We start from the raw sequence: 144,179 nt of genomic DNA, 5'->3' as shown, positions 1-144,179 counted from the left end.
TGTTTTATGTTTTGTTTAAAAATAAAAAAAAATAAAAAAAAAGAAGAATGTAGAAATTATTTCAAGACCTCATCATCCTCACATGCTCCAAGTTGTAAAACAGCCCCCAAATGTAGCATAGAGACCTCTACTCAGGAGGCAGAAAGAAAAAAGAAACGTTTCTCCAAAGGGGGGGGGAATCCACCCTTTGCCTTTCAAATTTTGCCACTTCCCTGCTTCTTGTTTGCCAGTATGTCTTCGGGTGATTTTTGTTCGGGTGATGAGTTAGCTCCATGTCCAGTTGCTCAGGGCAACTTGTTAACCTGGCCACACCCATCTGTCACCCCCCCACCCAGACATACCCACATGGTTGCATCCATCTGACCATGTCCAGCCGCCCCAAGTTATCTGCGTCGAGCTGGTGGCACCTAATCCTTCGCATCGACCTGGCCATGCCTACTCACCCACGTCAACCTAGCATCACTCAGATGACTATGCCCACTGAGTCACATCCACCTAGCTGCAGTGAGTTGTCCCATTCCCATGAGCATACCCTATTTAGCTATATTCCATCTGAAACCCCTTCGTTCTTCCATTCCAACAGGGATGGGCTGCTGTGGGTTTGCAGGGGTTTGGGAGAATCTGTGCAGTTAGGAGAACCCCCAAATCCCACTCCTGGCTAGCCCTGCCCACCCCGCTCCTCCTCTCCCAGGAGTCCCCACACAGCCAATTTTGGTGCAGGGCGCACATGGAGGCTCAGAGAGGGTGAAAAACAGGCCTATCTGAAGTTCAGGAGGCTGGAAACAGACCCGTTTCCAGCCTCCAGAGGGCCTCTGGAGCATGGGAAGGCCATTTTCACCCTCCTAGAGGCTCAAAGAAAGCCTCCGAAGTCTGGGGAAGGCAAAAACACCTCGTCCACTGTGGTACAGGAGACCAACTAGGCCATGCCCACCATGTCCACACCCACCCAGTAACTGGGCAGAGAACCCCTTGCTAAAATTTTTGAAGCTCACCCCTGCATTCCAATACCTGTTGACATTCTTGAAACAAAACACATTTTAAGCAGTTTTGTTTATTCAATGTACAGCAGGCATTTATCTGCAATATAAATCTTACATTAGCATTACAATCTTAATTTTCAACAATTTTTAAAAACATACAGAATCTCTTTACCCCCACACCCACCCACTCGGTGTCAGTGTCACCCGAAGGTCTAAAGAAAGAGTTCTCTAAAGCAGAAACAATGGGAAGGGAAGGCAACAGAACTTTGGATCATAAAGTCATTGCAAAAAATCATTTAGCTAAAAACTATGCAGCTGAACAAGGGAAGGGAAGGGAAGGGAAGGGAAGGAGACAACAATGCAAGTCTAGATACAATAAATACAAAGAGGATTATAACCAAAAAAAGATGTCCATGTTTTTATTTTTTTGTATCAATGCAGTTAAAATATTAATCAGTCTAGTCATCTTTGCAATTATGAATAAAACAACTGAAGGATTCCAATACACATATGTGTCAGATGCATTGTGAATAATAGACCTATAAACATTCTTTAAAGAATTTGCAATACAAAAAGATTTTTAGAATTTGGAACAAGCAAGCCTTCACAAATCTCCAAGCAGTTATTGAAGATGTTAATTACTAATATAATCAGCCCATTATTTAGAATGCAATGCAAAGAACCTTATTGTCTCTTTTCTTCTTTTACAAATTTGCACACATATACACACACTTCCAAGTAATATGATCTTCCAGTTCAGTAGAGACATGCACCTACAATTATTGGATATATGATGTAAAAAGCATGAACTCAAGATGACACTTGCAAATAAAAGATAAAAAGGAGATACCACATTAGTAGCACAGTCTTCCCAATGTGGAAATTTTGGTAGGAGCCTCATGTGGTCTTGAGCCATTCAAAGTCCAACTCTGCACTATGCCACTGCAAAAAAGATTGTATATCAGTAGGTGTTCCTTTTTCCTATAGTGCTGGAGAATTTAACTGAAATTACCTTGGACAGCAAGAAGAAAAAGAATTAAATATTCAATGAAATAAACCAGAATGTCCATTGGAAGCAATAATATTGAAGAATAATGAATAAAGCAAAGGTAGAAGTCAAAGGAAAAGGTTGCTGACACTTCAGAAAATCAAGGACAATTGAATTCAGAGGTTGCCAGGGTGGCTGATGCTGTCATTGATGACCAAGCATCATTTACAAGAACTCAAAGAAATACTTGCTGGCAAACAATCCTGGGAAATGATGTCACATGGGCCTTGCAGAACCAAGATTGAACAATAATGTCTTATATTCAGTTTTCTTAAAATATTCCTCACCCCTTCTCCTGGCTTTAAGAATGTCAGCTAACACAATTGTTGTAATTAACAAACAAGTTATTTTTTTCCCCAAGTAAAACCACTGCTGTATGATCAAATTGACAAATATGTAAAGCAGGGGTGTCAAACTTAAGGCCAAATCTGGCCCATGGGGTGTTTAGAGCTAGCCCATTGGGCCACCCTGGAAATAGCAAAGGACCGGCCCGTGGTTCCTCTGCCAGCGAAAATGGAGCTCTGTTTTTAGCCTTGATGGTCTCCTGTACCCCAGAGCTCCGTTTTTGCTGGCAAAGGGTTGCAGGAGGCCGTCGTGACTGAAAACAGGGCCCGGGGGGGCATGCACGACCCTCCTGGGCCCCATTTTTGCTGGCAAAGGGCTAGCAAAACAAACTAAAATATTTCCCCTTTTGCATTTGAGTATGCAAGAAGAGACAAGAAAGGAGAATGGGAAAGAGGAAAGACAAAGAAAAAGATGGGAAGATGGGAAGATGGGAAGAGAGCAAGGAAGGAAAAATAAGAAAAGAGGGGAAGGGAGAAGAAAGGAGAATGAAGAGGGAAGGAAAAAGAAAAGGAAGGAAGGAAGGAAGGAAGGAAGGAAGGAAGGAAGGAAGGAAGGAAGGAAGGAAGGAAGGAAGGAAGGAAGGAAGGAAGGAAGGAAGGTAGGTGGGTGTTGTGGCCTGCCAGTGAGGAGGTTGGGGAGGAACATAGGCCAGTCCTGGAGTCTGGGGAAGGCTCTGATGAGGGCTCTGTGTCGGAGGCAGAGAGGGGGCCAGGGCCAGAAGCCAGTTATCAGCTGCCTATAGAGTCAGACATCAGTGAGGCAGACGAACAGCTAGAGCCTGTTCCCAATGTACGCATGCACAGAATTGCCAGATGAAGGGAACAGCTAAAGAACAAGGGTCGACTTGGGAGTAAGACCACAGGTGGATGATGAACGGCCCCTCCCAGAAGGAATAAAAGAGGAGCGAAAGGTGAGTGGAGTTTGCAGGAGACAATTAGTTTGCCTAATTGGTTTGTGACTCTCCGACACTCTTTGCCAAGTTTTGAAGATATCGGCCTGGCAGCTCTGTAAACCACATAAGGTCTGTTGACTGTAAATTCTCCTTTGAAAGACTTTGCTGAAGGTGAATGGGAGGAATTCACTGTTTGTTTAATAAAAGGGGTTTTGTCGGGGCCAGGATTCTGCTTTGTTCTTTTTGGGGACGGAAGGAAGGAAGGAAGGAAGGAAGGAAGGAAGGAAGGAAGGAAGGAAGGAAGGAAGGAAGGAAGGAAGGAAGGAAGGAAGGAAGGAAGGAAGGAAGGAAGGAATATAGATTATAATGAGAGTGAGGGAAGTCTGAAGGAAGTCCTGCCTTAGCAATTGGCCACCACAGGTGCCCCCAATACAAGTGACATCAAGCTGGCCATGCCTACTATGGCCACACCCACCATGTCCACCCAGCCCCTAGAGGTCAATGTAGCCCTCAAAGTGATGTGGCCCTCAATGAAATCAAGTCTGACATCCCTGACATAAAGTGTTGCAGTTTATCAGAGTACAAATTTTTGTAATAGGGTTGTAGGCCTGTAGTATAGCACAAGGTGTGCATGGAGCTGGTCTCAGGTTTACTGCCTATCATTTCAGTTAAAAGGATCAGATAGCAGGTAAGGGGCAAGTTCTTTGCTTGTAATCCCATGTTCAGAGAGATTGATTGGAAAGAAAACAAAATACAATGCAGGGATATGTACAGAAATGTACAACAGTCCAATTAGAATAGATACGCAATGCAATTGAAGCAAGCCATCCAGTGGAAGCAAATGCAAGTACAGATAGCCCTCAACCTATAACCACAATTGAGACTAGAATTTTTGTCACTACGCAAGTTGGTTGTTACATTGCTAAGTGAGTCACATCTGATTTTACAACTTTTCTTGCTATGATTGCTAAGTGAACCACCACAGTTGTTAAATGAATCATGTGCTCCTTAAGTAAATCCAGCTTTCCCCATTGACTTTGCTTATTGAAAGCAGCTGGGAAGGTCATCAAAGGTGATCATATGACTCCGGGAAGCTCAAACTGTTGTAATACATGGCAGTTGTCAAGTCCCTGAATTTTGATTGCATGATCATGTAATGGTCGTAAGCGCAAGAACCAATTCTAAGTCACTTATTTCAGTAACACAAATACTAAATAAATCAAAGATTACCTCTAGTGAAAACAGAAAGCATACACTGCTAATTTATATATTCTATTGCCACTGGATGCTCTGATGGTCATGAATTAAAAAGGTTCTAAAGCGGAACTTGCCAAAGAACTGAATTCTCCAGGGTTTAGTAGCTGTGTTCTCAATTGTGAGCAAAATAATTTTTAAAGCTGGGTTGAATATCATTATCAATCCAGACTTGGGGCTTACTGGTATATCTAAATAATCACTACACAACATAGACTCCTGGATTAGATATGCCTTTGAACTGATCCAGCAGAATTCTTAAATCATATTCACTTTCAATCCTGGATGCACCATAGTCTAGTTTCCATCCTACCAAAAGGTATTATTCTTGATATAAGAAGTCACCTCCTGAGGTACATATAATTCTGTCTTTTAATAAGCGATTCCAAGAAATATTGGAATAGCATAAGGTTTAAATAGATGTATTCACTAAAAAATAGATGTATTCACTAAAAAAATAAGAAAACTTCAAATAATGACCTCTGCAGTATTGATTTCCTAATGAAATTAAAGTAAACTTTAGTTGATTGAACTTTGGAGGGAATAAAACTGCTATCTCCTGGCTCTCTGTGACAGCCTAACTCTAAAACTAGGCATGATATCAAACCAAATACTTTTTTTAAAAAAAATCCAGTTTTGTTTTAAAAGCATACAGTTAAAAGGAGTCCTGCAAAAATACTTTTTCTTTTAACAACCAACATTGGGATTTTTTTATCCTTTGTTTAGAACTGGGATTCAGATAATTCAGATAATAAATTCTGTGTATTTGCTACAGCATTCCTCCAGTTACCACACTGAATTTAGAAACCAATAATAAATAATCTAAAAATATAAATTATAAATTAATATCTATTATATTTAAAAAATGAAGATGAAACTGAAATACTTTGCCCACTTAGTGAGGACTCACTGGAGAAGAGCCTCATTCTGGGAACATTGAGGGCAAAAGAACAAGGGGGGGGCACAGAATGAGACGGCTGGATGGAGTCACTGAAGCAGTCGGAGTGAGTTTAAATGGTCTCCGGGGGATGGGAGAGGACAGGAAGGCCTGGAAGAAAGTTGTCCATGAGGTCACGATGGGTCGGACATGACTTCGCAACTAACAACAACAATATTTTTAAAAGATCCACAAAGGATTTGAAAAATTAATAATAGAAAAACAAAGTATTCAAGGGCATCTACAAAACCAGAAATCAAGGATACCATTAGATAACAAAGATTTGATTAAGTCACAAGAAATCTATTCCCTAGAACAAGCTTCATTGCAAATAATTTTGAAAGAGCCATACCAGTGGTTTCAGGGAAGGTGTCTGTAACAAGAAATGAAAAAGATGCAATGAACATTTTAGAGTCAATTGACAAATAATTCTACCAAGTCATCAGAGACTGATAACATTCTTCCAAAAGCTGTTAAGTATGTACCTTTTCTTTTGTCAAACCATACCAACCATACCAACAAAATTAATTTTCTTGCCACCAAATTAGGATATCTATAGGATATGGTCAAAAAAGCAGAGATGACTGATATGATAGTGTATCTATCCAATTCTTTTTCAAGTAGATTGCATGTGTACATGCCTAATTGCCTGTCTGTCTGTCTGTCTATTAAATTTATATGCCGCCCATCTGCCTGATAGGGCATATCTGGGTGGCTTATATAATATAAGAAGATAAATAGAAAAACATGCAGTTTTAAAGCTACATACATTAAAAATTTAAAACTATGCAAAAAAACAGAACAAAGGAGATGGATGGGACAGGAAGAAAATCTTTTTACCCTGTCAATCATATCCAGAGGTGAGCATCACCCTTGTGGCCCCAAGCCAAGCAATAAAACCAAATTTTCATATTTTAATTTAATAATGTTCCTCTGCTTTTTGCTCTTTCCATTCATGCTCACTGGCTGGGCTCATGCCTATATGAAGAGATCTTCTAGTACACTGTAACTCACAATAAATTTAACATTTCAGGACAGACCAGATATTCTGGCAGTGGTTCATATGTCTATCGAAAAGTCAGCAGTTCAGCGGTTCAAATCCTTAGTGCCATATAATGGGGTGAGCTCCCGTTACTTGTCCCAGCTTCTGCCATCCTAGCAGTTTGAAAGCACGTAAAAAAATGCAAGTAGAAAAATAGGGAGCACCTGGGGTGGAAAGGTAACAGCATTCCGTGTGCCTTTGGAGTTGAGTTATGCCAGCCACATTGTTGCTAGTTTGGTTATCCTGGTTAGGCCCATATATAAGAGACTGTAGGCTTTCTTGTAATAGTAATATTTATTTCTTTTCTTCCTCAGGAACACAATTAGACAGGCACTAATCTGGGAGGAGCAAGAATTTATATACAGAGAAGGCGGGGCTAATGGTAAGTACTAACCAATGGTAAGTGACACAATGACATCACACAATGACATATAAACAAGCACACATATTAACAGATATCAGGTTAGGTATTTTCATCTGTAACAAATCCCCCTCTAAAATACCTAACTAATGGTGGGTTATTAAGATTATATATGCACATCAAGTTTGGAAGTCAAATACATATGTTGTTTGGTTGGCAATGGCTTAGTGAGGATATCAGCAATTTGTTCACTAGTATTGCAATGGATAGCTTTAATAAATCCTATACTTGACAGTTGTCTTACATGTTTATATTTTATATCGATATGTCGAGATCGTTGACCTATTGCTTCGGAAGCTGATATATCAATTGCTGCCTTATTGTCCTCATTGATAATAATTGGATAAACAGGTTCATCCCACACATTGGTTAACAAGTCATCGAACCAAGTTAGATTGTTGACCGCTTTGGATAAACAAACATATTCGGCTTCCGCTGTGGAAGTGGCAATTAAATTCTGTTTGCCTGTGTACCAGTGCACCGCACAGCCATTTATAAGAAAAACATATCCAGAAGTACTTTTTCTGGTTTTTGAATCAGTAGCCCAATCAGCATCAGCGTAGCAGGTCAAAGTTGGTTTTTCAGAAATGAATGGTTCTAAGAATAAGCACATATCAATGCTAGACTTTAGATATTTTAGAATCCTCTTAATTCCTTCCCAGTGGTATGAGTTAGGATTGCTTACATGTCTTGACAACAAATTTACAGCAAGGGTGATATCAGGCCTGGTCCAATTAGATATGTATAATAAGGACCCAATAATTGATCGATATAACGTGTTATCCTTGAATGGTTCGTACTCATTATACACATTCCTATAAAAATCAGTTGACATAGGAGTATCACAAATTTTTGAATTAATTAAATTACATTTTTGTATGAGTTCCATAATCTTGTCTTTCTGAGATAATTTGAACCCCTTATCTGTTTTGTCAATTTGGACTCCTAGATACTTATTTACCTTTCCTAATATTTTTAAGTTGAAATTTTTGCCTAGTTGTTCAGCGAAATTATCACATTTAATTTTGTCGTGTCCAAAATACAATATATCATCAACATAAATCAAAACATATTCAATAGAATCATTATTTTTTTTTGTGAAAAAACAAAAATCAGATGAAGTAGCTACAAAACCCATATTTTTAAGTATCTTTGATAAGCACTCATACCACCGCTTACCGGACTGTTTTAGTCCATAAAGGCTCTTGTTTAATAGCCAAATTTCTCCCTTTTTTGTATCCTTTCCTGGGGGTGCTTTCACATAAATTTCTTTATCTAGATCAGCGTGCAGATAGGCTGTCTGCACGTCAAATTGATATACTTCCAGATTTAAGATAGAAGCTAACACTAGTGCTGTTTTCACGCTTTCTGATCTAACGGTTGGGGAATAAGTGTCTTCATAGTCATCCGGAAATCTTTGGGCAAAGCCTTGAGCCACCAACCTGGCTTTGTATAGGAATTTACCATCCTCTAGCTCCTTGATTTTATAGATCCACCTAGTGCCAATAGGGGATTTCTCAGTGGGCAGGTCTGTTGGTGTATATACATTTAGTTCTCTCAAACTGTCCATCTCTTTTTTCATTGCTTCCTCCCACTTACTTTTTTCTTCTAGGGGTAGCTTAAGTATGTCATCATATGTGTTAGGAGTCAGGTGTTTAGCTTGGATAGACAGTACGTAATCATCTAATCTTTTAGGAATTATGCCCCTATTGGATCTAATGGGCCTATTCTGGGGATGTTCATCGCTATGCATATACTTAGCTTCTTTTTCGGTTAATTGATCTACTTTCAAAGTGGGGTGTCCTTTTTTCCATTCATCATTAACTATTACTGGGCATTTGATTCTGTTAGTAGATGTGGATTTGGGGTTCGTATCTGATGTGTGATGTTTTGCGTGCGTGTGTGTAATATTTTTTGATTCTGGGTAAATTTCATTGAGATGTAATTTTGACCAGTTCATGTGTTCATGAAACACGGCAGATCTGGATACAATGAAGTGATTATTTTTATCAATGAAGCGATATCCCTTGGTTCCTGATTCGTACCCCATAAATATCAGTCTTTTGGATACTTTCTCTCCTTTGCGTCTTAACTGTGAGGGCACATATACATCAGCAGATACACCAAATACGTGTAAATGCCCAATTTTTGGTTTCCTTCCATACATGAGTTCGTATGGGGTCTTATTGATTGTACTGGACCATAAGCGATTTATAGTGTAATTGGAATAATTAAGGGCTTCAGCCCAGAATGACTGGTTTAAACCAGCATCATCTAACACACATTTAACCATGGTTTGTAGCAAACCATTCTTCCTTTCAGAGACTCCATTTTGGAATGGGGAAAATGGACAAGATTTAAAGTGCAATATTCCTTGTGATTTTAGCCAAATTGAAAATTCGTTGGATAGGAATTCCGACCCCCTGTCAGTCATTATTTGTTTGATTTTGGTATTGTATTGTGTTTCTACCATTTTAAAGAACTCCTTAAATTTTTTGAAAACCTCACTTTTGTGGTTAAGGGTGTATACAAAACCAAATCTACTATAGTCATCGACTATGGTCAGGAAGTATCTTTTTTTGTATTTAATTGAAGGTTTTAATGGGCCTACTACATCCATATGAATTAGTTGAAAGGTTGATTGTGTGGTGCGGGTGGCTTTTTTGGGTTTTGGCTTGTTTTTAATTTTGGAAGAATTGCATACAGAGCATTCTAAGTAATTTTTACAGTTCTTTATTTTTAAATCTTCGGAACACTCTAACATTTTTCGTATGACTGGAAAGCTCGCGTGTCCTAGCTTTCTGTGGAGTAAGTGACTACAATTATCGTGAATAGGTTTTCCATTGTTTAAATTTTCAGACATATTAGTATCAGTGTTTGATGCATTCTTATCATTATTTTCATCATGGCTATCTGAATTTGGTTTTTTGTTTCTTAATTGATAGTTTGCATAGACTAGTTCGTTATCTTGTGGCAGTAGGTATGTTAGTCCATCATTTGTAAATAGTTTACCTATGTTTCTGTTGTTCTTAGTCATGAATACCTTTCCACCTCTGAAAGTGGTTTCTATTGCATTGTCTAAGCTTAACTTTAGGGTTGCCAATATGTTATTTGGAATTTCGGGCACAAATAGTACCCCCTCTATTTTTCCTATACCTTTTATATGCGTGTCTCCTATTCCTCTCACTAGGACTCTATTTTGGTTTGCTACTTTAATATAATATTTCTTTTCAGTGAAGTTACTTAATATTTCTCTATTATGAGTTGTGTGGCATGTGGCTCCTGAATCTATGAGCCAGGTGTTGAGTGAATCAGATATCAAAGTGTTATTATTTCTTATTCCATATAGTGATCCTTTCTTATTTTCTCTAGGGTTATTTCTGTATGTTTGTCTTTCTCTAGAGTGTGGTGATTCTCTTCTCTTATACCTGTAATCTGGGGAGGTTCTGTCTAAAAAGTGTATTCTTCTATCCTTGTGTTTATATGAGTCACTGTATCCTATATTCTTGGGACAGTCTCTACTCTGATGTCTTTCAGATCCACATGTGAGACATTCATGTGGGTATCTGTCTCTGGCCCTGAAATCAGTCCTTCTTTGATTTCTACCTTCTCTTTGTTGTGTATATCGCTCTCTTCTAAGTCTATCTTCAGTAATAAGCTTATTGGTAAGGTTTTCTAAAGTAATTTGCTCTATACTTAGGTTATCTATTAGTGTAATGTAGTTATCCCAGCTGTGATCTAGTGAGTTAATTATAATGCTTTTCATGGTGTTGTCAGAAATGGTTTCTCCCCTTTGAATAAGGTCTGCTCTTACAGCGTTTAAATTCAAGATATGCTCACTCATGGATGTATCATGTTTTAGTTTGGCAGAATAGAATTCCCTAGAGATTTTTGTGGTAGTGGCTACATTTTTGCTATAGAACAGTCTGAATAATTTTTGATATACTTCAAATACAGTTAAATTATGCTCTATACTGGGGAGTATACTTGGGGAAATAGAAACAATTAACATATAGTATGCTTTGTGGTGGAGGCAGTCTATTTCATAGGTCCAAGGCTTATTTGGTGGGTTATCAATAAAAAATAAAACATTTTCTTTCATATATACAATCTGTAAACACTGATCCCATTCCATTAAGTTGCTTCCATCTAATTTCAATTTTATAAAGTCTGGAGGTATTGTCCCTGAGTGTAGTGAGGTGTTATTCATGTTTAGTAGCTGTCCATGATTTAAGACCTTAGCATACTCACAATAAGGCCTGGGTATGGTAGATGTATGTCTGTATTTACTTATCTCTATGTTGCGCTGACTTGTATTTATGTTTCCTTCTTTCTTTGCAGGCTCGTTCTGGGCATGCTCAGTCCTCATTTTTCTCCAGCAGTCGATGAGGGAGGTTCCTGTGTCTGCAGCTCCTGGGGTGAAGTCCCAGACGGCCTTCTGTTGCTCTGCTTTGTTTCCGGAGGGCCTCTGGTGACTGAAGAATGCCTGGGGTGCTGCTCTGCTCATCGGGGAGTCTTCTCTGAGGTCGTCAGTAAGTGGAGCTTGAGGCGGGCCGCCATTGCCAATGGAGCCGGGTTGTTCAGGGAGCTGCTCTTCAGTAGGTAAGTATGATTGCCAGCTTGTCTTTCTTCGGGTGGCTAGGCCTTTCTTTAGACAGTCTATTTCTTTTTGGCCTTTGGTAGATGGTAGTTTAGAATTTTCTATTTCATTTTCTGGTTGTTTGTTTGGTATTGTTAGTTTAGTCCCGAGTGCTGCAGTTAGCACCTGTATAGCATTGTCTATTTCTACTTCAGTAGGTTGAGCTTTGTTTTGTTTAAATAATTGTTTTTTATTTGTTTTTGGACTCGGGTAATCATCTTCTTGGTAGGTTTTGTTTTTTATTTCGTAGTTTGAGGTTTGGAATTCTTTTAGTAATTGGTCAGGCATTTTAGAGGTATTAGGTGGGTAAGATGGCTGCCATGAAAAAGGCGGGAAGCTGTCGCCATCTTTGGTGTCATTTTTGAAGTCAGGGGTTGAATTTCTTACCTTGCAGTTTTCTTGTTTGTTATTTTCGTTATCTGCTGCTGTTCCGTGGTCGTTTATTATGCTGCGGATTTTCACAAGCAGATTTGATTCAGCTGTAGTTGTTTCTATTAATTCTAGTATTTTTCTTTTTACCTCATCTTCTTTGTTTGGTGTTAGCAGTTCATTTTCTTGTAATTGCGTTTGTTTCTTAATATTTTCAAGTGGTGTATATTTGTCAGGAGTTAGTTGAGCTGCCATTCTTTTCGTTATGTATCTGGTGGCAGGTCTTCTTTTGTCGTTATGTGAGTCTTGCATCTTTATGTTCGGTTGGGCCTACCAAACCATCCTCTTGCTACCAATTTGTTGCTAGTTTGGTTATCCTGGTTAGGCCCATATATAAGAGACTGTAGGCTTTCTTGTAATAGTAATATTTATTTCTTTTCTTCCTCAGGAACACAATTAGACAGGCACTAATCTGGGAGGAGCAAGAACTTATATACAGAGAAGGCGGGGCTAATGGTAAGTACTAACCAATGGTAAGTGACACAATGACATCACACAATGACATATAAACAAGCACACATATTAACAGATATCAGGTTAGGTATTTTCATCTGTAACACACATGACCATGGAGATGTCTTCGGACAGTGCTGGCTCTTCATCTTTGAAATGGAGATGAGCACCTCCCCCTAGAGTCATGAACAACTAGCACATATGTGCGAGGGGAACCTTTAACTTTACTTACCAATGCTTGCTGTTAAAGTCCTTTATGTTCATTGAACCATCTCAGTTTTCACAATTTTGTGCCTACAATGCTGTAGTAGAAAAGTAATAATGTTCGGTTCTATTAGAAAAAGTATCTACAATATGATACTTTTGAATCTTATATTATAAATGCCATTGTGAAACTTTAGCAATTTAGAATAATTCCAGAGTGCACCATAGTGTGATATTTCCCCCTGAATTTAATTAACAAGTCTGCTGTTGCATTACAGCATAAAAGGTTGAGGGTCACCATGAACTATATTGATACAATAATCTTTGGAAAAGAGGCCTTTTCTTTTATTAAAATATGTATGCAGTGTTTTTTTTTAACTTTTGAAAGGAAGTATTATTTTGAAAGGAAAGAGTAAAGGGTTGTCATTTGGTCTAGGTTTTATCTGTTCATATAATAGCATGTCTTCAGAAGCACATCTGAAGGTTAACAACTAATTAGCAGTAATAAGTCCATAGTTACACATCTTGCAAGTACAGCAGAGGCTAAGTGTGGGCTAATTTGGTGGTTTGCAGAAAATTTTTCTGTTCCATTTAAATACACAAAGTTCCTGAATGAAACTCTAAAGATCTTTAGAATCTGTGATTGAACTGGGTTACAAATGTTTGCTGGATAATGAATGAGATTATACTGCTAATGTTACGGATATATTTATAATGATTTTGCCTTATAACCATAGCTATAGACATAATAATATATGGATACCAAAACACAATGGTTCACATTGTGTGTCAGTGCTATACCAGAAATTTCCCATAAAAACAAGTGATAGCTATACTATTGTATCTTCACAATCATCCCTTACTCCTCACCCCTGGTTCACAGCCCGGTATTGGGGGTGGCCCTTTGTGAATTGGGCAGCGCAAGCAGCAAGCGAGCAGACAAGTGTGCCAAGCTCCATTTGCACAACCAGCAAGTACACATGTGAAACCATCCCCTCTCCCCCCGTAGCACCGACATCACCAGTTCACAGAGCTGGAATGGTTGGACATCACTGCTTCAGTGGATAACCCATTTGTTGTGGTCCGTCAGCAGCCTGCAGAGCTGGCAGCAGAGTCGGACAGAGAGGAGGCTGGGGAGGAACATGGGCCAGTCCTGGAGTCTGGGGAAGGCCTCTGCGTGAGAGGCAGAGATGGGGGCAGGGCCATCTGGGAGTGATGCGCAGACTCCAGAGCCCCAGAGCAGAGACAGCAGAGAGGCAAAGGAACAGGAGGAGCCTGATCCTAGTGCATGCATGCGCAGAGCTACCAGAAGGCAAGAACAGCTAAAGCAAAAGGAACAACTCGGTAGTAAGGCCAGGAGATGATTGGCCCCTCCCATAAAGCTTAAAGAGAAACAAAGGCACTTGGGCCTTTTTGCAGGAAAGCAATGTTGCTAACTCTGTTTCCAGTCAGCATCTCTTGTTTATTTCTGAACTTTGTAGGGCTTTGCCAAGTAAGGCCTTTGGTAGGGTGTCAAAAAAAGATAAAGGTTGGTTATTATCCCGAAGGACTTTTTCCGAAGGACTTGTTTTGCAACTAATTGGGACTCATCTGGGAATGAATGTAATTCTCAGCTGTTACAATAAAATAGGTTTGTTTGGGACTAATTGTGTCTTGTAATGAGTCAGTAAGCCTAGATCACAACACCATTCAGGCATTTGTCCTAGCATTAAAATTCTTTTTTTTCCCTATTATTTTTTTCTGTATGAAAGCTTCCTTCTCTTAAATCAATGCACAAACTTCCTAGAATACAGTTCTATATAGATCCATAAAAGAAAAGGTTCTTTAGACTCTGTAATGCTTATACTCTAAATTCTCCTGCTTAGTGACATTGCTTTGGTATCAGATTATTAGTACTCCTCCTAGTTGTAATAGAAATATAGAAATTGAAAACATCTATAACTGACATGCCAACTAGAATCTTTCTTCTCCATAAACACATATCTAATTCATATCAGAATAACTGCTACGTTTATGGTGTAATTGCTGATGACTTGGGCTGAAGGAACTATATTTCCTACTGCTTGGAACACTTTGCCACTTGCTGTAACTATATGTGTGATTTGGATAGATCAGAGATGTCAAACTCAAGGCTCGCGGGGTGCTTAGAATTGGTTCCCAGGGCTGCCCTGGAAACATTGAATGACTGGCCCACCGTGCCTCTCCCGCACACGGCCCTCCCAAGTTCCATTTTCACTGGCAGAGGGTTGCAGGAGGCCGTTTTCACTGGCAGAGCACTTGGACCACCACATGTGCCCCCAACACGAGTGACATCGAGCTGTGGCCACACCCACCCTGGCCATGCCCACCCTGGTCCCCGACATCAAACACAACCCTGATGAGGTCCTCAAAGAAATAGAGTTTGACACCCCTGGGATTGATGGTGCACATTGTAGTAATCTTGTTGATTGTTTGTAGATGTAGGTATTACACTCACTTCAGAATATGTTGTTCTAATGATTCCTTCAGAGAGATGCTTGTTAGGATGGTTGCAGGTCTTTAGGGAAATGATTAGTTCTGAGTACAGCAGATGGGAATGTGAGAGAACTGTAGTCTCCCATGGTTGACTCATGCCACAGATACTCCCACGGTTGACTCGTGCCACAGGTACATCCTCCCAAAGTCAGGGTGTGAGATAGAGCCAATTGTTACAGTGCTCATTTTGTCATTTTAAATAAAATGTCCAAGTCTAGAGAGGAATGAGGGTGTTTCCAGAAAATATTCTTCAAATAGACTATTCGTCACCAATAATATTGCTACGAAGCTCATAGATTTTAGCCTGTAAAGCCTCCTCAGCCTGTAAAACCAAGAATGCCTAGAAAATTAAACAAAAACAGCTGTGTCTGTAAAATGCCTGGCAGGACTGAAAATGACTAATGCCTGGCCCTAGTCCAAAGCACACACATTGCTGCTATAGATGACACTGTGCTGCTGGCAATTATGCCATCGTAGTTGGAAACTCTATTGCCAGACCTGGAACAGCTTTGAAGAACTTTATTGGGTTTATTCTAAAACTCATTCACATTGTTTCACTTAAATGGTTGAAAAAAGAAATGTCCAGTTCTAAGCCTGCTTCTCACCAAGAGACAGGTGCTTTATTCAGTCTATTTTTGCACTAGAAATAGAAAATTGTGATAATAGACAGAGAAGCTCTGGGCAGTGTTTATATTCTACCTACATTTTCCTGAGCTTGCCAGAAATTCCACCACAAGACAGAGAACAAGATGAAGTGTGCTGAATCCTGAACTAGGATTTGTTTTTAAAAAGAAGGGTTCAGATAGAAGCTTTGTTAGCCTAGAAAACCTTTAATATTTTTAACCTCATACTGTCAGACCTGGAAACCATCTTTTGCATTGGGCCTTCAGGCCTGCCACATTTACAGCTGTGAGAAATTGGGAGGGGGGTTGTATGGAACATGGGTGGTATATAGTCATAATAACATTCTTTTCTCAGGTAGTCAAGGACATCTTGCCCTGCACCTAGGAGGCTGGGACAGTTGGGACAGTGCTTTGCTTTGCTTTGCTTTCATACATGTGATGGACTTGTGGGTGTTAGGCAGCGACTTGGACTTTCCTTTGGGTGGGGAAAACCTGGAAACTTTCAGATTCGAGTTTTCCCAGATGTGCCAATATGACATCTCTAATAAAATGAAACTTTGAAGAAATTCAAGCTTCGAGTTTTCTTGCGTTGGGGGTATTATTTGAAACTCTGACACATGCCCTACTTCCTGGAATTGCCTCTCTCCCATCTTGCCACAACATTTTCTTTCCAGCAGAGGGCAGAATTTCTGCAGTTCGCACAGGTCAAATCAAGCTATTTTAAGTTGTCAAAGAAAAAATATTCAATGCTGGGCTGGAAGAGATCTGAAACTGCCATGGTAACAGAGATGAAAGGAACTGCTTGGCTTGCCTTCCATCTAATGGGAAAAGACCCCTTCATTCTTTAATCAAGAAGGCTCTGCAGAGAAACAGCAGGAAATCTTAACTTACGATGCCTAACATGTACATTTTAATCGAAGTCACCCAGGGATCATTACCATGCAGAAGATGCCACGGTAAACAAATAATTAACATGTCGACTGCTATTTTTTTAAAAAAGTACATACCAGAACACACACCAGAGGCACATACAGTCTGGAACTAATTAACTGTCTGTATTATTTATCTGGTTGCTTGATATATCAGTATTTCAATTTTCAAAGGTATAGATTTGAATAGTATAGTATTCCTGGGTTTGGGCGGAAGTGCATAAAAATATACTAAAGGCTGTATCATATGAATGTGTACAAACACACACACACACACACACACACACACACACACACACAAACTGAAGTCAGCAACCAATATTCCATTAGATGGCAGCAAAGATATAGGGAAAACTTGTTTTCTCAGAAGTCAGCCAAAATCATGATTGTCTGCAGGTTACGGTCAAAAAAGTCAAGATTGGTGGCCATTATACTGCAATCAAAGCTCCATTCATAAAAAATGAATGATCACACCACAATGGTCTTCATCTTGATGATTTTTTATCATACCCTGCAGATACTCGGTGCATAAAGGCTGCCACATGGCACTACTATACTCATATCCACCCAAGGGCCTTGGGGAGCCTTCCTTATCTTGCCAACAAAATGTAACCTCTTTTTTTTTTTTAACTGCTTGTATACGTCCCTATAGTTTTCTTGGCAAGATTCTAGCAGTGATTTACCATTGTCTGCTTCCTAAGGCTGAGAAAGAATGACTGGACCAAGGCCACCAGGTTGGTTTAGTGCTTAAGGTAGAAATAGAACTCATACTTGCCCCATTTCTAGCCTAGTCACTTAACCACTACACTAAACTGGTTCTCATTAAAGAATCTTTGGATAGAGTTTAATTTTTGGTTAGGATTATATTTAGTAAATGGATTGCAGTTAATGAAATCTGAGAAAAAGACTAATTATAAAAGCCTAAGTATCCACAATACCAGTGCTATAAAACTCAATGGGCCTTACTTTTAAGTTGGCATGCACAGAGCTACAAGTTGAACTATTTAGCTCAAATTACAAATTTCAGTAATTACAAATATATAATTTTATAACTCTTGAAACCACATGCTTCTTTTCCGCTTTCTTTAGAAGAACCAGGGATGAAATCCAACAGGTTCTGACAGGTTCTGGAGAACCGGTAGTGGAAATTTTGAGCAGTTCGGAGAACTGGCGTGCATAAGTGCACCAGTGTGCCTACCGTCCCTGTCCTAATATTCCTTTTTACTTACTCTTTTCATGTATTCAAATTATGTTTATACTTTTACCTGTTATCTTACATATGCTTGACAAAATAAATAAATAAATAAATAAATAATAAAATAAATAAATAAATAAATAAATAATAAAATAAATTTTGAGTAGTTCAGAGAACCAGCAAATACCACCTCTGGCTGGCCCAAGAGTGGGGTGGGAATGGAGATTTTGCAATATCCTTCCTCCAGGAGTGGATTTTGCAGTATCCTTCCCCTGGAGTGGGGTGAGAATGGAGATTTTGCAGTATCCTTCCCCTGCCACGCCCACCAAGCCATGCCCACAGAACCGGCAGTAAAAAAATTTGGATTTCACCACTGACAAGGACTATTTCTATTTGTCACTTCTTGTATCTGACCAGGATTTATGTTATTATTCTGGGATCAAGATACTGTGAAATGCAAACGATAACACTGAATGCTAATACATATTATTTGAGCTCTGTTGGAGCTCAAATAATATGTAAGAGAAGAATGGAACAAACTTTGTACAGCAGTTGCCAATCGTATCTTTTTAACTCTGCAACGCATCAGACATTGAAAAGAAATCCAGAGTTCAAGCATAATGTCAGCTAGGCATTGCAGTTCAACCATTTCTTTCTGAGACCATCTTCTGAAGTCTTTTTATTGAACAATGATGACTTCTAGGTCTCCAGTAAACAGCCATGTGAGACTAAAATACTTTTGGGCTGTTTGCATGTTGCTAGTGCTGGGAACAAATCCATATCCATTCTCTGCTTCTCTGATACAAACAGGAGAAGGGGAAGGATACCTATATTGGAATACATCACATGAATTTTGCTGCTTCAGTCCATGCACCTGAAGGAGAAATTTGGGAGGTCAGCTATTTACAGAGGTTTTGTTTTTATTTTTAATGATTCCTTCTCAAAGCTTAAGAATACAGTTATCCTATCATTTGTTAATATTTTAAAATATGTTCTTCTCATATAAGTAGCAAGTTTCAATCTTGTTTCTTCTGTTTTAGGGAAATCTACAAAAGGTGAAGATTAGGGGAAGTTGACAAATGATATGTAGGAGATGACCAGGCTGAGCCCGAGGGAGGGCTTAAACACGTCATAAGTCATGACATTTAGGTCCAGTTCAATTTGAATTCCTTTCTTAACTCCCATGCATTCCCTTAACAGTCACTTGGCCAGATTCTTGTAGAAAGCTAAACTTGCAATAACTCTTTATACTCATTTGAACTGCCTGAATCTTCTGAATTCTTTGGCGCTTGACATGGTGTTACAGTGCAAGTAGTCCTCAATTTACAAGCTAATATTTCAAGTTTGACAGACTCCCTCCCCCAAAAGATATTTACAATACAGTTCTGAAATTCTAATCGTCAACCCCCTACCCCATTTCAGGTGGTCAGCAACTAGTTCACATTTGCAGTATCCCATGGGCATGTGATGGCAATTTACATTGATTTGCTGAAAACTCCGTTTTACTTCTGATTTTCAACAAAAATACCCCAAAGCAAAAATGGGTTTGCTTAATAAGCATGGAGTTACTTAAGGACCATAGTGGTTCACTTAAGGACCACCACAAAATAGATTGTACAATCTTGTCAGTCATGTGATGACCCACATTTAAACTGTTACAACTTACAACTGTAATGGGAAGGCTAAGACTACCTGTCATATGTCCAGATATAATCACACAAATGATATACTTCAAACAAGCTATATAATGATGTCTTGATACACATGCCATTATAGCTTCTACATTCATGCCCGATTGTGTGCAAAAACCAGTGTCCCCCATAATGCAACTCGTCTTCTGAACAAACCAATCAGCGCATTCCTGAAGTAATTAATAAGATTCCTGAACAGGAAATGTATAGTCATTCATACAGATACAGATTAACAGAGTTAGAAGGGACCTTGTAGGTCATCTTGTCCAACCCCACACCCAAGTAGGAAGCCCTACACCATTTCTGACAGGCGGCAGTCCAGTCTTTTCTTGGAAGCTTCCAGTAAGCTCCCACAACTTCTGAAGGCAAGCTGTTCCATTGGTTGATTAATGGGCAAAGATGGAAGTGTGAAACCTTCTCTCTTAAAAGATCTTCACAACCTGACCTCACTTTCTGCTTTGGGGAAACTCCTAGGTAATTCCTGCTACTGCTACATCTCTTCCACAAGTTACTTCATCTCCAAACCATACTGAAAGAGATTGGTACTTGCAAAACATTCAAAGGAAAATCAGAATCTGAAACCACCATATCACCATAGCTACATGTTGCCATAACAATGACCCACACATTGCCTATCTCAATATGTTTCTACTCACCATCAAGAGGCTGCTATTCAAATTATATTTCTCCATGAAAAATTACACTGACAACTTCCTTGCTGCTAACTACCAATTTCTTTTCTGGCAGGGCTCCTCCACATATTCTTAGCAGTCCTTTTAGATTGACACTGCTTTTTTTCTTTATAGACTAAATCAGCATTTCTCTGGCTCCATCCATAATCAATGTGAAGTTGGAGGTTGTGGGGGGCCCCAATATTTGAAATTGTGGAGATCTGCTTTCCTGCTTGCTCAGTTTTCCTAATTTGTGGTTGGAGCACAAGCCTTTGCTCAAAGGCTACAAGTAATCTTCAGTGCACAACCAAAATTGGAATTTGAATTTCCATTGTTCAGTAAGGTGGTTGTTAAATGAGTCACACTCAATTTTTGACTGTTTTTGCCCTGGTTGTTAAGCAAATCACTGCAATTGTTAAGTGAATCACACAATTGTTAAATGAAATCAACTTGTCTCCATTGAATTTGCTTGTCAAAAGTTAGCTGAGGTCACAAATGGCAATCCCACAACCCTGTGATGCTGTAATCATCGTATAAATATACAGTATACAGGTTGCCAAGGGCCAAAATTTTGGATCATGTGATTGTGAGGATGCTGCAACAATTGTAAGTGTGAGGGCTGGTCAAAAGTCACTTTTTTCAGTGTGGTTATAACGTAGAACAGTTGCTAAATAAGTGTTGTAACTGAAGGATTGCTTATATTGCAACCTACTTACGTTAGAGATGAGCTAACAATCTTAACAACAGACTCAATATGTCAGCTCACTATGTCATGGAAACCAATCCCATGAGGGTCAACACTGTCTTTTTTGTAAAGCTCCAGTAACAGAATTTTGCAAGCCTGAATGTGTTTCTTCCCGTCCCTCCCTTTTTCCTTGTGTGAAGGAGTGAAGGGCCAATTTGAGATGTTTACTCATATTCAAGCCTTGGCCTGGGTTCAGGCCACTTTTATCTGATCGCTATCTTGGTAACCACTCTTCCTCCTGCCATTCAAGGCCATTTCCTCTGCTCTCCTCACAAATCTTAGCACTTTTAGTGACTTTCTAGTTAGTTTCACAATCCCTGTAATAATTTATCCATCCTAATTTTCCCTGCTTATAGAAACAGTTTCTACTAAACTATTGTCTTCTCTTAGTTCTCAGCCTTTGGGCACAAGTATGCCATTACTTTCTTCTGCAATTGGTGGGAGCAATTTAAAGAATGCCTGTGTGCAAACTGTTAGCAATTAATAGCAGAGCACCAAAATTAGCAGAAGCTTTTTAATAGAATTAAAGAAATGGCACTCTCACAGCAGAATACTGTAGCTCCTCTTATAAAGGCCACTCTGGTTTTTTTTTTAGTATCCAAAATAACAAACCTCTCCTGAAACATGAAGAACAAGCATAATAGCATTTGTCTTTTATGTGACAGCAAGAATTTTTTGTTTGTTTGTTTCTTCAGAAGCTATGGAGGCTCATGGGTGCAAAACTGTTTTGAGTCCTGCTTCTTTGCCCTTTCCAATCCACAAGAAAGACTATGTGTGAAGGGGCTCATGACTGTCTGCTCTTCAGCAGAATAGCACTCCTAAAGCTAAGCAGAGTGGGACCAAATTTGGATGACCAAAGTTGCCAGCGAAATAAGATCAGGTTTGGAAATGGCCAGAAAATTCCTCCAACAATCCCTATTGGAGAGGCAGCTGGGCATATGTTTGGCATTTGCCTTCTCCCTTGTCTTGGTCATGTGATCCATAGTGTAATATATGCAGGCTGTCCTGCTCTTTCCAGTGCTCACATATATACAAACAGCCCAAAGAAAGACACACACACCATCTAACTTTATTACAGAAGAAAATAGAGGCACAGGCAACTGTTAGGCTTAGAGTCAGGCTTAGAATGCTTTGCCTGCATTTAGAATTGAATGTTGGAAAGGAATTGTATCATGAGGTTCAAGATTTTCTCCATCCATATGTCTGTCAGCAGGAGCCTCTATTTTTTTCAAAACTCAAGCAGATGTCAAGAGAAGATCTAGTTTGAAAATGGGTCAGATCAGTCCAGGGGCTGTGGAGAAAAATGCTTCTGGAAATCTTCCCCAAAGCACATCAGTGGCGGAAGGGGTTGGGCAGTAGCTCATAGAGTTGGCCTCTCCTTCATTCTAAGCACCCTCTTTTCCTCCTGTTCATGTGTCCCCAAAGTATGGCTATAATTAAAGGGATTGGAAAGTTTTCCAAAAACTATGCTCTGCCTACTTTCCCTAAAGTGTTTTGCTTTTCTGTCCGTCAGATTAAGGGAGAAGAGATTGGCTCTCTGTGAACTGAAGACAATGGACCTCTACAAGCTGGATTGATGAAGGGGATGAAGACAGAGCAAAAGAGTTATGTGGAAGTGCCTTTAAGATCTCTTTTTCTCCTCTTGCCAAGGGCAAGGAAATAAACTCTTTAAGGACTATTGTATCTGGATCACTACAATCTTTCTTTCATGTTGGGCTGGCTGCATGAACCACATTCATTAACCTTAACTACATTTCAAATTATCTTTTTTGAAAACATCTCTTTTAACATATAGCAATAAAATATCATTGTTGTCTTTATAAAAGTATCAGATGAAGATGATGACAACAATGATGATGACGATGATGACGATGATGATGATGACGATGATTTTAATTTTAAAGTCACCACTGGGGAAAATCCACCTGATATTCTTTTATAAAATTACCCTCAGTCATCTTCTATCTTGTTTGAGTTGTTTCTATCTTTGTTTCAGCACATCTGTATCTTTTTGTCTTTTTTCCCCTCTACTTAACAGTGTGCACATCTTGCATTAGTCAGTATTATTTCGAGTCAATAAACAAGGGCAAATAAGAAAATACTTTTTTTTTCTGCCTCCAGAATCCAATGGATATTCACTTCAATGCACCTGGCCTGGATAACTTAGCAATACATTAGTCTGAGGATTTAAAACACATCCTCCTCTATCCATCTCCACATACATTAACCCCCCACAGATTTAATCCTGCCTAGTGATTAGGGACAAGAACACACTGATTTCATTTTCTCCATTTCAAGATGAATTTATCAAGTTTGCAATTCCCAAATCAGCATTTACTTGTCAGGTCCTTGATTATAATAGTTGTTTATGTAGGTAAAAGAATTTTAAAAGAAAAATAGCTTTAAAAGTCTGTTATAACAGAAAGACTGTGAACATAGAGCCCATACTGGGACACCAAAAGCAGAAAAGTTTGACAAGAATCCTATAGCTCTGTGGGCAAGGTACTGTGGGCAAATGCACAAATCCTGCATTGCTCTGAAATGATGGACAGAACAATTTGAATTAGCTTAAGGAGATCCTGTTAAAAACAGATATATCTTTGTTGCAAATAATATGGCTCTAAAACAATTATGTTTATCCTGAAAAGCATTAGCACTATTGTAACAATGAAAGAAATAGAAGAGGAGGGGATGTATTTTTCTCTTGATAGAAAGTTTTCATCAAAAAATAATCACTTGTGCTATTGTCCAAAATCATAATAATTTGACTTTTCTGGCTCCTTTTCTATTGTTTTCAGATCTGCTGAAGGCAGATAAGGAAAAGGAGAATTAGAAGATTTTGTACTATGAACTCTGCTGCTTTTAAATGCAAAGAATGAGATGTCCATTAATTCTGAACTTTGGTTCACTTGAGACCTTTTAGAAAGTCCTGCTTCTTGTCACACAAAAGTTGTTATCACTTTAACCCTGCAAAAAAAAAGCATTTTCAAGTAAGAATCACTCCTCTGCCTGAATCAATGAGAAAGGACCAGAAGGCAAAAGTAAGCATAAAAGACACATGGCATGTTAATTCAAACCAGCAAGCCACAGGCTTCTATGACAGTCTTTTCAACCTGATGTCCTAGGGATACATTTTCCACTGTTCTCAAGCAGCATAACCTTTGATCCTGACAGCTATGAATTCTGAGAATTATATAGTCCCTATGCATCTGGAAGGTGCCACGTTGGGACAGGCTGTTATTGACAATAATCCTAGCTCAGAAGTTGCAACCACCACTTTCTGCAGCTGTCATGTTGCATTGAAGCCAGCTATTTCTCCAGATACATATTTATTTTCTGAGTTGATCTGGGAAACATCTTCCATATTAAATTTCCTACCATGCCTCAGATTGGCAGGAAGCTATGGGAATTTGACAGTGCAGCCAATTCCCAAAGCCAGCCAATGCTGGCAGGTATAGAGAATAATATTGGCACTGGACAAAATACATACTTTGTAACATATTTTAGGCAATGCATTGGATTTGCTTTGCCATTTCTCAATAGTTGTCTTCTCAAGTAAACAATTACTTCTGTATTTTTATCATATTCTCAGGCTGTTCAAAAAGTGACTCAGAAAGAAATTCTCTAAAGAATTTGAGCTTACTTTGTCACTGGTCATGATAGAGTCACTGCTGACATTTCTGTCTTTATTACAGCTATTTCCATTATTCTGAAATCTGCCTAGTTATCCATACTTCCCAATTTGGAGAGAAAAAAAACATTGAAAGAAGTATTTTAGGAACTTGTTCTTTTGGGTATTAATTGAACTAAAGATAGCATCATACTTTGCAGATCCCCAAAGTGATGATTATGCAATGAAGGACAGGACATTTGCATGCACACACATGGATGTATCTTGGCCTCATTATAATTAAATAATTGCAGGAATTCTACATTTTACACATGAAAAATGACCCAAAGGTCTTTTTTTAAGACAAATTTCAAAAGCAAATGTTCTTTCATTAAATTGATTGGGAATTGGTTAAAAAAAATTGGGAGACACTCAGAACTGGTTATAAGTTATACAAATGTTTTCAAAAAATAAATACATAAATAAAAATGCAGAATTTGGATGTCTCCATCTCATTCTTGAACATTTAATTCTTTGTGTTAGACAAATAGATGTTAGGTAACGGTTTACAGATTTAACAAAATGCCCCATCTCTAGTGGTAGATGTCCTAACAGATTTGGCCTTTAAATTCTAAATCATTTTAATTTTAGAAAATTCTCTACAATGATCAGAGGGTTTTTTTCCCTCTAGAAAATGAGTATTATTTCTTGAGACAAACCTAAAAGACCTTACTTCATATAATATCTAGATACTTTTTAAAATCCATGTGAAATTATTGGTCTCGAAATTAACAGACCAAATTCTGTAGCAAATGTCTTGATTATATTTGCTAGTTAACATTTGATTATTTACAGTGTCTAGATTTTCATTCTTCTCTGTGGGAAGTATCAAGTGTCTAATTTACAGATGGTTCTTACAATTACTTTTCTAGGACATTTCCCTTGCTATGAAGCATTATTGTCATATAAATAAAATGCCACACATTTTATTAAATGAAAGAAAAGAACAGAAAACTAAGAAAGCTTAGGGAGGGTGGAAGTACTTGAGACTTTATTTGCACACATTTGGACTGTAGTTTGATTATCTGTACCAAGGATTTTCTATGTCTATAACTATTTGATATTAAAAATGATACTCTAATAATTATAATTCTCAAAAGAATGGGAAAACTTATAAAATATTTTTAGACATGTACTTCAGATTACTGTTTATTTTAGAAATTGATCCCAAATCTTATAAAATTGTGCAACTGTTCCATTAAAGGAATTGGTTGAATACTGACTCATTAACTAAAAGAAAAATTATTGGCATCCTTTTTCTCTGGCTGTGACTTCAAGGCAGGGCAGACAGCAAAATCCATTTTTTATGTACATCTGGAGCCAACTGCTATTCAGAGAAGCTTTCTTCCAGAAGTTCAAGCTTAGTGGACATTCCAGATGGTCAGTATTACTCTTAAAACGTGCAAGTAATGATTAAATTATAGGCAAAATAAGACCACTAAAAAAGGAGGAAGAGCAATTTTTTGCCAAAGTACAAAAAAAAAACTTTTTTAAAAAGTTAAAATGTCAAAAAGGAGAACTTTTAAAACTTGTAGTCAAATGAAAAGACAGCATATGTTGTACTTGATAGTCATAGTATATAGTGATACTCATATATATGGTGTGATATATGACTTTAAGGATCCAGGCTGTCAGGATTGCATTGGGTGTCTACCATGTGTAGATTTCCATGACATTGTATGTTTAAAAATGTTAAAATATATATGTAAACTTTAACTTTAAAGGGTGCGGCCCCCAGGGGGAGAGCCTTCTCTGTGGGGGCACCTGCCATCTGGAACGAGCTCCCTCCGGAGATACGGAGGATCCAAGACTTACGCATCTTCCGCCGCGCCCTAAAAACGTTTTTATTCCAACAGGCTGGTCTGGCCTAACTCTCCCTTTTAAATTGGCTCTTAAATTGGCTTTTAAATTGGGTTTTAAATCTCTTTTAGATAAATTTGGATGTTTTAATCTTTGAGCCTAAATTATTTAATCTGTTTTTTAACAGTTTTTAACTTTTGTATATCTTTGTATTTTATTTATGACTGTTCACCACCCTGAGTCCTTCGGGAGTAGGGCGGTATACAAATATGAAAAATAAATAAATAAATAAATAAATAAATAAATAAATAAATAAATAAATGATATGAATTTATTTCTTTTCTTTTCCTTTTCTGTCTCTTTCCATCACTGTTTTCTTTTGTATTACACCAATTATTTAATAATAATTTAAAATAAGTATTTCTAAAAATCTATATATTAACAATTGGTGTGTGTGTGTGTGTGTGTGTGTGTGAGAGAGAGAGAGAGAGAGAGAGAGGGAGGGAGGGAGGGAGGGAGGGAGAGATGAGAGGTAATCTGTTCCCACAAAGGTGGTTATTAAGACCAGCTGCCTGCAATTACTGCAGGGTTCGAATCTCGCCAAGGCTCAAGGTTGACTCAGCCTTCCATCCTTTCTAAGGTAGGTAAATTGAGGACCCAGTTGTGGGGGCAATAAGCTGACTTTGTATAAATATACAAAAGGATGAAGGCTATTGCTGAGCACATTGTAAGCCGCCCTGAGTCTTCGGAGAAGGGCGGCATATAAATCAAATTAAAAAAAAATGAAGTTGGAACAAACTACTGTTTGCTGTTTTCTTCTGTTGAAACAGAAAGGATCATTATTTTTTGTATCTATACCTGATTTATGAAAACAGCCATACCTAGGAATAGCGTTATCTTCTGGTTCTGTAGGATCATAGAATCATATAACAATGTAAGGGGCCATTTAGGTCATTGCATCCATCTCCTTGCACAGCGTAACACTCTTATACCAAGATCTCTCTAAATGCCCATTTCAAGTCTACTTGTACTTCACTCTTACAACCTAAAAATTAGAAGAAGGAAAATTTACTTAGAAGGAGAATATTCTTTTGTATTTGGAAGCTCTTGCTCCTTCTTTATCTCTTCTTGTTCATCAATGGCATGAAATATGAAAAGAGTTACTTACATTTATTAATTAATTACTCTTAGTTACTCTTAATTTCTCCTTAAGGCTGATTTGACGTTGCCTGCAATGGCCCATAACCGTCACCACATACCCTAGATTGAAAAGGGGTTGATAAGTAAACCTAGATTGCAAATGGGGGGCAGAAGGAGAGACACAAACACCTCCCAAATCCCAATTGTGCATTGTACAAAGGTGAGTACCCTGCATGTTGATTGGTTGATCCAACTTTCTGTTCTGTGCTTTGCTGTTTGAACGCCCTTTAGCCAGAACATTAAATGGAACATCTATGCAACCATCCCAGAATGACAGGTGTATATATGTTCCCTTTCTTGCATTGCGGGAGAAATCTGTTCGATCCTTTTTTGTGTCATTGTTCCACAGGCAGGATATTTTTCCTCTCCTCCTCCTCTCATTGAGCCTCATTCTTTCAGAAAACATGTTCTGGGGCTCATTTAGCAGAGGTGCATAATAAATGATACCCAAAGCCCAGAGAGGTTGATCATCTATTCCTATATGAAACCTTTTTCGTTCTTTTATCCTTCTGTTTTTCCAAGTAGCAAGCTAAACAATCTTGAACTTACGTTTCACTACATGATGTTAGAATTAGATCTACAGTCAAAAGTTGTGCCTTCCTTGTTCCTCTTCAAAAATATGCAGAACAAAATTTGTAGATATTTGTTGAGTAGATGTGTCCACAGAGAGAAAAGTCAAGACTGCCTTAACTGTCACTTAGCTATTACTTGATTACACACACACACACACACACACACACACACACACACACATATACCCCCCTATGTATGTATATTGTATACACACACATATTTCTATACCTTGAATATGTGGAATCTATATCATATTTATCTATATCCCCTATATCAGGGGTCTGCAACGTTAAACACTCAAAGAGCCATTTGGACCCATTTCCCACAGAAAAGAAAACATCAGGAGCCACAAAACCCTTCCCGTGCCTGACGATTTCTTGAGTGGTCACAAAATTAGCATATGTAGTTGAATTAAATGTTCTGTTTTCTTCTGAAACTTTTATTTTCTTGGATTTATCTGTGGTTGACCTACCAGGGTTTGAAAAGCTCAATAAATTGCATGTTGGTGGGTGTTGCACATTGGCAGTTTTGACACGTATTGACGCAGTTTTGACAGGGAGCCACCGCAGAGGGTTGAAAGAGCCACATGTGGCTCCAGAGCCACAGGTTGTTGATCCCTGCCCTATACTTATATCATCTTTATCTATTATCTATATCTTTATCTACACCATCAGAATTGTGAGAATCTTGCCCGTTTCCACTTTGTATAAAATGATTTCTTGCTGCATTACATGCAAAAATAAAGGGCTCAATTGTCTGGTGCAATTAAAAGATACATTCTCAAAGTGCCTGTAATTGATAAATTAACTTAGTCTCATTAGTGGGAAAGTGGATATCCGCTACAGGCATTTTAGGGAAGGAAAGGTGGGTGGATTCAATGTTGTGCATAAGAACAATTTCAAAACAGGAAATTGTGTCTAGATTGGCGTCAGTTATGTGAAACTTGGGAGGTTACAATATCTTGTCATGTTCCCCTGCCCAGAATGGTTATTTATATGTCAAGGACTTAACAGAATTTTTTTTAAAAAAAGAAAGAAATCCTGTTCTATGAGAATTATATTCTCTCTCTTAACTGGCTATAGTGCATCCTAGAGAAGCTGGGATTCACATTTTGAAAATCTGTAGTTTCCACTACATAAAGGGTTCTGATGAGGATAGGCAGTCTCATCTTTTGATTCTCAGTAGGCAAAAATGTTGCTGGAGTATCATAACCCATGTTGAGTTTTGGAAGAATTAAGACAAATTTGAATTAAAGTAGGCAATATGTCCTTTCACAAATAGGCATGGCTCTGTGATCAAAGGTTAATCCCAAAGTGAGAATATTTTCATCAATCCCAAGAACTCCTGTTTAATGATTTTAATATAAAATGTAGCCATCTTAGCTACCTTTGTTTTTCCAGTTGTGTAAATGGGAAAGGCGTCTGGCAAGGCTATATACTGTCACCCTGCCTATTTAATTTATATGCAGACCACATCATGAGAAAGGCGGGGCTAGATGAATCAAAAGTTGGAGTTAAGATTGCAGGAGAAATATCGACAACCTCAGATATGCAGATGATACCACTTTAATGGCAGAAAGTGAAGAGGAACTAAAGAGCTTCTTGATGCAAGTGAAGAAGGAGAGTGCAAAAGTTGGCTTGAAACTCAACATTAAGAAAACTAAGATCATGACATCTGTCGCTCTCAATTCCTGGCAAATAGATGGGGAAGAAATGGAAGTAGTGACAGGTTTTATTTTCTTGGGCTCCAAGATCTCCGCAGATGGGGACTGCAGCCAAGAAATTAAAAGATGCTTACTCCTGGGGAAGAAAGCTATGGCAAATCTAGACAGCATACTAAAAAGCAGAATCATCACCCTGCCAACAAAAATGTGTATAGTCAAGGCTATGGTTTTCCCAGTTGCAATGAATGGCTGTGAAAGTTGGACCCTAAGAAAGGCTGAGTGTCAAAGAATTGAGGCCTTTGAACTATGGTGCTGGAGAAGACTCCTGTGAGTCCTTGGACTACAAGGTGATCAAGCTGGTCAGTCCTAGAGGAGATCAATCCTGACTGCTCTTTAGAAGGCCAGATCCTGAAGATGAAACTCAAATACTTTGGCCACCTAATGAGAAGGAAGAACTCACTGGAGAAGAGCCTAATGCCGGGAAAGATTGAGGGCAAAAGAAGAAAGGGACAACAGAGAATGAGGTGGCTGAATGGAGTCACTGAACCAGTAGGTGTGAACTTAAATGGACTCCAGAGGATGGTAGAGGAACATTGTCCATGGGGTTGCGATGGGTTAGACATGACTTCGCAACTAACAACAACAAAATGAGGAGGAAAATGTAGGAACATACAAAGAAAGTAAATGTTATTCAAAAGTGATGTTCACAGATTTAGGATATGTTGAATTAGCACTTGAATATCAGAAAAAGTGTTGTGAATTAGACCAAAGGCCCACTTAGTCCAGGATCTCATCTCAAACAAAGCTAACTAGATACAATATCTAAGTCCACATAATGGAAAAATGATAGCCTTCTATTGTTGTTGCCAATTAGCTGTTAGAGATAGTCCTTGAGTTACAATCATTCATTTAGTGACCATTCAAAGTTATAACAATACTGGAAAAAGTGACTTATGGCTGTTTCTCACAACCATTGCAGCATCCCATGGTCACACGATCAATGTGCTTGGCAACTGGCATGCATTTATGCCAGTTGCACTGTTATTTGCAACTGGTATCATGTGATCACTATTTGCAAACTCCCAACTAGCTTCTGAAAAGCAAAGTCAATGGGCGAAGCCAGATTCACTTAACAACTACATAATTTACTTAACTGCAATGTTTTGTTTAACAACCATTGCAAAAAAGTTCGTAAAATGGGGTGCCATTGATTCAGCAATTGCCTTACTTAACAATGGAAATTTTGAGCTCCATTTTGGGGGTAAGTTAAGACTGCCTATACATAAGATATTCTTCCTGTGATACAGAAAGCACTCTATATCCATCAAGAATGGTAACTATTGATAGTATGGCCAGATCCTTGCTGAATATGTCCAGTCCCCTTTTAAGATCATTTAAGTTGGTAGCCATCACCTGATGGCAGCAAATACACGTTGTTCTCACACACACACACATTCACATACATTATCTATAGCAAACCTGGGCATTTTACAGCCCCCGGGCCACATCCAGCCCTTTGGCTGTTCCTGTTCCTAATTTCCAGCCCACATGAAGTGAATTGGAAATTAGAAATATGGGCACCATTTACATTATTGGCATGAGAAGCCAAGTTATGTTTGGCTCTCCACAGTCACTATGTCCTCCTTCAATCAGCTGGTGGTTGTGGTAGGTTGTGGAGAAAAAGCACTTGTCTGCTCCTGTGCAGCTCTCGCCCTTCACGTGGAAGAGTTGAGGTGACCAAGTTTGAGGACATCAAATCAGATTACATTGGTTTGGCCCTCCACAACAGTCCAGTTTCTCATGTGGCCTCTTGGAAAAATTTATTGCCCACCCCTGGTCTATACTATACAATATTTTTATAGGTCTATTGCATTTTTTAAAAAACCATCTTCACTTCAAGCCGTCCTACAATATTTCAAATGTTGTCCTGCAACTGGCAAAGAATGCTGGGTAGATGTGGTTTATCACTCATTGAAATACGCATCTGACTATTATATATACACAGACCTGGAAGCACTGTATATTTGAGAATTCATACCATTGCAGCTGTTCTGATTAGAAATAGAGAAATCCATCTCTTTTTTTAAAAATAAATTTTATTTATTTAAAAATACAAACAAAACAGAACGAGTAACAACAATACGTACAAAACATGTAAACAAAAATTCAAATATACATCTTGTCAAAGTTATTGTAACTGTAGTGTATGTTTTTATTTGTGTTTTTGACTCCTCTTTGTTTGGTCTTTCTCTTATGTCTATCTTTATAATTCACTGTTAACCTGCGTTAGTGGTTTATGTTCCTATTTCTATATTGGGTCACTCCAATTACTTCCTAGTCTTTTTTCCCTTTTCTATCTTCCAACCAAGTGTGCCACTTTTCCCATACTAGATAGTAATCGTGTGGCTCTTTATTCTGTAGTTTCTTTGTGAGTCTATCCATTTCTGCACATTCCATGATTTTACTGATTACTCTATCTTCTGTTAGTATGTCACCGCTCTACCAATTTTGTGCAAAGATTATTCGTGCTGCTGTTGTTATATGAATGATTAAATATTTTATTTCCTTTTCGTATTGTCCATTTATTATGCATAATAGAAAGGTTTCTGGCCTCATTTCTATTCTTTGTTGTGTAATTTCTTTTATTTGTGTTCTGATAGTTCTTCTTGAAATCACCTTCGTCCACAACGGCTATAACACAATGTGGTTTTGAAACTAGACTAAATTGAAAATTTCTGATGTGAGCAAAGTTGTTACATTTTGTTGAAATGGACGATAAATGAAGAGCTGGATGCCCCCTGAGATTTCCACTGCTTAAAAGGTTGCTTTCTCAAAGTGCACAAAAAAAAACATTTTACAACAGATTCCAGCTGCAAAACTCTGTAATACCAAGAGGAAAATTGTTGATCTAGTTATAGATAGTTCTCCCTATAACCTCTGAAAGAAAAGGACAACTGGATTATCAGCACACCAAAATTGCACACATAATATGAGCATTGCACTTTCATTTTTCCAAGTCTTATCAGCTACAGAGAGAACATCTGGAAGCTAGTTGGTGCATAAGCTCTAGAAAAAAGATTTGGAACTGCCAAATTGAGCTTTAATTGCTCCTGGACATTACCCAAAAGAATATCTCTTCTTTACCAATGGGCCAGTTTCTTCATTCCAGTTCATTGTTAATACAGTATTAAGTAGGAACAGCATTAATCACACAAATATATTTAATAAATAAACGCATAAACAAGACACATACACAAACTGTGAAGAGTATGTTGCTATCCTTTAAACAGGCCACTTAATGGAAATTAGGTTGTTCATATCTCACTCCCTATGAAAAAAGAAAGTTCTCTGTCTAATGCTGGGGTTGGGTGGCATGAACGCCCCCCCCAAAAAAATTCCTCTCCTTCCCCTTTTTTGCAATCTCTAAAGATCTATGCCACTATGATGATGGCAATTGGTAGTGCAAAAAATGAAGTGTATAACTGAGCCTTTTTATATGTGCCTAGCCATCATCAGGTACTGAGGATGTCACTTACTCAGATAATGAAACATCTGCAAGTAAACAATTAAGCTCAGAGAGCACCAAGGACTCCAAAGTTCACCCCTGAGCTACAGATATTCTTTCTATTGAAATTGTGTTTTTATTATGTTATGTCCAAGCTATGAAAAGTCTTTCCTTTTTTTCTGCTGTCAGGAAAGGAGTCAAGGCATTCTTCAGCTAGGTCACTTAACTCCCCAGTGTTCTTCCTCCTGTTTATCTTAACAGCTTAAAATTGATTCTGAGAATGTTTATATCCTTAACAATAAGGAAGCAGGAAGAATGTCCACCAAAATTTGATTTGGATACAACATAAACTGGATTTCTGATTCTGATGCCAGACTTCAACTTTGGACACCACAGAACAAATTGTTACTTTAAAGTGTAACTTATTGTTCCTGACTACAGAGCAATTAATGAATGTGAATTCATGTTTTTAACTGCATTGCTTCTGGCCATGTGCAAAGTGCTTTATTGCAACCATAGTAATTGGTCCCTTAATGTTTGAGATTAAAGGGAAACAAAGAATTCTGCCTTGTACAATTTTCCAAGAAGACCTGAATTCAAAGATTACTAATTTTTACAAATTTGCCTGAGGACAATCTGTCCTTCTGAATTATGAAAAACTAGAGCAAAACATGGATTTTATTTCCTGCTTTTTTAGAAAAATTGCTACATTATTTTCTAACTTTGGAATTGTTAGCCATAACTTAATGGACAAAACACAAAAGACGTGATTGCATTATCAAAGGGTTTCAGTACAATTACACAGCATTCTAAATATCTGTTCTAATTATATTCCATTTGACAAAAGTAATAGCACTCCAAAAAAACGCAGTCAGAATAATTTTTCACTGCCAAATTTGAGAACAGAAGGTGAAAAGGTGCTTTTTAGATTATTTTGTAAAAGTCTGGCTGAACTTCCTATAATTAAAGTAACACACCACCTGAGAAATAAACTAGAAAAAGGCTTACAAGTAAATCTTATTTCAAGTAGTTGGCGTTAGCCCATCTCTTGCAAATCTATGCTTCACTTCTTTACTCATTATTTGGTTTCCTGGAATTTAGGATGAATGAATAGCAAGAATATTGTACTTGTTCCATATGGTTTGTGTGTATGTGAGAGGGGGGGGAGGGAAAGAGAGAGAATGAGAAAATTGGCAAAGATTTCTCTTCCTTTATACCTACTCATATATTATTCGCGTACACGTGCAAATAAACTAACATACATATGTGAGATTTGCATAACACAGCTTTACTAAATCGAGTATTTCCAAATTATCTGATTTTCTCTGTCATCAGTCAACTGATTTTCGAAATGTGAAAGAACTGAGCATAACTCAGCTCCGTTGCTCAGCCCTGAAAGAAAATGGCTAAGAGCTGCCATAATTGGGCACTTACCAATCTCCATAGGCAAAGATAAGCAATACCCAGTCTGGAACCACACCTGCTACCTAGCACGTTGTTGGATCTTCCACAGCATCTTCCAGAGTAACCTAGAATGGGAAGACTTAAAGAGCTAGGTCCATTTGAGCAAGAAAAAATAAATAATAAAGGATATGAATATAAAAATGAAAGAAAGTGGGGAAAAGGTATGTTGTTTGTATATAAAACTAAGAGAAAGTAAAAGGATATAACAGAACTGGAAAAAAAGGGATATACTTTTGTGGAATGGAGCTGGTGAATACAGTCACGGAAATGATAATGTAGGTACAATTTTGAATAAAATGTTAAGCTGTTCAGCATATTAAATAACTATGATTCTGGTCTATGTATATGTGTGTACATAGGTAATATGAATGAATGAAAGATGTGAGTGAGGTGAGAGAGTAAAGAAAACTGATTAAACCATTCAAAAATCCAAGAATGAATGAGAATAGTGAGTATCTTCATGAAAAGTTCTCTTTCTTTCAAATTTATTCATACATATACATGGCAAATGAATAAATATAAATCTATAAGCATGGTAGATTTGACTCATTATGATAAAAGATTGAGAACAGGGATGTCAACAGGAAGGAGTTTTTAAAAATACAAGATTATGGTTGGGACCATACAAGTTATTGTTGCCATCTTGACTTTGGGTCACTTACTATTAAAAGAAGAGGCTTGAAGGCCAGAGAAGTAAAGGATAATGATGTAGCAGATACTTTGTATTTGTCATTTTCTCCTAGGCCTCCACAATATGTGAAGTTGTGTCTTGCAATATCTTTTTCTGCCTGGGTTCATCAGAGCTGCCCCACAACTGTTATCAATACAACTGAAAAATTGCCTCTGACAGGTCTTTCTGGGAAAGATCCATCATAATGGGAACACTGCCATAAAAATACCCTTTCCCTAGTTGTCCTCTGTATTACCTCTCAAATTTGGAAGTGCTAGAGAAGCTGAGACAATGAGAAACCAGCTTTGTAAGGCTTTATTCCACTTCAGATGAGAACTATAACATTTTCCATGTTACTTCTCTGAATAGATTTATTCTCCGACTTGGAGCATCATGTGTCTTTCTCACAAGTCAGCTACTTTCCTGAGGTTCTATTGTCATTATTTCTCTGAGCTGTTGTTTATGGTCACAGTGAGATGAAAGCAGACCAAGGACCTTGATATGGATCTAGAAAGATTCCATCTGAGTTCTGGTAATTAAGAAAGACAAGTCAGATAAAATCTACCATTGCTTTGTTCAGAAACTGATCAAAATCCTATCAGAGGAATCATTCAAGTTATTGAATATGAGAAAGAAGTGAAAGGGTATTAACATGGCATAGTCCATCCTCAGTATGGCATGAATGATATACGTCCTTCTCTTAAGCACTTATACATATAGCACAAGCAATTAAATTAAATTTTTGAATATTTCTGTACAGATGTCATTCCTATAAGTAATATCTCTGGCCTGAAGGAACTCAACTGGTTAACAACCTGAACCAGATTGGTTTCAATTTATTCAATTGACTATATTTGTTTAATCGTTAACATGAATCCTTATATTTTGGGACTCCACTGGACCAATTTGGGATCCAGGGTTTTGCAGAAATTGGTTAGATCAGTGTTCAGGTTAATCAAATGAAATCAGCCACTGAGTAGTTGGATGCTTGGAGAATAGGCTAATTCAATTTGTGTTGTGTTTTAAAGTAATTACTTTAATAATACTGAGTCAGTAATTAGCAGCTTCCGGAGATATAGCTAGGCTACTAGCATAATTATTTTTCTCTAGGAATTCACATTGCATTCAAAAGAACATATTTGCTTACACTTCAAAGGCAAAGTAATGATATAGGTTGCCTTTTGCAAAGTCTAGGAATCTAGATTTCTTTGTACGTGTCTCCCAACATTTATATCCTGAATTTCTTTCTCTTGCTGTTTCATCCTAGCAGACTGCTAGCAACCAATTTCTCATCCTCGCCTCCTGATTATACCTGCACTGCATTTATATTAAGGTCTGGTTTCTTGTATTTTCCGTTTCAGCTCTCTTAGCATTAGAGACTACAGCCATTCATCCAGTGGTGAAATCCTCCAAGGTTTGCCACCAGTTTGCTGTGCATGCATGCACGGTGCGTGCCAAATACATGCTTCATGTGCATGTGCACTACAGGCGCTACCATGGAAAAAGGAGGTTTAAAAAGGTAAGTAGAACAGCGAGGGGGGAACAGCTGTGCCGCGTGATTTAGATTAGCTAGAAAGCAGGATTTCCTGCTTTATAGTGAATCTAAATCACGCGGCATAGCTGATCGTCGGAAATACCAGTTCGAACGGACCGGTAGCATTTTTTTACTACCGGTTCACCCGAACCAGTAGCTTTTATTACTACTGGTTCACTCGAACCGGTGTGAACCAGTAGCATTCATCTTTATACTATTATGAATGAGGGCTTTGGAGGAAGGGACCTACACAATTGGTTCATCCAGATTCAGCATTTGAAATTATCTGATGGACTGACACTTTTCATCCAAGGCATTCAAAACCAATCATTTAAAAAACAGCCCCCAAAATTATTTGCACCACTGATTTCAAGGAGAAAATACAATGGAGAGAACAATGACACACAGTAGGTATGTACCGTATTTTTCGGAGTATAAAACACACTGGAGTATAAGATGCACATTAGTTTTTGGGGAGGAAAATAAGAAAAAAGCTGATTGGTGGGTGGATCAGCCTCCCGGAATACCCCCAATCAGCTATTCCCAGAGTTGAATTTTAGCAACAGGTTCATTGGTTGTGAGCTCTGTGCCTTCCCTTTTTTTCTGCCTCTGAAACTTTGTTTCAGAAAAAACTTTTTTTTCTTCCTCTGAAACAGACCTTCAGAAAAAAAAGCCTCTGAAGCTCTGTTTGGAGGCTTTTTTTCTGAAGCTTTGTTTCTGATACTTTTTTCAGCCTCTGAAAAAAGCATCTCCGTTTGAGAAGCTGGGTGAGGCTACATTCGGATTTTAAGACGCACCAAGATTTTCACCCTCTTTTTTGGGGGGGAAAGGTGCATCTTATACTCCGAAAAATATGGTAATTATGTAATACTATGTATATATTGCATGTATGTACCAGGGCCTGAAGAAGGAACTGGAGAGGATCTGGAAAGTAAAAGCCAAAAAGGACCGAGGTGATAGAAGAACTCAGGGCTATGACTCCTAAACTGGGGAAATGGCCCCAACAGATCCCAAGAGCAACATCAGAGCTCTCTGTCTAGAAGAGTGCAGAGCTAGGAACAGCTAAGATCCCGCACAGAACTTACACAAACTAATAGAGGACCTGAGATTGAGGAAGACACAGAAGCATGGCGTGATTTCTGCATTCAACAGTAAATAGGCAACAAAAAACCTTCTATGTTGTCTACAATAAAATATACAGTATTGATCTATCTTTCTATCTATCTATCTATCTATCTATCTATCTATCTATCTATCTATCTATCTATCTATCTATTTACTGTATCTTTCAGGTTTATATAGCCACCCATCTCACGAAAATGACTCTGGGCAGTATACAATAAGCCCCTAATTAAAACAACAGTTAAAAATCATTAAATTCAAATATAAATTAAACCATGGGAGAACAGACAGGCATCCTATACACATTATAATCATAAAATAAATGGACCTAGCTGTGTTGTGCTTCTGAACTTGCGCTATAAGCAAATTGCTTAGTACTAGTGAAGTCTCTGGAGAGTCAAGGTTTATTGCCACGTTTGGTGTGCGTCTGACCCAGTGAGTGAGACAAAAGTTCAAGAAGATTAAATGAGTGCTCTGACTCCAGACCTTTTGGACTTTTAAGAATGCCTTGATTATGAAACATTGTCTTTATTAACTACAGGGAAAGGACTGATGTGAGCACTTGGCACTTTCTGGCAGCTGTTACAAGCCTGCTAACAGTAGCCCCAAAGGCAAGCTCAGAGAAATACTTAAGATCAATATCTTGTCAAATGGCAAGATGTGTGAAACACTTAAATTAGCTTAAAGCCTGCATTGGGAATTTCCGATCATTTTGAGAATTTTTTCTCCAGCTGCTATCTTCCAGTAATCGCATCTACAAGATGTTGGGAGCTCTAAATATAATTTGGAATATGAAGTGGAAACTCCTTCAACCTGAAACCACCTCTATATCATTAGGTTTTGTTACGTATGTCTATAAATTGGTGATCCATGGCTACAGCAAGTACAGTGGTTAAGGTGTTGGATTAGGAGCAGAGACACCCAGCTTCAAATCCTTATTCAGCCATGGATGCTCATAGATCTCTCTTGCTTTCTCTGTCCAACTTTCCCTGTAGGGTTATTGCAAAGATAAAAGGGGAAGGGATTGCATTGGGATATCCTGCCTTAAATTCCTGGGGAAAGGCTAGGATATAAATCTAATAAATTAATCAAGTTGATCAGCTGCTAAACAAGTACTAATCCATTCTTTGACACATGGAGAAAGGCTGAGAAATGGCATCTCTGCTCAGGTTTGTAGAAAGTTTGAATTATTCATATTTTGAATTATGGAAGAAAAATATTAGCACAGGACACACAGGTCATCATAAATTATATTCCCTGAAAGATTTGGGAGTAACACATTTCATGTGTTCCAGATTGCTATCCTGTTTTCCGGGCTCCAACAACAATCTAAATTAAACACAAAAGATGAAAATGCTTGTCAGGAAATCATCCCCCTTGGACCAGAAATGTTTCCTTTTGGTTTCTATGATTTCAACTGGCCCCATTTCTTTTCCTGGGATTGGATGTCTTGCTTAATTCAGTGTTGTTGTGCTTTGGCTTCTTGTGTTGCAAATTAAAATCAACAATGAATAATGATTTAATCAAACAGACTACAGGAGCAGAACAAAATGCATGCCTAAAATGACTCTGTTAATATAATTTGGGTTCCACTGGTTAGCCAGATTAAAAGGGGGGAAGTATCCTGGTTTGATTTGTATATTTCAATGTATAATGAGCGGTAAGAGATGTTGGACAACAAAATCCTAAAACGAATTTAGCCAAACAGAGCAAACAAAGGAACCGGAATTTCTTTAAATGAATTCTTACAAAGAATTCCTATTGCACGTATTAGAAAATCTAGCATAATCCCCTGCCGGGGGAGCAAGTAATGTCCCATGCATTATGACATTATCCAAATGATGCAACTTATGTTTTGCAGTTGTGCAAATTATACAATGTGAACGATACTGTTTACATGGCAATGTCATGATGAACATGATTACATGTATTAGGCAGCAAAGTGATGCTCCCTTCCAGGTAAAGCTGATAGTATGACATACAAAATGAAAAATGCCTTTACAAGGAGGTTCCATAGTTCAGGTAATATTCTCCTGAGACTTAAAATACAATAAAACACATTTATACCTTTGTGATAAAAGTTTTCAAAAGGGGACTGCCTTTTATTGTGGTGGGATGGAATGTGTTCTTGGTAATGTGTTACTTGTTTAAGAGTGTGCTTGAATCAAATACTGGCAGGATCTGAATACCACATGAGAAGAATTATATATTCTTTTTACCCCATCTTTTCTGTCTAAATCCCACACCCATATATTGCCTCTCCCCCCCTTCCCCCCCCAAAAAAAGTTACCAGACAAGATCTGTATTGGCTGCTTGTTCAGAGTTTTTGAAGTTAAGTAGACACAATTACACTATAGTGTACTGGGATTTTTTTATATTTTATTGACTGATTGATTTATATCCCACCTTCATTATTTTTAAGGCAATGAGCATATCAAACACACCTTGCTCCTCCTATTTTCCCCACAACAACAATCCTGTGAGGTAGGTTGGACTGAGAGAGAGTGATGGCCCAAAATCACCCACCTGGCTTTCATGGCATCAATCAAATAAATCCAAACATTGGCCACAAATGCTCGTTCTTAATCTATTTCAAGACGATCATTGATCTGGAGGTTAACTGAAATCAGTGGTGGGATTCAAATTTTTTTACTACTGGTTCTGTGGGCGTGGCTTGGTGGGTGTGGTATGGTTTGGTGGGTGTAGCTTGGTGGGCATGGCAGGGGAAGGATACTGATCGGATTCCTCCCGATCAGCTGGGACTCAGGAAGCAGAGAATAGATGGGGATGGGGCCAGTTAGAGGTGGTATTTACTGGTTCTCTGAACTACTCAAAATTTCCATTACTGGTTCTCCAGAACTCAAACGCCTGCCAGAATACATACAGTCACAGGATCTTCAAAATAATTAGTATCACACAACAATGTGCCCTTAATTCATCATTTAGACAGATACTAAATGCAAATGAACACTGAACAACAAATGAAAATAATGTGATATGATCCATCAATAAAATTTCTAATACAATATTTATTTTGGAAGCAGAAGTTAATTTCTGTTGATGATCACAACATTCACAACCATAACACCAAAAACAGTAGTGGCTGTACTTCAAATCAATAATTCAGTCTGCTTCCAAATTCTCCAGTGGCAAAGTTTACAAATATAAAGATCATAGGATATTGCTAACTATTTTTCTTTCTTATCGTCAGTGAGATGTTCCATGCTAGTTAGTTCCTTCAAAAGATATCACAAGAGTATGACTTCATTCAGCAAGATGAACCTAACAATATTATGTATCATATGCCATAGCATACTCTGTTTTGTTTGTTTGGATTTGTTAGTTTTGCAATATAACAGTAATTATATGTTGCCACAATAAGAAAAAATCTGAATTGGGAAGTCCCTATTTTAAAGGGTTATATTATTTTTACTTCCTATTCAGTGCTCCTAGCAAACAAGAATGTTTCATGCTGAAGTAGTTGGTACAGTAAAAGGTCTGGTGAAGTCAATGTATTTCTTACAGTAATTGCCAAAAGAATTAACTGGCTGTAGATCATCCACTGAAATACACACATTCTTTTTCTATTAGAGTAAATTTTTATTATAATTACATTGGTATCATCCAATTTTAAAAGTGTTGTACAACTCGGCATAATTGCTAGGTTTCTTAGTAGCCAATTAAGAATAAGCAGTACATTGGGTTGAAGGCCACTTAAGTTAAATTGCCTTTTTCTAACTGTATCAATCATTTCCTCCTTGAATCTGGTTGGTAGAATATTGCCTTTTTTTCTCCTTTACTTAGAAGAACATGGCTCCCACTCAGATATTACATCTATGTCATCAGAGCTTTAGCCATAATTTGGAATGGAATTGCTCTGGAATGTATTGCAGAATACATTTGTGCAAGAGGACATTCACTGAATTTGCACTTAGGTTTATCAAAGAAAACTTTATTTTTCTTAAGATGAAGCAACTTCTGTCAGTCTGTCTATTATGAAACAATTAGTGCTTTTTTAGAATCCTTGAAGTGATAAAATGGATGTTTTGTAAAAAGCAGCTCATTTTTTCCCTGGTCAGACAGTAAAGGAGAACTATTATATCTGGACTGCAAAGTTCCAGACAGCCTCTCTCTCTCTTACAAAAATTCATATCTTGTTGCTCCTTCTATTGGTTATCCAGTTTTGTTCAAGTCAGGTTTCATTCCCCAATTATTAATTATTCCTTGTGAAAATATGCCACAATGACAGGATTTTAACATCTTTCAAATGTTTGCAACTAGTTTTATTCTTTGTCACTAGTCAAAAGATGGACATGATGGATATTGAACTTCAAATTACTGTATATGAAAAGCAGATTGTTGTTCAGCTATGGAAGGGCTGCTCAATATATATAGAGGAAGAGTTGACACTCTTAATTAGCTCCAAGGTTATTACAGGGTTATTATTCTTCTTATGATGCATCGTGGCATCATACATAGATGTATGGTTTGTATGAATTATCTACCCTACAATATGAGTTAAAACACATGCGCAGTAGCTTACAAAAGTTCTATCGCTATTGGATATATTATGACTGGCATCAGTTCTGACTTCCTTTGAATGTCTTTGTTGTTTCTTTCAGCTGTAGGCCAGTTACTTTTCTGCATACATCTGAATTGTTTACATGATGCCCATAGGAGATTAAACCATGGAAGGTTATATAAATCATTTTAGTATATTCTTTAGGTGTATTGATACTACAGTTCCACAACTTCTGAGACATTGTGAACAAAGGCTGGAAATTGTGGGACCCAGAGTCATCCATGGAGGAAATTAAAAAAAGGTTGAAATCATGGCCATGACCACATGATCAAATCCCCAATATATGCACAATACATATAAAAGAGGGGTTGGTTTAAATATACAGTTGAGGTTATCATCCTCTCCCTATAGATGCCCCTGCCAGGACTTGCAATGTTGATGAAATCAGATGAAATAAATTTGTAGGACACTGTTATATAAGGATGTTTCACTTTATGCTACAGAGAAAGCAATCTCAGGGAATTTTTACTTTATCCTGCATCAGGAGAATATTTAAGAATCAGCCAAAATTTAGTAATTATTATTAGTAATTATATTTTTTTTTCACTAAAGCAGAATTTATTAACATGCTTTAAAACCCATTTAGGTATTACCAGACTGCTTAGAATATATTTGTATGCGCTACAACTCTTCCATTTTGTCCTTTTGAGAACCAAATCTAATTCCTGAATGTCATGTAATGAATTATGTTGAAAAAGTTACCTGCCTTCAAGCTGTTTTAGGTTTCCAAATTACTTTTTTAACTGTTTTTCTTGCTTTTCAAAAGGCAAGAAACATGCTACTTTTTTTTTAGTTTCAATAAATTGGAATACTTCAAAAATTATTAGATAAGCTTGTGTTATTATTGTACATTTCATAGAGGAAACAGAATAAAGAAACTGATTTATCTGTGCTTAGAGTATAATAAAATGCTTAATTCTATAGAATGTTTGAAATAACCAGATACACATTTGATACATTGCAAGGAAAAATATATGAAGAGATTTGAATTCTAACATCAAAAACACAATTTAGAAAAATTAAGCGAGATATTAAATATTTGCTTTCTTGCATTGTATTAATGCAAGCATCAAAATAAACATAAACATTATGTATTCAAGTATATCCAGCTGTAGATAATCATGGACATCTTTTGGGAAGTTGGAGTATGCTGATGTTTAAACCCTCTGATCATTCTATTATTCTATGCAATGTTTTATAATGATTCATTTTACATCTTTAATTATGTCCTCCTTTAAAACCTGTTTTTGATCACTTTTGTGTGTCTCACCATGCAAAGAACGATTACCTTTATAACTTTAAATCTCCAAAAATAGAGAGCGAATGCTTATTTGTTTCTTATTTCTAATATTCTTGGTGTAACATAAAACCACATCCAACGCAAATCTCATCTACAGAATATTCCATTATCCCATCTATGTTGTAACTTAGTTCAAATTCAGCTTAAATAATAGCCATTTTTATATCTTCAGTTGGATTACTAAAAGTATAGTCTTAATATGCATTTTTGGATTTTGTGTACCTGTCTCAGTAAATATGGTACTGCTTACTTATTATTATGTTAGACATTATGTTAGACATTAAATATGCTGTACAGCAGGGCTGTCAAACTCACAGCCTGCGGGTCAGATGTATTACGACTGGCCACACCCACACCCGGTTTAGCAAAGGGGGAGAAATCGTGATACGGCACGTGATGACGCCGTGATAATGCGAATTTGACACCCTTGCTGTATAGCAATGTGAATCTGCTTTACATTAACACAGACTATTTGCTTGGCTATCAGTAGCATTTAATCTGTCTGTTACTGCTCAGGATCATGGCACTGAGCCAACAGCTTTGGTATCCTAAGATGTTTCTCCATTCCTCTATGTACCTGGAAATAAGCACATAATAGTCTTCTAAACTGGTTATCTCTGGATGTAATGGATCCCAGTTCATATTCCTCACATATTTGTTTGTTTATTAAATTTATATATCACCCATCTAACTACTCTGGGAAGCTTATAATATAATCAAAGCACAAATATAAAAATATCTAAAAGGCCACTATAATTAACAAGAATTAAATAAAACAAGGAACCAAGTATATAAGCATTATAGAAGGGGGATCTTCTCCAGTGGTGGGTTGCTACCAGTTCGCCCCGGATTGGATGAACCGATAGTGGCGGTGGTGGGAGGCTCTGCCCACCCGCCTGGACGCTTCACGCACAAGCATGCACACACCCACAAGTGAACCGGTAGCGACGGGCTTTGAAACCTGCCTCTGATCTTCTCTCTTACCTATCAGCCACCTCCAGCATAAAATAAACCCATCTAGCCACAAGACAATTAGCAGCACCAGATTTTGAGGACCTTCTGGAAGGCCAAGAGGTTGAGGGTAGATATCACCTCTGGGGACAAGATGCTTTAAAGGCTAGGGGCCAACACAATAAAGCCCTGCTTTTAGATCCTACCAGCTAAAATTCTTTGACCTATGGCATGTCCCTTGTACTGACATAAATAGGGCAGGCCAAATCTCCTGGGGCAAGACAGTTCCTCAGGTAACTTAACCCCATGTCTGCTCTACACATATACCTAGAGAGATCAAATAGTATGATACTGCAGGATGATAATTGATGTACAGCTCAAAGGAATGTGCAAATTATTTGGAGTTATAATAGTTTCTTTTTGGATTGTTCCCCCTTTCTTTCTTTTTTACTTTAAATATGTCCAGACATAAAATGTTAAAATTGGAGATAAATAACCTGAAAAACCACCTGTGACCTAATTTTATGTAGTAGCTATATTGCAAATTGGTTGCAGGGTTTTTAACATTATTTATATAAAGTTTTTGTGACCAGATAAAATATTTAACAAGCTATTTCTACTAAAAATTCATCTTTCAACTACTTCTATTCCTGAGATTTTATTATAGGCTTGGTGGAATGTAAGTAGTTCCCATTTCTTCTCAACTTTTCTTTGATGATAGAAAAAGAGCATTTGAATTTGAAAGTAAAAGGCCCTAAAATGTTTGGCCTCAGCAGGAGATAACCATAATCAGTTTTTTCAGTCATTTCTGTCCAGGATATAGAATTATCCTACCTCCAACATTTTTTAGGCCTGCCTTTGTCAACAATCAAAGCCACAGGTAGAAAATGTGTACAATTTGATTGCCAGAAAAAAATATTAGAAAGTATATTCAAAACTATAAAGTTCTTCAAAATAGCTGACCAAAACTGGCTGGTTTACTCAAAATAATATCTTCACAGATTTTTCTTAATCATCTACAAGGAAAAAGATATATAAAGCCGTTTATGGCATGAGTCAAGCTATCTGAGGAACCACCTTATTCCATTGGGACCAGAGGTGGGTTTCAGCAGGTTTTGACCAGTTCTGGAGAACTGGTAGCAGAAATTTTGAGTAGTTCAGAGACCCAGTAGTAAAAATTCTGATTGGCCCCGCCCCCATCTATTCTCTGGCTCCCAAGTCCCAGCTGATCGGGAGGAAATGGGGATTTTGCAGCATCCTTCCCCTGGAGTGGGGTGGGAATGGAGATTTTACAGTATCCTTCCCCTGCCACAATCACCAAGCCATGCCACGCCCACCAAGCCACACCCACAGAACTGGTAATAAAAATTTTTGAAACCCACCACTAATTGGGACTAATTCTCCCTACTCATTCTAGAGAAAGGGGCCAACTTTGGATCCCACTGCTCAAAGAATTTTGGCTGGCAGGGTCCAAGAGAAGAGCCTTTTCTGCTGTGGCCCTGTGCAATGTTCTCCCATGTTCATCAGAGGTGAGAATTGCCCCTACTCCTGGCCTTCATGAAGAACCTAAAAAGCTGGTTCTGCTACTTGGCCTGTGGCCCCATTGACAGTCTGCTACATTGGGAGTGGCTGATGGGGTAGAGAAGATTCTGCCCATCATCTTGATTTTTAATTTAACTTTTTATTTATTCTAATTGTTTTAAGAACTTTTTAGCTTTTATTATATTGTAAGCCACCCAGAATTGCTGTATTAGTGATATGGGCAGCATACAAATTAAATAAATAAATATATAATAATTTAAACTTTCAAAATAATAAAGTAACATTTCTATTAAGAAAATTGATTATTATTTTATATAAAGACTGGTGATATAAAAACCATATTACTAATTTATAATATAAAACCATTATACCTATTTTTTCAATATATTCTAATAATAAAAATAAATAAATGTTATATTAAATTCCTCAGAAAGGAAAGTAAAAAGGCATATGCTTCCAAAAAGGAGGGGGGAAATCCTACATAAACAACAATAAAAAAAAACCCACCTACAAATAGCAACAGCAATGGCACTTAGATTTATATACTGCCCCATAATGCTTTGCAGCAGGATTAGGATTAGGGTTAGGGCAGCACGAGTGTGCAAAGCTCTTTTTGTGCAAACAGTGGGTGCACATGCTTAACCATGCCCTTTCTCCCGCTACTGACACCACTGCTGCTGGTCTATGGACCCAGAAAGGTTGGGAACTACTGCTTTACAACAGTTTCTGAGTGGTTTACAACATCAGCCTATTGCTCCCAACAATCTGAGTCCTCATTTTACTGACCTCAGAAGGATGGAAGGTTGAGTGGAACTTGAGCCGGTCAAGATCAAACTGGTGGCAGTGGGCAGAGTCAGCCTACAATACTGCATACTAATCACTGTGCCACCAGAGTTCCTACTTTATTTTTGTATATGTGTTTGCAAGTGAGTGTGCATGCTTGTGTCTGTATGTATGTGCTTGTATCTATTTATCTATGTTGTGTATACTCACACAAACACATACACTCACAAAACAAGATAGATTAGATTAGAAACAGAGAGAGAGAGAGAGAGAGATTTATTATTTATTTATTTATTTATTGGTTCAATTTATATGCCGCCCTATACGCGCAAAAATGGAAAAACGAATTAATACCCACAGAAAATAAATTGATTTGAAAAATTACAGAATGTGCAGAGGCAGACCGGTTAACAAAATTACTTAAGAACCAAAAAGATTCTGATTATTACAAATGTTGGAATGTATGGTAGAACTGGGTGAAAGAAAAAAGAGGGAAATGAAATGGATTGTATTAGTGGTATAGGCGCAGATCTGTGTATGTTAGTTGCCATAACCTTGTATGTATATATGTAAAATGCTGTATTTTTAAAAATGAAAATAAACTTTGTTTAAAAAAAAATTATATGCCCCCCTTCTCCAGAGACTCAGGGCGGCTTACAATGTGTTAAGCAATAGCCTTCATACTTTTGTATATACCTGTTTAGTAGGGCTTTCGCCGCCCCCCCAAGCGGTGTTCTTTTTTATACAAAGTCAGCTTATTGCCCCCACAATCCAGGTCCTCATTTTACCTACCTTGAAAGGATGGAAGGCTGAGTCAACCTTGATACTGTAAGTACATGATTTTTTTCATTTTTTTTAAAGTTGTGATTAAATTTTTAAATGATAACCTAAACCTAGACCAGGGGTCTGCAACCTTAAACACTCAAAGAGCCACTTGGGCCCGTTTCCCACAAAAAACAAAACACCGGGAGCCACAAAACCTGGGTAGATGTGGCTGCGGGGTGTCATGTGACTGGGTGGGAGTGAGGGATCTTGAGTTGGCCACGCCCACCAGATATTTTCTTTTAAACCGTTCTCTCTCTCTCTCCCTCTCATCTCTTTCTCCCTCTCTCTCTCCCTCTCCCTCCCTCTCATCTCTTTCTCCCTCTCTCTCTCCCTCTCCCTCCCTCTCATCTCTTTCTCCCTCTCTCTCTCCCTCTCCCTCCCTCTTATCTCTTTCTCCCTCTCTCTTTCTTTCTCCCTCTCTCTCATCTTTCTCCCTCTCTTTCTCCCTCTCATCTTTCCCCTCTCTCTCTCTTTCTCATCTTTCTCCCTCATCTCTCTCTCATCTTTCTTTCTCAATTCCCTCCCTCCCTTTCTCTCATCTCTCTTTTTCTTTTTCCCCTCTCTCTTTCTCATCTCTGTCTCTCATTTCCTCCATGACCCTCACCAACCAGAATACTCAGGCTGACAGGACTTGCAGCAGGCTGCATCTGCTGGCATGAGTGGTATGGGTCAATTCCAGTGGCATGAGACGGTCCCTAAAGTAACCTGGAACCATGCCATGAAGGGCTTTAAAGGTGATCACCAAAACCTTGAATTGCACCCACAACCAGACTGGTATCCAGTGCAACTCTGGAGCAGTGGTGTTATAGAGGCTGTTTTGGGACCTCAAACTACTCATGCCGCTGGTCTCTGAAGGAGCTATAGCTTCTGAATGGTCTTCAATGGTCTTCAAGCTTCATTCCTCATGCTTCCCACAGCAGAATTGACACTGTAAGTCCGGCATGGTCACTAGATGTTTTGCATAGTGACTACATTGTTTAGTGATGGAACTGTCAATCTCAATTGTGATTATTAAGTGAGGACTGCCTATACTTCCATTCAGCCTTTCTAGATAATGTCATTTATAGATTTTTCATTTGTAGATTTTTTAGGATTTTTTTACAATAATTATAGATTCATTATTCCCAACTAGCCATTATTTTTATGTATGTCACAGATTGTTACTCTAAGTTTTAAAAATCTCAGAACACCAACCTATGGCATATATAATAATAAATGCTGATTGAGATAATATCCATAATTAATCCATGTTTTCCAGAAAAATACATTTCTGTCTGTCTTCATATATAATAATTATTCAAAATATCATATGCTCATTTTAAAAAAATCAGATTTAAATTTTCTACTCAGACCCACATATGTCTAAATGCTTTCAGTGCAGGAAAAGTATACAAATACATACTATAATTAATGTCCAACATTTGCCAGAATTATATTAGTTAAAAGCTCTCAGGTTGAGCCCACAATGGTACATATTCAATATTAATTGTTTCAATACATGCATGAATTTAATAAATTAGCCCAAAAATATGATAGGAACCCAGGAAAATTAAAACCAACATCTTTGTATGAAAGACATAATTTTTGTAGCATTAATGCTTTGCCCATAGACTTCAAGGTTTCTCATTTTAGTATCCTCTTTCATCACTGTAATGGATTTTGAAACTTTCTTATAAATTAAATTAGATATTTTCCTGAAGGGAAAAGAAACTAAAAGAACAAACTCTAACTACCTGATTAAGGATAATCAGTGGCACAGAATCTTATTTCTGTCTCCAATCTGGGGAAGATTGGAATGGAATGTCATATAAAATAATACCAAGGACAGATGGATGGTATCTTCAGCAAAAGTGGTATCTTCAGAAAAATATTCTACAATATTTCATTGCATATTCCCAAAGATCAACATTTCTATTTATTACGAAATTTAAAACTATTACCTCACTACCTAAGTATTAAGGAGTTAAATTAAGTTGTCTCTTGGTTAGTTCATAATATTGTCCCAATACCTGGATGAAATCCATATATCCTTGCAAAGCTTCACACCAAATATTTGCACAATAGCTCAAATATCTGTGTGGCTGATGGTTAAATTCCGGAAGACACCATAAATGTGAAGTCTGAAAGGCAAATAAAGGAACATTTTCTTCAGATTTATAAATGCAAACTTTAATCACCTCAGCTTACATGGAAAATATACATTTTTGCTTTAGTAGTACCAACCTATGAGCTATCAGGATTAAGGATATCTTTAATCCTTATCTTTTCATCTCCAGTAGTTAAAGTCTTCTCTGTGATATTAGTACAATAAATATGACTTTGTATATATAATTATGCTGACAGTTATTTCATTGGACCTCAATAGATCCACATTCTTCACTTCCATGGTTGTACAAGTGTACTTTTTTTTTTTTTTAATTTGATTTATATGCCGTCCTTCTCCGGAGACTCAGGGCGGTTTACAATGCGTTAAGCAATAGCCTTCATACTTTTGTATATTTTATACAAAGTCAGCTTATTGCCCCCACAAACTGGTTCCTCAATTTACCTACCTTAGAAAGGATGGAAGGCTGAGTCAACCTTGTGCCTGGCAAGATTCGAACTTACTTTAATTGCAGACAGCTGGTGTTAAATTACAGGGCCTTGTCTACTTCTTGAGATACTCTGATAGGATATGTCATTTGGTCAAAATCTGACTACAATGACATCAGATACTTGAGAATACAGATAAATGATCAATACAAAACATCCTCAGCATATTAATTTGTCTTCCTCTGACCAGAGGTGGGTTTCAACAGGTTCTGACCAATTCTGGAGAACCGGTAGCAGAAATTTTGAGTAATTTGGAGAACCAGTAGTAAAAATTCTGACTGGCCCTGCCCCCATCTATTCTCTGCCTCCCAAATCCCAGTTGATCGGGAGGAAATAGGGATTTTGCAGTATCCTTCCACCAGAGTGGGGTGGGAATGGAGATTTTACAATATCGTTCCCCTGCCATGCCCACCAAGCCATGCCACGCCCACAGAACAGGTATTAAAAAAATTTGAAACCCACCACTGCCTTACATATCAGATCTGCCAATAAGACATACCAATTTGCCAATAAGAAGTTCTCATACTTTTCTACTTCTATTTACTTATGTATAAAAAAATGAATGAATAAGTTTATGCTTTTCTCTCAGAGGGTGCTGGACGAATTAATTAGCTAATAATGAAGATAAAAACCAGTGTATAACTAGCATAATCATCATAATTAAGATATCTCCTGAGGCTCCTTCAGTAAACTTCTGTTAACATATTTTAGTGAGTGAAAATGAAACAAAATGAAAAAAGATATATTAAATTGTTCAGACCCTGGTTTTACAGGTATTTGGAAGAAATACCAATTAAATCTCTATTTTTTGAAGACATACAGATACATGCACACATGTTTTGAGCTATAGTAGGTTTATAATTGGGGAGTTGAGGAGGGAGACAAGAATGAATTTTGCTTTGAAGAACCATCTGTCAAAACATTTGCAGAGAAAGAATATTATCAACTTCTAATTCGCTTATAATTAAAAGCATAATTTATATGCTTCTCTTGTACATGAACGCCCATAATGAATGAGTCCACATATTGAATCAAAGCAGGAAATTCTCTCTGGAATATATTTACATGTTTGACAAATAACTCAGCAGGGTATCCTTGATACAAAATGCTACCTTGTGATTAATCAAGTTGTACCCTTTGAAACAGTTTTGATTAGTCTTGCAAAGTTTCTTTTCTATGAACCATGAACAGAGAAATGAAATGTTCTTTTGATGAAAGCCTCAATATTTCACATGTCCTGTATCACACTAGTAAAGATGAGCTAGTACTAGTATTTAGCTTTTCAAAAGAGAGCCGTCATCACTTTAGTGATCCCATTATGATGAGACCTGAAAGCTTTCATATTTACTGAAAACTATTAATATGTAAAATTGGGTATGTTTATTCAGAGATTAAATTGCATTTAGCCTTGTCCTCCTTAGAAGGCTGCTAAGCCCCATTTGGATGAAGGCCCAGAAAAAAGACAGCTTTAAAAGCTGAAAGCCTTGTAAACAAAACTGAGATATTGGGGAACAAAGCCACCAATTTTATGATTGTCCACACCCTTCACAGCAGACACTTGGGAAAATATCATTAATTTAATTTAATTTAATTTAATTAATTCAATTTATATGCTGCCCCTCTCCGAAGACTCAGGGCGGCTCACAATACATTTTAAAAAATCATTATAAAAAACATTTAAAAATTAAAAACATTAAAAACATTAAAAATTCATTCACGCCATTCATGGCTGGATCTCACCAGATCACAAGAGGAAATATGTTAATACATCATTAACATATTTCCAAATTCCAATTGAAAGCACTAGCTCAAAAATATGGGATCCCTACCTTAAAATGACAGGCCTGTTCTAGCTAAATATTTCATTATGTGTGTGCAAATGCACACTTATAAATATAATTGTTTCATTGCATCTTGTGTCCTTGCCTAATTCCCCATTTAAAAGTGAATGCCTCTCCTTCCCATCTACCATTTCAGAGGGAGGGAAAACAAGTCTATACATCAAATTGGCAATCTCTCTTCCAAGTTTCAATTGCCACTGCCCTCTAAGCTAGAAAGCTTGGCTAGACTCCTTTTAATTCCAATTTAAAACCTTTCTTCTCTTAGAAAGCCCAGTCAATATCCCCCACTATCATCCAACATACCACCTGTGCATTAAGATCAGCTGGGAAGATCCTCCAGTGGGTCTGGCTCACAGCACAAGGCCTTTCTTGATGTTCTCTTTCACAGCATCGTAGGCTACCTTGGTGGGCTTTCCTTTGCAAAGGTGACAATAGACACAGAAAAATAAGACAATGGAGACTTTCAAGTTCTTTTGTTATTTACAGTGGGGCTATTGGCAACAAATATTTACAACACAGTCTGGGTGTTTACTTTACTTTACTTTACTTTTATTAGATTTCTATACCACCCTTCTCCAGGAGGACTCAGGGCGGTGTACAGCCATATTAAAACACACATAATTTACAAAATTTAAAAACCATTAAAATCAAAAATACAAAATTTAGCCCACAAATTAAAAGTTAACATACACCCATTTAAAATTCGTATTCATGTTAGGCCAGCCCGGCTTGTTGAAACAGGAGGGTCTTCAGGGCACGGTGAAAAGTGCGCAGGTCGGGGATCGTACACACATCTAGGGGCAGCTCATTCCAGAGGGCTGATGCCCCCAGAGAGAATGCTCTCTCCCTGGGTGTCGCCAGTCAACATTGTTTGGCCTGAGAGGAGGCCCTCTCTCTAGGAGCGAATTGGCCGATGGGAAGCTGTGAATGGCAGAAGGCAGTCTCGTATATACCCTGGTCCTGAGCCATGGAGCGCTTTAAAGGTGGTAACCAACACCTTGAATCATACCCGGAAGATCACTGGGAGCTAGTGCAGCTCGCGCAGGAGAGGTGTCACGTGGGTGCGACGAGTCGCCCTTATAATCACCCATGCAGCCGCATTCTGGACCAGTTGGAGCCTCCGAGTGCTCTTCAAGGGGAGCCCCATGTAGAGAGTGTTGCAGTAGTCCAGACGGGATGTGACGAGGGCATGAGTGACCGTGCGCAGGGCATCCCGGTCCAGAAAGGGATGCAACTGGCGTATCAGGCGAACCTGAAAGAAAGCTCCCCTGGCCACGGCCGTCATATGCTCTTTCATATCAGTGTTTATCAGTGTTAGGTTTTCTCCTAAATTCTCCTTATCTCTTCTGCTAGCTGCCTTCGTTTTTTCCACCTTTCCCTCCAATTGCTTTCCACCCAATTCTGGACAGAACAAGCACAGAGGCTTCCGTAACAAGAAAGAGGATGAAAAGAAATGGACTGGATGTTACTGTAGTTTGCTTCTCCTTTGGGGAAGAATCTCTGTCAGAGTCTTCTATCAGCCTTTCCTCAGAAATCAGGCTTAGCCAACTGGGTCCCTCTTTCCTTGGGTAGATCTGGATTTCCAAGGAAGCTATCCTTGGATCTTTCTTTGCCTTCCTGATCAAGAACTGACAACTGCTTCACAGATAATTTTTCTCTACAATTTTTTTCTCCAGCAACTCCATACATTACATTTGTATAGACTCCTCTCCCCTCCTCTCCTTTCACCTATCCTCCCCTCCCCTCCCTCCTTCAAGTTTTAACTTGAAAGTTAAACATGGCAACATGTTCCTAAGGAAGGGTGTGTCCAACACCCATATGCCAAACCAGACCAAGGGGACTGCTGTCTCAATATCTTATCACACCAGCCCTGGCTAGCATTACTGCCATTCAAGGCTAGAATGAACTGGCTTGTTTCCTTTTATTTCCTCCACTGGCTGGCTCATGCCAGCAGAGCTGCAGCGAGACCAGGCAGGCCACTCTAAATCCATACGCCACGGAAAACATGCTACTTATCAAACTTTTTTTGATTCCCCTCATTGTCTTGTGTTTAATAACAATTGAAGACCTGCTTTTATTGTCCTTTTTATTCACTGCACTCTGTTCCCTTAGGAGAAAGAAATAGAAGGAATCGTTCTGCTAAATATTTTATTTCATTTTTAATCCATAATAGTTAAAATATGAAAATATCATTGAGGACATAACAACTAAATTAAAAAGTGAGATTCAGCTATTTTAATACCTTCGTGCTGCATTCTTAGGTGTCATTGCCATAAATATTCTATCCTTTAAAATAGCTAAGAATAAGTTATATACTGTGTTTTTTTTTTTGGTATTTAAAAATGAATGAAAACTCTATTAATAATTGAATGCAAGCTTACTTGAGATTAAATTATTAATGCTCAATAATTTTCTCATACCTTTAAAAATATGTACATCAGTGTTAACACAATGGCCACTCTGTACACACTGGGAATTGATCTTCTCTGTTAGCCTGAACAGATCCTGGGTGGAAGGTCTTTGAGCATTTTATACCTTTGATAAAAAAAAATTAATAATTTGTTCATTGCTTTATAGTACCAGAATGCCACCTAGAGGTAATCTAACAAAGAAATTCTTATTCTATATCAGGCACAAGGTTAAAATGATCACATTCTCAGGATCCTGCATGAAGGAATTATGAAGGAAATAAAAAAGGATTAAGGTTCAGGACAATATTTATGATCTGCAACTCTCTCTTTGCAAAATAACCACTATTCAAGGATGTCTGGAAAATTAAGTCCAATGCAAAGTAAACTAAATTAATCTGCCAAGCAGAATAGAGCTGCCCAAATTTTATATTTTCTGAATGTTAAAATGCTGGTCTAGATTTAAAATGATGCATAAATTTATTTTAAATTAAATCAATATATTATTATACAATTAATTAATTTGGGTGGCTTAGAAGCAGAAGAATAATTAAAACCACATCATTTAAAAAAAATCAATTATATATAACAGCAAAAATAAGATATAAAAAGATTAAGAATAAAACAAAAGAACCTCAAGATAGAGGGAGACAACAAACATTTAGCCTCATTAACCCCTTTTGTAGGCTCACTATGGGATTTCCAGGATTGAGTGAAGAACCACATTTTCAAGGCTTTCTGGAAGGCTAACAGATGGGGCTCATTCATAATTCAGGAAAAATGATATGCGAGGGAAAGCTACATCACCTGAGTCCAACTCTTTTGCGGATAAGACATGGATAATACCTTTTCTGTAGACTAATGGGACAGGTAGATGTAACTGGGAATAAGTGGTTCTTCATATATCCTGGTTCCATGCCATGAAGGGCTCTAAAGGTCAAAAGCAACACCTTGAATTGTACTCAGAAGCAAAGTGGCCACCAATGCATGTGATGGAACAGAGGGTTTGCAGATTTAGAAATCCTTCCCCAGCCTCATTATTACAAAAGCTGCCTCAGCAGGTACTTAATAATATAATATAACATCACTTTTGGGATACTTCATTGCTGCAAAGTCATTTCTGTTGTCTAGTTTTTATTTATCTTATAAATCTTTTGGACTCTTGAATCTCAGAAAATCTCTGGATGCTTCCTTGCACTGTTCCCGTTTGGAGTCTTGGTCATTGTCTTATGAACTTGTCCTCTGTATTGACCTCTGAATTTTATTGCTAGTTCAGCCATAAATCTGACACTGAAATGGACAGTGCATAAAAGTCCTGATCCTAAAGTATGTGTATATATTTCTAGTAAGTAGCAGAATTTATCATTCTTGTTGTGAAACTTGACTTTGCCTGATGCTTTATTCCTTGTTTGGAAATTTGAATTTGACCTTCTCGTACGTGACTGTGTTTGGAAACTGTGTGGTCTCTTGGTCTAGCTGGATACTTCCCAAAGGCTTTCTATTCTGTAGCATTAGCATTCTGATGTAGGACACAGCTTGGGGAACCATCTGGCAGTCATCCAAAGTACATATTCTAGAACTTGCCTGTTCTATTAGCATGATTCCATGGTGGCCAAGCCAAGCCCAGGGGCTGAACAATGTTTGTGTGCCACAGGTGATGCCATTAATTCATGACCTTTCATTGCAAACAAGGGAATACAGAAGGTCTTTGTGCTTGCAGCACATAAGCAATGGGTAGCATAATTAGTGGTCTTGGAAATAATTGTTTTGTGTTGAGAATAGTAAAGCACAAGTAGAGCGATTACACAGTTATCTATTTTAGATCTATTTGCTTTTGTTTGGTTGACCTCTATTGCAAGAGGATGATTAATAATTAGCAACATATAGGAATGAATTAAATGTCAAAAATATAATTAAAAGATATGTATCTGTACAGTGCGCATTTTAACAAATTTCTCTAACATTGTTATAATCTAATCAAAATGTAAAAAGCAAACACAATTATTAATAAATATTCTGGTTCTGTGATATAGTAGTTAATTTATTAGATTAAGTAGGTGTAGGCCTTCCTGAGAGAACCATACATCTTTGCTGGTGACATAGGACTTAACAGTTCATAGATTATTCCTTTCTCTTATGATGCCAACAGTTATAAAACTCTGCAGGCTTTCATTTGGCAACCGTAACGGTTTCATTGCTGAATATAGTTTAGGGCTGGGATCATGAAAAATGCTGCTGCCACATACACACAACCACGTGATCAACCAAAGCAGGGTTTTACTGCTTGCATTCACAAAGGTGAATAATTCAACACATTATTTGTCTCTCTTATTTCAACTGTAAATAAATGGAATGTGTGTGTTGGGGTTCAGACAGTTAAACAATTATCACACAGTGGAAGTATCGAGACCGCCTTCTACCGCATAACTCCCAACGACCGGTAAGATCCCACAGAGTTGGTTTCCTCCGGGTCCCGTCAGCTAAAAATGCCAGCTGGCAGGCCCACGGGGGAGGGCCTTCTCTGTGACTGCCCCAGCTCTCTGGAACCAGTTACCTCCTGAGGTCTGGACCATCCCCACCCTATTGGCCTTCCGAAAAGCGGTGAAGACCTGGCTTTTCTGGCAGGCCTGGGGCCGTTGATTTCGCTCTTGCAATCCGGCGAGATCCAGCCATGAATGGTGTGAATGAGTTTTAATGTTTTATTGTTTTTAATTTTTAAATGTTTTTTATAATGATTTTAAATGCATTGTGAGCCACCCTGAGTCTTCATAGAGGGGCAGCATACAAATTGAATTAATAAATAATAAATAAATAAATAAGTAGAAGACTTTCCACCCAAAATGTGTTGCTGAAGAATGAACTGAGGGCTTCGTTAGTAAACTGTTTACCAATGATTGCTTAATTAAGCACTGTTGACTGTACATCCTTGTAAAAACTGAAGCATACAGTTTATTGAAGGTGGGTCTTTGTAATATTTTTTGTTCAATTTGATTTGTTCTGAAACCAACAATAACTGCTTAGAGGGTTGAACGGGGACTCTGCTTGCCACACACCCCACCACCACACACACACCATTATAGTTTAATACGGAATCATCAAATAGGCCTGTGTGATGGATATGATTTATCATATATTTTTCTTAACTATTCTTCTATGATGGGTCTAAGAGATCCTCATTGTGCTCTGTGTATGCAAATATTTTATGTGAGTTAACTGACTTAACATGAAATAATAACACACTGTAACAAATAACTAAAGCTTAAAACAGAGAGATCTCTAAATTGAAGTTAATCCCATTTTAAACTCCTCTAAATACGTTTTCTAAAATATGTTTCAAAACTCTGCAGAGAAATTTTTGCATTTTGAATCTAACTGTCTCTCTAAAAGCTATTGAGTCTTACTACCTGGGGATTATATGGCCCATCTGCTGCTGGACATGACCTGGCTATCATACAATGTAAGCTTCAAAGCAATATGGGTGGAGATACATATTCTACTCACTCTGTTGAAAAACCAGTTTTTCTCTCTCTATCATCTCAGTAAAGATGAAAGTCACATTCAAGCAAGGTCCCTCATGTTGGTGGGAATATAGAATTTTTTGGGAACTCTGCCTAGCAACCTCCCAATTCTATCCATAGCTCTCTCCTTTGGAATAAAGACTTTATGCCCTAAAGTGCAGCTATTTATTTGTTGATTAGATTTTTATTCTGCCTTTATATGAATTTTCATAGTACTCTTTCCTCTTCTTATTTTTTTTTACTAAAACAGTCCTCCAGGGGAAGGATTGATCTGGGAGTGAGTGATTAGCCTAAAGTCACCCAACCAGCTTTCATTTCTAAGACAGTCTCTTGGTTTCTAGTCTAGCACCTTAACCTCTATATCAAACTTTGATTAACAATACAGACCCCTTAATGCCTTTAAAGCTGAATAAGGCAAGGCTGTGAAGGATTTGTCCACAAATGTTTGATGGAATCTCTTAGCCATCCCCTATGTACCACCTTGCAAGACACCTGGATTTTCAACTAACACATTTTCAGTGCTTCACATTTCAATTCAAGATACTCCAAATTCAGAAATTCTATGCCTTTGGGCATGGTTTGCCTGGACAACAATAATGGGAATTGTTGAAATACATTCAATTGGCCTCTGTGTAGACAGGATCCAAGGTAAAAAATTTTTTTAGTAATATCCAAAAGGGACTTTATCACATTCTAATATAAACATAGATATGTTCAAAAATGTGTCAGCAGTGAGATCAGTTATATCTCATACAACGTATATACCGGTAGCTCATTCAATGTATAGGAAACATTATTAGTCAGAGTTTAAAGTTGGGTAATGTGTGTTTTCAAATATTTTCTTCTGATTTTTTTCATATCACTGCATTTCCTTATATTCACCCTCATGGCATAACAGGACAAGAAAAGGACAGGGGTGTACTAGAAGATCCAAATGGTAACTAAGTTATGAGCCAGATTTCACCTGCTACATCTGTAGCTGCAAATGTAAAAGAAATATAGAATTTTGCTAAATTTCTCTCTCCTCTCCCTGAGAAATTCAGTGAAATGAAATGATCCTCCTCTCAATTTTTCCCCTTTCTTTCCCTCAGTTTTTCTGCTATACAGGGAGAATTCTGACAGATTACTTGCATACAATTCTAGACCATCTCAAAGATGCTTTTCCAAAAGGCAACTGGACTTCGTTCTTCCTTGAAGACATTTTGCTTCTCATCTGAGAACATTTTTCTGTTCTGACTGAATGGTGGAGGATGGAAGGATTTAACATCTTCAAGGAAAAACTAAGTCCAGATGCCTTTTAAAAATCAACTTTGAGACAACCATGACCTGGAAAATTGAGAATGACTATAGACGATTCTAGATCATTGATTTTGTTTAAATAGATTTATTTTCACCTATTAATTCTCTAAATTGTTTCAGGAAATCTGGACTTGATTTTCTGTTTTCTAGTTCTTTTGTAAGACTTTAGCTCTCACCAGATGTTCTTTGGGGGAAAAAACAGTTCCGGGAAATAAAACAGAAACATGCATTCAGAGTCTAGAGCAGCCAGGACACATTGTGCTGGCCATAAGTCATTTTTATTTTCCTAGCGTTTTAATCGTAGTTACTGTATGTCCTAATATAATACTTAATGCAGTAATGAACTATTTATAAACAGATATCGCAATTGCAAAATTAAGACACATAATAACACAGAAATAAAAAAATAAAATAAAATACAGCTTTATCAATCATCTGCATGATAATTTTCTCCAACAAATGTCTGCAATCTGAACAGGCAATGAACTTTTCATACATACAAACAAACAAAAATCTTACAATTTATAACCACATCACTCTAGCATCTTTTTTCAAATAGTTTTCTTTAGTGGGCAGGAAGTTGGTAGGAAATAACAACTATTGGCTTCCTTTAAAATGTCAGTGAACCCACATCCTGGGTTAGATTTCAATTTAAAATGGAAGAACAAACTTCCATTGCAGAAGAGCAATGGGTCATCTATTGATACTTACAGTAGGTTTCTTGTCAAGATCACATCAACGTGAGCTCAGAAGAGCCTACCTGTTCCTTGAAACTGTCCATGCTATAGTAGGGTAAATATGTTCTGGTAAATAGGGTTATTTCTCCAAGAGAAGAACTGCTCGGCTATGTTCTGCTTCAACTATCTTGTAATATCCTTCAAATTGACCACAATTCCTGGAGACTTCACTTTCTGAGTAGCTTCCAGTTTTCAATTGAGTCTTAGTGTAACTCTCTTTCACAGTATTCACTAGAGTTTAACATTATAAATATTCAGGAAGCGACATATAGGTCGCTTGATATCTAGTCTGCTTCAATTCTGCATGATCTCATGACTGAGAAGCTGGTGAGTCCAATTGATTTATTAAATCAGATTAAATCATCTGGGGTTTTTTCATAAATTTTTCTCTGTTATATGCACTTTACATGCAACCTTAATCAGCATATTTACACTTATTTTTTCTGTATGCTCTTACATATTCAGAGATTTAAATCAGAGGTAAATTTGTTCACATATGATCATTGATAGCTTTACAATTATATGTAAATAAAAAATACAGACTAAGCAACATAGCCAAAAGATTTTAATTAATAATGAATGGTGTTTAAATTAATAGATATAAATTGCATAGTTACAAAACTATGCAACTTAGATAAATAAAGACAAATCTTACATAACACTCTAAAATTATAGAGTGATGACCAAACATAGGAACATACACACACACACACATATGTATGTATGTATGTATGTATGTATGTATGTATGTATGTATGTATACCAGTGAAAGTGATGACCAAACGTAGGAAGAAAGATAGATAGATAGATAGATAGATAGATAGATAGATAGATAGATAGAAAGAAAGATAGAAAGAAAGATAGATATACATATACATCTATGTATACATCTACATCTACATCTACATCTATATATATACATATACATATTAAACAGTGAAATAAGACCAGCTTTATAAGAACCCTCAATTCCATATAACCAGACATTCAATTTACGATGGAGGAAGAGACCAACAACACGTTGGTGTTTCTGGATGTGCTGGTCCAGACGCAACCAGACGGGAGTCTCGACACATGTGTGCATCGGAAAACCACGAACACAGACCGTATTTTACATAATGAGAGCAATCACCCCATGGCACATAAAATCAGTTGTATTTGGGCACTGTTCAGCAGGATAGACACTCATTGTAGTAGACCAGCAGCTAAAGCCAAGGACCAGGCATATCTTTATCAGGTCTGCAAGCTCAACGGATACTCAATGGACTTTATCCGAAGGTGTGCTACACCTAGGGTTCGGCAGCCTATTGACGGTGCCAGTGGAACTGCTGCATGGAGGGTACTCCCATATGTACAGGAGGTATCCGAAACTGTTGCACGCATCCTCTCGGCACATGGAGTCAAAGTGGCGCATAAGCTGGACCAGACACTGAGAATGAGAGTGATGCGCCCAAAGGAAGCATTATCTAAGGAGGAGACATCTTCAATAGTTTACCTCATCAACTGTAGTAATTGTGCAAACAATTACGTAGGGGAAACAGCCAAGCAGTTACAGACCAGAGTACACGAACACGAACTGGCTGTCTAATACAAAGAACAGCACTCCCAGATCTGGACGCATATGAAGGAGCACAATCACACATTTGATTTTCAAGAACCTGAGATTATTGCCCATGATAGGACTAAAGGAGGATGCCTCCTAAAAGAAGCCTGGTTCTCCAATAACAATTCCATCAACAGGCATATCGAACTGCCACCGGCCTACCAGGCTTTGAGACACCAGGAAAGACCCTGCAGGAGGAGCAGAGATGACTTTCCATCAGTAAGCAGAGACCAAAGGCACTCACCCCCCACCTCTGGGCATGCAGACTCAGCCTGTGAAGGCATAGTTAGTCCTGACCAAACACAGAGCAACCCAGCAGGGCTGTCTCAAACTGTAACAGATAGGATTAATGAGAAACAAACCCTACCGACCACGAGGTGACGGACAAGGCAGCAAATTGCAATGGCTGACAGGCTAACATCATCCTCCACTGATAAGTAAGCTAGGAGGGAGAAAACAGTAGGAATCAAGCCTCCATCATCCAGCATGACGACAGCAAAAAACTACAGTTGATTACCAGTGGGAGACGGCTGGAAGGGCCTATTACACGCGCAAAGGCCAAATTGATTAATGGCATATACTGTAAAGGCAGAGATCTCTGTAATGGTGGTTTTAATACTCTGACGATGTCAGGTATATATGTGTGTGTGTGTGTGTGTGTGTGTGTGTGTGTGTGTGTGTGTGTTCCTATGTTTGGTCATCACTTTCACTGGTAACAATCATCGTTTCACGAAAGCTTAGCCAAAGTTTACTTGATTATTTATTCCTTATACTTTTGTGAGACTTATTTTTCATACACATATTCTTATTGCTGTAGAGAGATAGATTCAGCATTTAAAAAATGAATTTGGTTTCTTCTTAACTTTCAAGGATGAGGAGGCCAGGAGAAGAATGAAAACTCACTGATATGATTATATGGAAAGATTCTTAATGCTATCTTCAAATTTAGTGAACATTGCCTATTTTTAAGACCCATTCCCATACCAAGGTAGACACATGTAAAATCATACACTTAGTTATTTGAAATCTTCAAGGCTTTGTTCCAACTGAACAAAGTTGAAACAAATCACCTAATTCTGTCTTTGAAAACAATGCAGTTGCAGGAACTTTCAATCTTGGAGTTTTAGTTCCAACACTGCTTTTCAAAAGGGCATTTCTATAACATTGCAAATTGCCCTGCATAATGGAATGTGGCTTCTTATTGCTCTGGCAAATGATGTCAATTCAACAATATTATGTTTTATTTCTTCTTTCTGAAGTTGTATAAGATCTAATCTTCAGATAAATCAATTCTTAACAAGCAAAACTATTTATTTATCTAATAAATAAATATTTATTTATAATAATTTTAATTTATTTATTTGTTTCAATTTGTATACCGCCCTTCTCCAACAGGACTCAGGGCGGTGAACAGCCAGAATAAAAAACAGAACATACAAAATTTAAAAACAGTTTAAAATAATTAAATATTTTTGGCCGCAATTTAAAACAAACCCAATTAAAATCAATTAAATTTAACCCAAAAACTGTGGGATCAAGTCAGCCCGGCTAGTTGAAATAAATAAGTTTTCAGTCAGCGTATTGATGGAACTCCACCCCGAAGCCACGGATGATCTCACCCAGCGGCTTTACATAAATGTTGAACAGAAGGGGCGAGAGGACTGATCCTTGTGGCACCCCACAAGCAAGGTGCCTTGGGGTCGACCACTGCCCCCGTCAACACAGATTCCGACTGGTCAGAGAGGTAGGAGGAGAACCACCGCAGAACGGTGCCCCACACCCCCAGCCCCTTCAACATACCTTGGTCGATGGTATCAAAAGCCTCTGAGAGATCTAACAGGACCAGGATAGAGGAGCAACCCCTATCCGAGCCCTCCAGAGATCAGCCACCAACGCAACCAATGCCGTTTCCGTGCTGTGCCCAGGCCAGAAGCTGGACTGGAGCGGGTCTAGATAGACAGCTTCATCCAGGTACTGGGGAAGCTGCTGCGCCACCACACTCTCAACAACCTTCGCAATGAAACGAAGGTTGGAGACTGGACGATAGTTAGCCAAAACAGCCGGATCCAGAGAGGGCTTCTTGAGGGGCCTCACCACCGCTTCTTTCAAAGTGGCCGGCAGAACCCCCTCACTCAGAGAAGCGTTAACAATCCTCTGGACCCAGCCTCGTGTAACCTCCCGGGAAGCCAGTACCAACCAGGAGGGACATGGGTCCAATAAACATGTGGTCGTGTTCAGCCATCCCAGGATCCTGTCCATGTCCTTGGGAGCCACAGGATCGAACTCCTCCCAGATAACGCTCTCAAGACCTGCCTCAGTCATTCCGTCCAGACATACCCAGTCAGAGGCCAGCCCTTCTCGAATCTGAGCGATCTTGTCATACAGATACTGCACAAAGTCCTCAGCTCGACCCTGCAAGGGGTCATCCCGTGCTCCCAGATGGAGGAGGGAGCGGGTCACCCTAAACAGGGCGGCTGGGCGATTATCTGATTATCTGATGATTTATTTATTTATTTATTTATTTATTTTATTAGATTTCTATACCGCCCTACTCCCGAAGGACTCAGGGCGGTGCACAGCCAAACAATAAAAACACATACAATACAAAATTTAAAAATAGAATAAAATCAAATTAAATAATTTTGGCCCTGACAAATTTAAAACCCCAAACTTTTAAAACCAATTTAAAATTGAATATATAAAATACTAAAAGATATTTAAAATTTTAAAAATCTTTTATAAAAGAGGGGGAAAATTAGGCCAGGCCGGCCTGGTGAAATAGTAAGGTCTTTAAGGCGCGGCGGAAGGTGCGCAGATCCGGATCCTCCGTATCTCTGGGGGGAGCTCGTTCCAGATAGTAGGTGCCCCCACAGAGAAGGCTCTCCCCCTGGGGGCCGCCAGTCGGCATTATTTGGCTGATGGCACCCGGAGGAGCCCCTCTCTATGGGAGCGTACCGGCCGGTGGGAGGCTATTGGTGGTAGTAGGCGGTCCCGCAAGTACCCGGGTCCTAAGCCATGGAGCGCTTTAAAGGTGGTAATCAGAACCTTGAAGCGCACCCGGAAGACCACCGGGAGCCAGTGCACCTCGCGCAGGAGGGGTGTTACATGGGAACGCCATGTCGCTCCCATTACCACCCGCGCGGCCGCACTCTGCGCCAGTTGGAGCCTCCGGGTGCTCCTCAAGGGGAGCCCCATGTAGAGAGCGTTGCAATAGTCCAGGCGGGAGGTGACAAGGGCATGAGGGAATGATGCGATAAGAGCGGCAGCGATAATAGCTGGATTTTGCCACTTTTATCACCACTAGGTAGGTCTTAATATGAGACCTCACCAGTGTTCGGTCGGATTCGGAATGGCTGGTCCTCCAACTGCTCTCTAGGCATCTTTTCCGGTGCTTCATCTCCCTCAGCTCCTCGGAGAACCAAGGAGCTAGGTGAGTTCGGTGCCGGGTCAGAGGCCGCAAAGGCACGACGCGGTCCAAGGCCCCGGCGGCCGCACTATCCCAGGCGGCCACCAGGTCTTCAGCCGAGTCATGAGCCAGAGTCTCAGGGAATGGCCCAAGCTCCATCTGGAACCTATCAGGATCCATCAGGCACCTGGGGCAGAACCATCTGGTCGGTCCCGCTTCACTGCAGCGGGGTGCAGTGGTTAGAAAGTCCAGTCGAAGGAGCGAGTGGTCAGACCATGACAAAGGTTCGATGACTATATCCCCTATATCAAGGCCACTCAACCACTGACCAGAGACAGAAACTAAATCTAGAGTGTGTCCGCCCGTGTGAGTGGGGTCATGAATTAACTGAGTAAGGTCCATGGCCGTCATGGAAGCCATGAACTCTCGAGCTACCTCAGACGTTTCGCCGATAGATGGCAGGTTGAAATCCCCCATGACTACAAGTCTGGGGATATCAACCGCTACCTCGGCTATGATGTTGAACAGCTCGGGCAGGGCCATTGCCACGTGGCAGGGAGCCAGGTACGTGATCAACAAGCCCATCTGTACTCCACGCCCCACTTCACAAAAAGGGACTCACATCCGGCTATCTGTGGAACAGTGGTCCCTCTTGGATCCAGACCTTCCTTTATAATAACCGCCACCACCACCCGCCCCTGCCCTGAGCCCTCGGCTGATGAAATGCACGGAAGCCTGGTGGGCACATATCCACGAGGGGAACTCCCCCCTCCTGGCCCAATCAGGTCTCCATAATGCCCGCTAAGTCTGCTTCCCCCTCCTGAATAAGATCGTGGATTAGGGGGGCTTTACTAACAATAGACCTGGCATTGCACAACATCAGCTGAAGGCTCTGGCCCTGAGAATCTGGACAGCCTGGGGAACGAGAAAAGCACTGGGGACCGGAGTGCACAATCGCTCTAAGATAGCGAGTGCGCATTCCCCAAACATTATGTGGTCCCCGGCTTCCACCATATCTGCCCCTCCCACTCACTATGCTGATGGAACAGCCCTCTCTAAGTTGAACTCCAACCCCCTCCCCGATCTCCAGTTCTGCATCCCTAGTGTCGTAGCTCTCCGCAGAGGCTGGTCTTGAACCCGGTGGATTTCCCCCCAAACCCACCCTAATCCTCCCTGAACCCCTTAAAATTTTGTTAAAAACCCACTTAAAAACCCACTTAAAAAACCCCTCAAACTCTTCTTTGCCGCATGCCATCTCTCGGGGCTCCAAAGCCCGTCATCAAGATAGGCCCTCAATAACAAAGAGGGCCAAACCTGCGAGAGGGGGGAATCTTGCAGAGCACAGAGTTTGTTCACCGAATACATCTGAACATCAAGGGGAGGTAATAACCAATGGCCAATAACCAGGGGGCAATTTTGATGTTATCACAGTCAGAAGGAGTGAAATGCCGGACTTCAATAGAGCTCCAATGGAACACATGGGACCTCATTGCCCTCTCACGGCAATGGCGGGAGTAAAATGCTGTTTCTATCTGGTAGGGGGTGACCCAGCCCCCCTCTCACGGCGGCTGGTCAACCACGATCGTCCAAAAAAATATAAAAATATTTTATATAGAAAATATCTACAGGCCCCTCACATCCCAGACATAAATTGTTTCAACTTCTACTCTCAAAACGATGCTATAAGGTACTGCACACCAGAACAATTAGATACAAGGACAGTTTTTTTCCCGAATGCCATCAGTCTGCTAAACAACACTGTCAAACTATTTACTAAGACTATATTACTATTATTTTTCTCATGTTTCCTGTTATCCATCTCCTCCCACTTGTGACTATAACCTTATTACTTGTATCTCTATGATTTATATTGTTTTATTTGTTTCCTAGTATGATTTGATTGTTTATTTAGTAACCTATGACTATCACTAAGTGTTGTGTCTTATGATACTTGATGAATGTATTTTTTCCTTTTTATGTACACTGAGGGCACCAAAGACAAATTCCTTGTGTGTCCAATCACATTTGACCAATAAACTATTCTATTCTATTCTTTAAAAATTGTATATGGCATTCATATTTTTTTTAATCACAAAAGTTCTACTCTGAACTTGAAAATATGGAAAAGTTCACCGAATGTTAGGAACAGGCTGAAAGTAACTTATGTGGTTTAATGACTTTGCACATGGGTTCATAAATTAAATAAAATCTCTGATCAGGATTGTAAAATAGCAACTGCTAATAAAAAGTTATTAAAGGTTCCTCTAAAACAACTCAGAATAAAATCGTTGAACTAACTTGAGAAACTGAGGCATGCTGATGCAAATGAAATACAATAATTAGATATTAAGAAACGTTTACAGAAAAAATAGCTACACTGACCAGCAACACATGTTACATGTTTTCTCATTAATCAGCTAATTACAACTCATTGGAAACAGACAGATTAGAAAGGACACAAATAAAAAAGAAAGCTTTATTTATTTGTTTTCTTGTTTGTTTGTTGGATTTGTAAGGCTGCCCAATTAAAAAACTTTCATAAATAAATATTCCCTCTACTTCTTTAAGTTATTAATAAAAATTTAATCTCAGTTTTATGACGAACCATTGATTAATAGTCTATTATTTCTAAGTCATCTATGAATCTACTAAATTGTCATATCTTCTAGCCCACACTTAACTAATCCTGGGATTCCTTTTTTTAACCTCAAGATATATTATGTCTTCAGCACTCCCAATATATATACTAAAGAAATTGGTTGACTTCCTGTTTGCTGCTGGCCGCCGCCAGACGTTCCTTTGGGATCGTCAGCTTCCACTGCCTGTCAGAGCCGCCTTCACAACGGAACGGCGGCTCGAAAAAACTCCGTTCCCATGAGGAAACGGAGATAGAGCCGGCAGGGGTGGGTAGAACTCTCTGCAGAGTCCCAAAAGTTTTTCTTTTACTTTTGGGATGGAGCGGATGAGATGCCCCATATCCCCAGCCGTTGCTCCGGGCTTTGGGAGACCTCTGCTAATGCAGAGCCAGGCGTCAAAAGCAAGCTTGCGAATTTGACAGATTACTCAAAGAAAATGTGAGCTGGACCTGTAATACTGAAGCGCAAGTATTTTACTTATCTTTTAAAAATTACTTAAGAGAATAGAGGAAGAGAAAGAGGAAAAAAGTTTCTTTTTAAAATGGCGTCTGCCGCGGCTGGAGAAGAGTTTGAGAGGGAAAGTTCTTCCGTTTTTTATTATTACAATGTAGCGGAATAAATACCACTGGCTACATTTGTAGACAAAACTCCGCTCCTGTTTTTGTTTTTCTCTTTTTTCCCTGGAGGCTTGAGTGTTGCTGGCTGGAAGTCTTTTGTCTTGTTTTTTTTTTTTCTTCTTCTAACAAAGCCTGCTTAGGCGGAAACATGGCACTGAGGCTTGTGAAGTCAGACAAACAAATAGGTGGGGGGGATTCCCCCACTAAGAATTTAAAGCAATATGTTTTAACTCTTCAGTCCCAGAAACCTGATTTTAATATAATAGAATTTCTCTTAGAGGAGATTGAAAGAAGGGATGAGATTGTGAATCAGCAACTTGAAAAATTTAAGCAGGAAATTAAGGAATTGGTGAAATCCAAGTTTGACTTTTTGCAGCAAAAAATTTTAAAATTGCCAGAATTCATGATTCGGTTGGATACAAATACTAATTTACTAGAGTCAAAAATGGATGAAATTCAAGATAAATTGGACAATAGAATTCAAAAAATTGAAAATGATTTGTTAAATATTCAGGATTATAGTTCAGAAGAAAAATTTAAAATGGATGCTGACCAAAAGTCTGGTAATGTAGAATATCTGGAACAGAGGATTCAAAAAGAGGTTCTAAAGATACAATATAATTTCACAGAATATGCAATAAGACTTAGAGGTTTGCAGGAAAATAACAGAGATGACTTAAGGAAAATATCTTCTGAATTTCTAGCTGGGATTTTAAAGATTCAACCTGAGGAAGTGTTTTGTAGGATTGACAGAGCTTATCGAATAAACTCTTGGACTGCCAAGCAAAGGCAATTGCCTAGAGATGTGGTAATCTATTTTTCAGATAAAGAAATTAGGAATAAAATTGTGCAAAATTCCTTCAATTCTAATTTGCAATTGTATGGAAGAAAGATTTGGATTTACAAGGAACTCCCACCTAAGATACTAATGGAAAGGAAGAAATTTGGCTTTCTGGTGTCTGAGTTAAAAAGGAGAAATATTCAATTCCGGTGGGACGTCCCAGTTGGTATTATATTGAGATATCAAGGAGAAAGATACCAGTTAAATACTGTTGAAAGGGCGGAAGAATTTTATCAAAATAGGTTGAAAATGAATTTAACGTCTTCAGATATAATACAGGATAAGCAGAAGGAGCTGGAACTAAAGACAGAGACTGTACCAGATAAATTGCCTTTGGATTTATCGGATACCCCAGCTGGATTATCTACAAATTTGAGAGAAGTGCCATCTGATTTTAATGTGATGACTTATCAAGGCAAGGACAAGCATGGAAACCAATTAGAGGATATACAAGGGATAAAAAAGAAATGCGAGACACAAAAAATTAGGATGGAGGTCAAACCCACAAAAAGAAAACAAAAAAAGAAATAGGTTGTACAAAAATAGAAATTTCTAACCCAAGCAACAGTGAAGCCAGTGATTTTAAAATATGAATGATTATGTGAAAACATAGAGGAGGCGACATATTGGTCAATATCATCCTGAGGATAGTGGCAGATCTCTGCATTGCCGTAATTTTGGGACATGGAAAGAGCCTCAAATTGATGGTTTTGAATTATCTATTTTGAAACTTCTTTTTGTGTTGATAAATATATTATAATTATCTTGAATTATAAGGCAAGAGAATCACATTGGGACATGCAGAAGATCGGGTTGTTACCCAATACGATGATGGAAATTAATAATCCTGATGAAACCCACAATTATTATTATATGGAATACAATTATAATGTCACTCGGGTGGTTGTTTTTACTTTTATATATATAAGAAGATGTTTACTACTGATGGGGGCAGATATGATTGGAGATCTTGAATAAACTGTTGCATCCGCAAGCTATGTCACCCTATTATGGATGTTGGTTTTAACAATCCAGTGGAAAGACTTCAAGAAGATATTATATGGACTATAAATTTAAAGTTATTGTCTTTTCTTTTTTTATTTAGATATAATGGAATATATATATATATATATTTTTAAGTAGTGTGGGCAGTGAATTAAAGATATCAAGAATTGTTGTGTATGGTAAATTTGTAAGACAGTGGGTGAATAAGCTAGCTACAGACTGATTAGTTTAAGAAAAGGGATTTTTAAGTGATACATTTAGGGGAGTGGAGGAAATGGATAGAGTGGAATAAATGTTAAATTAGATTTTATGGGGAGCCCGCTTTGAAATGTTATTAAAGTAGGACTTATTGTATAGTTTTAAAGTGGAAGGTGGTTTTGAATTGTTGCAATAATGCATAGATATAAAACACTATTATGCTAAATTAGAGTTATTTTATAATAGTTATAGTATAATGTGTTTGTTTTTTTTTGTTTTGTTTTTTTTTCTCTTCTTCTTTTCTGAAATGTATGGATAAAGGGGGATTTATAATACTTTTAGTAAGTAAAGGTCAGTATTTTGAGGAGGGAGTAAGTAATCTGTTATGAATTAGGGTTTTTTTTTGTTACGAAGAAGTCACAGGGGGGGAAGGGTGGGGAGGGGGGGTTAGGGAGGGGGGGGAGGGGGGGGGAAAAGGGGGAAAAATTTGTATTTGAAAACCTTTTCAATAAAAAAAAAAGAAATTGGTTGATCAAAAAATGGCATAAAATTAATATAGCAATACTTGTTCTTGACACTGATTTCTGGTCATTACTGTAGTGCTGTTGTAGTAAATGTAAATCAATGTCTTTATGATTACTATAAAATATTCCCTGGAATTTATGTCAGATTAAGTAGTTTATAATCCTTCTGCTCAATAGGTAGCTAAGTATACATATATTTACCTTTATGCATATAGAAACATTTGCTTTGCTCTGCAAATTCTTCTGTATTTTTTAGGAGAATACATCAGATTTTAGCTAAGCCATCAACATGTTCCTTCACTGCATTTGGATGAAATTAATCTACACCTGGAAATCTAAACTTAATTGAGTTAAATAGGTAATCCCTGTGTTTCTACAATTTGCATATTCCAATCTATTCTTTATTTGAACATACACACAATTTAGGCATATATTATTTTGCTCCTATAATCTTCATGATAAACCAATGCTGATTATTAATTAACATTAATAATTATTAAAAATCTATTATTCTGTGTTCTACTTGCTTCTCTTACATCAGTGATACAAAAACCGAAACACCAGCCTAACATGTAACTCATCAATACTCCTTTTGTGCCCAAAATTATTTCGGCATTTGGAAACACCTGGAGGCTTATAAATATTAAATTGAGTTCCTAAGGTTTTGCAGGTGCTTAAGGTCTTCATTTTATTTCAAAATACATGAAAGCATTTCACAACATGCCACACAAATTTGAGAAGACAGCCCATAAGTCAACAGGAGTCTGTCTCTGTCTTACAGTATATCTTGGGCAGCTGCTTCACTGCTAATCATAGTTTTATATCTTACTCATCTGCATCTGAGCAGGTTTCAGAACCATGCTGAAACAGATTTATCAGCAGGACTTTGAGAGAGATTCTTTGTCAAGAAACCTTACAACTCCACTCCTGATTGCTTCCACTCAATTTCCCTGTTTCTTGCTCAGCTGAGTGCTACTTCCTTTCTGCCCTATTTCTCCTTCCATTCTATGCAGTGGTGGGCTTCAAATTTTTTTACTACCGGTTCTGTGGGTGTGGCTTGGTGGACGTGGCATGGCTTGGTGGGTGTGGCTTGGTGAGCATGGCAGGGGAAGGATACTGTAAAATCTCCATTCCCACCCCTTTCCAGGGGAAGGTTATTGCAAAATCCCCATTTCCGATCAGCTGGGACTCAGAGGCAGAGAATAAATAGGGGCAGGGCCAATCAGGGATGGTATTTACCAGTTCTCCGAACTACTCAAAATTTCCTCTACTGGTTCTCCAGAACTGGTCAGAACGTGCTGAAACCCACCTCTGTTCCTGTGGGTTCTTTGTTGTGAAAGATGCTTCTCACAAGTGAGCAAAGATCTCAATAAACAGGAAACATGAAGCGGTGACAGCTGAATTGGTGAAGCTACAATCTTCTTACTTTCACTACACCTTCTTGAATTTTTGCTGCTTTGCAAGTAGCTATAATAAACCAACAGCTTATTGCCATCCTCTCCTTTTCCTCTTCCACTTCCTCCTTCCCTTCATTGTAAACAGCTGCTCAATGTCTATGGAGATTCTCAGCCATTCAAGTCATGATTGTCCCAAAGGTGCCTTTTCAAGAGACAATAGGACTTTTTTGTTTTTTCTTTAAGATGTTTCGCTTCTCATCCTAGAAGCTTCTTCTCTTCTGCTTGGAATAAGCAGCTGCTCAAAATAAGCAAATAATGTGAAATATATGAGAGAAACATTGTTGCTCATTTGTCTGACTGATATTGGGTAATCAGGGATTGATGCCCAGAATGAAAATGAAAATATGGGAGAGGAAATAACATTTTAAAATCCTTTAAAATAACAGAAGACTTGTAAGATAGATAATTTTATTATGGACATAGATCAGAGTTACAAATAAAACACATTAAAAACAAAACAAGAAGAATGTTACAATTGGTGGTAGATTCATTGGTGGGCAGTCAACATCTGCTTAATTTTAGAGTTAGCATAACAGAATTTGGTTACTAAAAATAATATTGATCCTATAACAACTACACATAAAAAGGTTCATATGTTTGACCAGATATGGAGTAGAACACTTGTAAATGCTTGTATCTTTCATCAAAACACTTGTATCTTTCACCAAAAAAGAGAATGTTTTTTTATTTCAATGAGGAAAGGATCACCTCCTTTAGTAAAGTGATTTCTGGAATGTCAAACTGAAAATGTTGAGAACAAACATCCTACCTTCAAGATTATTTTCTTTCTAAATAAACCAGTGAGCTGCAGCTACCCATCATTTTTTAATTTCCTAAAAAGGCTTCTGGGGCCTATAAAGAAGTCGTTAGTTTTTTTATTGTGCCAGCTTTGCATATAGTATTAAAAATAAAGTTTCTTTTAAGACAAATTCAACTCCTCATAACCTTGTGGAAACATCTGCATAGTTTTCTCAGCATTAGAAATTATTTGTCTCTGCTTTTTTATATTTCCATCCATCCTTCCTTCCTTCCTTCCTTCCTTCCTTCCTTAATTCTTTCTTCCTTCCTTCCTTCCTTCCTTCCTTCCTTCCTTCCTTCCTTCCTTCCTTAATTCTTCCTTCCTTCCTTCCTTGTCAACTTTCCTGACTGGTCAACAGTCTTGGAATTTTCTAGAGGCCTACCACAGATGTATCAGTTACCTCTACTTAGTTTAGTTTAGCAAAGTATCATAGAAAATTAAGATTGGAAAGAATCTTGTAACGATCACTGCCTAGGGCAGGAGTTCACTGTAGAATATAGCATCCTAAACAGATGGCCATCCTGCCTTTGTTTGAAAATTTTCAATAAAGGAGAAACCACCATTTCTGAGGAATTCTATTCAATTGTTGACTAGCCCTTGTAATTGGGATTTTGTTTTCTTTTATTTCTGTTCAAGATCAACATCCTGTCCATTGTTTCTTGTCTCTTTTTTGGAACAATTGTGAAAATTCTGCCTTGTCTTTGTGACAGTCCTTCAGGTATCTGAAGACAGCTAACATGTTTTCTAGCAATTTTGTCTTCTACAGCCCAAAACTATCCTGTACCTTTATCTCTTCCTCATAAGTTTTTTTCCCCTTTCAGTCCCCTTGCTATTTTGGTTGCTTTCCTTTGGATATACTTAAACTTGTCAGTGTCCTTATTAACATGTGCTCAGAGTTCAATACAATATTCTAAGGAATTTAGAGAAAGAACTAACTCTCTTGTTCTTGACATTATATTTCTGTTGTTACAAACTAGGACTGCTGTTTCCTTTTTTGTGTGTGACAACTAGATCACATTAATGAATGTACAGTTTATGATCCACCAGATCTTTTCGACATGTATGTCTAGTATGGTCTGCCTAGTATGGTCATTCCAGTCCTATGCTCATGCCACTGATTTTAATAACCCAAATTTGAATTTTGCATTTGTCCCTGTGGAAGTCCTCTTGCGGTTTCAACTCATTGTTCTTGTTTGTCAAAGTGCTGTCCTGTCATCAAACTAAACAATATATTAATTTAAAAAATCTAAAAACAAACTCACAATAGACGGTGGCTCTGATGTGTGTCATAGGACATACACACAGCACACTGGTATATATGGGCACTGAGTTGCTTATTATTGACTTAATGCAACTAAATAATTATCATAGGCATATGAAAGTAGGGAAGCAGAGTTACTCCCTAAAGTAAATTTAATCAAACTCTTACCACTAATTGGTAATATAGTAAGGACAACAACATTAGTTTTCTTAACTGAACTATATATTTATTAAACTCACTGGAAAAATCTAGTCAGGTGAACATACAATTTGGAAATAAGTACAGCTTGTCTTGAATTGTTTCCAGTTGCATGTTCCCTTGGCCTGGGAAGAGTCAAAGCTCTAGAGTATAATCCTGAGGATGGTTACTCACAAAAACTCCTGCTTCAAAACCAATACTGCCTCTGAACCTTATTTCTAGTGGTCAGTTTTTTGCCAAGGCCTTCGGGGGATAAATTTTCAGGAAAGCCACTATTCCCAGAAACTACCTGCTGTAAACAAAATTCCCCACAAAGAAGGAAATATAAACTTCAGTAAAAGATTAACTATTTAAAATTCTGTAAGAAAATTGGCCAAAACCAGAGTATTTTACTGTAACTAATTTTCCCCCTCAATTATCAAGTACAAAGGAGTTAGAAATCTTATTAAAGATCTAAAGACAGAAAGTTCTTATTAATACATTCCATGGGCTTCAAACAGTACCTAGAAGAGAAAAATTGTTGCTAAAACTTGGAGGTTGTAAAGTCTACAGTAGAATTCAACATGGATATAACACCATGGCACAAAATATATTTTTTAAGAAAGGGTCCAACATGGAGGCTTAGTAATGGTTTATTTAAAAAAATACTTAAAATATATAGTTCTTGATTTTAGAGTTGTGAGGAACAACCTCCAGAAGTTGCTGTATCTTCCCCAAAATTAGTAGCAAAGAGAACAGAACCTCATTCTGTTAACTTAAGTTTGTCCTTTTTGTCCTTTCCCCAAAGGAATATAGATAATTCTAAATAGGGCCACTGGAAACAACTTTACAAACAAAATAGAAGCATACATGCTTGGTCATTTCTTGGTCATGATATATTCGTAAACTTACTTACCTACTACAATGTGATGTACACTGTAAAAATCCTGGCAGACAACAGTCACTAGTCTGTTTTGTCACACCAATGCACCACAAGGAGCAAACTAACTTCACACCAGCTGGCCTACAGTGGTCTCAGACAAAGTCAGCTCATCTGGGCCTTTCCTCCGCCGATCATCTACCTATCGTTTCTGAGCAGATCCAGCCCCGGTTCCAGCTCCCCCTCACAGAGCTCAGCCAGCATTTTCCCACCACCAAAATGGCGGTATCTATCTATCTACTTGCAAACAATGGTTTCAAACTCCTAACTGGACAGGAGCTGAGAACAAGAGATGGAAGCTTACCTCATCCCACAGATTTAAATTGGATTTGAACCACCAGAGTGCTTGCAATTGCTTAGCACATCCAGTGTCATTAAGCGTCAGTGTCACTGTGTCCCCTTTCCTAAACATAGAGACACAAAATGGATCATTAAAATTTTATGAATATTTCACCCTAATTAATATCACTGCCATTCCTATACTTACAGGTTTTTATCTGTCTGACAAGTGAGCCAAATACCAGTAGAAGAGAACATTTGTGATCAAAGATTAAAAGATTGTGGCAAAAACTTGACTATTTCCTCACTTCCCTTTTTCCATAGGGTCATAAAACATTCAATCCTGTATTAGGAAATGATAGGAGATACTATTGTAAGGCAATGTAAAAAATTACAATGTAGAAGGAAAAATAGTGAGTTGTTGTAGAGCAATAGTTTGAAAGTTTTGCCATTTTCTTTGCATGTCCTAAGCTATCTTGCTATGAATTAGAGGTGCAGCTTCATCTCTTGAACTATTAGTTCAATAGTAATCCCAGGGATAACTATTGAAGAGTTATCCCTGGGATTGATGACTATGTATAACATGCAGCAGGAAATATTTGAGAAACAATCTATCCTAAACTATCTTTTCTATGTTTTCCACTACAATTTTATATATCTCTTAATACAAGAGCATTAAAAAGTTGTGTAAGACTAACTTCAGGATCTGAAGGAGTCAAAATGTCCTGCGTTTTGTTCAGCACATACACTATATTACTGATCATGTCCTATTTCCAATTCCTCACAATTCTTAAATTATTGCTACCCAACTACAGAGCTCCAAAGTTGGGAGCAAGGATGATGGGTTTTAATTGTATCCAGAAGGTGACAACCTATATTCCACCATGGTATCAGAACTTTTTCTCATAGAAAAACCATAGAACTTTTTCTCATTTTCTTCAGCAAGGCCTAAAATCTAGCAATGTTGCAGGGTATCAGTGGTGGGTTCCTCCCGGTTCCGCCGATCCGGTAGCAGTGACGATATGACATCACCAAACCGGTTCTGCCCCCCCGCCCCCACCCCCGCCCCGCATTATTCTTACCTTGGCCCCAGCCCCAATCTGTTGCTGCCTCCTGAGTCCCAGCTGATCGGCTAGAAGGAAAAAGCTGTTTAAACTCTTGCCACAGGGCTTCAAAGGGCCGCCCTACAGATGATCAGTGTTAAAAGGCAGTGTGCTGGTAGACCGGTGCCTCCAAAAACAAATGAGTAGACTGGTGCCTGCAAAAATAAATGGGTAGACCAGTGCCTGCAAAAATAAATGGGTAGACCAGTGCCTCCAAAAACAAATGAGTAGACCGGTACAGCTCTGCAAGCAGTTAAAAGCCTGGTAGACCAGTACCTCTGCTAAATCCTAAAGAATTGTCACATGACCATCAAGCCACGCCCACAAAATAAGCCACGCCCACAAAACCGGTAGTAAAAAAATTTAGAACCCACCCCTGGGGGGTATCCCATATCTTGAGAGGCAACACTAAAATAAGATATCTTCATCTCAATGGCTTTGAATCCGTAAAAATACAACCGTTGTCAAGTGGTTGAGAACAGCAGCAATTTTGCATTTCATATTAATATTTACACTGAGTATAGGATAAAATTTACTGAGGCTTTCTGATATGAAATATTCGGCTGAAATAATTTCTTTTCAGCCAGCCAAGGAAAAAATATTATAAATTAAAGCTGCACACACTCAAAAATAACATCAAGATGTTCTATGTTATAGCAAATGTCATATATAATAAAAATGGAATGTTTGCTTTTCAACATATGGATTATCTTTTGTCAATGTTTGTTTTTTAAGGATGAAATGCTTTACAGGTTTCATTTTTAATATACTTTCAGTTATAACGTTTCACAATATCCTAATTCTTTAAACAATAAAAATGTAAATCACTAAATTAGTTTTCAGAATATTTTAAATTATTTATTATTTTTAGCACTGCAGGCTTGCATCAGTATGTTATCAGGTTTAATTGATTCATCAAAAATGTACATTTTAATTAGTATGAAGTCAGGTTTAAATTCATAGGACCAAAAGGAAAGCATTTTTAAAAAGTTTGCTGTATTAATGTAATAGCCACTCAAAAGAAAAACTATAAAAGATGGACATTTTTCTTAATACTGTCTAGAGGGTGTTGTTTATGAAAAATTGCAAACATGCTACTTTGTAATATTTCAAAGTCATCAATGTTGATATACTGGTTATGTGCATATGTATAATCATTAATAATTAATCACTTAAAGACAGGAGATTAATCAACCTCTTAATTAATTATTAATCAATCAATTAATAGTTTTTAACTTCTATATGTATTTGTATTTATTATGGCTGTTCACTGCCCTGAGTCCTTCGGGAGTAGGGCGGTATACAAATATGAAAAATAAATAAATAAAATAAATAAACCGAAATTCTACACTAAGTTTAAAAAAGCCTTAATGAATATTTGCATTAGCAAATAATTTCTTGAGTAGCCCTATTCAGATACACATAATCAAATTTGTGTGCACATGGAGAAAGGGAGTTTATGTATCCCCTTATTTATGAAACAATTATAGTTACTACAATTCAAAAGCAATAATTCTATTACATTGAACTGCATGCTCACTCTTTTTAGTTTTCATTTCACCTGAGATTACTACTTTCTTATTGATTTAAACCATTACAATAATACTTTTGGAAACCAACCTTATTATTTGCCTTTTCCAGAAAGTGAAACGGGTATTTTTGTAGAACTTCAAAGAAGAATTTATGATGGGAACACTGGGGTCAGAGCAACAGCCTGTAAAATACAGTAATGTCTAGTAGAGATCTATAGTTGGTTTACATTTGGTAGATGGCAATCCATGTTCTCAAGTATATATATATATCTTTTAGTGCCTCGAGTATATTTTGAACTTTACATATTTTTGTATAGGTTTAATGAATTTATACTTTTACCCACAGGCCAGAATGATATATAGCAGCACATTCCTTTAATTGCTGCCATCTTTGTTGAAACAAAATCTATTTTAAAATATCACTTGAAAAAGAAAGAAAGAAATCCATGGTATCTTTGGCTTTTAAAACTGATGTAGTGAATAGCCTTACCACTGAATTATGTTTTTTTCCAAACACGAAGAAAAATGGTATGAAGTGTACCTGTAGCTGTTTCAGCATGCAGATAGTCCTTGAGTTACAAAAGTTTATTTAGTGACCTCTAAAGTTACAAAGGCAGTGGAAAAAGTTACTTATGACCTACGACCATTATAGCATCCCAATGGTCATGTGATCAAAATTCAGATGCTTGGTAACTGGCATCTATTTATGACGGTTGCAATATCCCAGGGTCATGTAATTTTGTGGCTTTCTGACAAAGCAAAGTCAATGGGCAAGCCAGATTCACTTAAAAACCCTGTTACTAACTTAACTTAACTTAACTTAACTTAACTTAACTTAACTTAACTTAACTTAAATTAAATTAAATTAAATTAAATTAAATTAAATTAAATTAACTTGTGATTCACTTAGCAACTGTGGCAAGAAAAGTTGTAAAATGAGGCAAAAATTTACAAGGTCTTACATAGCAACAATAAGTAAGCTCTTACTTACTTAACAAATGACTCACTTAGCAACAGAAATTGTAGTTGTAAATCAAGGATTACCTGTACTTTCTCCCTAGAAAGCAATTATCTTAGAAGATTTGATATATTCATGTGACTCAAATGATGTATAGCACATCATATCTCTGCTGAATATGAGGTTGCAAGAGATTGTTATATAACAGAGTTGTGATTATGGTCTCCTAAGGGACACCAGTTCAAATCTGAATGAAAAATTCATAAGTAAGAAAAAAGAATGACAGTTGTAGGAGACATTAAATATTCAACTGTAACAAGTTGCATACTTTAACACTATGTAATCATACATTTTTCTGCAAAAAAAAAAATAGTCATACTTAAGGCATGACAACTAAAGGCCCATACCTTTTGAAGGAAGCAAGGGCACAGAGTTCAAAATTTATCTTATTTATTTATTTATTTATTTATTTATTTATTTATTTATTTATTTATTTATTTATTTATTTATTTATTTATTTATTTATTTATTTATTTATTTATTTATTTATTTATTTATTTATTTATTTATTTATTTAATAAAATTTATATGCCACCCTATCTCCGAGGACTCAGAGTGGCTCACAACAATAAAACAACCAGTTAAAAATATAAAGTACATAAATGTACGTATATAATTTATATTAAAACCCGCAAAATCTAAAAACCCTCTCAGTCCAGGCTGGGCGATGTGATCAACCATGTTTTTAATTCACGGCAGAAGGTGCGAAGGTCAGGAGCCAACCGGAGCTCAGGGGAAGTTGATTCCAAAGGGTGGGTATGCCCACAGAGAAAACTCTACCCCTGGGGGTCGCCAGCCGACACTGTCTAGCTGACAGCACTCGGAGCAGACCCTCCCTGTGAGAATGCACCGGGCGATGGGCAGCTGTTGCTGGCAGCAGATGGTCCGCCAAATATCCTAGGGCTAAGCCATGTAGGGCTTTATAGGTCATCACCAGCACCTTGAATCTCACCCGGAGGGCAACTGGCAACCAATGCAAGTCTTCCTCTAAGAGACTAAGATATCTTACAAGGTTGTTATATGGATAAAATTTGAAGTGGAATTATATTTTCTGTCGTGAGCTTTTCGAGTGGAGAGTGGAATATAAAACAGAATCAGAATAAAAGTAAACAAACTAAAGGAATACATCACACAAGCACATACAGAAGCCACATGTCTTACCTTATGGAAGACAGTCCATTTAAAAAGTATCTGCTGTTTAATGAGTTGTGCAGCCTAATAGCAATTCAGGTGAAGAGCCGTAGGAACAGGGAAGAGTGTCTTTTATCGTCCATTGCAGCAGGTGCATGCCTCTTGTTTGCAGCTTATATCACACTGAATTTCTATTATATTGGTTGGTCGTCAATGTGTATCTATATGAAGGGTTCCCAACATTTTAGGCTGCTCCCTTTTATGGAACAGTTCAACATTGGTTTCTCAGGGTGGGGGTGGGACTTGATTGTCCACAGAATGCCACATGATACTAACCTGTATTTTCCTTTCTTTTTGGAGCCATGCATTATTTTAATTTTATAAGAACTAAACAATACAGTGGCATATAGTGCGGTCAGGCACCAAGAAAGGGCCTGCATACACGCAACTGCCTACAGGAACCAGGCTGGAGAACTCATTATGCAAATCAGCATATATCCGTGAAAGAAATTTGTGTTCTCCTTGGTCTTCCTTCTAAGCAATCCTCTCCCTCTAAAAACAACTGGACTGAAAAAGCAAACAGGATTGTTTTTGTGGTCAGAGCATTGTTTGATCATATTTCAAGTGCATAATAGAAGAGGAAAGGTTGAACAAGAGCAGGCGAGGCACCAAAACATTTCACTCACTGTGGAGGAAGAAACCCTGACTAAGCCTTGCCCACAACCAACCAACAGTCGAGAAAGGGATTTTCCCAACATCATTGTTGGGAAATACTGTCTACATTCTTAAATGTACAGGTTTGCAAAATCAGAGCTCTTCCCCCATTCACCTCCCTTTCCTGTCTCTTCACTCCAGCTGATATATGGCCAGAAACCATTACGGACCTCCCCACTCTGTTCCAAGGGAAAGGAAACTGATGTGTGCCTCCAGGCAGATGCTACTACAGCTGGACAGTCTTTCTTAACTCAGAAGGAAAGCAAAAAGTTCAAGGTAGGTTTTCATTTGAAACAGAGGCAAAGTCAGTGAAAAAACTTTGCAGACTTTCCCACTGAACAATTCTGCCTCACAGGTGAACTTTAGAATTTTTTTCTCAAATTAATCTTCATTGCAAAGCCATCACATGTGGCAGATGGAATGATTTTGCTTCTGGTAAGTAATGCAGAAAAAAGGGAAAGTTTCCATCTATTCATGGCTCTGCAAAATATGAAAAGCTGACTAGGGATTAGACATTATGCAATTTTTAAAAGTTTAAGCTTTGTTTTTATCTTTTTAATGATAATGTTTAATTAAATTACTATAAAAATAAATTATGTAAAAATTGTGTGATTGACTAAGAATCTTGGAGTACCTTAAAGATTGACAAAGATTCTATAGAGCTGACTTTTTAAGGATTGTTGTCAACTTCATCAGATGCATGCAGCTTTATTCTCACTGTACTTTTGAAATAGAAAAAAGCCTACAGTGAATTGTAGAGAGACAACAAGGCAATCTCTTCCGCTGTACTGCCTGTCTAAATTAATTTTCCCATACATTGGATTTCACCATCTAATTTTCAACAAAGATAAATCCATTAAAAACATGTTTTTAATATTGCTAAAAAAATAATAATAGCTCATGTCTTAATAAGATTGCCAAAATGTCTTTATTATTGTTTATATTTCAGCATTTTCAGTAGTAATTACATAGGCTTTTTAATTCTTGAGAAATGTGTGAATTTGACACCTAAGCAATAATATTAATAATAATATTAATAATACTGACAATAATAATATATGTTACATACATAATGCTGTCCAAAACTGTCAACTCTGGGAATCTACTTTTCCTTCCAGAAAAGTTTCATAGTAACATTGCATTTGTCTGCAAGAATGGGGTTTTTATTTATTTGGTTGCCAGACAAAAAAATTTAATCTGCTATGTTGTAGAGAATAGAAAAGAATAAAGGCTATTTGTCCTTTTTAAAATATTGAAAGGTGCAAAAGAAAATTTTCATTTACGCTGCCATCCCTTATTCCCATTATACTCTAAATCAGATGTAACTAAATTTTTTCCATTACTTTTGAGGTTCATTTGAGGTCAAGGATCCAAAATAATGGGGGGAAAAAACCCTGTTTTATTATCTTGAATGAAAACTGTTGATCCATCTATTTATTTCAACACTGAATAGGCAGTTCCCTGCTCCCCATAAATAGTGCATTCCTATTTTCCAAAATTAGGACCTATATTTGAAGTATATTCAGAATGGTTGAAAAAGGCCAATTAATTATTCTAAGAAGTCCATTGGACTCCATCCAATGAGGTAGAATAGCTAGAGCACCCTTTTATATGCTAGCCAAATGTATGGTCAATTTGACCGAAGTCTAGTTTGTTGTAACCCTGCAGCATATTCTTTTAATTGATGTGGTGTACTGCCCAAACCTTAATTTCTTTGCCATCAGGTCAACCTAATCAAAGCTGCGCTTTCTCAGGTCAGTCTCTTTGGATTGATCTGGGCTTCCACACAAATAAAATGTGTGCAAGGTTGGAATTCATCCTAGAATAACAAATCTAGCTATAGTTTTCTGAAAGCTATCCAGAGAGTTTTTGTTCCTTTAAGCAAACTGAAACAGGTACAAGTCTCTTTCTCTATTGGATTCAGTCAAAAACAGCTGCTCTTAATTTCCATTGTAAATGGCTGGATTTAAATCAGAATGAAGCTAAGTTTTGTCCCATTGTATTCATTGGGACCTATAATAAGTACCAAACTGAACCCACCCCAGATCTTGAAAGAGTGAAAGGAATCTTCTAAGTCATAACAAGAAAAAAAAAACAAGAGAAAAATCAGTGCAATTTGGAGAAGAAGTTATAGTGTGGCACAGGTTTCTAATGGATAAAGCATGTTATGAGTGCCCTTGGGTATCTTAAGTCTCTGCAGATTTTAAGGGATGATATTTTGATTAATATCACCCCTTAAACCTGCCTCAGTTCTCCAGCAAAAAGTATTTCAGCTTCACCCAACTGAAGAATGCAAAAAACAAAAAGATTCTAGGAGGATACATGTGATCCAAAAACAACAGGTTACTTATCCCTGTTTGCTCTAAGCCATTTTAGATTTCAAGGACCACTTCACGGCTGTACTTGAATTAGAATTAGAATTAGAATTTTTTATTGGCCAAGTGTGATTGGACACACAAGGAATTTGTCTTGGTGCATATGCTCTCAGTGTACATAAAAGAAAAGATACATTCATCAAGAATCACACTTAATGATAGTCATAGGGTACAAATAAGCAATCAGGAAACAATGCCAATATAAATTGTAAGGATACAATTTGAAGTGAATGGAGATGATATTGTTGGCTGGAACTTAAATTTGCTATGAATGTTAATACATTGTAAGAAGTGATAAGTATTGTGGATCTTATAATTTATGTATCAAAGTCCAAGGGAGTTATGAATGCAGTGGGAATGGAACGAGAGATAGGATCAAGAGTCGATGATTGCTGAATGAATGGAGAATTCACTGAACTCTAATTCATTGAATTCAAAACAACAAGTATAAAGAGTTTACAATTATTTATAAAAGCAGAGAATAATCGAGAATGGAATTATGGAACAAATACATGGAGATAGAATAAACAAGTCAAGATGAAAGAGAAGACCAAGAAAGCCATCGCTGGATAAAATTAATGAAAACCTTAAAAGGGTTAAAATTAAAGGACAAAAGCTAATGTGTAAAATCATGTATGGATATAATGGTAGCAATACAGGTTTACTTTATTTTATTGATCATTGATTATTCACTCAACTATATTAGTATCAGCCACTGTAAGTACAATAAAAAAGATAAGGTAAAATGCAATAAAATTACATAAAATATTACAATGAGATAAAATAAAATAAGACATAATATATAGATATAAATTTAGAATAAAAATATGGATAAAATAAGATAATTATATTTTAATATCATCCCTACAATCTACCCCAATCAGTCCCACGTATGCCGATCTCAACCGGATCATTTTGCTCAGATACTGTGCCATGTTAATTGTTATTTTCAAATTCTGGCTGCACATAAGGTAAGTTGTTTGATATGGGGTTTCCAATGGGTCACTCATTTAGTATATAGACCAATGTACCTGTCTCTCACCCTCTTATACAAACAGCAGTCAAATAGGATGTGAACCAAGTCCTCTACCTCTGCCGCTTGAGGCTTACAAAGATAAAATGTTGTAGTGAGGTATTGTGAATTATAACAATATAAACTAGTTCTAGCTAACATTTATTTTTCTTATCCACTTTTGGGGGGCTTATGAGTTCATACACATTTTCTGACCTCTCCATAATATTGCTTATCTTGAGAGACAATTGCATAATAGGTATGTATATCTGTGTCTGGAGAGTTTGGTACCAAATCTTGAAATTTCCACATGCAGAATATAATTTTTACCACTGAGCTACAGTGATAAAACTGGTTTTTGATGGTCTTCTGTTTTGCACCCTGAGCAAACATAGAAAAATATTTTGGAATTTCCCTTCATAAGTCTCCAATTTAATCTGTCTTCTTTTTCTGTTCTTCTAAACTCACAAGAAATACATTTCAAATATTTGCAGCAATATTAATAAAGTAGTTTTGAAAAATAGCAGAGAAGATTACATTATTTTTCAAGAAGGAAAATTCAGACAGATATGACCTTTCTAACATCAAAATGAGTTGCCAGGGTGATTTAGCATAGCCTGAAACAATAATAACAAAGCATTCTAATTGCGTACTAAAATATTCACATGCAACGTCAAGAATAGTCAAGACTCCTTGTGTACAAAAAGTCCTTAACGAGTGCATATTCTTCAGACCAAAACGTTTTTCAAAACTACTTCATAATTAATGCTTAAGGAGATTTTCAAGATCCTGATTTTTAGAAAGTTCTGTGAAGCACAAAAATGCTCAAAATACTGAAAAAAATTGTGTGTGTGTGTTTTCTGAGGTTATAGCGGGTGTTTGTATGTAGGTCTTTGGTTATTCGGGTTTTCTCCCGTGTAAAATTGGAAGTGTCTTGGCAACGTTTCGACGAAGTCTCATTCGTCATCTTCAGGCTGGTGTTTTCGGCTTCGTGCTGCACAAAGCCAAAAACAGCAGCCTGAAGATGACGAATGAGACTTCGTTGAAATGTCGCCAAGACACTTCCAATTTTACGCGGGAGAAAACTCGAATAACCAAAAACCTACATATATATAATATAATATAATATAATATAATATAATATAATATAATATAATATAATATAATATAATATAATATAATATAATATAATATTATATTATATTATATTATATTATATTATATTATATTATATTATATTATATTAATTAAAAATCTGTACAGTTGGATGGTAAGCACAAGATAAGTGCTAAAGAGATGCATTATAAAGCTTACCTTAATTATTCAATCATATGGAAGAGAAAGCAGAACTATATGAATTTGTATCTGTACTGTTGGGTGGCAACTTTAAATCCCAAACCACTTACTTATTGCACATGTAAATATGTGATAAGTACTAGAGGGATGCATTGTAAAGCTTATATTAATTAATCATTTATGTGGGTGAGAAAGCAGAACTGTATGAAATGATGGACAGCACCTTTTTAAAGTCTGGTGTGCAGGACGTAGCCCAGATGTTTTGCGACCTGACACAAAAACCAATAGGAGACCTTCCTATTTCACAAACAGACGTAGACAATGGGTAAGTTTTCCTCAACATTTGAGGGAATAAGCTAGTTTATATAAACACCATACTGTACACTGTTTGGTCTGCAATGCAACAGGCACAAAGGTGACCATCTGCATACATTCCTGGCCAGCAAAAGACAAGCAATCTGGCTGGGTATATGCATGCATGCACCTTGTGCCCTCCTCAGGATATACTATAGCCAATTCAGAGCTCTGCATTGCAGGGGAACAATTAATAGTAGAAAAGTAGGAACAGAAACTGATGCCCTAGTTTTCCAATGATTGCTCCATGATGCAAATGTATAAGAATAGAGCCAGCCCATCTAATCTTATGAAAGCAATTGCAAACTTAATTTACATAAGGTAAACAGAGGACACAGAGCCATACCACATTGTCTTCTCTCTCAGGGACCCACCCTTCCATCAAACTGGAACGAGACTGAGGGTTCTACCCATTTTTGAAGCAGTGATACACCTTTATTGGAAAAAGGTACAGTACCCCTAACTCTTATTTTTACTTTATCTTACTTTGCTAAATTTTACCTTATTTCATTTCATCGTATCTTATAGTGGCTAACATCCACTGTCTCAGTATGGTCAATTTGACTAATCAGTAAAGTTTATTCCACCATTATTACAGCTTCACCATTCTTTAAGTAAATTAAGATGCCAGGTTTTCTTGGAGAGGGCATGTCCAAATATCAAGATTTTGTTACCAAGATTTTGTTTTGTTAGTCCTTTCATCGGAGCTCTGAAAAAAGCTCTTGCCATTGAGTTAGTAATTTGCTTGCAGGGAGAAGAAATAAAACCTTCTCACTGTGTTTTTTTTTTTGTTTGTTTGTTTGTTTGTTTTGGCATTCAATGCAACAGGCACAAAGGTGACCATCAGCATACATCCCTGGCCAGCAAAAGACACAAGCAATATCGCTGGGTATATGCATGCTGATGCATCTGGTGCCCTCCTCAGGATACAGGATAGCAATTCAAAGCTCTGCAGGGCTTTGAAGGGGAACAATTAATCCAGATCCATGTTTGATAATTCAGTACAGGCACAGTATATCATTCTTTGGTAACTCTTTTACCTGAAAATAGATTCTCCAGTTGAAAATATATTTTTGTGAAGGGGGATGAGATGCCTGGAGTTCTCCTATGTTTCTCAGGAGTTCCCATTCAGGTTGGATTCCATTGTTTGGATTGTTGATCTGGAATCCCAACCTTTCTTCCCTTTCCATCTGTGGGCTTGTGTAGACCTTCTAGTTAGGGTCATCAGGAGGTCAAGCTATTGCTGAATTGCAGCTTCCAGCTTGACTGAGTGGCTCAGTTTCTGAGTGGTCACAGTGCTGGTTTGAGGTGAACCTACAGTGAATAATTAGGCTGTTTTTACAGGCCCTGATTAGGGAAGTCAGGCTGTGGAGGTTTTTTTTAACCTCAAGTTTTCTCTCTGTCATCAACTTGTGTCTGCTATCACCCTCTTCCTTCCACCCATTCTACTCTTCCTCCCTTATCAGTGCAGCCTCTAAGCCCAGCAAGGATCAGAAAATCCTCAGTCCCTACAGAAAAGGCTTATTCTCAAGGACTCTGATGTTCCCTGTTCACCAGAAAGAGATTGACATAGTACAAAAAGAACAATGATGGGTTGACAATGATGACTAACATTATTAAATCAAAATAATGTGGCTGTGGGGGACCTGTACTCCTGCTTTCTTCACTCACATAATTGTTCTAAAGAAAAAAAAATTGCCTGGATTCTTTCCAAAAATAAAAAATAAAACACCTGCAGGCTCAGGTGTCATGTATCATCAAATGGAGGGTATGATCCTTATTGTTCTGGAATGTTTGTTGCAGGGGTGAAATGCTATTGGTTCACCGAACCGGTAGTAAAAAATGTAAAAAAAAAAAAAGTTCTGACGATCAGCTGAGCCACACACGGAACTTTTTTTTTTTTTACTTTTTTAGCATTTTTTACTAGTTAAAAATGCTTTAAAAAGCAGGGGGAGGGGGAGGTTAAAAAAAGGCTCTGACGATCACAGCTGTGCTGTGCGATCGTCAGAACCTTTTTAAAAAAACTTTTTTAAAGCATTTTTTACTACCTATTCGCCCGAGCCGGTAGTAAAAAATGCTTTTAAAAAGTTTTTTAAAAGGTTCCCACGTGCGCCACAGCTGATCCCGCCCCCCCCACTCTGCATGCTGTTCTACTTACCTTCCCAAGCCTCCTTTTGGTGCGCACTGCGCGCACGCATGTGCAGCTCATGTTTGGTGCTCACTGCACATGCACACATGCAGTGCGTGTTTGGCACATGCACGGCCAGTGAACTGGTAGTAAACCGGTTCAGACTTCACCACTGGTTTGTTGTGTTTTACCCAGAGTTATCTTTGGTGAAGTAGCCTCTCACCAGCCAGTACGCTCCCATAGAGATGGGTTTCTCAGGGTGCCGTCAGCCAAACAGTGTTGACTGGCAGCCCCCAGGGGGAGAGCCTTCTCTGTGGGGGCACCTGCCATTTGGAACAAGCTCCCCCCGGAGATATGGAGGATCCCAGATTTATGCACTTTCCGCCGTGCCCTCAAGACCTTTCTATTTCAACAGGTTGGCCTAGCCTAACTTCCTTTTAATTGTTAATTTTAAATTTGTTTTAAAACAATAGGGGGTTTTAATTTGTTTGGGCCAAATTATTTAATGTGTTTTTACATTGTTTTTTAAATTTTGTATTATGTGTGTTTTATCTTTTGGCTGTTCACCGCCCTGAGTCCTTCAAGAGTAGGGCGGTATATAAATCCAAAAAAAAAAAAGTGGCAGCCATATAAATGTGATTGGGGTGGGGGGAGAGAGAGAGAGAGGGGAGAGACAGAGAGAGAGGGGGGCACATAGGAATCTTTGGATCCTAGATGCCATTCAACTTGCACACACTAATGTAATGAAGGCTGGTGGTATGATGCAAATGCAAAAACACACTTCAGTTTGTCCTGCTTAGACCCCTTTTTCAGTTTTACTGATCAAGTACTGCAATTTTCAGCATAATTGGAGAGAAGCTTGTGTCTTATTTTGCATGATGGATTTTATTCTCTACAAACAAAGCATTGGTTCCATATGTTTTTTTTAAAGGTACAAACTAGTTCAGCAGGATACTCCAACATGTAGGAGGGTGTTTTCAGCCAAATCTATAATTAAAATGCACAAATACGGAAAGAGTTCTTACCACAAATGTTTATAGCACAGCAAACAGAAATTAAGGATACGCTATGCTTTACCAGAAATGACACTTAGAATTACCAACTATAAACTGGTCTTGTCTTACCTTTAACGGTTGTACCAAAGACAGAGTTTCCATAGATGCATCAGCTTTCGTTTTCTTATTGCAATCCCAGAATTACGGGAGCCCTGCCCAACTTTTCCGGCTATAGCAATTGCAACAATCCAATGGGAGGTAGTACAGACCCACACCCTGACAAGATTAATTCATATTGCCAGTTAGCAATCTCTTTGAATGAGAAACCACTCCACTCATGCTACAAGAACTTATTACTGGCAACCTATCCCATTTTGCATACTCCAAACTGTACCTGAAAATAGTAAACCCTAAAATGAACTTAAATAAATTTTCTTAGAAAAAAATACCCTCCCCCAGAAACCAGACAAAAAGGAAGCAAAAAAATTTGTACTAATCAAACAGATAGGACCATTCAATTCATTTGTCATTACTGCTCAAGCTATTGTGGAATTTCAGTCATCAAGAATTTAGATTTTCATATATCAATTATATTAGTAAATTTGCTTACTGGTTATAACTGAGTATGAACTGCCATCATTATCACTGGCTATAAATTATGGGGACGTGGTGGGTTCAGTGGCTAAGATGCTGAGCTTGTCGATCGTAAGGTCAGCAGTTCAGCGGTTAGAATCCCTAGTGCCGCGTAACAGGGTGAGCTCCCATTTCTTGTCCCAGCTTCTGCCAACCTAACAGTTCGAAAGCATATAAAAAATGCAAGTAGAAAAATAGGGACCACCTTTGGTGGGAAGCTAACAGCATTCTGTGCACCTTTGGCATTTAGTCATGCCAGCTCCATGACCACGGAGATGTCTTCAGACAGCACTGGCTCTGTGGCTTTGAAACGGAGATGAGCACCACTCATCCCAGAGTTGGGAATGACTAGCATATATGTACGAGGGGAATCTTTATCTTTTTATAATCTAATACAATTAGAATCCACAAATTGAATTTTGCTACTAAAGGCAGAAGACAAGAAAATTCCGCTCTCCTTCCCATGTATTTGACCCAAAGGTGTTTTTTTGGGAGGTAATTGGACTTTCTTGTTTTTTTCTTTTGAACACATTTTGCTTCTCATCCAAGAAGCTTCTTCAGCTCTGATAGGATAGTGGGAAATGGAAGGATTTCAAAAGAAAAAACAAGGAAGTCCAGTTGCCTCCTGAAAAAGCACCTTTGGGACAACCATGACCTGGATGACTGAGAATCTCTACAGACTTCCCATGTGTTTGTTGTTCAGTTGCTAAGTCATATTCAACTCTTTGTGATTCCATGAACCATAGCACGCTAGGCTCTCCTGTCTTACATTGTCTCCCGGAGTTTGCCCAAATTCATGCTTATTGTATCGCTGATACTATCTAGCCATCTCATCCTCTGCCATCTCCTTCTCCTTTTTGCCTTCAATCTTTCCCAGGATCAAGGTCTTTTCCAATGAGTCTTCATTAGGAGGCCAAAATATTTGAGCTTTAGCTTCAGGATCTGTCCTTCTAAAGAACCCTTCCCATGTATTGCCTTCAACATTGGCAAGGCAGCCTAAGTATTAGTCAAGATAATACTAGAACAGTGTTCTCCATCAATTTGCTATCACTCTGCAACCACCACTCAATTTCTTCTGGCAGGATGACACAGTTCATTTGTGAATTTACACTGTAACAATGCACTCAGTTTTAATTGTTTAATTATTTTTGATGTATTCAAATGTAACTAACTTAAACAACTGAAATTCAATAATAAGCCAAACATGACAAAAAGAAATACTATATGAATGCCCCATTGAATGAATTGATATGAATGCATCAATTGATGCAGCTATAGGAATTGTGAATTCCTATGTACAGAATTTGTTTTATGATGCCTTTCTATCTCAATAATCGAAGCCATTACTATAGCTTCCACCATCATCCATGCCCAGTGAGGCCTAAGCTCCTCCCAGATGTTCATTGGGAGAATGAGAATTCTTCTGTTGCACCTGGCTTCCTTCAGAAATACTTGGTTCAGGCTGTCCTCTTCTCCACAGAAGAAGGACTCACTGTTCTCCATCCAAATTTCAGCCACAGAGCCAAGTTCTTGAGTTAGCTGTCAGATCTTCCCATCTATGTTTTCTCAGATTACAGTAGAAGAATGTTTTTGATCTGAGAATACAAGAGGTTGCATGCTGCACTATAAGCCTTTGGAGAATTGAAACATGTATGTATGTATGTATATATATATGTATATATATATATATATATATATATATATATATATGTATATATATATATATATATATATATATATATATATATATATATATATATATATATATATATATATATATATATATATATATATATATATATATATGTATATATATATATATATATTCTTATTCTAGTGCCATTAAAAAACCAAGCGACCAGCAACAAAGGGGAAGGCATTAAAATAATGTTGATGTCCTAACTGACCCTCATGTACTTTAATGTGCAATTTATGTTAACAAGTTATAAAAATATAGGAGAAGTTGCATCTGAGCTTTTAAAATGTTTTTATTTTGCATGAAAGAATTATATCAATATTTGGCCATTTCGTTACTAAAAACTGACTTAGAATTAAGGACAGTTGAATTTGTATTATGATCTGGCACAGATTCATCTCATGCAGGGAGAGGGAGACAGCTTCCTTGTTATAAGAAGGCAGTAAATTAATCATTCATTTATACTTAATATATTTTACATTATAATGATAGAATAAAAAAGAGGTTTGTAGGATGTTTTCACTTAGGTAATATAATTATTTGAGAGCCCTGGTAGAGCCACACCTTTTGTGGTTCTGTCTTAAGTCAATTATAAATCTACCTGCCCACTTCCCTCTTTCTCTAAATCTCCTTTACTACCTTAAAAAAAAGATTCAATATTAGGTCTGAGTTGTTTGACACAATGCTAAATAGTTCTAATACCAATTTAGAGGATTTCTAGAGAAATAGTTCTAGTACCAATTTAGAGGGTTTCTAAAAGGAAAGCTTTCACAGACTTTCACAAAAGGAGCTTATGCCAGACATCCACAATCTTGCACTCAAGTGATTAAAAATCCAGTGCAACACAGCTGGAGGCTCCAGTCTGAAAAAAGCTGGTTAATATTAGGTACACTCACTGACTTAAGTTATTTATAAAAATAATATTGAGATTTTTTTTAATCTAAAAAATTGAATTGTAAATAAATGTTACAAACATTAAATGAGTTTCAGACTAGACTTATTAAAGAAGGATCATCCAGGAAACATACTTTTCGGACTGGACTCTGACAAAGTATGCTCACAGGATGTTCCTTCTTTAATTTCTTATATTAGTTCTCTTCATATCAGTTCTTACACAATGTCTGATGCTGTTCAGTGCCATGAGCTTACACAGCATGTTTTTGCAGGCACTTTACCAACATATTCTGGCAAGGAGACTCAGTTGCAACATGAAGGAAAATACCTCTTGTGGTAAACTCCCATCGTGTTCACTGTTCATCAGAAAGGAACAATTCATTCTGTGACTCCAATTATTTTAGATCCTAACTGACAATAGTAATGCTCCTTAGCAACTAAACTGATTTTTAATTCTGTCAATCCAATGTTAGATACCAGGACTTGCAGTGTGCTTATTTTCCAGAGGCATCCTAACAATACAATCAGAATCTTGATGAAAACTGCCATTTATTGTGAGAAGGGAGGATCAAGATTGCCACACTGAAAGTGTCCAATAAATCTACTATACTTAAATGTTGGGGGGGGGCGTGTCTTGTAGTTCTCCCAATGTCGTAGGTGTACATATCCCAGCATTCAGCTAATATCTCTAATGGTGAAGAATGATGAGAATTGTTGGGAGTTTTTGTGACCGCTGAGTCAGATGAAGAGATGTTAAGAAAGAAAAGCAAAAAGATGCAAAGAAAATCATGATGGAACAAAAGGAAGAAAACCCCAATCATAATATACTCTACCTTTTTTGCATTGGAATGTACAGTATATGCTGCCACCTCCTTTCTCAACTGCATTCTTTATGCTTATTGCTTAATCCACCTTTCAAATTGCCAGCATCTTAAAGAATCTTTTGTGATTCACTGTGCAAATGACAGGGCTGGATTAACATTTTATTCTTTTAAACTCTAACCAGTTTAACAACCCTGGAAATGCAAAGGAAAGTATTCAACTTTCCATCTTGACCACACATATTTATAGTAATGGTTTAGTTGATTGGAATTTACAGTTCTCTCAGTAGTTTGCTATGTTTTAGGCAATATTAAATACATCTTTTTTTCAGCTCATGCTTCATATGCCTGAAGAAACAGTTTCAGTATTCTCTTGATAAAAGACAGAGATGAGAGGAGTAGAATAGTGGTGCAGCCATAGGGGAGAAATTATCATCTCTAACAATGCATTTTATCTGTTCTGTTAAAGTTTGCAATATGGAGTCATTTTGCTGAAAGCAAAAGACTGGATTTTTTAAAAAATACAAATTAGAATGATAATTTGCTGCATTGCAACCCTGATTTTTGGATTCTTCTCACCTCATGTGCCCCATAATATGAAAGCTTTTATAATTCAAAAGCTTGAATTTTATTTTAGTGCCTATCTGCCTATCTCCCCATATATAGTAGTACTGGAAAAGAAAACAAAGTTAAAGTATAAATAAAAAGAAAACCAGGAGGGGGTGGAATTCTAAGCTTATTTTCTGAACAAAAGGAATAACAATGCAATTTACTTTGTTGTTACAAGATGGTCAAAAAAATGAGAGGGCACACTGGAGGTTGAAGCTTCCTATGTGAACATTATAAGAGCAAGAATCTAACTTGAGTGAGGATTAGTAAAATAGGACTTAAAACAGAAAAGCGATTTAGCCACAGGAACTACACTGTACGGTGGGCAAAGCTTAAAGACAGCTGATCAAAGAGTCAAAGTATTTATTTATTTATTTATTGGTTGATTTATATGCCGCCCTTTTCCGGAGACTCAGGGCAGCTTACAATGCTTTTAAGCAATAGCCTTCATACTTTTGTATATACATGCTTAGGAGGGCTTTCGCCCTCCCCCCCCCCAAGCGGTGTCTTTTTTATACAAAGTCAGCTTATTGCCCCCACAAATCGGGTCCTCATTTTACCTACCTTCGAAAGGATGGAAGGCTGAGTCAATCTTGAGCCTGGTGAGAATTGAATTCGCAGTAATTGCAGGCAGCTGGTGTTATCTTAACAGTGCTTTAGTCTGCTGCGCCACCAAGGCTCTTCTACATGTGTTCTAGATAAGTGTGTGCTTAAGAAGAAAGACCTTAGGAAGTGACCCCACATTAGCAGTCCCTTGTGCAAAGAACAGGCAGAGTGTCAGACAAAAAAAAAAGATGAGAATAATTATGTATATAAACACTATCACCCCTTCCAGGCATGAGGCCATGACAGTGACATAGTGATGTCACCAACCTCTGAATTTGTATCTCCAAAAGGACACTCATAGCAGTTGTCCAAATATGCCTCCTAAATTTTCTTCCTGAATCCGTCTCTCTCGTGAAAGAGAGGTTTATATGCAGTCTTGTGTTGCTTGTGCTGCTCTGTCTATCTTAAACTGGTCTCAGTTGCTCTCAGGTGTAAGCAGCACACACCCTTCCAGAGATGAAGTAAGATTTAGCTTCCAGTTCTCAGCTGGCAACCTATTCAACTGCAGCAGATGGATGAAAAGGAGAGAGGAGTGTCTTGGGCTTTGCCTCATGCAGCAAAAGATTTCATCTGGCTCTTTTGCTTAGACTGCAATCCTACCAACTGCTGCTGGCTTCACATTAAAAATCCCACTTGGAAATTTGCTTTGAACAATAAAAGGCACTTCTAAATAAATTAATGGTAACTGGCTTGGTTGGTAAGCATGAATACGACACTATTTTTAAAAAACCCTGGCAATAACCAGATGTAAACAGCCAATATTGGAGTGTCAAAAAAGAAAAGTTTACGAAGTCCGAAATAAAGCTTAACTATAAGTCCCCCCCCTCTTTTTTAAAAAAACAACAACAGAGTGACAAAACACAACCTACACCATTGTCCTCTCTAGTTAGAGAAGCATAGGCTAGCATACGGCTCTCTGTTGACTATAAAAGCACTGGGCTCCGGGAAAAAGCTCAGATAGAGAGCTGCTGTCAATAAGGTAATAAATAAATTGATCATTTATGAAGGCTGAGAGGGGAGAGCCAATTATGGCGGATTATGGACCTGGCTGGGATTACGGAGACCTGGTTGGGCCAGGAGGGGGGGGTTCCCCTAGTTGAAATGTGCCCTCCAGGCTTCCGTGCATTTCATCAGCCGAGGGCCCAGGGGAGGGGTGTGGGAGTAGCGGCAATTATTACAGAAAGTCTTTGTCCAAGGGAGGCCACTGTTCCTCAGATAGCCAGATGTGAGTCCCTTTTTGTGAAGTGGGGTCAGAGCTCCTGCCCTTTGGAATGAATTGCCCCCGGATATTCGTAACATCTTTGACCTCCGGGTCTTTCACTGTGCCCTCAAGACCCTACTGTTCCGATAGGTGGGGCTGTCTAACTGAATGATTTTAAATTGGGTTTTCAATCTTGAGTTTTAAAATTTGGCCAAAACTATTTAATGATTTTAATTAATTTTAACTATAATATTGTATATTTATGTTTTAATTTCGGCTGTACACCGCACCGAGTCCTTCGGGAAAAGGGCAGTATATAAATAAAATTATTATTATTATTATTATTATTATTATTATTATTATTATTATTATTATTATTATTATTATTATTATTATTTATTGGTTAATCTTTAGTGAGATTCACAGCCTTTGAGGCTGATTAATAGCTCAGCAGCTCGAGTCCTAACCAAGGACCTAGGAACTGTTAAGGTATCGTCGGAGGATGTAAGCTGTTCTGAGTAAGGTGGTTTTTTGTAGAGTCAAAATGTTCAAGTCCGGCAAATTTAGAATTTCTAAATAGCGGGGTAGCCCTTTGGGTATTGCTCCGAGGGCTCCAATTACAATCGGGACAACACACGATTTCTTTTTCCACAGTCGCTCAACTTCAATTTGTAAGTCCCGGTACTTTGTGATTTTTTCTTGCTGCTTATCTTCAATTCGTGCATCACCAGGTATTGCAATGTCAATGAACCATACTTTTTTCTTTTCAACTATTGTTATGTCAGGTGTGTTGTGGACCAAGTGCCTGTCAGTCTGAATCCTAAAGTCCCACAAGATCCTGAGTTTCTCATTCTCTAAAACTTTCTCAACCTGATGTTCCCAGTGGTTTTTGCTGTACTCAAATCCAAACTTCTGGCACAATTTCCAGTGAATGATTTTAGCAACACGGTCATGGTGTTGTAGGTAGTCAGTTTGTGAAATTTTGCTGCACCCACTGATCAGGTGGTCGACTGTCTCATCTTTCTCATTGCAGAGGCGGCATTTGCTGTTGGTGGTAACATGTTGAATTTTTGCCTTCATACAGTTTGTGGCTAGGGCTTGTTCTTGAGCTGCCAAAATAAAGCTTTCAGTTTCTTTTTTCAGTACTCCTGATCTTAACCAGTTCCAAGTTAGTTTCTGGTCAGCTTTGCCTTCAATACTTTTCAAGTATTGGCCATGCAGAGCTTTGTGTTTCCAATTTTCAGCTCGCTGCTCAATTACTTCTTATATTCTGCTTTTGTTTTAGTTGTCTTCAAAAGGCCTCCTTTATTTACTTCCTTAATCATTGGTTCTTCACTTTTCTGGATGTAATCATTCAAGCTGCATTTTTCTTCTTCCACAGTCTGCTTTACTTGTAGGAGTCCTCGACCACCCTCTGCTCTTGGTAAATATAATCGGTCAACATCACTTATTATTATTATTATTATTATTATTATTATTATTATTATTATTATTATTATTATTATTATTATTATTATTATATGTGTAGTCCCAAAGTCCCTGATTTATTCATCTCTGATTTAATTAGTGAAATTAAATGGAATTAATAGAAGTGTCTTCTGCCTGTACAAATGTGATGCTATATCTCAGTAAATGAAACATTTTTTTTAAAGGAAGACGACTTTGGGGGTCTTTGAGTGGCCTTATAATACATTATGGCAGCACCTAAAATAAGATAAAATAAAACAGGAGTCTAATAGGCTTTTGAATAAATTTGGAATTTTGCAAGCACACAGTAAACTTTCTCACAAAATTGTGGATTATGGCAAAATAACCATTTATGAGAAGGCAGCATTTAGGTTTCCGATATACTCTCTCCGGCTTACTTGCTGTTTTGTCTGTCACTCCTCTAGATCAGCAGTGTCAAATTTGTGGCCAATGAGCTGGATGTGTCACACATTGGCCAAGCCCATCCCTGTTTTAGCAAAGGTGGGGAAGTCATGATACGTCACATAAGGAAAACGTGACAACGCAAGTTTGACACCCCTGCTCTAGACAAAGAACCATTTTATTTTCTGCATAACTTCTGGAGACCACATGAGGTTCATAGGCATTCTTGGGGAAAACATTAGATATTAGATGCTAGATCCTAAATATTCAATGTTGTAGCTAAGTTAAAAGAATTTTTTTAAAAAGGTAAGAGGCAGCAAGATCCAGGGAAGTGATAAAGGAATTTCCATAAACATATGTAAATACGCCCAAATATATTTTGAGGTAAATAGGTGATAGGTAGATATCTGTTCTTCTATCTTTATGTCTGTCTGTCTCTGTCTTTATTTCTGTCAGTATATTATCTTTCTATCTACCTGTATGGTTATCTAATTAGCTTATACTTAGCGTTCTATTTTAACATACTCTAAGTTATAAAATGCAGTTGGGGATTTTATAATATACTGATAGCAACTATATATGAAATATAATTCCAATATAACCAGATCAACTCTGTCTCCTTGAAGAAACAAAGTGAAATTCTAATTTCATAAATATTAAACCATTTGGGAAGTCCATTCTGTCAAAGACACCTAATTTTAAATGGCAATATATTTTCTGGTCCAAATGACCCATATTTCTAATACAAGTTTAACAAGCTTCCCTAAACACCGCGACTAGACACTACCAAAACTGACACCAGCCATAGCATAAAACTGAAAGTAGCCCTTACACAATCAGAAATTTGGAAGGAGCTGGTCTATAGAATTGCTGGAGTGAAAGGATAGTATTGTCACCATTACTACAAAATAAGTCCCAATTGCCTTCAGATCTTAAATATTGTCTAGATCCTAAAGGCTATTTCCCTGGCTACTGAATTCCCCACCACAGCTGCAATGAAACACAGTTCACAATCATTTTTGTTTCACACATCTATTCCATGCAGATGGATTCTTCTAAACTCATATAGTTACAAATAAAACTGTACTGCCATCTAGTGACAATTTTGACACTGAGCACATCAAGATCTACAATTCCAGGCAGTTTATACCAGTCTAGCACAATTACCTGCTGACCTAAATAATAATTATCCCATATCCTGGAAGACTGCAGGTTGCAGAAGGCTGTCCTATACATTTATATTAAAGTGTTCTCATTGAGGAAAATACAATTGCTTTATTTTAGCCAAAATTAATAATATTTTAAGAAGCTAGAAGCATAATCCACCCAAGACCCATTTTACTCCAATATTCAAATAAAATAAAATCTTTATTATGGTCATAGACCAGCATAAGAAGGGTAAAATACAGTTAGCAATTTTAAAAGCTAAAAGGAATATAAAATACAAAGTTAAAAAATGTTTTAATATATAAAAATAAAAATCTTTTTAAAAAACTATAAAGTATCTCTTCACCTTCCATATCTTGTTTCAACATCCCTTTTCACTCCTTTGTCATATAATCGTGGAACTGCTTTCCTGACCAGTTTTTATAGTTTTTCATTTTTCGAAAAATTAACCTAACTGTGCTGATGGTGGCCTATCAAACCTTACCAGGATAAATGCTTATTTATCTTTTGGGCTTAGGATGTTGATCAAAGAATTTGCTATAGGTCCATGATGGCAAACCTATGGCAACGTGCCAGATGTGGCACACAGAGCCCTCTCTGTGGGCACTCGCACAGTTGCCCCAGCCCAGCTCCAATCATGTTTCTCCATTGTATTTCATTCAATCAATTCCAACTTCTCGCGAAAGAAAAAGATTTCGCAAAGTTGGAATTGATTGACTGAATTTTTTCACTTTTTCACTTGCACGCTTCATAATGGGGGAGATGGGGTCCTGTCCTCCTCCTGAAGCCATTATGGCATGGAGCCACAATACAACCCTGTGCCAGCTTGGCTCAGCAAAAAAAAAAGCAGTTTCTTTTCCTTCAGAGCTGCCAATGTTGGGATGACCCGTTTCCCCGCTGGCCGGCTGGGCTAATTGCTTGGATACCTGTTAGCTCCACCTCACCCTCCGCCTCAGAAAGTGGCGCACAAAAGTTCGGCCAGGCTCCTTGAGAGACTGAGTTTTCAGGAGGCCATCTAGCACCTGGGCAGGCTACAACATAAACGTTCATTTTTGGCTTTGAGATTCCTAGCTTCAATGGGCAGCAAAGCTGGGTTTGTCCTCCTGCGCTGATCTGGCAGACAAAACAGGAAAAAGGAGCAGAGAGAAATAGTCCTATTGCCAAGGTACGCGTGGGTCAGAAGGGGACAGAAATTCCAACTTCAACCTCCTGGTGAATGTGGGTCTTTGGGCGAAGGCTAGAGAGAAGCACCGCTGGCTCACTCGCACTCTCTCCCTCCCCAGTCTAGCTTGATGCAGGCAGCCCTTTCCAAGCCCGCTGTTGGTGAAGCTGGGCACCAGTGAGGGCTGGCTTTTTGCCTAGCTTTGTGTGGCTGTCGGGGGGAAACGGACGGGGGCCTAGGGAGGAAGCCTGCATCAAGCTAGCCTGGGAAAGCTGGCTGTGAGAGGAAGAGAAGCCGGATGAGCCAGATCCAGATGCTTCCTGGGTCCCTTCGTCCCAGATGCAGCAACCTCACACTCTCCTCTTTCTGCTAGCCCCCTTCTTCACACGGGATCACCCAGCAGCAGGAATGGAGAGGGAAAAGGGGGCAGCAGCAGCCGCTAGAATTGAGGGGAGAGTGCCATACAGAAACAGGGGCCTGTAATGGAAACCTGTTCAACACTTTTGTGCTTTAAATAGGTTGTTTTCATATTCCCTTGCTTATGATTGCTACTGTTACCACATGTGACTTTGAGTGGAATTCTTAAATTTATAAAATAACTTTTTTTTCTCTATAACTCTTCCTTATAATTTTATTTCATCTGTAACCTTTACAATACACCAAAGAACATCTATTTGGATAAAATTATTTGCTTTATGGTTCTGTATTTTTCCCCATTCAGGGAAAAAGAAACTTAGTGAAATAAAGGATAGGGCAGAGGTCTGCAACCTTAAACACTCAAAGAGCCATTTGGACCCATTTCCCACAGAAAAGAAATCACCGGGAGCCACAAAACCTGGGTGGGCATGGCCAACTCGACGTCACTCTGTCCCACCAAGTCACGCTTACCCAGGTTTTGTGGCTCCTGGTGTTTTCTATGGGAAACAGCTCTCTCTCTCTCTCTTTTTCTCTCTCTCTCTCTCTCTTTTTCTCCCTCTCTGTCTCTCTTTCTCTCTCTCTCTCTCTCTCTCTCTCTCTCTCTCTCTCTCTCTCTCTGTCTCGTGTGTGTGCGTGTGTGTGCGTGTGTGTGTGTGTGTGTATGTGCGTGTGTGTTCCCTCTTGAACCATTTACAAAAACAGGCAGGGGTTGGTGTTTTTCTTTTTTGCTGATGTTGCTCTTTCTTCTTCTTTGGGTGCTTTTTACCATATTTAAATCAGGAGTCATTTCAGGTTCCCAGATATAATGAAGCTCTTTCATCCCCCTGCTGTGGCTTTCTATTGGCTGAACCCACCACTGGCTGGCCCCGCCCCTCGCCCTCCACTCCCAGTCACTCCTCGCCTGGCCTGAGAAGGTAATGGTGACAGTGGTTGATGGAGACTCGCTCCATATTCCAGAGCAGGAGTGAAGCATCCCTGCACTTGCCATATCTTGCAGGCGCTTCTTCCAGCCCTTGTTGGTGCTGCTCACACCTTGGTCGCTCGGGAAGATGCGCAACTTGCTCTACGCTCCAAGACATTGGCTCAGCCTGGCTGCGACCAAGGCCGCTGCTTTTGTCACCTTCATAGCCTGCCCGCTCCTCTCATAGCGCCATGCGCAGCAGAGTTAAATTTAGTGTGCTTCACAATGGGGGAGATGGTGTCTCCTCCTCCTCCTGGAACCCATTACGATGCAGAGCATCATCCACAACTGATGTGTCTCAGGGCGGAGAGCAAGTCGTGCATCTCCCCAAGTGACTGAGGTGCGCACAGCACCAACAAAGGCCGGAAGAAGCGCATGCAAGATATGTCAACTACAGGGATACTTGGGTCCTGCTCTGGAATATGGAGCGAGTCTCCATCCCCCACCGTCACCCTTATTTTCTCAGGCCAAGCAAGGAGTGACTGGGAGGGGAGACCGAGGAGCGGGGCCAGCCAGTGGTGGGTTCAGCCGACAGGGAGCCACAACAGGGGAATGAAAGAGCCGCATATGACTCCAGAGCCGTAGATTGCAGACACCTGGGATAGGGTAATAAATAACAAGCTTAGATTCTAAAAAATATAATATTCCCCAAGCACCAGTAAAAATCCTAACTATATAAAACATAATTCATTATTCAAAATATGAATCACAATGGGGATTTCACCCTGCCTAAAGCAAAATCTATCCAGCTTTGTAGCAATGGATTTTAAGATAGAAAATGTCAGAGAGCAATGTGTATTTTATATCAAATTTCAAGCACACCTGTAACAACAACAAAACCAACCATAAATATTTTCTTCCACTTGAAATTCCAAAGACATCAGAAAACTTTTTTTTATGTAACAAAAGACTTCAGTTTGGTATTGTGTGCTACATTAACCCGAAATTATCTAACATGTATGAATGTATCCTTCCCCAAATAATTATGTCAGTTAAAATTCAAATGTTGGGTTTTAACTTACATAATTCCAGTCAGTATTATGGGGTTGAAAGTCAGCACATGTGAAAGTCACCAAGATGTATAATCTAACAGGTACTTAAGAATCAAACTGATTTTTTTTTTATTTCTAGCAATAAGTTAACGTATCTGGATCCGTTCCAGTCGGGCTTCAGGCCCGGGTACAGCACGGAAACGGCATTGGTCGCGTTGGTTGATGATCTCTGGAGGGCTCGGGACAGGGGGTGCTCCTCTGTCCTGGTCCTGTTAGATCTCTCAGCGGCTTTTGATACCATCGACCATGGTATCATGCTGCACCGGTTGGAAGAGTTGGGGGTGGGAGGCACTGTGTTGCGGTGGTTCTCCTCCTTTCTCTCTGACCGGTCGCAGTCTGTGTTGACAGGGGGACAGAGGTCGACCCCGAGGCCCCTCATATGTGGGGTGCCGCAAGGGTCGGTCCTCTCGCCTCTCCTGTTCAACATTTATGTGAAGCCGCTGGGCGAGATCATCCGTGGTTTCGGGGTGGAGTACCATCAGTACGCTGACGACACCCAGCTGTACATCTCCACCCCGGATCACCCCAACGATGCCCTTGAAGTGATGTCCCGGTGCCTGGAGGCCGTACGGATCTGGATGGGGAGGAACAGGCTCAGGCTCAACCCATCCAAGACTGAGTGGCTGTGGTTTCCGACGTCCCGATATAGTCAGTTGACGCCATCACTGACTATTGGGGGCGAATCATTGGCCCCCACGGAGAGGGCTCGCAACTTGGGCGTCCTCCTGGACTCACGGCTGTCTTTAGAAGAGCACTTGACGGCCGTGACCGGGAGGATTTTTCATCAGGTTCGCCTGATTCGCCAGTTGCGTCCCTTTCTGGATCGGGACTCTTTACGCACGGTCACTCATGCCCTTGTCACCTCCCGCCTGGACTATTGCAACGCTCTCTACATGGGGCTCCCCTTGAGGAGCACCCGGAGGCTCCAACTGGCGCAGAGTGCGGCCGCGCGGGTGGTAATGGGAGCGACATGGCGTTCCCATGTAACACCTCTCCTGCGCGAGCTGCACTGGCTCCCGGTGGTCTTCCGGGTGCGCTTCAAGGTTTTGGTTACCACCTTTAAAGCGCTCCATGGCTTAGGACCCGGGTACTTGCGGGACCGCCTACTACCACCAATAGCCTCCCACCGGCCGGTACGCTCCCATAGAGAGGGGCTCCTCCGGGTGCCGTCAGCCAAACAATGCCGACTGGCGGCCCCCAGGGGGAGAGCCTTCTCTGTGGGGGCACCTACTATCTGGAACGAGCTCCCCCCAGAGATACGGAGGATCCCGGATCTGCGCACCTTCCGCCGCGCCTTAAAGACCTTACTATTTCACCAGGCCGGCCTGGCCTAATTTTCCCCCTCTTTTATAAAAGATTTTTAAAATTTTAAATATTTTTAGTATTTATATATTCAATTTTAAATTGGTTTTAAAAGTTTGGGGTTTTAAATTTGTCGGGGCCAAAATTATTTAATTTGATTTTATTCTATTTTTTAAATTTTGTATTGTATGTGTTTTTATTGTTTGGCTGTGCACCGCCCTGAGTCCTTCGGGAGTAGGGCGGTATAGAAATCTAATAAATAAATAAATAAATAAAATGAACAATTCTCCATTGTAGGAATAATGTCAGATATGTCTGGTTTGGAAAAGGTCAATGCAATGATTCCACTTACTTCAAATATGCCCAGCAAGAAGGAAACGGTGTGCATTTTTGGAACAGGTGATTTTGGAAGATCTCTGGGCTATAAGCTGATGCAATGCGGCTATTCCATTGTTTATGGGAGCCGAAACACTCAAAACTCTGGATTGATTCCTCAAGGAGCCACAATCCTACCTCATGCAGAAGCTGCTGAAACATCTGAGGTTATCATTGTAGCAGTCCACAGAGTGCATTACAGCTTTCTTACAAGCCTACAAGAAATCCTTGATGGAAAAGTGTTGGTGGATGTGAGCAACAACCTTAAAATAAATCAGTATGCAGAATCAAATGCTGAATATCTTGCCCAGCTGCTTCCAGGCAGTAAAGTGGTCAAAGCATTTAATACGGTGTCAGCATGGGCCCTGCAGTCAGGCGGCTTGGATGCCAGTAGACAGGTAAGAGCATCTCAGATGCCAAAGGCTGCTGGAGATGGAAATGTTGTGTGTGTATATGGGTTGAGATAAGGATCTGGCCTGAACAAGGAGCAGATTTTGTGTAGCTATCACTGGAAGGAGATTTATTTACAAAAATACATTATGCAGATTACACCTAACCTCTGAACTAGAACATACACATGAAATTAAATGCAGGTTCATGACCAGAACAGCAGGCCTTTCCTTTTTACCCCTCCCAAATGAAGAGTTCTGGGAAACCAAAAGCTTGCACACTATTTTGTGATTCTGAATTGGCTTAGTACAGTTTTTAATATTTTATTTAATTTTCTAATCTGACCAGAGAATTTAATTAGTAGATCAGCAGCTACAGTGTAAAAAAAATTGCCTTTTTTCCCTTATAATAATTTTATTGTCATTGTACATGTATACACAGGATACCCATACAACGAAATTCACCTAACACCCAAAGACCAGGCCCAACACACATAACAATCCCCAAACACACTCCCACCCACCACAATTCCCCACCCCTAAACCACCCAAACATCCACACAACAGACCAAGTAATGCTGTCCAACAGCTCACTGATGGTGGCCTTTTAGTTCATTGTTGAGTGCAATTATAGCTCTGGGATAAAAACTATTCAGAAAACGTGTGGTCCGAGTTTGAATTGTTCTGTCTATTGTCTATAAGGACAATTTAATTGTCCTTATAACTAATCTAAGTAGCTGCTTTTTATATCTGTTGTTATTACCAAGAGAAAGGGTGAGACACTTAATACTTTGGCAGACTAAGATGTAAAGCAGTGGAAGAAGCTACAGCTGCTGTCAATAGAAAGTAGTTGTGCCTGTGTCATGCTCTACAAACATGCAGTCTATCTAGCTGCACCCCAGCAGGTGCAGAATCTGAGGCCTGAAAACGTGTACCTGAAAAGGAAGGCAGTAGGTGACCTGAGATGAATCTCTCAGGCAAGAAATACAAAATAAACATTTAACTATCTCTCTACGCCATATTTTTCACCTTGTGGTCATTAAGTCGTGAGTTTTGAACAAACATTGCCATTCATAGCTCCAACAAGCAAAATCACATTTAAATCTTCTCTTTGTTTAGCCAGTTAATTATTATTTTTTCTTTCACATATGTAATGTATGGCAAGTAGATGTAGAAGCTTATAAATCTTGGACCTACTTTGCAAGGGGGGAAGCTAATATTTTTGCAATAGATTTGTCAATGTTAAACTAGGGAAGATGTGGTTTTTGTTTTATTCTTTTTAATTCACATTTTTAATGTTCTTGTCTAGTTTTGTTTTAGCTCGTAGGTTTTTTTTTTTTTGAATAAAATAAAAAATTGAAGTTAAAAAATATACTTAATAAAAGAGGACAAAGAACATTTTAATATTTTAAGAATGGTTTAACAAAAGACCTCACAGAGTAAATCTAGAATATCTTTAGTTTAATGTTGGTCCAAAAAGTCTATTGTTATCCCCAAAGATCTCTACACTGACTAATTTCAGTTTCAGTCAAAATTCTGGCCAACTTTCTCAAAAGTTAATTAATAAGCTAAGAGACATCAAGACAGGTTGACTTACTAGGTTAATTTCTTTTTATTTTTGTTGAAGCTATGGGACTTTATTTTACTTTGCTTTGCAGGTATTCATCTGTGGAGATGATAGGAAAGCAAAAGAAAAGGTGATAGAGATTGTTCGGAGTCTTGGTCTTACTCCTTTGGATAAAGGTTCTCTCTTAGCATCAAAAGAAATTGAGAATTATCCTTTACAACTTTTTCCAATGTGGAGATTTCCCATCTACCTCTCTTTTGCTCTCACTGCATTCATCTTTTTATACTCTGTTGTCCGTGATATCGTCTACAATCACGTTGAGAACAACAAAAATTATTCATTTTTTATTGTTGTTACAATTGCAAACCGGATCTGCCCCGCTGTGGCACTCATTCTTCTTGCATTGGTCTATTTACCTGGGATCTTTGCAGCTATTCTCCAATTATACAGAGGTACAAAGTACAGTCGCTTTCCTGATTGGCTGGATAAATGGATGCTTTGCCGGAAACAACTGGGATTGGTCGCCTTGGCTTACGCTTTCCTACATGTTTTATATACACTGATCATCCCCATTCGTTACTATGTAAGATGGAAGGTCAATTCTTATGTCCTTGATCTGGTAAGACAGACTTATGCACTTTTTTCTCCCATTTCAATATCTGGTACAATACTGGAGGAAAAGCAGAAATCCTGTTTTTCCTTGCTGCCGTCACCCTAATGCAAACATTTAAGGAGGAAATGGGGTAAAGGCTCTAATAATTTCCCAAACTTCAGGGATGCCCTGAATAGTTTCAGCATTTTCAGCCCATTTCAGATACTGTCATAAAATGCGGAAATTGCATCAAGTTCCTATAGACTTAGCAAAGGAATGCTAAATTATTTCAGATCCAGCTCATAAGTGTCACATAATTAGAGCAGTAGACACTTCTCTGTTACCTCCTCATTATTCATGTCCTTTTGGCCATCATATCAAGTTGAAACCTCTTATTTATTTTATTTGATTTATTTGATTTATATACTGCCCTACTCCCGAAAGACTCAGGGCGGTGAACAGCCAAACAGTAAAAAAAATAGATACAAAATTTAAAAACAAAGTAAAATTGAATTAAACAATTTGGCCCAGACAAATTAAAACATCCCAATCATTTAAAAACCAATTAAAATTTGCATAATTAAAAAGAGGGAAAAGATTAGGCCAGGCCCGCCTGGTGGAATAAAAAGATCTTAAGAGCATGGTGGAAGGTGCGCAGATCCGGGATTCTCCATATCTCCGGGGGAGCTCGTTCCAGATAGTAGGTGCCCCCACAGGGAAGGCTCTCCCCCTAGAGGCCGCCAGTCGACATTGTTTGGCCAACGGCACCCGGAGGAGCCCCTCTCTATGAGAGCGTACTGGCCGGTGGGAGGCTATTGGTGGTAGTAGGCGGTCCCGTAGATAACCAGGTCCTAAGCCATGGAGCGCTCTAAAGGTGGTAACCAAACCCTTGAAGCGCACCTGGAAGACCACTGGGAGCCAGTGCAACTCGTGCAGGAGAGGTGTTACATGGGAATGCTATGTCGCTCCCATTACCACCCGCGTGGCCGCACTCTGTGCCAGTTGGAGCCTCCGGGTGCTCCTCAAGGAGAGCCCCATGTAGAGAGCGTTACAATAGTCCAGGCGGGAGGTGACGAGGGCATGAGTGACCATGCGTAGGGAGTCCCGATCCAGAAAGGGACGCAACTGGTGAATCAGGCGAACCTGATGAACAATCCTCCCGGTCACGGCCGTCAAATGCTCTTCTAAAGACAGCCGTGAATCCAGGAGGACGCCCAAGTTGCGAACCCTCTCCATGGGGGCCAATGATTCGCCCCCAATAGTCAATGATGGCGCCAACTGACTATATCGGGATGTCGGAAACCACAGCCACTCGGTCTTGGATGGGTTGAGCCTGAGCCTATTTCTCCCCATCCAAATCCGCACGGCCTCCAGGCACCGGAACATCACTTCAAGGGCATCGTTGGGGTGGTCCGGTCTTGATCTGAAACCATCTCAATTCTGACAAAATTGAGTGGCTGTAGATATTTGGGCAATCTGGTTCTGAGGAATCTTCATCTTTATCCTTGGGTAGGGCAGCATCTTCCCATTTGAGAGGGGTATGCAATTTGTATGTTATTCTGTACTCACATATCCTGCTCAAAAAGCAGGTGGCAGTTGTGACTAGGAGATCCACAAATTCACCAAATGTGCCAGCTACACCCATTCCTTGGGTGCAGAATGCACATGCATATTCATATGGGTATTTATCAAATATTTTTCTTCTATCATAAAGAACCATCCAACTTTGAAAATTGTGCTAAATTGACCAAGACCAATTGAAGGGAACAAGTCCTTAATGTCTTCATCTTTTCTTTATCATTATTGCTGTGTGTGGTAATTTAATGCCCAAGGAGCCTGAGTGGCGCAGCAGACTAATGCTACTGTTAAAGGTAGTATTTAGCTTCCAGCTGCCTGCAATTACTGCGAGTTCAATTCTCACCAGGCTCAAGGTTGACTCAACCTTCCATCCTTTCTAAGGTAGGTAAAATGAAGAGCCGGTTTGTGGGGGCAATAAGGGGACTTTGTATAAAATATACAAAAGTATGAAGGCTATTGCTTAACGTCTTGTAAGCCGCCCTGAGTCTCCGGAGAAGGGCGGCATATAAATCAAAAAAAAAAAAAGTGGTTCCCTAGGTGGCTCAGTGGCTAAGACGCTGAGCTTGCCGAACAGAAAGGTCGGCGGTTCGAATCCCTCATATAGGTCTTCTGCATGACCTATATGGGGGGTTGGACTAGATGACCTCCAAGGTCCCTTCCAACGCTGTTACTTTGAGAAGCTGCTTAACAATTTAAAAAAAACAACTTACTAATTTACTAAAAAAAATATACATGTCATAATGTTAATTTTTTTTAAAAAAAAATCCGATTGCTGCTATGATTCTAATACTGGAAGGCTAGTATGACTTCAATTTACAAAAACTGTCACAATCATCCTGAATAAGTACATTACGCAAGAGAGCTTATGATGTGCAAGATTTACTACACTTGAACTTCCCTCGTGACATATAGGCGAGCAATATGTTGCAGATCTGTTATGAAATTATTATACTCACATATATTTCTGTTTTCTATTAAGGCATTAAAAAACAAAACAGATACATTATGGACCGGCTGGGCCTGGCACAGTGATTCTTATCTTGCTTTGGGAATCTTAGGTTTTTTCCTGTTTGTTCTCCTCGGGATAACATCCTTGCCTTCTGTCAGCAACAGTGTTAATTGGAGAGAGTTTCGGTTTGTGCAGGTAAGATTCTGTTTGGCTAGTAAATTCATCTTGTTCTCATCCTTCTTTACCTATCAGGTGTAATTCACTAGGATTTAACTTAATCTTGGAGGAGGATTGTTTCCCCTCCAAACTTCAACAGTTTTTACCAGGCATTAAAACAACATGGGCAGGAATGGGCAAGGAATTTTACTAACATGCTCACCAAAGCTGTATTCTCTCTTTGAGAGATTAAATGTCATATTCTCAGAACTATGGCATCTTTCTCTTACCTCCTTCCCTCTAAATAGGTAGAACTTCGATTTTCATAACTCCTCTCTGGGAATTGTGAGCATTAAAGTTAAAATACAAGCAGAGTTGCCAAGTTCAAAATGCAAAGACTACTTTCTGTTTGCCCCAGCATGGAAAACAGCCTTGAAATTCTAATTCTTCCCCTTATTTTGATATGTTCATGAGACTATTTATTGATCATATACATTAAGGAGACTGTGTTGTAGATGTTTGTATCTGTGTGTATATAAATAGACACTGTAGCAAAGGGAAGGTTGCTGTTGATTCTTTTTAGATAAAAAGCTTATGTAAATAAATGTATTTCAGATAAATAAATGCATTATGTTATTATTAAGGCTTCCTATTTTTCATTTTAAGTATTTCAGTTTAATGCAAAAAAGCAAACTGTCCTTGACATTTCATATTACTGAAATATTTATCTTATACAATTTAGGCACGCGAGCTCAGATCTGGAGCGCTTGCGGGCACCAGCCAGCTGATTTTTGGCCCTTCTGGGCCCACCGGAAGTAGGGAAACAGACTCTTTCCTGCCTCTGGAGGGCATCCAGGGGGGTGGGGAAGGCTGTTTTTGCCCTCCTCAGGTGCCTAGAAAGGCTCTGGAGCCTGGGGAGGGCGAAAAATGGGCCTACTGGGCCCATTGTGCCATCGCATGCCAAAGTGGAGGAGTGCGGGGGGTCACGCATGCATGCATGGGGGTGGGACACATAGAATTATAGGTGTGGGCATGCATGTGCGCAACACCCCCTGCTCCCCCCACTTTTGGCACGCGATGGCAAAAAGGTTAGCCATCACTGCCCTAAAAAATGCATTCAGAAGTTAGTATTTGTTTGCTAACCATTGTTTTGTTTCTTTGTTTTCACAGTCCTATCTGGGTTACCTTACACTGGTTTTGTGTACCGCCCATACACTGGGATATGGTGGGAAAAGGTTCTTGAATCAACGCTCATACCCGTGGGGCCTTCCTCCAGTTTATTTGCTGGCTCTCATTATTCCTTGCATTGTGTTGTTCATTAAGTTTTTCCTAATATTTCCATGTATAGATAAACCATTAACTGAAATTCGACAGGGCTGGGAGAGAAAATCCAAAAATATGAACCACTCAAACAGAAATCAGAACAACAAAGAAATATCATCTGTATAATTCCTTAATCCCCATTAATCTGTGTATTTTGGAAAGGACTGAGCATAGTCAAAGCACTAAGCAGTGGAGACACACTGAAAAAAGGATCTTGAGTATGAGCTTTTGTGAGTGACCGGGGAAGAACTTTATAAACCAAATCCATGACATTTGGAATGAGTTTCTGCATGTTTTCAGGATTATGCTCAGAAAACTGTAAAACTGTTATAGGATTGTCAGACCAGCAATAGCTTTCCAACCAACATATCCTATCTAAATACACTAAAAATATAATATGTACAGTGCCAAGCATGCTACCTACATACAAATTGCATTTTCTTTCTATGAATATCTGTCATTAAGAAATTTCTTTTATCTATAGGAAATTATGATTTTATTGTGAGTTTAACAGGAGGGTTGCATAAGAAAACCCTACACTCTGCACTCGACAACCAAAAATGTGAACAAGAAATGCTAAATCCAATCTTACTAAAGTGCACTTAACAAAACATGAAAAAGTAATACAAAACATTGAAATATTCCCTGATTCTAATACAAATATTGCCTGCTGCAGACTAGCAGGAAGACACATGAAAGAAGCATTTTCAAGTGGTTACTTAAGGTTTTTTTTCCCAGATCAAGGACTAAGAGTTCTTTGAATCCACCCACACTCATCTTGCTACTTCCATTTTAAAGTTTTCTATGGTGAAATTTGTCTCGATTCAGAAAGTATCAGCCAAGAAAGCTGGTACAGACGCAAATTGGGACAGAGATCTAACATCAGATTTCACTTTCCAGATTCCACAGCCTGAGTATTCTTCTGTTAGCAAATGCCTAACAACATTTAACAATGTCAAATATTTTATGCTTCATTATCATGCATGTTTAAGTCAAACTCATAAGCTAAATCAATAACAAAGAAGCAATTTAATTCAAATTTCTTACTGTGTATTAACAAATTGTATTTGTATTGTATCCATAAAAATACATGTATGCTGTTTTCCAAGGTTTGGTTTCTAAATTTGTTTATCAGAATTTATACTTGATATGTTTCAAAAAATAAAATAAAATCCTTTGAAGGGGAAACATTTCTTAGTCATTCAGATACTTTTTGCTCTTGATCAGTAGAGAAGATTTAAGATCAACTATAAAGAGCAAGGAAGTATATTTTGAATAGGAGGACAAGAAAAGAATAATAGAATTTTATACCTAAGAGTTCTGCAAACAAGACCTTCAATAAAGTGATGGCTTTTCACCAAACAACACAGTGACAGTTGAGAGTACTGAAATACAAATCCCCAAGTCAAGTTTCAGTGAATACAAATTAAATCACACCAAAATTGACATCGATGACTGAAGACAGAAAATATTGGTACAGGGACTTCCGGTTGGTGACCCGCGGCGATATGGCGTTGAGTGAGTGACTGCTGCTCCTCAATACCATTAGTCACCGTGTTTTGGGGTCCCCTTGAGGGGCGTGGAGCCCGGAGAGCCCCACGGACGAGAGAGCGAGCCGGGTGAGCGTGAAAGCGGAGGCAAAACGCTGATCGCAAGACCGGGCGGCTCTGTCAAATCCAGCACGCGTGAGTCAGCCAATTTAATGGCCGACACGAAGCCGCGGTAACCAGCAACCAGATTGGAAGCAAGGAAGATCGGATGTTGCAGTGCTGATTAATACACACCTTCCCAGCATCGCGGAAAGAGGACATCAGGAAAGGGGTCGGTGAAGTCGGGTGGAGAGTCTCACTAACGTGTGAAGCGGCGATTGAAAGTTTTCGGAGTTACCTTGACAGAGAGAGAGCCCGATAAGCCGGCATCGAAATAAGACAGAAATTTCCACTGACAGTGTGCGTGCCTAGTGAGGATCGGTGAGAAATTCAAGACCAGCACTTATTTCCCCTTTTTACTGTGATAAAACTAGACCTAGCGGAGGCCGAAATTGGGTGGATCGAGTCTGGCTTCTTTTTTCTTTTTTCTTTTTTGTAACGAACAGGAAGCTCAGCCATTAGAGTGACTTGACTGGACAGAGGAATAAACTGCTTAGCGGTGGACAGTCTAGCAGCAAGAAATATGATAGAGTGCTGAACTCGGAGGAATGTCCTAAGCTTGCAGAAGAACAGAGACTGAGCAAAAAAAAAAAAAAAAAAGACTAGTGTATATCCCAAGGAGGGAAATTTGAAAAAAATTTTTGAAAACAAAACAAAAAAAAAAAAAAAAAGGCTCTTGGACCTCTAGATATTCTGTCCTCAGTATCCTGATTGTTAAAATTGTAAATACCTTGATAAATTGTTTTCGCTTGGACTAGATATACATAATATACCCTCAAATTATGACATCTTAAATTTTTTTTAGATATATTCCGCTGCTTAGCATTTACAGTATTTATAGTATTTACATTATTTCTATAGTATTTAAAAGTATAATTGTATCTAAAATCAAGTATTTAAAAATTTTACATTTACAGTATTTATAGTATTTTAAGCATTTAAAAGTACAATATTTAGCCAAATTAATTGCTATATTGATATATTGAGCGTGAATTGTTGATTAATTGATATATTGATTGCATATCATTGAATTGTTTAACTTATATCCACTAAGCTAATACTTAATATATTTAAATGGTACATTGAGTATAAGGTATTGTGACAAATTTGAATCACCCCACAGATATTGATATTGATTGTTCATCAGAAAATTAGCTAAATTTGGTTATAAATTTAGAAGGAAAAATTAGATATAGAATTATAGATATAAAAATATTTATAAAAAAAAAAAAAGGAGATAACAGAGGCGCTATCTGGCGAATGAGAATTTGGAGTAATATTGATAGGATAATCAGAGAACAAAAAAAAATTCTGAAAGAAATGACAAGCATGTCGCACACAGTGGGGAAAACAGGAAAAAAGACTCCCTCAAATCCTACCATAGCGACAACCTCTCCGGCGACACAAAAATCAACAGAAAGCCTGGCAATGCAAACCTTGCAAGCATCATTAACCCTGATTCAAGAAACAATGATGGCAATGCAGGAAAAACTGTTAAATAATCATGTTGAATTAAAATCAGACATACATGCATTGGACCAGAAAATGAATGAAATCCAAACATCAATAGTTAATAATGAACAACGAATTCAAAAAGCCGAAACAAGAATTGACCAAACTGAAAAGAAATTGGACACCGTAGATCAAACATTGACAAGTCAAAATAAAGAGCTAGAAGATTCAATAATCCAATTGGAGATGGATCGGGCTTCTTTCTATTTGCGATTTCAGAACGTTGTCGAGGATAAAGAGGAAGACCTAGGGGAAAAGATGGCGGAGCTGATAGCTGATGCACTTCACCAAGACAAACAGGCAATAATCAGGGAGTTGGATGACGTATACAGGGTCCAGACTAACTACGCAAGAAGGAATAAGCTTCCTAGAGAAGTACATATTCGCTTCGCAAGGAAAAAAGTTAAAGATATCTTATACAATATGGCAAGAGACGAACAGATAACGTACCGAGGAAAAGAAATAATAATCCTAAAACAGATACCAAGAAGGGTTCGGGAGATGAGAAAAGGATATAGATTTTTGGCCATACAGTTGAATAAAAGAAAGATATTATTTAGGTGGCTTCTCCCGGAAGGGATGCTAATAACCTGGCAAGGAAGAAAAATTAAAATAGAAAGCCTGAGTACAGCACAAGATTTCCTTGACCAGCTGAGAGGTGTGGAAGAAGAGCAGGGGAGCAAGGAAGAACTAGAAATAGCAGCAGTGGAGGAGGAAGCCCTACACCAACAGAATACGAACGAAGCAATTGTAGAGGAGAAGATAGAAGAAGAAGAAGAAGAAGAAGCTAAAGAGAAGAAAGCAAGACCAGTAAGGGCCGTAAGAAACAAACAAGAACCAACAACCAGATAGAGGTATAGCGATGAATGACCTGAAACTAATATCTGTAAATGTTAATGGTCTAAATGACTATAAAAAGAGGAAAAGAATATTAACAAAACTAGGTAAACAAAATGTTGATATAATGTGTCTGCAAGAGGTGCACATAAAAAAAGAAGAGAGTAAATGTTTAGAATATAAAAAATTTGGCCAAACATTTGATTCATTGGCAGAGAAAAAGAAGAGGGGGGTCGTAATCTATGTTAAAAAAGGAATTGAAGCAGAACTAAAATTTAAAGATACAAAGGGTAGAATCCTCATGATCGAAATTAAGAGAGGGAATTCCAAGGTACTATTAGTGGGTATTTATGCCCCAAATAAAAAACAGGGAGAATTTTTCAAGAAACTTCATGAACAATTAGTGAAAATGGCATATAATGAAATCTGTATGATAGGGGATTTTAATGGCATTGTCGATTTGGAGAAGGATCATAAGAGCAATAAAGTTAAAAAAAATAAAAGGACAAATCTACCGAGAGCTTTCTTTGAGTTAGTTGATGAATTAGACCTAATTGATATTTGGCGTACCCTGCACCCAAACGATAGGCAATACACTTTCTTTTCAAATGCACAAAAGTCATGGTCTAGAATTGACATGGCATGGGTCAGCAGAAATTTGGGGTTAGAAATTGGAACAGCGGTAATCAATCCAAACGATTGGGCAGACCATAATCCACTAGAAATCAGATGGAAGCCTATTCAGAGAAAATACCAACGGAGGTGGAGGTTCAATGCTAAACTACTGGGCGATAGAGACTGTATACAAAAACTCAAAGATGAAATAAATTTTTTCTTTAAGGAAAATGAAAACAAAGGCACACCTCGCACAATAGTTTGGGATACAATGAAGGCCTATTTGAGAGGAGTTGTGATTTCATATACCGCACACAAAAATAAAGAAGAAAGGAAGACCTTGGAAGAATATTTAAATCATATAGGTGAATCAGAAAGAAAACTTCAAGATAACCCAGAAGATGAAACAGCCAAAGAAAATTGGATGATGTGGAAGCACAAAGTAAATATCATGGAGCAAGAAGAGCTGGCACAAAGAATGAAAAGAACGAAACAATATCTTTTTGAGAATACTAACAAATCGGGCAGGTGGCTGGCCTATAAATTAAAAAAGGAAAACGAAAGAGGAATAATTCATACCTTAGAAGACTCTAAGGGTAAAATATTGACAAATGAGGAAGAAAAACTGGATAGGGTGAGAGAATATTATGAATCCCTATATAAAGAAGAGGAGGTACCGGATGACAAAATAGAACAATATTTGACAAAAGCAGAGCTCCCACAAATAACCGACGATGAGAAAGAAATGCTTAATAGAAAGATTACAATTGAAGAATTAAAAGTAGCGCTTTCCAAATTGAAAAATAACAAGGCTCCAGGACCCGATGGATTCCCAGGGGAAATATATAAAAAATTAGAAGAAACACTCCAACCGAAATTAGTAGAAATTTTCAATGATGCACTGGTAGATTATAAAATTCCAGAGTCATGGAAAGAGGCGCATGTTACACTTGTGCCGAAAGAAGGTGCCGACCCAAAACAAATTCAAAATTATAGACCAATTTCACTCCTAAATACTGACTACAAATTATTCATGGGTATAATGGCAGAAAGAATGAAAAAGATTTTAAATAATTGGATATATAAAGATCAGAATGGATTTCTTCCAGGGAGACAAATTAGGGACAATTTGAGAATCGTGCTAGACACTCTAGAGTACTATGAAGAACACCCCGAGAAACAGATGGCCCTGATTTTTGTTGATGCTCAAAAGGCATTTGACAATCTAAATTGGAAATTTATGACTAAACAAATTGAGATCATGAAATTTGGAACAAATTTTGAAATGATGATCAAATCTATTTATAATAACCAAAAGGCGAGTATTCTGGTGAATGGGGATAGGACCAAAACATTCCAAATTAGTAAGGGAGTAAGGCAAGGTTGTCCCCTATCCCCACTATTGTTCATTTTGGCCCTAGAAGTTCTTCTACGGAAAATCAGAACCAATGAGGAAATAAAAGGATTGAAAATCAGGAAGGAGACCTACAAGACGCAAGCATTTGCGGACGACGTAGCTCTAATCCTCGAAGACCCCATAGAATCGGGACCAAAAGTATTAGAGGAACTAAGTAAATATGGAGAGGTGGCAGGTTTCATATTGAATAAAACTAAAACCAAAGTATTGATCAAGAACATAACAGAGAGCCAGATAAACGAGATAGAAGAAGTATTAGGATTACAGGTAGCCAAAAAAATTAAATACCTAGGAATTTGGATTACATCAAGATGTTCGACCCTGAAAGACGATAATTATATTCCCCTAATCAGAAAAATGAAACAAGACTTAGACAGATGGAAAAAAATAAGATTATCACTATTGGGCAAGATAGCCACAATTAAGATGAACATCCTCCCTAGAATATTATTCTTATTCCAAAATATACCGATACATTTAGACAAAAATTTTTTTCTAGAACTAGACAAAATTATCAGAGAATTTATATGGGAAGGGAAAAAACCGAGATTTTCCATTAAAATTTTAAGGGGCAAAAGAGACATAGGCGGATTTGGACTCCCGGACTGGCAAACATACTACAGGGCAGCTAAGCTAGTCTGGATAAGGGATTGGATCACCTTGGAAAACGAGAGGATACTTACCCTAGAAGGTCATGACTTGCAAAAAGGGTGGCACGCCCACATTTGGGACATGGAGAAGAAAAGGAAGACACATTTCCATAGACATAAAATCAGAGACTCCCTGATACAAACATGGACCCAGATCAGGCAAAAATATTACAAGAAAACCCCAAATTGGCTCTCAACGATGGAGGCCCTGACCCACCCCAATAGGTGGGAGAGGGAGAAAATGGGCAGATATAAAGATATCTTAGACGAAGGAGGGAGGCTTAAATCAAATGACACCTTACGAGAGCAAGGAATAATCCTAGATTGGTGGTCCTACTTACAAGTCAAATCCAGATACCAGAGAGATAAAGAACAATATGGTTTAGAATTTGGACCAAATGGATTGGATAAAGTCCTGTTGGGAACAAATAAAAAGATCCTGGCAAAACTATACAATTACTTACTAGGCGACGATAAGTTTGAAGAAGTCACAAAGAACCAAATAATTGCTTGGGAGAAAAATATAGGGCGTGACATAAATTTTGGAGAATGGGAGGAGGCATGGAACAGGAATCTTAAACTGACCAGAGCGGTGACATACAAGGAAAATCATTACAAAATGTTCCATAGATGGTATTTAGCCCCGGCCAGACTAGCAAAAATATATCCCAATATACACCCCAACTGTTGGAAATGTGGCCATGGTCAAGGCACCTTCTTTCACATGTGGTGGACATGCCCGGAAGCGAAAGGATACTGGAATAAAATTAGGAGGTGGTTAAATGAAATAATAGATGAAGATATTGAATTAACACCAGAGATTTTCCTCCTGGGAATAATAAAGAAGCCATATAGAAAGGAAGTGGTACATTTAATGATCCATATAATTACAGCCGCCAGATTGGCATATGCACAGTACTGGAAAGAGAAAACTCAACCACCAGAAGAGCTTACAATTAAGAAAATACTCGAGTGCGCAGAGATGACTAAATTAACCTATGAATTAAATGATGAGAAGATAGTTTATTATTTGGTGTGGGAAAGGTGGTATAAGTGGTTGCATGATAAAATGAAAGGAAGACCTAAAGGTGTGCAAAATATTGATTAAAAGTGAGCTGAAATATCACCAAGTATTATTTATGTAAATAGTTAAAACACTGTACATCTGATAGTAACTGAAAATGTTATTATACTTATATGTTTTATGTTTTTGTCTGAATGTTTTGTTCCTCTTTTTTTTTTTTCTCTATTTTTATTTTTCTATTTTTATTTCTGTTTTGTTTGTAAAAAAACCTCAATAAAGTATCTATTAAAAAAAAAAAGAAAATATTGGTACAAAACAGGCATGGTATGCAACTAGTTTAGGCCACAATTTTTCTTCAGGGTTCCAGAGGATCTGTAAACTAATCTTGGTCAATCTGCCTTCTGACCAATCAGTCTAATATCAACCTGCTTGCTGGGAACCTGTGCCCACTTTGGCTGCTTGGACTTAGTTTCATCCCATCATAAACTGATACTGCCCCATTTTTTTTTTACTAATTCCCAAGTGTTTTATGTTGCACTGCCGCATTATGCAATCAGCAACATGAAACATATAAACATGAAAGCACAGTGTAATACATGGTTTAATAAACCAATTAATGAGATGGGTGCCTGGAGAAGACCAAGATTTATTTCATTAGTAACAGAATAGAACTGACCAACTCCAATTCTGGCTTTGATGCTCTCTGAGAGCCATCTTGTTTTTTGCACATTTTCAATTAGCCAGCTGGCCTTTCCAGTTGCATCAGCAGCAAATTAGGAGAAATGCCAGAGGACTGGAGGAAAATAATTGCCCTATCTTCAAAAAGGAAGAATGAGAATCCAGCCAAATAAACATAAATGCCCTCAAATATTGTGGAACAGATGATAAAGAAAGCAACATGTAAGCTTCTATGAGACAATGGCAAAATTACCAGATGTCAACATAGATTTGTCAAGATCAAATCTACCATTATTGTTAATCAAACAACTTCCTTAGTAAATCATGGAAATGTTGTAGAAACTTTAATTTTAGAAAAATACTTTATATACCCGAGTTTCCTCGAAAATAAAACCTTATAAAAGTCTTATTTTCTTAGGGGCTCCAAAGTTAGCACTAGGGCTTATTTTGGGGAAATGTTTTATTTTTTTTCCCCATGTACTTTAAGAGTACATTAGAGACCCAGTTCTTCTGCTTGCTCACAGCGAGGCAGACGGCCGTGCAGCACACCAGTGCTGCCACAAAGCAGGGGTTGGAGCTGCCCCATGTGCCCAGCACCAGTTTACCTTAGGGCCCCTGCAGCCAAGACACCCATGTTCCGATACCTGCCTCGCTGCGGCGGCTCCAGCCCTGTCCAGCAGGACCTCGAGTAGCTGCCAGCTCACTTCTTCTGTTTGCTCAAGCGGCAGCAACAGAACAGGAAGCCAAGCAATATGCTGATGCCATTGCCGCGAAGTGAGATTGGGGGGTGGAGCTGTCCCATGCACCCCTCACCGGCTTACCTCAGGGCTCCTGCAGCCATGTCATCCACACCCCAACACCTACCCCACCTCACAGCCTTGGCACCAACACTTTGCTCAGCCTCCTACTCTGTTGCAGCCACACAAGTAAGCAGAAGTGGCCTGGCAGCCATGCAAGGTCCTGCTGGACGGGGCTGGTAGAGCCACAGCTGTGAGGCAGATGTCAGGATATGGATGGCCTGGCTACGGGGGCCCTGAGATAAGCCAGTGCAGGACACATTGGGCAATTCCACCCCACCTCACTTCATGGCCATGGCACCACAAGCAACCAGCTGGAATCGGCGGGCAGGCAGCTGCACAGGCACTTAAGTAGGGCTTATTTTGGAGAGTAGGGCTTATATTGGGTGCACATACAAAAACTTCATAGGGCTTATTTTCAGGATAGGTCTTATTTTTGGCAATAGTATTACTACATGATATTCTCATGAGCAGACTAGGAAACGTGAAGCGGGTAGCATACTGACTTGAAAAAGCAAAGATGCTCATCAATGTTTTTTTATCAAATCAGAGGCATGTATTAAGTGTGGAGTGCAACAAGGTTCATTCTGAGGTCCAACATTTTTCAACAGGAAGTAATGCTTACAAATTTGCAGATGTCACAAAATTAAATGGGATTATGTAAAAGTGATATGTTAAAGGAAATAGATTTGATAAAATAAAATTTAATGAAGCTGAAAGCAAATTCTTTACTTATAGCTTGTGGGAAATGTATACCTTGGTAACAATAGCTGGAAGAAAAATCAACAACTGATTGCAAATTGTGTTTATTTGAAACAGATTTAAAAAAACAAATGCAGTTTCAGGCTGCATCAACAGAATTATAATTTCCAAGTCACAGTATGTTAAACTTTCATATATTTTGTATCGGTCAAACCCCACCTTTAATACTTTATCCAGTTTTGAATAATATATCTGAATCTTTCAGAAAAAAATTAATAAATTCAAAAAGTGAAAGTTGGATGCTAATGGATTAAAAATATGCAGAGAAGCTGAAGGTGCTGGAACATTTTGATTGAGAAAAGAAAATAGGTGATGTGGATGGAATATGACAGCACTCTTCAAATATTTGAAATATCGTCACACATAAAAAATATTAAGACCTGTTCTCTATTATATCAAAGTCCAGGAGAGGGGATAAGACATATCACTTTCAGGGAAGCAGTTTCCAAATGAATGTTGGAAAACAAATTTCCTAACAGTAAGAGTAATTCAGCTTCTCAGATGGTTGCTAAGACACCTTTCACTCAATGTGCTCAAAAACTAAACAAGTGTTTCTCAACCTTGGCAACTTTAAGATGTATGAACTTCAACTCCCAGAATTGCCAAGCCAGAATTATAATCAACCCAGGGGTGGGTTCTACCTATCTTTACTACCGGTTTGCAATGGGCCGCACACGTGCTCTTCTGCGCATGCGCAGAAGCGTTCTGATGATGTCGGGGTCAGTGGATGGAGCCTCCCGCCAGTTTTACTACTGGTTCTATAGAACCAGTCTGAACCGGGGGCAACCCACCACTGAACCAACCATAATTAAAGTATATTAGTCTACTATATACTTTATAGTCTACTATATTAGTCTACTATATACTTTATACTATAAATAAAAATTAAATAAATAGTATTCACAATATTATTTGGATTGTATTAAAGTTATACCAAAGGATAATGTATGAAAATTTAGAAAAATGAGCAAAATGTCTAAAATCAGCTTTAAGTAGTGAACAATTGTTTACATTATTTAAATTCCAAACATATCTGAAAAAAACAAAATAATGCACATGAATAGTTAAAGAGTATAAACCAACAAGTATAATGTCATTGGATTCAATTCATTGTTACGGGAGCTTCTCGTTACTCCCATGTGACACCTCTCCTGCGCGAGCTGCACTGGCTGCCAGTGGCCCTCCGGGTCCATTTCAAGGTGCTGGTATTAACCTATAAAGCCCTACATGGCTTAGGCCCGGGGTACTTGCAGGAGCATCTTCTGCCATCCTCCCATCGTCCCGTACACTCTCACAGAGCGGGCCTCCTCAGGATGCCGTCGGCTAGACAATGTCGGCTGGCAGCCCCCAGGGGGAAAGCGTTCTCTGTGGGAGCACCGACCCTCTGGAATGGTTTGCCCACCGGGCTTAGGACAGCCCCCAACCTCCTCTCCTTCCACCGCGAACTGAAGACGTGGCTCTTTCATAAATTGGACTGACCCGTCTAGGGGTTTTTACATTGTAATAATTTTAATTAATTTTAACTGGATTTTAATTTACATTTAAATTTAAACTGTTGAATTTTATTCTTTGTAGCCGCCCTGAGTCCTTCAGGAGAAGGGCAGCATATAAATTGCATAAAATAAAATAAATAAATAAAATAAAAAGCACAACATGATGTGCCTAACTAGTAATTAACTAGTTACTAATAACTAACAGTTCTTTTGGCCTTAATTGAGTATGTGCCAGTTTCTGCATACAGAACAGAAATAGGTGTGCTCTTAGGTATACTTACTGTAGTTCTAGAGAGCTTATTTTGGAAAGCTTCCATGTCATAACGGTTAGAAATCTTCGTTAATTCAAATAGGATTTCATTCCTATAAACAAATGTTTAAACTCTCATCATTCAAGCTTAATTTTTAAAAAATCCATTAAGATCTACCAGAAGCAACATATAAACAATAACAACCTTGATCTTTAATCTCTTATAATTTATCATTTCTTTATCAAAAAAGAATTTATCATTTCCTTTTTGTCTCCTTTCAGAAATTACTTTGCAAATAGAATTGCATTCCTGATACATTTTCCCCAGAAAACACTGAATAAAAAATACAAAATTTACTTCTAAGTAAATGTAGGACTAGCAAACCTGTGACATACACATCATTGACTAAAACTGATCCAATGATTTTGCAAAAAGTGACACTAATTTAGTGTAAATCTTATAAATTAATGCATTAAAAAAGAATCAAAGATACAGAAATATGAAAAAGTGGCCTTGAACTACTCCTATGTAGGTTATCCATTGACCGTTAATCTTTTTAAAATAAGTATTTTGTAGTAGCACATTGATTTGGTTGTGTATAGGGCTGTTAGCAAATAATATTCTACAATATTTTCTGAAGATAAGTTATATAATGTGTGTGTGTGTAAAGATTAAATAATTTATATAAAATGCTAAACCATGATTTATCGAATAAACCTAATTGGCATTTTCAAAAATGACAACCTTAAAAAACTATCCATAGTCCTATAGGACTTAGCTTAAATTAATAATCGACTTACTGGGTTTGACTTACAAAATTTGGACTGGGACTTCCATATCTAAGCAAGATGGTTATTAAATGACTCACAACTGATTTTAAGGCCTTCTTTTGCCACAATCATTAAGCAAGTCACACAATTGTCACACAATTGTTAAACTAAATTTGGCTTGACATTGACATTGCTTGTTGAAAGCTGGTTGGGAAGGTCATAAATGGTGATCACATGACCCTGGGATACTACAGAAGTGATAAATACATGCCAATCACAAAATGTCCAAATTTTGAACATGTATTTGTGGGGACACTGCAACTATCATAAATACAAACACCAGTCATAAATCACTTTCTTCAACATTGTCAAAGCTTTGAACAGTTGATAAACATGGCTGTAAGTCAAGGACTATCTGTATTTCCCTTAAACCAGAGGTTTTCAAACTCGTGTCATCATGGCATTGTCATGTGAATGTATCATGAATTTTTTCCCCTTTGCTAAACAAGGTATGGGCAGCGTGGCCAGCACATTACGCATCTGGTCCATGGCCAGTGAGTTTGACAGCCCTGCCTTAAATCATCTTCATCATTATTATTTATTTATTTTATTTATTTATTTTATTAGATTTCTATACCGCCCTACTCCCGAAGGACTCAGGGAGTATTAGGATATTGCTACTTTCTTTTTGGTGTGCATGCAATATTACAACACTCATAGAAAAGGTGTTTGCACTACAGCACAACACCACCACTTTTTGTCCCTCTTCTACACAGGTGATGAATTAAAGGATGAAATCCTAGATGCTTATTTGGGGTACACGCTTCTAAATACGGTGGGATTTGCTGCCATATAAAGAACATGTCTGAAAGCAATCTTGGGAAATAATGTTCCACCAAGGCACATGGCACCTACTTCTGAGTAACGAGTAAGGCCAGCAACACGGTCAACGAGGAAGACCTGCGTTGAAGGATTAAATCCCACGGATTCCTAAATGGTAAAGCTCTGTATCTACGTTTGGCATGACGATGTAGTAGCTTATTCTTCCTTTCCGACGTCCCGTATCATCCTTGGAACGTTCATAAAGCAAATATTCTTAATTATCCACGCGCGCATGCATTTGTTAATTCCTCCTCCGGAAACTGTCATCTAGGATATTCAATACTTAGTTTCACCACCTCAAACATAGTTTCAATTTAAAAAATAAAGGACATCCGGCTTATACCATTCTCATCAGAAAAGAGGAGGGAGCTAATGCTTAGGTGCTTCGCCCAATTTTATACAAGACGGGCAAGGAATGGAGAGACCGAACGACAAATCCATGGGCAGAAACGGCGCGCCCCGCGCAGTTTCCCCTCGGAGAAACGTTTTCCAATCCCTTCCTTTCGTGACAATGGTTTGATCCGGACTTCCTCCGATTTGCAGCGTCGAGAGGTCACAGGGAGGTTGCCGGTGGTTTGCGAAGAGTAACTAATTGCAGGCGATGGCGTATTCTGGTCCCGGAGGTGGCTATTACCAGGGAGGGGTAAGGCAATCTTGAAGCGCAAAAGAGCCTCCTCGGACCGGACCGGGCTCCCGCGGGGAGTGGTTTGACTTCGCTCGTGGAAAGCGGTTTGCCTGATTATGTTAGCTGTAGGGATGTGGAAGATGGTACCGCGAAGGGAGGAGAAAAACCTCTCTGAATTAACCCAGAGCCACTTTAAAGGCCACCCAAAGCCGCTTTAAGGGACCCTCCAGCGGGACCTGACTTGATGGGATCTGGTGGAATTTGCAAATTTGCAAACCGGAACCACGCGCGATGGGCGCTTAGAAAGTCCCGCTGCCGATTTACAGGAAGACTCGAAAAAGCCTCCGCCCTCCGTAAAATTCCACAGGGCTCTGCTAATAATCGTCGGTACAACTGATCGGGGTTTGCACATTTCGCTAAACCGTATTTTTCTGGATCTTTGATTTATCCAGTAAGCTATTGGTTGCTCGGTAACCAGTACCTAGCATTCAGCAAATAGATCGACATACTAAGCTAAAACGGTTGTGTTTTTAGGGCAAGGCCTATTGTGCAATTTCTAGAGGCTGCTAGCTAAGGGGGAAGGAAGCAAGGCATCTATAGTGATCTGAATAAAGATAGGTCATACCTAAACAAAAGGCAACCCTGAATCTTGACTTCGATGCAGATCCTGTGTGTTTTAGCGAATTAATTTTAATTTCTGTGTGTACCAAACTATAACTTTTCAAGAGTTAAACGAATGCCACCTTCTTTGAATTGGGATCTCCAGGCTTCTACTTACCGTGTAATTTGCACAGTATTGCAAAGAAATAGATTATTCTATTTGCATCATAGTACTCTAAAATATGGAGTAAGGTGGATGGGGGGTTTGAATTGTATTATCTTAATTTCTGGCAGTATGATTTATTTATTATTTTATTTATTTAATTATTTTGTCAACAAGTACAAGGAAACAAGTATCAGTACAGACATAGACATGGACACATGAAAAAATGGCACAAATAAATGGATATAAATAAGCAAAACTTAGCCATAAACACATAAAATGAGTATGTATAAATGGGGACAGTAGGACAGGGATGGTAGGCACGCTGGTGCGCTTATGCACCCCCCCTTAGGGAACCTGTTAAGCAGGGGTGAAATGCTCCCGGTTCAGACCTGCTCGGGCGAGTAGGTAGCGATGGTGATGGGCAGTTCGGAGAACCAGTAGCAAAAATCCCTGCCCCTGCCCCCGCCCCCTATGCCCAGCTGAGCCGCGCGATCATCAGAGCCTTTTTTTCCTTTAAATGGCTCTGACAAGCCAAGCTCTGATGATCCCAGCTGAGTTGCCTGCTAACTATCAAAAATCCCTCTCCCCCCAGCCTCCAGCTTGCTTACCTTAGCTGCTGGTCGCAACGTCTGCCTTGCTTCGCTTGCTGTAATCCCTGCAATCCATTGCATCAGCAAGCAACTGAATCTCTCTGCCTGCAATCAAGCTCATCGGTGAGCAGCTCTATCTGCCTGCCTGCCTTCCTGCCTGCCTTGTACGTCTTATTGCAGGGGTCTCCAACCTTGGCAACTTTAAGACTTGTGGACTTCAACTCCCAGCAAAGCTGGCTGAGGAATTCTGGGAGTTGAAGTCCACAAGTCTTAAAGTTGCCAAGATTGGAGACCCCTGTTCTATTGGGTAAGTTTTTTTCTCCTTTGGGAGCTTTAAAAAAATAGTTATTTGGGGATTTTTTTAGTTGTTCTTTTTTTAGACCTAGCCATTTAAAGTTTAGGAAGTTTTAAATTTAGCTGCTTTTATATAAAAATAAAAATTAATTAAAATAAAATAATATTTGTGCAGCTTTCTGAGATTTAGTGTGTTTCTGTAGTGTTTCATTCTAACTACACAAACGCACAAAATCTCACAAAGCTGTATGTGGTGTGTGTAAAGTGTGAAAGTTGGGTTTTTTGGGCTTCTTGTAGCTGTGTGAGGTTCCTGCTTGTTGCAGGGGCCATTTTGGGTCTAGCACAGCTGCTTTTACATTGTGGGTGAGCCAGTTGTGTTGTGTTTTGTAGGTTAAAAAAGGGCAAAGAAGTGACATTGACTTGGCCACGTCCACCCAGTCACTTTACCACCAAGCCCCACCCACTAATTAAGCCGCGCCCACAGAACCGGTAGCAAAAAAAATTAGATTTCAACCCTGCTCTTAAGAAACGTGTAAGGTCCACGGTAGACAGTTTAAGGTAAAAGGAATGGGGGCTAGAGAAACTAACAACAGGATCAGGTAGAGAGTTCCAGACATTTACTGCTCTATTGCTGAAGTCGTTTTTTCTGCAATCAAGATTAGAGCAGATTACATTTAGCTTGTATCTATTGATAGCCCTTGTGTTATTGCGGTTGAAGTAGTCATAACAGGTAGGATTTCATCTGCACATTTTTGAAATAGAACTCATGTAGGCACGATGTCAATTCTCAAGTTAGTCCAGCTCCCACACTCTTATGTAGCTTTAAACAGAAAATCGTCATTTAAATAAAAATAATAATTAGGTTTTAAATATCCAAGGTATCTCTGCTTGCCCAGTTGAACTTCTGGTTCACACTTGGGTTGCACCAACTTTCTGTTGTTATTGTGTAAATATCCTTTCCTGAAACAGATCAGTGCAATGAACCATGTCATCTTTCCCTCTCTATATTGATCTTCTAGTAATTCTGTAGAAGTTGAACTTGAATTACAACATTTTGTACAAGGCCCAGTCAGCTTCATGGCTGGGAGGGAATGTTTAGTATTACTGATCTAATTTTATTTTTTTAATGGACTAACTTCTAAATAACACTGATGCTTCTGGGGAGGCAAGAGAAGTGGGGCCTGCATTTAATGCATGGTCCTGAAAACATTGTAAGTGTAATAATATATTACTTACGACTATATGGAAAGAGAAAGCAAAAAAAAAAATGGTGAATACAAATAAGTTTTTTTTAGTGTCTCTCTTACCCAATCTACTATAAAAAATTCTACATTTAGTGTTTACTTTGGTCATCCATCTTTTTGTAGCTTTAGCTTTTTTCCTGCATAAAAATTGAAATGCATATCAGAAGAAACGTTGACTTAATCACCAAGCTTCATCATTGCTGCCCTTTAGAGATACTTGATTGTCAGTTGTCCCTTCCCAGCCAAAACCATAGCTAATTGTATTACAGAGACTATAGTCAGGAAACATATAATTTTTTAATAATAAGAAAAATATTTATAGTTAAATCAAATACAAATATATCCATATTAAACCTTACACCTATAATTTCTTAAATTAATCTTGGGCAAACATGTAAAGCTGAATTCTGTCTTACTGTACTGTGTAAAATCTAGTATTTATAACTATGAATGTTGCACATGATCTATCTTCTTATGATTTCATATGCATAGGGGCTGTCAGCAATTGCTTTAATCATTTTTTTTAATCTTTCATTATGCCAGCTCAGTGAATTTGTATATGCCTACTTACTTCCTTTTACCAACTTGTGAACTATGAACTTTGCAACATACTTAGAGTTGCAAATAGAGTTGCCAAACAAAAAAGGCATTTCCTTGTATAAAACAAACAGTTCTGCTAAGAGATTTTGTTTCTGGATAATTCTAGCTTATTACAATGAAAAGGCAGCCAACAATGATTTGAATTTTTGTTCTTCCTCATCTATTGTACTAAACTATGATGCTTTGCTTACTTTTGGCTTAGTATGATGAGACAACCTAATTTTGGTTTGCAAAATCATGGTCACAGTTTAATATAGGGTATGAAGCCAGTACCATGGCTATTTCAACAAAGCATTGTTAAAACAAACGGAGCTTAGTGCGAGTTGTTGTTACTTGCGAACTTGTGTCCAACCCATCGCAACGCCATGGACAATGTTCCTCCAGGCCTTCCTGTCCTCTACCATCCTCTGGAGTCCCATTTAAGCTCACACCTACTGCTTCAATGACTCCATCCAGCCACCTCATTCTCTGTCATCCCCTTCTTTTGCCTTCAATCTTTCCTAGTATTAGGCTCTTCTCCAGTGAGTCCTTCTTTCAGCCAGTAACTCAGCAACTTTAAGATATGTACAGGTAGTCCTCGATTTATAACCACAATTGAGCCCCAAATTTCTGTTATTAAATGATGTTAAGTGACTTTTGCCCCAGTTTACGATCTTTCTTGCCACAGTTGTTAAGTGAAACATTGAAGTTGATAAGTTAGTAACCCGTTTGTTAAGTGAATCTGGCTTCCTCATTGACTTTGCTTGTCAGAAGGCTGCAAAAGTGGATCATACGATCTTGGGACACAGCAACTGTCAAAAATATGAACCAGTTGCCAAGTGTCTGAATTTTGATCACATGACCATGGGTCTGCTGCAAAGGTCGTAAGTGTGAAACATGATCATAAGTCACATTTTCCAGTGCCGTTGAACTGTCATTAAACAAACTGTTGTAAGTTAGGGACTACCTGTATTCAGGAATATTCTACAGACATCAGAGCTCTCATTTCCTAAAACCAGCCAAGTATTTTTCTTTTGGATTCTAGTCCTCTGGGTTTTTTCCCTTCTGATGAAAAAGAAATTTGTTCCATCTCAAGATTCATAGAACTGAAAGGCCTAATATGTGCCTTTCAGTTTTCCAATTACAAAATTTGTGCATTTGTTACAGAAATGAGAGGCTTTGGGTTATACTGGTCTAAAACTGTTATATATGAATGAATTATTCTGTCTGAGGCTAAGTGAGGGGATATACATATGTGCACAGAATTTTCGATTATTGTTAGGAATTTCTCTTGGAGAGAAATAGAATAGTGCTCCGCCAATGGATTGAATATTCTGCCACTCCCAAAATCTTACTGGTTGGCCTTATGACTGTGCTTTGTCCAAATTTCTATGATGGTTCCTTAAGTAATAATTTTATACTATGTGGCTGAAATATTACCCCTTTTACTGGTTTAACCAATCAATTATTATTAATAATTATTAATTATTGCTTATTGCTTAGCGCATTGTAAGCCGCCCTGAGTCTCCGGAGAAGGGCGGCATATAAATCAAATTTTTTTAAAAAAATTAATCTCCTTCCTTGTCTTATAACTACCAAAGGAAGTACCAAAGGAAACATGGATTGCCTCCAGAACATGGGTTGCTCACTAGAGTTTCTAAAGAAAGGACAGCCATTTATCCGGACTGGTATAGGCTTCAGCAGAGGGTTGGACTAAAAGATGTCCATGGTCTTTTCCTGTTATTTTGCATTCTGATGGATTAAATTGGCCTTTTTCTGGATAATGTAAAATATTTGTTGATACATGCAGTCAGACATAAAAGGCTGTCAGTCTATTAAAACCATATTTGTATGAAATGTTTCTTAAATATTCCTACATTTTGGTTAATTGCAATTTAGGTTAGCAAAAAAAAAATAATAATTGTATTTTGTTTCATTTCTAGTATGGAAGTGCTCCAGGTGGACCAGCATTTCCTGGTCAGGCTCAAGATCCATTATATGGTTATTTTGCTGCTGTAGCTGGGCAGGTATGATTTTCCATTGTTTTGGTAATAAGATTGCTGATCCAGATATATGTTGTTGGTTAATTTTTTAAACTGGTTATGTGATGTTTCTTATTTTTTTTATTCAAAATATGAAATGTGTCTTCTGCAAAGTATAAAAATGGATTAAGGAATGTACAATATAGCTCTTTTTTTGAAGTATATGTCTTGCATTAATTTTGCATACTTTTTCCTCAGTGGGCATATCTTCACAGCTACACTCCACAATTCATTCATCTGAATGGAAAACAGTAATTTACACTTGTTAAGGTTGCATTGAAGAAAGAATACTGGAAAGAATTGTAAAAACAATTGTTGCAACCAAGGATCAGAGATTTCCTTGCCAAGACACAAAGAACATTCTTGTTTGTTCTTTTATGCCCAAGTAGCATTATATATGAATGTCCCCATTCATATGTCACAATCTGATCATATCCTTGATCCCATAATGCCTGCTATCTTGTTGGGAAAAGGAGAAGTGTTTGGGGCATAAGAAAATAAAGCTGGATTGACATTGTTTGTGTTTTCAAAGGATGGGCAAATAGATGCTGATGAGCTACAAAAATGTCTGACTCAGTCAGGAATTGCTGGTACCTATAAACGTAAGTTTGGCAAATTAAATAACATTTCTATGTATAAGACTTTCGCTGTGGTATTAATTTTCATGGACTAGGATCCTGACACTTGAATTGAATGAGAAGTCAAAGATTAATTGAATTCCCACATGCCCCATTTAGCTTGGCAGTGGTTTGGCATTATGGGTATTGTAGATCACAACTCATTGCCTTGACTTGGCAGATCTGATAAATACTTTGATCGAAGTACAGCATGAAAGTCCAGGTTAATAGCATAGACTGGAAAGTTAAAAAAGCATTTTGGAAGAAAGCAACAGTCAACCACTTCCACTTGTCATGAAAATAACATGGACATGTCCATATACTAGTAGTCCTCGACTTACATTTGTAACTTTCATAACCCGACAGATTCATTAATGGGATCACGTTAATTGAACGTGATTTACCCAATGCATTCATTAATCAAATGCTCAGGTCATTAAGTGCACATCAGGCTGGGAAACTAGACCTAGTGCTTCTGACCACCCAAGGTCCCCCCCGATCCACAGAGATATTTCATGCATCTCCCCCCCCCCTCCATCCTGCCCTACCAGATCTCCACAGGCATTTTGGAGGATCTTGATGATCAAGCGAACTGTGTCCTTTCTAGTCTGTCTGCAATGGCTTTCTTTGCCTGCGTCCCTGCCGTCTTTTCAAAAAGCTTTTGGCATGAAGAACGGAGGCGGGGAGGGGCATGCACAGCACTCCTGGCCTCCTTTCTTTGTGGCAAAAGCCTTGAGGAAAGCCAGCCAAATCTTGCAGGGGCAAACGATTGCATCCCAACAAGCTATGGTCGTCTGAGCTATGGTCATCTTTGCAAAAAGCTTTTGGAAGCCGGGGGGGGGTGGCATGCATACTGCTCCCAGCCTTCATTCTTTGTGCCAAAAGCCTTGAGGAAAAACAGCCAAACCTTGCAGGGGCGAGTGATTGCATCTAGGCAGGCTCTGGTTGTCTTTGCAAAAAGCTTTGGGCGTGAAGAATGGAGGCCAGCAGCACTGCTGACACCCTCCTGGACTCCATTCTTCACATCAAAATCTTTTTTCAAAGACGGCTGAAGCCTGCCGGAATGCAATCATTCACCCCTGTGCTGCTTCTCTGGCTTTTCTCAGGGCTTATGGCATGAAGAACGGAGGCCAGGAGCACCACGCACGCCTTTCCCAGCTTCCGTTCTTCGTGCCAAAAACTGTTTGCAAAGACGACCAGAATCTGCAGGGATGCAGGCAAAGAAACCGCAGCAGAGGCTGGAGAGGACACGGTTCACTAGATCTTTGCAAGGTAAGTGAGTCTACACAGGCCCAGTGTCTATGGACATCCATTGGGGGTGGGGATGCGGAATAGGCAGGGCAAATGTTTCAGTGTCTCTACGGTCATTCGTAAGGGTGAGCAACTGCCATGGTGCTGCAACATTAGTTGGGGTTCGAATCTCGCCAAGGCTCAAGGTTGACTCAGCCTTCCATCCTTTCTAAGGTAGGTGAAATGAGGACCCAGTTTGTGGGGGCAATAAGCTGACTTTGTATAAATATACAAAAGGATGAAGGCTATTGTTGAGCACATTGTAAGCCGCCCTGAGTCTTCGGAGAAGGGAGGCATATAAATCAAATTAAAAAAAAAAAAAAAAAAAATTAGTAACTGACACAGGACTGTGTCGTAAATAGTTGGGGATGTCGTAATTTCAAATGGTCGCTAAGTGAATTTATAAATCGAGGATTATCTAGTCATTAGTGATCAAGTTCAATTTGATAAAAATAATCAATTTGATTAAGTAACTTTTACTTGTATTTGAATCGGTGGAAATTTCATAGCATTATAGGAAAATGTTTATACTATTTGCTCTGTCTTAAAAATTGTTTATTGCAGAGAGAAATAATACACATTAATTAGTGACAGCATAGATGTCTTTATCTGTTACTTATTGTCCTATTTTTTAAAACAGCCTTTAATTTAGAAACTTGCAGACTCATGATCTCCATGCTTGATGTATCCTTTATTTGTCTAACTCTGATTTCTAATGCATTTGTGGATTGGAAGAAATGCTTTCAGGTAATGGAGAACACTTTGGTAGCTGAAATCACTTTTAGCTTTTATATAGAATATTCTGAGCTGGTTTTTTTTCTCTTCCCAATTTCCTGACAATTAGAACAATTAATTAGTGGGAAGACTTGCCTCTAGAATTTGTGAGTGATCCAACACTGGAGGTTTTTAAGAAGAGATTGGACAACCATTTGTCCGAAATAATACAGGGTATCCTGCCTGAGCAGGAAGTTGGGAAGTTTAGAAGATTTCCAAAGTCCCTTCCATTTGTACATTAGGGTATGAAATCTGCACTATGTAAAATTATCCATAGCAGAAGAGTTTTAATGTTTCATTGCTAATTGAGTAGACTCTGCATATACTTTAGAAATTTAGCTATTATTTTTCCATCCAAGTGTTTCACTGGTATCCTTTTCCCTCTCCCTTCTCTCTCTCTCTCTCTCTCTCTCTCTCTCTCTCTCTCTCTCTCTCCCTCCCTCCCTCCCTCCCTTTCCCTTCTCTCTCTCTCTCTGTCTCTCCCCCTCTCCCTTCTCTCTCTCTCTCTCTCTAAGAAATAAATTGATTTCCATAAGTTTTGCTCCAAAATGTACAAAGAATTGCAGTTGAATTCAATGATTTTTTAGCACAAAAGTAAGTCCTCAGTTATCATCTCCCTTTGATATCAGAGGGATATCACTTCTTCAAATAATCACGGTTCAACACAAAAACATAGTTTGTTTACGATTCCAGTTCTCTTCAGTAACACAGACACAGTTCCTTTCAGCAGTTCAACTTTCTAATAGCAGGAGCAGAAGTGAATGAACTTCCTGCCTTTTATGTCTGCTTAGCACAACCAATTAGTCATTTTGTAGCAGTTAAAGTTACAGAACATAGTTTTCTATATATTACCTACCCAGCCATAGGATAGGCATCCAACATTCTCCCCTTTGGGTAGACTAATAGATTTACAATCTTAAACCATACTGTTCACATGTATTTATATGTTTCCTGCTTCCCTGTGCTTTTGTGAAATGATCAGCCACATTGTCTTCTGATGCACAATATACAAGTTCTATCATCTTGTTCATTATATGTTCTCTTACATTGAGATATCGAAGATCTGTGTTGTTCTAGTCTTTACAGCTATATTTGTCGCCATTTTTATCGCTGCCTGATTATCTTTGTATACTATGATAGGATCTTGTATATCTATTCCTAAATCTAGCATCAGTTGCTTAATACTAATCAAATCCATACATAACAGAGATAAACAAGAAAACTCTGCTTCCATTGTAGACATACTTAAATGCTGCTGTCTTATTGAACGCCACCATATCAAAGATTTTCCCAGAAATACAGCGATTCCTGAGGTTGATTTTCTTGTATTCACATCTGTTGCAAAACTAGCATCTGCATAAGCGGTTACATGCAATTCTTCTGATGGTGTAGATATAATGCATGATGCATGGTATATTTCAGATATCCTAGAATACGTTTTGCTCCTTGCCAGTGTCTTTCTGTAGGTTCCATGTTGAATCTAGCTAATGGGTTCACGCTATAAGAAATATCGGGTCTAAACCAATTGCTAAGGTATGATAAACTGCCAACAATGATTGGTATATCCCTTTATCAAACAACGGACTTTTCACATCAGTGTTGCAATATTCTTGAACCATAGGTGTCTTTGATGGTTTACACAATTCCATTCTGAACTGTTTAAAAATAGATTATTAATTTTATCAGTTTGGGATAATTTAAATCCTCCCCTAGTTTTTTCGATCCTTACACCTAGGTATTGTTGTATCTCCCCTAGATTTTTAATCCTGACATGAGCTTTTAATTCATCAACAATCCTGTTGGCCTCTTGCTCATTCTTTGTAATCAGAGCTATATCGTCCGTAAAAAGAAGTAATAATGATACTATACCATCCCTTTCCATTTTAAATAAACATGGATCTGCTAATCCTGCTTTAAATCCGATATTCTTCAATGTTTTTACAATGCACTGGTTCCATTCATAACCTGACTGTTTTAACCCATACAGACTTTTCTTTAATAACCAACAGTCAGCCTTCCCATTTTCCTCAAATCCTGAGGGTTTCTTTAAATAAATTTCATGCTGTAATGGTGCATGCAGATATGCGGTCTCTACATCTAAATGGTTAACTATATATTTATTTCTAGCTGCCCATACCAACGCTGCTCTTAATGTAATGGCTTTTAAGCTTGGAGCGAATACTTCATCGTAATCATTAGGAGACTGATTAAATCCTTGAGCTACCAGCCTAGCTTTATATATTGGTATCCCATCTATCCCAGTCTTTAATTTATATATCCACTTACTACCGAGTATAGTTTTCCCTTTTGGAATTGTTACAGACTCATACACTTTCAAATTCTGTAAAGATTGTAGTTCTTTAGTCATTGCACATCTCCACACTTTCTGGTCTTCAGGTGGAAACGTGGTCAAGTCATTAAATGTAGTAGGAACTTTATTTACTTGATAGACTGTAGTTGCCTGATACATATCAGGTGGTCTTGTTACTCTACTCGACCTTCTTGAGAGTTCAGGACTTAGATTGCCTCTCCACCTTTACCTCTTCCTTATTACATCTTTCTCTACCTCTTCGCTCTGGATCTCTGGCATTTCATTGGTAGCTTCAGTCTGAGTTTCAATGATAACCTCATTTTCAGTACCTAATTTGTTCCACCCTACATGCTCCATAAACCTGGCATTTGCATTGTTAACTACCGTTGCTATTCCTTTTACCCAAAATCTGTAGGACCTGTGGTTTGAATTATAACCAACAAATATTAATTGTTGTGCCCTACTCTGGCCCTTACGCCTTAACTGCACTGGAATATGTACCCAGGTGATCCAAATGTGTGTATGTAGCTCAAATCCGGCTTCCATGCCATACGGTATATGGAATTTTGTTAGTGGTTGTATTTATGGTGTTGTTTAAGAGTGTATTTGCACACATAATTGCTTCTCCCCATAAATTAGCCGGTAAACCTGCATCAGCTAACATTGATCTCATCATTGCTTGTAGGGTTTGTCCTCTCCTTTCAACATATGAGTTATGTTGTGGTCTATATGGAGCTGAACATTTGTGCTTGATACCAGCATTATTTAACATTGATTTAAACCTTGTGTTTACGAACTCAGTACCATTGTCAGTTACAATGGTAACTATTTTTTGATTTGTTTTTCTCTCCACAAACTTAATCCATTGAACAAAATACTGAAAAGTATCTACCTTAGTCTTCAATAGGTAGCAAAAACCATACCTGGAATAATCAACTATACTGAGAACATAGCAAGCACCCCCTAAACTAGCCTTCATTGGCCCTATTAAATCAGCAAATACCACTTCCAGTGGTCTCTTCTTTTTTAAACCCGTCAAACCTATTAGCAGGGATTGTTCTATTTTTCTGCTGATTACAAATATTGTAATTTAAATACTGGTTACATGGTTTCAGCTTCAACCCATCAACTAATTTTACAGTTTTCTGTAACATCTTAAAACTGATATACCCCATACATCTGTGAAGCAAGTGAACATATTCATCATGTGGTTTGACATTTGAGTATACAACATTTGTAACATGGTTATTAGATAATACATATAAACCATCTTTCAGTTTTCCAATAATCTTGGTTTCACCTTATTCAATTAAACAATCATTGATTCTAAATGTTACTGTATATCCTAGCTTAACCAGTATTCTAACCGAAATCAAATTAAAGTTTAGATTTGGAACATATAACATATGCATTTTTTCGTTTACATATGGACATATTGCCGTTCCCTCACCACATGCCTTTAGTTTCCACCCATTTGCTAAAGAAACCTTATTATTACTAGGCAACATTTTTACAAAATAGTTTTGTGTTCTGACAATGCATAGCGACGCCCCGCTTTCAATAACCCACAAATCGTGGTTAACTGGTTTCTTATCAGACATAGCTACATTACATTGTTTTTTATCTTTAACCATGTTTTTTTGTTTCAGCCTTCTGCAAAACCTGGCTATATGACCCTTCTTGCCACAATTAAAACAATGTTTTACAGCATATACATGGTTATTTACCTTTACATTTACATTAATCAACTCGAGTTCTTCCTTTAGTTGTTTTCTTTCTTCTCTCCTCCTGGCCTCTTCTAGTAGTCGCGAGGTTACATTGGCCAAAGTTAGTTCTCACTCCTGCTGTGTGAGAACTTCAAATGATGTTACTACGTCATCGTAGCTCTCATCTAGCGATGATAACAGTATATAAACCTGTTGCTGCTCGGAAAAAACCACCTCCTTCTGATGTAGCTCTCGAAAAACGCTTTTTATGCAATTCAGGTGTGTTAACATGTCACCACCCTTAAGAAGTCGTGTGCGAAACAACTTTCGTGTAATGTTAATTTGCGCCGCCACAGTGTCACGAACATAAAGATGTTTCAAATTGCCCCAGCATCTTGCAGCAGACTGTTCATCCTCAATGTGAACAAGCTGGGTATCGTCTAGAGACAAACCAATAATACACAATGCACTCTCATTCTTCCTCTGGAACTCGGCTATCTTCCTGGCATCCTTGGCATCGTCAGCATTCCAGGAGGTCACATCTGGTGGATTCTGCACTACATCCCATAGCCCTTCTTTGCGCAACAGGAGACTGCACTGGGTGGACCAGGATTTGTAGTAGGTGCCATCCAGCCGGGTAAACAGCGATAAGTTGGGAGCTTGACCTTGTGCCATCCTCACCAGGATATTAAATACGTATCAGAACGTCTGGAGCAATAATGTGTCGCAACTCTCTTATTGCTGTAACTGGTACACACACTCTGGTACTGGGCCCATAACCAGTGTTGAGGGTAAAACTGCCCTCTGCAAAGTGGTGCAATGGACCAGACAGCGAATAGATACGTTGCTTAGCAAAAACACACAGATACTCACAGACTCTGAACATTTAAAGAAAAATAAATAGTCTTTACTTGTAATAAAACAAACTTGGCTTTTCAAAACAAAGATAACACTTCTTCAAATAATCAGGGTTCATCACAAAAACATAGTTTGCTTACAATTCCAGTTCTCTTCAGTAACACAGACACAGTTCCTTCAGCAGTTCAACATTCTAATAGCAGGAGCAGAAGTGAATGAACTTCCTGCCTTCTTTTATGTCTGCTTAGCACAGCAAACTAGTCATTTTGTAGCAGTTAAAGTTACAAAACATAGTTTTCTATATATTACCTACCCAACCATAGGATAAGCATCCAGCAGCTGCAATCCTATAAACAATAAAGAGTATTTTGCATTTGTTTTACTATTAGTATGGTTTGATCCTTAACAATAATCTAGAGAGACATGTCTGGCACAATGGGCTTCAATGAATTTAAAGAGCTTTGGGCTATACTGAATGGCTGGAGGCAACATTTTATGAGTGTGGATGCAGACCGCAGTGGCACAGTTGATTCTCAGGAGCTGCAAAAAGCATTGTTGTCCATGGGTGAGTTGTAGAACTTTTCTCTGACTGGGATTAATGGCTACAGGAAAAACATACAGAAGAATCCCGAATCTCCCCTAACCTGTAATTCTTCTGTTTTCTCAGGACTTCAACTCCCAGAATTCTCCATTTATGTTAAAATTCCATCAGACTGGGGAAGATTGCTCTAGTCTAGTCTTTGTAAAACTTGGTTTCTGTAGTAATAGAAACTGTTAATATACGTCTTTTCAATCTTCTGTTCTGCAAACAACATATACTCAATCCCCTTAACCATTAATCATCAGCTTTCACTTTCTATCATCTCAGAGAAATTATTCTCTGAATTCAAATTTGTTACTAGCCCTTTTCCACTGAATATAGTATTCCAGAAGGGGACTGACCAAGACAGAGTTGAATAGGAATAGCACTTACCATTAGATCCAGAAATCTATTAAGCTGGTATTGTTCTAGGAAGAACTATGGCTTGACTGTTTTATCACCAATCTATACTTCCTCCTCCTAATTGTTGTTATTCTTTTGGGGCTGTACATCATTCCATTTCCTTTTAGCATTTTAAAAGTTCTGTATATATCCACTTGGTTCCTTTGGAGCTTTCTTTTTTTTTTTTGGTAAAGATTGATATCAATTACGCTTCCATTATCTCATTTTGCAGGACTTCCTGATGTTCTCAAACTTCTAGAAACATAATTTGGAATAAAAACTGATGCTAGAGAGTGGTGTTCTGTTTCACAATAAAGCAACTGTCCATCTGACTTCTTTACAGTCATCTTGCAGTTTAATACACATTACCCAATAAAGGACATTTCTGATATAGGATATTCAACATATTTGCTTTCTTTTGTGCCTTTTATTTATTTAGGATTTAGATTGAGTCCCCAGGCCATCAATGGAATTGTGAAACGATACAGCTGTCGTGGAAAGATCAGTTTTGATGACTATATAGCCTGCTGTGTAAAACTCAGAGCTCTTACTGGTATGATTTTCTTCACAACAATTACTGAATTTGACTGGTATTTAATTTCTCCTTTTATCAAATCAAGTGTTTTGTTTTTTTTCTGAAACACAAAGCATGATGAAATGGGCTATGTAAGCCATCCAGTCTAACCGCTTATCTTAGGAAAACAAATATAAACCATCTTTAAAAGAAGGCTTTTCAATCATTGCATGAAGACTTTTCTGGATGGCTAGCCCATCATTATTAATATTTTGCTTGAGGTTCAACTGAGTTTTAATCTCATAGTAGCTTAAACCCATCAGGTCTAATCCTAATAATTTTACTCCAAAATTGTTTTTGTCTATGACATTGAAAACGTTCCAATATTTGAAGTACCTTATTCTATTTCTGAATCTTCCTTCCAGGTTAAAACACATTGATACAATTTTTTAATAGCATCAAACCTAGCAAAGAAAAATCTTTGTCTTTGGTGGATAAGGGATTAAAACTTGTGGATTTACAAGTTGTGGAATTTATATATTAATATTTTAATCCTTGGGCCTAAATTAATGAGTAGGTCATTGATCTGGAGCCATGGTAGCGCAGTGATTAGAATACAGTATTGCAGGCTAATTCCGCTGACTGCCAGGGGTTCGAGTCTCACTGGTTCAAGATTGACTCAGTCTTCCTCGAGGTCGGTAAAATGAGGACCCAGATTGTTGGGGGCAATATGCTGACTCTAAACCGCTTAGAGAAGACTGTAAAACACTGTGAAGCAATATATAAGTTTAAGTATTATTTCTATTGTTCAAAAACAATTTCTTGTGTTTGTCAACTTTTAGTTGGTTTTTCTGAAACTGACAGTTATAATAGACTATGTTTTTTCTCCTAACATGTGATTTATCATCTAATTCATTTTATTTTATTTTGTTTCTTTACAGATAGTTTTCGAAGAAGGGATGCAACCCAGCAAGGCATGGTGAATTTCCAATACGATGATGTAAGTGGTTCTAATAAGTCTTTCCAGCTAGAGATGCAAAATGTTTTTCCTTAAGTACTATGAACAGTGATTTCAGTATCAGTTGTTGAAATTAGTTTACATATTAGATATCCCTTCTTCCATTGAACTTTTTTATAAAATCTTATAGCTGTGCCCCTGCCTTCATTAGAAGCTATTCCCAGATAATGGTTGGCCTTGAGGATCATAAGTCTTTTATATAGCAACAGTGAAAGCCATATCTTAACATGATCAGCCTAACACCTTATTGCCTACATCAGAAGTGGGCAATAAATTTTCCCAAGGGGGCCACATGAGAAACTGGAACTGTTTTGGAAGACTGTCCTTCCTGCTGCTGACACCCACCCACCTCGCTGCCACCCCTGGCTGGATTAGAACAAAGGGACAGAGGTGACCTATGGCCCTAAAATGCCCAGTCTATCCTACACCAACTTTTCCCAAAATTGGTACATCTTCCATATGTGTGTATTTTAGTTCCCAGATTTCTGATGGCAATTGGTGAGAATTCTAGGAGTGGAGGTTAATATAATTGGAGGGACAGAATGGAAGTAAGGGTAGTTTATAGCTACCCTGTTTCCCCAAAAATGAGACTTATCCCAAAAATAAGCCCTAGTGTGATTTTTTTTACATTTGCGCCTAATATAAGCCCTACCCCCAAAATAAGCCCTACTTAAGAGCCTGCACACCTGGCTAGCCACCCATTCTGTCTGGTTGCTCACAGTACACCACCCAACGGGGGTGGTGAAATGGCTCCACGTGCCTCTCACTGACTTACTTACCTCAGGGCACCAGTAGCCAGGCCATCCCTGCCCAACACATGCCTTGTGGCAGCAGCAGTAGCAACCATGTGCAGCAGGAGCCCATGTGGCCACCGGCCCCCTTCTTCTGCTTGTTTGCAGCTGCAATAGAGCAGGAGGCTGTGTATTATGGCCGTGGCCACGAAGCAAGGCAGGTGTCGGGGCATGGGTGGCCTGGCTGCCGGGGCCCTGAGGTAATCCCTGAGGTAGCAGCTCTACCACCCCTGCCTCGCCCTGGCAGCACTGGCAAGCAAGCAGATGTGGGCCTCCTGTACATGGGGAAAAAATAAGATACCCCAGCAAATAAGCCTAGTGCAGTGATGGCTAACCTTTTCCGGACTGAATGTCTAAAGTTCACACACACACGCAAAATGCAGACATACATGCCCAAACCCCCAAAATGCAATGCGTGCATGGCGCCCAGCATGTGTGGCGGAGCTGAACTGGGCGACAGCTTGCGTGCCCACAGAAAGAGCGCTACACCTCTAGCACGCATGCCATAGGTTCGCCATCACGGCCCTACTGCTTATTTTGGGGCCCAAAAGAAAATAAGACCCAGTAGTGGCAACAGTTCAGTATACTGGTAGCTTTTGAATATTGGATTTTGGCAGACTCCTTTCCAGCCTTACTTGTGAACACTTATCAATTGAAGGTAATGTTTTTTGTATACAAAGCATGTATCATCAGGCTACATGTGCTATTCAGATTTAGTGTCAGGCATTTTCTAATAGACTGTCCCATGCCACATGCCGGATTGCACTAGATTCATGCTGGATGCTAGTCTGTGAGCCTTAGTTTTTACTGAAGTCCTAACTTGCTCCCTCACTCCCCCAAAATGCGAAGTATATTTCCAGTAGTTAGCAAAGTGATTAAAAGATGTATAAGCTGTCAGGCAGTATAGATCAGTATCTTAAAGAACTTCAGTTTTTCTTGGCAAGAATTGACAACCATTAGATAATGATCCTATGGTTCTTCAAATCAAGATGGTATTTGAAAGTGCCACTGCATTGACCATATCATTAAGTGGTAGCCATAATACTCCCCAGTTGGTTTAAAATGATTTACAATATTAAAAATGAGTGAGAGGTTGTTCATGTAATTGTAATGATCTACTGTTGGAGTTTAATTTAAATACTAATTTTCAATTCTCATCAGGCATTACGCAGTTTTAGGAATAATGAGTCCCTACTGCTGAAGGTTCACAGGGTCCCTCTATCTCTGTACGACAGCAATCTTGCAATGGATAATTGTATAAAAAAGATTGTGATGACAAACTATACCTGATACACAATTTCTTCTTTTGGCAGTTTATTCAGTGTGTCATGAGCATCTAACTCATGAGTGAGTGAAGACAGACAGATAAGCATGGATCTACATTCCACATCACTTTGCTTTGCGCCAAACCTATATGCTGTGTAACTAAATTGTGATATTTGCATATTTTATAAATATTAATCAATATGGTTTTATAGTTTTTATAACTAATGGAAGAAGGAAATACAATAAATGTTGTTTGAGTGGATCTGCATTATATATTTATAATTTGCATGAGGAGAAAAGGAATCAAATTATTCATGTTTACATTTAATTTTTCAGTATCATTTAAAGGTGATCACATTGGAATATGCCTTGTTAACAGTACTATCTAGGAAGTTAAAATAGGAATGTATTGAAATGAATTTGTAAAATGTGATAGAGGTTTATTTCTAGGAAGTTTTTTTTAAAACTCAGAATAAACTAAAAGTTTGTCACTTTTTAAGTAGTAAGCAAAATATTTGTCTAAGTGTTCAGTTGGCTGTCTTAATATTTTGGTGTTTATTTCATAGAACCTGCTCAATTGGGAGCTGATTTAGTTCCATTTGCCATTTTAGTTTAGTTTTTTATTTTAACCATTTATATGGTTTTCCACCTCACTACTGTGACTCTGCTACTGCTATATCACATTATCTGCATGCAAGGGAGTTTTTGGGGATCAGGGATAGAATAATTGCTTACATTTCATTGTTTTCAAACACACATTCCCCCATCAAGGTGTATTAAAGTTGGTGCACAAATCATGAATTTCAGTGGCAATTGACAAGAATTTTGGCTACATTATTTTTTCTCTAGAAAGATTTTTTCCCATCCTCGAAATAAACACAACTTTCATGTTGTGTCTCTTGAAAAACACATTCTGTGTTTTAAATAAACAGCTGCTTTAACAAATGCTTTCGCTTGACATATTTGGTTATGTATGCATTGAATGGTACCATCAGGATAATATGGACTAAAATGTTACAGCCTATTGATTATAAAAACATTCTTCTTTTATAATGAACACACACACTAGAGTAATTGTAGAAGATTATTAGAGTAGAATATTTTTTTTAAATATTCCCTTCCATTTTTCCTAATAAGAAGAGATTGACAGGTTTAAATTTCTTACAAAGGACCACATTGAAATTACAATTTGTACAGGTAGTCCTCAACTTACAGCAGTTCATTTAGTGACCATTCAAAGTTACAATGGCACATAAAGTCCCTA

The 144,179-nt window shown here is 38.3% G+C and overlaps 2 protein-coding genes and 1 long non-coding RNA gene across 6 annotated transcripts; 2 read left to right on the top strand and 1 right to left on the bottom strand.

Annotated features, from left to right (window-relative positions):
* Positions 1-49,609: 49,609 nt before the first annotated feature.
* LOC117655184 (uncharacterized) lies at positions 49,610-124,964 on the bottom strand. Of its 2 annotated transcripts, XR_015734072.1 has the most exons (7): positions 124,682-124,917; positions 123,027-123,108; positions 77,417-77,592; positions 76,360-76,459; positions 55,050-55,164; positions 52,936-53,044; positions 49,610-50,316 (listed from the first exon to the last, which is right to left on the bottom strand). It is a non-coding gene; the product is annotated as an uncharacterized LOC117655184 (long non-coding RNA). The 2 variants fall into 2 exon arrangements; XR_009620773.2 differs by lacking the exons at positions 76,360-76,459; positions 77,417-77,592 and having other exon boundaries at positions 124,682-124,964.
* On the top strand, positions 81,961-112,499 carry STEAP4 (STEAP4 metalloreductase). 3 transcript variants are annotated; one of them, XM_060684528.2, is made up of 7 exons: positions 81,988-82,108; positions 87,236-87,317; positions 97,834-97,875; positions 104,680-105,155; positions 106,805-107,332; positions 109,863-110,027; positions 111,159-112,499. In XM_060684528.2, the coding sequence occupies exons 4-7, from the start codon at positions 104,685-104,687 to the stop codon at positions 111,435-111,437; spliced, it is 1,443 nt and encodes a 480-aa protein (XP_060540511.1). In that variant the 5' UTR covers positions 81,988-82,108; positions 87,236-87,317; positions 97,834-97,875; positions 104,680-104,684; the 3' UTR covers positions 111,438-112,499. The 3 variants fall into 3 exon arrangements, with proteins under 3 accessions (XP_034258239.1, XP_060540511.1, XP_034258241.1); XM_034402348.2 differs by lacking the exon at positions 97,834-97,875 and having other exon boundaries at positions 81,961-82,108; XM_034402350.3 differs by lacking the exons at positions 87,236-87,317; positions 97,834-97,875 and having other exon boundaries at positions 82,008-82,108.
* Positions 124,965-124,992: 28 nt separating the features above from the next.
* Positions 124,993-143,410, top strand: SRI (sorcin). Its single transcript, XM_034402351.3, has 8 exons — positions 124,993-125,291; positions 130,690-130,773; positions 131,321-131,390; positions 133,336-133,379; positions 138,762-138,909; positions 139,766-139,879; positions 140,782-140,840; positions 142,963-143,410. The coding sequence occupies exons 1-8, from the start codon at positions 125,250-125,252 to the stop codon at positions 142,987-142,989; spliced, it is 588 nt and encodes a 195-aa protein (XP_034258242.1). The 5' UTR covers positions 124,993-125,249; the 3' UTR covers positions 142,990-143,410.
* The last annotated feature ends 769 nt before the right edge of the window (positions 143,411-144,179 follow it).

This window comes from Pantherophis guttatus, chromosome 4, assembly GCF_059756535.1.
Source record: "Pantherophis guttatus breed Tessera chromosome 4, ASM5975653v1, whole genome shotgun sequence".
Taxonomy (NCBI): Eukaryota; Metazoa; Chordata; class Lepidosauria; order Squamata; family Colubridae; genus Pantherophis; species Pantherophis guttatus.
This window is presented reverse-complemented; position numbering and strand designations above follow the sequence as displayed.

Bases quoted from the DNA above. Each gene is read 5' to 3' on its own strand.
- STEAP4 (XM_034402348.2), top strand. From the start codon at position 104,685: ATGTCAGATATGTCTGGTTTGGAAAAGGTCAATGCAATGATTCCACTT. The intron at 107,333-109,862 runs GTAAGACAGACT...TTTTCTATTAAG, and splicing joins ATTCTTATGTCCTTGATCTG to GCATTAAAAAACAAAACAGA. The intron at 110,028-111,158 runs GTAAGATTCTGT...TTGTTTTCACAG, and splicing joins GAGAGTTTCGGTTTGTGCAG to TCCTATCTGGGTTACCTTAC.
- SRI (XM_034402351.3), top strand. From the start codon at position 125,250: ATGGCGTATTCTGGTCCCGGAGGTGGCTATTACCAGGGAGGG. The intron at 138,910-139,765 runs GTGAGTTGTAGA...TTATTTATTTAG, and splicing joins AAAAGCATTGTTGTCCATGG to GATTTAGATTGAGTCCCCAG. The intron at 140,841-142,962 runs GTAAGTGGTTCT...TTCTTTTGGCAG, and splicing joins TGAATTTCCAATACGATGAT to TTTATTCAGTGTGTCATGAG.